The 119,255-nt window shown below is 47.6% G+C and overlaps 4 protein-coding genes and 2 non-coding genes across 6 annotated transcripts; 3 read left to right on the forward strand and 3 right to left on the reverse strand.

Moving 5' to 3' along the window:
* Positions 1-4,591: 4,591 nt before the first annotated feature.
* Positions 4,592-4,664, forward strand: TRNAV-CAC. Its single transcript has one exon. It is a non-coding gene; the product is annotated as a tRNA-Val (tRNA).
* Positions 4,665-34,823: 30,159 nt separating this feature from the next.
* Positions 34,824-37,806, forward strand: CFAP126 (cilia and flagella associated protein 126). Its single transcript, XM_032318019.1, has 5 exons — positions 34,824-35,092; positions 36,085-36,147; positions 36,355-36,435; positions 36,916-37,092; positions 37,401-37,806. The coding sequence occupies exons 1-5, from the start codon at positions 35,066-35,068 to the stop codon at positions 37,755-37,757; spliced, it is 705 nt and encodes a 234-aa protein (XP_032173910.1). The 5' UTR covers positions 34,824-35,065; the 3' UTR covers positions 37,758-37,806.
* A 1,634-nt stretch (positions 37,807-39,440) lies between these two features.
* SDHC (succinate dehydrogenase complex subunit C) lies at positions 39,441-72,081 on the reverse strand. The gene is made up of 6 exons (XM_032318020.1): positions 71,989-72,081; positions 66,283-66,339; positions 64,629-64,730; positions 56,444-56,505; positions 44,046-44,209; positions 39,441-40,286 (listed from the first exon to the last, which is right to left on the reverse strand). The coding sequence occupies exons 1-6, from the start codon at positions 72,006-72,008 to the stop codon at positions 40,182-40,184; spliced, it is 510 nt and encodes a 169-aa protein (XP_032173911.1). The 5' UTR covers positions 72,009-72,081; the 3' UTR covers positions 39,441-40,181.
* TRNAK-CUU lies at positions 52,823-52,895 on the reverse strand. The gene has a single exon. It is a non-coding gene; the product is annotated as a tRNA-Lys (tRNA).
* Positions 72,082-76,527: 4,446 nt separating the features above from the next.
* Positions 76,528-81,782, forward strand: MPZ (myelin protein zero). The gene is given in 6 exon segments (XM_032318018.1): positions 76,528-76,670; positions 79,234-79,400; positions 79,639-79,852; positions 80,080-80,215; positions 80,385-80,445; positions 80,547-81,782. Coding segments are annotated over 6 exon segments (939 nt in total). The 5' UTR covers positions 76,528-76,603; the 3' UTR covers positions 80,841-81,782.
* A 12,272-nt stretch (positions 81,783-94,054) lies between these two features.
* PCP4L1 (Purkinje cell protein 4 like 1) lies at positions 94,055-116,472 on the reverse strand. Its single transcript, XM_032318649.1, has 3 exons — positions 116,240-116,472; positions 95,740-95,794; positions 94,055-95,134 (listed from the first exon to the last, which is right to left on the reverse strand). The coding sequence occupies exons 1-3, from the start codon at positions 116,246-116,248 to the stop codon at positions 94,992-94,994; spliced, it is 207 nt and encodes a 68-aa protein (XP_032174540.1). The 5' UTR covers positions 116,249-116,472; the 3' UTR covers positions 94,055-94,991.
* Between the last annotated feature and the right edge of the window lie 2,783 nt (positions 116,473-119,255).

Genomic DNA, 119,255 nt, shown 5'->3' on the forward strand with positions numbered 1-119,255 from the left:
AATTTTAAATAATTTTTGAAGGTGTGTTCTGTAACCGGAGTCCAGAGGAACAACGGAACCTGTGTAGGGGCAGTGAAGATGTCCGCAATATTCTCCCTCACCCTCCTGGTGGCCCGTTTGTGCATAGCATCTGCTGCCTTAGTTGAGGGCGCCGAGTCCTAACCACTAGACCACCAGGGAGGTTTGCTGCCTTGGTTGAACACGGAATCCCGGACAGACCCACCACGCAGTGGGTGTTCAGAGACTTAAGGTGAGTCTACAGCAAGCCCCTTGGCTCTGCGACGGAACGAACTGACCCTCCAGCCCAGAGGCCGCTTTCCATTCCAAGCAGAATCTGCTTCAAACGGAGAAAGAAGACAATGGTGCCCCAAGAAAATCCAAGGACCAAGAATCCTATCCTATCCTGTCTTACGTTGTTTCCAGTATTGGCCACCACTTATGGTGGAAACAATGACACAGAAAGAAAGGCAAAGACAGCACAATTCCTTTTCCCTTCGGGCCTTCCCTACTTACCAGTAAGCTGAAGGTAGAATGTGTGTATTTAGAAGTAAACTAAGAACAGCTGAGTGAATTCTGTGCAACATTTCCACTGGTCTGATAAAGACAAAAATTCTTGTGCTCATAGGAGCTAGGAAATATGGATTATGTGACTTCAGTGGTTCTGCCTGGGTTAAATGCTTTTATATTTGCACCATCGGCTAAAAACAAATATGGAGTTAGATAAGGAGAGATTCTCAAAAAGATGATTGCAATAGAGAGAAAGGTCCAGTATCAGAAATCTGCAAATATCTCTCAACATTAAATGGCAAAAGGGGCTCCCTTCACAGGGAGGGGTACACAGAGCTTAGCAGAAACTTTCAAGGGGAAATTGAGGCAGCAGGGCCGCGTGAACAGAGAACACGATGAGAAAGCCCGTTTTCCAGGAAACGTATTTGCCTTTGGCCAGTGGATAGGCAGCTTAAGCTGGTAAGCAGGACACATTCTTCCTATCAGTGCTTGCTCGATCTTGGACACAAGCCGAAGTCTAAGGGCCTCTGGGGAGGAGAGAAGCTTGACTACAAGTCAGCACAGGCTAAAGCGGAGGATGAGAACGGGGCCTCATACAATCTAATGATAACCGGCAAAATTCATCCTAATTATTTGAATTTTTGTTTACACAGAATGACATTAAATAGCAGATTAAAAAAAAAATCACAACAAGTTGGGAGGGAGGCCACAGGAGAAGGGGAAAAGGTTTATATTTCACGACCTCCAGCAGCCCTTTTCTTGCTCCTTTCTGAGCAAGAGGCTCACGTTTTCATCTTCCGTTGGGCTCCACAACTCCGTGAGCTGCTCCTAGTACCAGATGGTAAGTTGCCTTTCCGGGTCTCCATTTGTATTATCGTGATTTCCGGCTTCTTTCTCAAACTTCCCAGCTGGAGTTCCAGTTTTGTTACCCATCTTCACTGTTCTGGGGTTTGAACAAGCAGCCTAAGACCTTGGGAAGGCCCACGCTACACCTCCCATACAGGCGTCCCTAGGGGCCCTGGATCCAGCTGACTGCTCTTTTGCTTTGCCTGGAGGATAGAGGTCAGCAGCAGTTCGTGGCAATCGCCAACCGCCCTTTCCTCCAGCAGGAGCTGGGCAGGGCAGACATCTCTCCAGAGCCCTCGGTTGGATTTTGCTGACCCATTGCTTTTGCAAGGCCCAGCCCCACGTCTGCTGGCCCATTCCTGCGTGGGGCCCCCCAGCCTCACACCTCCCAGCAAACTCTGTGTCCCCGGTGGGAAGAGGGGCTGTTTCTGACCACCTGTGGGGCCAGGTGGACTTGGGCAGGGGAGGGGTGGAAACCCGGCAATGTTTCTGGCATGTCCACCTTGTGCTACCCCTATACTGGTCTCTCGCGGCAGCAGCGGGGACTGGACGCTGGTGGTCTCCTAGGAGCTAGGGCACAAGAGCCATCAAAGCCTTGTAGCTTGGGCCGCCTGAGTGGCTCAGTCATTAAGGGTCTGCCTTCATCTCAGGTCATGATCCCAGGGTCCTGGGGGGGGTCCCTCCTCAGCGGGAAGCCCGCTTCTTCTTCTTCTCCCAAATCCCCTGTTGTGTTCCCTCTTTCTCTGTCAAATAAATAAATAAAATCTTTAAAAAAAAAAAAAAAGCCTTGTAGCTTGCTGGACCCAAACTAGAACGACTCGATAACCAAATTTGACCAAACCCCCATCTCCTTCCTCACTAGCATGGCGGTGATTTATTCCCATCTGTCACGCGAGATTGGAATTTAATTCACCGGCCATTTAACTCGTTTGTTACATCACTTTCCCTTACTCCTCTTACTTCCCAGCTTACAAGTAAAATCAAGCAGTTCGTTACCATATAGAAAGACACTGCTGTTTTACAAGAAGTCCAAAGGGGTTAAGCGTGGCATTCCTGATCTTGCAAGCCCAGCTCGTGTATTTGCATGGCTCTGGACTGCCCCACGGGGCACTTGAAACACTGGCAGAAAAGGCCAAAATGGTAAAATTACTGCACCACCTAGAACTCTAATTTTAACTAGCTTTAGGGTTACAAAGTGAGAGAAAGTTCTGTAATTACTAATACTGTGTTTCTATTGACAGACCCTTTCTAGATTTAGCAGGTATCTGAAATATTGTGCACGTTTCCGAGTGCAGTTTAGTAACAGATCAGTGATTCCTCGGCGGGAGGGGGGAAGCATTTTGGAATTCCTGAAAGGACAGCTGCAGTCTTCATAGCTTCCCTGTCCCTCCGGAGCCCACAAACCCAGCAACCCGGTGTTGGACTCTGCCCTTTGTCTCTCTTGAGAACCCCAGCCAGAAGGACCAGGAGCTCACCACCACGCCTGATTTCCACCTTCGAGTCAATGATCAGCGTTCTGACCTTTAAAATATATTTCAGCGAGAAGTAGTGAAATTGGCTTAGAGAAGAGGTCGCTGAGATGCTGAGACACCCACTCCGGCCGCCCCCTCCCGGTCCCAGCCAAGGGACCCTTCACCCAGCGCAGGGTCCATTTTAATTCTCGACTCAGGTCTCAGCTCTGGGGGAAAGAAGCAGTGGCCTTCCTCTGGAGCAGGGCGTTGAGGTGGGTGAAGCCAAGTTCTGAGCCCCAGAAGCTGTGTGGACCTCCATGTCTGGCTGTGGAATCAGCCCGTCTGTCCGGCCACCAGGCTCAGGATCACCAGGCCGGGTGCGGGGCCTTGGTGAGCTCAGAGCTGGACCCAGCAGGGCTGAGCGCCAAGCGCAGACTTACATCTCTTCGCGAGCACCTGGATAGACCTACCTGGGGAGCATGTGGGTCGCTGCCGCCCGCCACCTTCCGCTTTTAACTCATACTGGGGGGGTGCGATCCCCTCCGTGGACAGCCTTTCCCGACACAACTGGCCTGCTGCCCTCTGCGTTTCAGTTTGCCTTCCCTGGTTCTCCAACTTTCTAAGTCTTAGTTTTGGTCTCTGCTGGGGGCCCCAACTCCTCTTCCCCTGATGCAAAGAGAACATGCTAGTGTCTGTCTGGCTCAACAGTGTTAGGACTTGGAGAATAATGACACCCAGTCCAAACACGCCAAGTGACTGAGAGAGCCTGCCTCGGTCATGTGCCATCGAGATATGGCAAGAAATGTGGGCTTTGGTCTTCATCCCAGGACCCCTGCCAGAGCTCCTAAAACTTTTGTAATTCCCTAAGAAAGAAAAACTGGGAGGATGTTTCCTTCTCCCCTTTCTTCTTTGCCCTGGTTCCTGTCCCAGAGCTCCTAAGTCCCTTGGAACTCCCTGGAGAGGTGTGTGTTACAGTCTAATGAGGTGACTCCTGGAGAGCTTCAGGATGGGGTCTGGTCACCAGAAAAAGTATTGTGATTAGAAACTTGGAAATTTCCGCTGACACCCCCCACCTCCTCTGGAGAGAGGCTGGAGATTGACTTCATAATGGATCGTGCCTCCTTGGTGAGACCCCCACAAAAAGAAATAAATTAATAAAATAAAATATCCCTGAGATAGGGGGTCTGCAGCGCTTCCAGGCTGGTGAACCCATGGAAACCCTATGCCCCTTCCCACCTACCCTTCCCTAGGCATCTCCTCCATCTGGTGTTCCTGCGTCGCATCCTTTTCTCACAAACCGGTGCTGGGGTGCGTGACCCGTTTTCCCGCGTTCCCGGAGTCATTCTAGCCCATGATCAAGCGGGAGGAGGAGGTGGTGGGAAGCTCCGTCTATAGCCGGTTGGTCCCAAGCACAGGTGACGACTTGCACTTGTGACAGGTGCCTGCGGCGGGGGGTGGGGGGGGTGGGGTGGTGCTGGGAGGGGGGTGGTGTCCGGTGGGACCGAGCCCTGAACCCGTGGGATCTGCCGCTGCCCCTGAGGGCCCGGGGCGGGAACGGAGCGGAACTGGAGGACTCCGGCCGGCGTCCCGGGGCGCGGCTGGCGCGGGTGGGGGAGACGGCGCGGCCCGCGTTTCCGGAGCCCCGGGCGGCCCTCGGCGGCTCCCCCTCCCGCAGCGGCCGCGCAGCCCCAGCTCGCGCGGGGCCGGAGCTTCTCGGCGGGGGCGCGTCGGTCCCGCCCGCGGCCGCCCAGCGGCAAGGCGGCTTTGCAGGCATCGGCTGCCGGCCGGTTTCCGTAGTGTAGTGGTTATCACGTTCGCCTCACACGCGAAAGGTCCCCGGTTCGAAACCGGGCGGAAACACGTGTCCCTTTTACCGGCGGTGTCGGGGTCCTGCGGCCGAATCGGCCCACTCCCCGGGGTAGGAGGCCGGTCGGCAGGTGGCCTGTCCCTGCGGGGGCAGCGGGCGGCTTTGCAGCCCCCGCGCCACCTCCTTTCCCTTGTCACTTTCCAGCCCCAGAAAGGGAAAGGAAGCCCGGGGTGCCGATGCGGCCCCTGGGGGTTCTCGGTCGGACTCGGCCCAGGGCCCGCTTCTCGGCTGGGGGCGCCCCCTCCGGGGAATCGGCCAGCGGGTGCGGGGGGCCCAGCGGTTGCGGGGGCCCAGCCTGTGCGGGGGCCCAGCCGGTGCGGGGGCCCAGCCGGTGCGGGGGCCGATGGCCCGCAGGACCGAGGAGACCGAGGAGCGGGTCCCCACCAAACCCGCCTTTCCCGGTTTCTCCGTTTCGGCTGCCACCACCCGGCCGCGTCTAACGTGATCTCCTGCCTCCCTCCCTCTTCTCGGTCTCTCCCCACGAGGACTCCCCCGGTCCTCGGTTCTCAATCGGTGGAAACGGTATGTTTTCCTCTAATTAAAAAGTTATTCTCACAATCCAGCCCCTCCCTCACCAAAAATAGGCAAAACATTTGAACATTTGAACATTTGAACATTTGTCACCAAAGAAGACAGATGAACAGATGATCACATGGAAAGGTGTTCAACGTTATTTATTAGAGCAAGGCAAATTAAAAACAAGGAGCTACCACGAGGTTATTCTGAGAGCCTTGTTGGGCGGTCAACAGCAGGACAGACAGATGCACGCGGGCCCTCGGGCTGTGGATCCAAAATCCACTTTGCAGTTTCTTTAAAAGTTCAACTACTACACTGTGATTCTGCCATTCTAATCCTTGGGATTTATGTTAAAAAAAAAAAAAAAAAAAAGCGAATGCAGGTGTGAAGACTTGTACCCGAAGGCTCATAGCAGCTTTATGTGTAATAGCCAGAAACTAGAAACAACCCAAAGGCCGATTAACAGGTGAAGGTAAATTGTTGTATCCCCATGCAACAGAACTCTCCTCGACACTTCACGCCCCAGAAAGGGAATGAACTATTGATAAACCACATGGATCTCCGAATAATCATGCTGGTGGAAAGCCCGACCAAAAGAGTGCTATATAAATTCCGTTTATATAAAATTCTAGAAAATGGGGGCCCCAGAATGGCTCAGTCAGTTAAGGGCCTGACTCTTGGTTTTGGCCTGGTGGTGATCGCAGGGTCCTAGGATCAAACCCAGGAGTCCAGGTCTGTGCTCACCGAGTCTGCTTGTCCTTCTCCCTCTGCTTCTCTCCTGCTCTTTGTCTCTCTCTCAAGTAAAGAATAAAATCTTTAAAAAGAAGATTGTAAAATTCTGGAAAATGAAAACTATAATGATAGAAGCAGATCATAGTTGCTTTGGCAGTGGCAGGGGAATGGCAGGGGATAAGAATTAAAAAGGGGCCCCAAGAAATTTTATGGGAGGGGAGTGGGGGTGAATATGTACAGTATTTTAGCTGTGGCCAGCTCTGTTATGACTTTTATTGCCCATAGGCACTTTGACCTTCTTGGGCCACTTCCTTCATAAGAACATATTTTTTAAATATTAAAAGCCTTTAAAAATACATTAGTATAAAAATATTTTACAAATGTGTTGGTATAAGGATGAATATCAGTAAGTGAAAATATCTTAATATAAAAATTCATTTCCTTTGAATTTAAAAGAATTTTTTAAGAATTAAAGCATTTTGGGGGCCCCTGGGTGGCTCAGTGGGTTAAGCCTCTGCCTTTGGCTCAGGTCATGGTCTCAGGGTTATGGGATGGAGCTCCATGTCGCTGTCGCTGGTGGGTTCTCTGCTCAGCAGGGAGCCTGCTTCCCCCCTCTCTCTTTGCTTGACTCTCTGCCTACTTGTGATCTCTCTCCATGTCAAATAAATAAATAAAATCTTTTAAAAAATTTAAGCATTTTTAAATTTACAATAAATTAAAGCATTTTCATAGATGTCTGACTATGGTGCCTAACAGGCAAGTCAGCCACGGAGTTTAAAATGGTTACATTTTAAAGTTACAACTTAACAAGTTGTACATTTTAAATACTTACACCTGCATGTCAAGTTTGCCTTAACATAGCTGTTAAAAACTGTTGTAGCTTTTCTTAGAAAAAATAAACATATATGTGAAGCTTGTCCTGGATACTCATATAAATATATATTTTAAAGTTTTTTTTTTCATTAAAAAGTTTGTATGAGGGGCGCCTGGGTGGCTCAGTGGGTTGAGGCCTCTGCTTTCGGCTCAGGTCATGGTCCCAGGTTCCTGGAATCAAGCCCTGCATCAGGCTCTCTGCTCGGTGGGGAGCCTGCTTCCCTCTCTCTCGGCCTGCCTCTCTGCCTGCTTGTGATCTCCGTCAAATACATAAAATCTTTAAAAAAAAAAAAAAAGTTTGTACGAGGGGCACCTGGCTGGCTCTGTTGGTCTCTGTCGGCAGAGTATGTGACTCTTGCTCTTGAGGCTGTGGGTTTGATCCCTACATTGGGAGTAGAGATTATTAAATAAATTTTTTAAAGGATTTTATTAATTTATTTGACAGAGAGAGACACAGCGAGAGAGAGGAAACAGAAGCAGGGGAAGTGGGAGAAGGAAAAGCAGACTTCCTGACCAGCAGGGAGCCCAATGTGGGGCTAAATCCCAGAACCCTGGGATCATGACCTGAGCCAAGGCAGATGCTTAACGACTGAGCCACCCAGGCGCCCCTAAAAAAAATTTTTTTTTAATTCTAAGAAATCTTAAAAAAAAAAAAAAAAAGGTTTGTGTAGAACAAAAATATATATTCACAGCATTAAATAATTTTTACGTGGATCTTGGGTACAGTGTTCATCTCAATTCACTGTCTTCTGTCCACCTGGATGAGTACGAAACTATTTTGGGGGGTCTAATGTCTTTTCTTTTATCCCTATTTCCTACTCCCACCCCCGCTAATGTGTTTGATATGTACCTTGGATGGTATGTATCCTTGTAAAATGTGCAGCTGTTGTGTGTGTAATTTTTGCACTTGGCACTGTGACTTCATGGTCTCCATGTTCTTGTCTGCACATTTAGTCCTCTGTTTCTAACGGCTGTAAATAATTATATAGTGAGCATCTGCCCACTTCACTTTCCCTTCCCCTGTGATGGAAATCAGACTGTGATGCTCTCCCTGCTGTGACAAGCAATGCCATTGTACATTCTCTATTAAACACATATTTATAGAGAGCCTAAGTGCCAGGTACTGTTCTAACCTCTGGGGATTGGGTCATGACAAAAAGAGAGACAAAAACAAATCCCTTCCCTGCCCGCATGGAGTTTACACATTCTAGTGGGTGAGACAGACATCACAAGATAAAAATATATAGTATATTCAGTGATGATGAGTACTAAGGGGAAATAGAGAGCAGCAGAATATAAAATGTCTGGCAGTGTTCATTTGTGCGTGTTGGGGGGGTGGAGTGTGGGGGGGAAGCGTTTCAGAAGTTTCAGATAGCGTGGCTGAGGAAAGGCCCCTGAGAAAGTGACTTTTTGAGTTAAAACCTGAAAGAAGTGAGGAAATTAGCCCTGTGGATAGCTGGGCACCCAGCTTCCTGGCTTGGGGCGGGGGAGGGGAGGCAACAAGTGCAAAGGTCCCGAGGCAGGAGCTGTTGTGTTCCAGAAATAGCAAAAAAGCCCCCTGTAGCTGGATCAGAGAGCGCTAGAGGGCAGTAGAGTGCCTTGTAAGACAGAGCAAGACATTCTGGCCTTGGCTTTGCTGAGAGTTGGGAACGTGGGAAACGCATTTCCCTACATTGCACATCAGGGCAGAGAATGCGTCTGAGAAACTACAGCCAAACAGCAGTGGAGCGGGAGTAACTGCGGTTCCTCCGGTGACCCTGCTGCTGTCTCTGTCTGGAGCCCGAAGTGATTCATGGCTCTCGCTCACCCTGGTTCCCGACAAACTACTCCTGCACTCCTTGGTTACCATCCCCCTAGCTCCTTTCTGAGTAGATGCCGGGAAGCTGGGCTGGCTGGGTTAGAGAAGGGTGGGCAAATTCCTCTGAGCTCCGCGGACCTTGAGAAAAGTCCTTCCCTGTTGCTCAGATTTCGGGGCTTTATGGAGGGTACAGAGAATTAGTAGTGGCAGGCCTGTACCACCCGGACTGGCCAGGACCTTCCGAAGTCTGATCCTTGGTGGGACACAAATGGGAAATTCAGGGACGGGAAACGGACTTCGTTTCCAGGAACACACGAGTCCACGGCTTAAGCTGTAAACTGCAGGAAGCATGGTGGTCTCCTCACCCTGCTCCCTTCTCTGCTGTCAAGCAGGACCCATGCCGCTGTCACCCCGGGTCCAGGGAAAGTATGATGAGCCTTCAGAAGTGTTTCAGGCTAGAAACAGTGAGACTTGCCTAAGAAATAAGAAAATGGCTGGGTCACAGGTGTTTGGAGCCTGGAAGGAGTAGTCTGCACCTGAGCGTACACAGTTCGGTTCTAAAAGCAGACCCGGAGGCCAGCAATGAGGAAGCCACAACCGGGAATGGGAAGGTCAGAGGCCTGTCCAGGCAGCCCTCCACGGAAGCAGGATCAAACCAGATGGGCCCAAGACGGCGGGTGCTGGGACTGGAAACCCGTGACCAAGTAAGGAAGAAAAAGGGCAAAACCCTGATTCCCACCCCAAGTGATAAATATTCCATCCCCTAGTTAACAAGGTCAAGAAAAGATAGAAACCCAACCCACAGGGAATGCAGGTCTCTCTCCTGAACTTGACCACTCTCCCTTCTCAAGAATGTACTTTTCGCTTTAATAAACTCTCCTACTTGTGTTACCCATCTCCTGTGCCGCGTGTCTGTCTTCGAATTCGTTTTTGTGACAAGACCAAGAATCTTTGGTAATTCCTTCAGGTCTGGCGGGCTGGAGGCCTCAGGGCTGGGGGTGGGGGGAGGGGCTAACTTCTCAGGTCACCTGACAACATGCACCACTGCTACCTATTTGCGGGTTGGGGGGGCGGCCAGGGATTTCCAACAGATGCGACAGCAGCCTTAGCTTTCAGACAGGCCGCACTACCCAGCCCAGTCATTCTCCAGTTTCGGTACTGCAGGCAACGGCCTCACATGCTGCTGGGGAAAAGCACTCCATCAGGCTGAGCGAGGGGTCTCGGGCATCAGCATCTTGCCCGCAGCAGTTAGAAGACTGCACAAACTTCCCCCTTTGTTTGGAAACAGCCAGTGCATGGCAAAGGCCAGAAATGCATCTGTAATTCCCACGATTGGGCTGTCTGTGTAAATGGTCCAAAAGCTGGAAGTACCTTAAAGCCCAGCCATAGAATCCTGCACTGTGCCTCACGTTTGGACTCATTCAGGGGCTCTAAGTTACGTTAACTGAAAAAGACACGGGGGCAGAGCGTGTGTAGAATGTGTGGTGTTTGGGTGAGGAAAAATGGAGAAAATACGTGTTTGTGATGTGGAGAACAAAGGCAAAAAAAAAAAAAGTAGATAAAATTACATTTCCTTATAACATTGACAAATACTTGAGACCGGCATAAGGTAACCCTCCTGCAGGAACTCCCAAACTTAATGTTAATGCCTTTCTAGAGAGAAAACCATCTTAGCTTCACAACAGCCAGGCCTCCAGGATCCTGAATTTTCTTTAACATATACAATATCCTTTTGAGGGGTGCCTGGGTGGCTCAGCCTATTGCGCCCCTAATCCCGGCTCCCCCGCTGGGTAGAAAGCCTGTGCCCTCTCACTCCCCTGCTTGTGTTCCCTCTCTCACTGTCTCTGTCAAATAAATGAATAAAATCTTTAAAAAAAAAAAAAGTAAAATCCTTTTGGAGACTTCCCTTTGTCTTCACCTTCCCCTAACTCCAAAATATAAAATCCATTGCTCCTCACAATCCCAGGCTAGCTCTCTCTGCCCAAGAGTCCTGCCCGTGAGCTATAACAGAACCACATTTTTGCAGGAAACTCTCAAAAATTCTTTCTTGGCCCTTGGCTCCGGAACCCTACTTCAAACCACAGCATATGCACATATAAATAGCCACGTGTGTAAGTTGTCCAAGAAGCCCCTACAAGAAACGTAGCCGTGGTTGCTTCTAGAATGGGAACCGAGGGCAGAGCCAGGAAGGAGACTTACTTTTCCTCGCATACACGTTGATGGTTGAGCTGTTTTTATTACGTTCACATATTATCTACCCCAAAATGTTAAAGTTCAGCGCGACACAAACTTCAAGTGGGATAAGACATGAGGCATCCCGGGAAATGAGCAGCGCAGATTACGCGTAAATTTTCATTACAAAGACCAACAGGGACACGTTAACGTTCATTTCCCCAAAATTAGTTCGTCACTCGGTGGTTTCGCCTTCCTACTCCCGGGGCCATCCGAGTGACGTCTGATCCCTGACCCCTTTCGCGCACGAGTCACACCCGGGGCCACGGAAGAGCCGTCCCGGGAACATCGACGCTGCACACAGGCCAACCTCCCCAGCTCACCCAACATCCCGGAACACCCAGACCCGCAGCGACGCTGAGCCCGGAGCACTCGGGGATGTCTCCGCCCCCGGACGTCCCCGTACCCCGCCCTTTGTCACGTCTGGCCCCGCCTCCTGTCGGCGGAAGTCCCCGCCCCTTGCGCTAAGTCACGTCCGGCCCCGCCTCCCGCCGGCGGAAGTCCCCGCTCCCTTGCCCTCAGTCACGTCCGACCCCGCCTCCCGTCGGCGGAAGTCCCGGCTCCCCCGCCCCCGGTCACATCCGGCCCGCCTCCCGCGGGCCGACGCCCCGCCCCTCCCCCAGTCACGCCCGTGCCCCGCCCGCCTGCCGCCCGCGGACACCCCCGCCCCCGGCTCGGTGGCCGCCCCGGCGGTCGGTAGGCTTCCCGTCAGAGAGGCTGAGTCAAGACCGGAAAGTGCGGACGAGCTGGTGTCGGTTCCCGGCAGTGAGGGCAGGATGACGCCAGGCGGGCAACGCGCCGCGGGAGGGAACAGGGCCGAGCCGGGGGTCGCGGCTGGGACGCGAAGGGGCAGGTCCCAGTCCGCCGCCCCGCAGCGTCTCCCCGGCGTCCGTGGCTCGGGCCCAGGCGCCGGGAAGGACCGGGCCCGCCCCCAGCGGAGTAGGGGTCCCCGGGCCTGGTCACCCGGCGCTCAGGCGTGGCCGTGTTCCGCCCGGTGGCGCCCGGTGGCTGCTGCGTCTGCGCCCTAAACCCCTGATCCCGAATCGAGCTGTGCTGTGTAAACGGATCCTATGGATGTTCCGACGGAAGGTTCTGGTTTAGGAGAGTGCAGCAGTTCTCCAGCGTGCAGTCTTGACTTTGCTAATATACGTTTTTTAATCATTTTTGTTTTCCATTTACCTTGTATGAGACTAAGCGATTCACAATGCCCGTTAATCGTTTTATCAGTCTTAGGAGATAATCACCATCAAAATCCAACAGATGAAATTAAGTTGTAAAGGGACATGCGGGAGGTGCCAGTCTAGCGATGGGGCAAGACCCAAACCCAGGTCATTCATAGTGATGTCCACAAATCGCCTTTTAAACTGGGCCATCAGGAGAGATCAGCGCAATGAATGAGGCACTTGGGCCCAGAGTCCCTGGAGAGGGCAGCTGTGAGCTCCATGTCAGACAAGGGAATGTGGCCTCCTACCCTAGGATGGAAGAGATGGACTGCCCCCTTTGACCACGGGTGAGGTATAACCGTCCTTCAGAATGACACACTGCTCAAAATACAACTTGAACTGTTGAGTTGTTCTGGTCACACAAGCATGCTTAAGGTGACCTTGAGAAAAACGTACTAGCAGCGGGCCTCTAGCGGAGGGGATGATTCACATCCTTGAAGCTGAATGGCTGGGAACGCCTGGCCGGCTCAGGCCTGCTCAGGGTGGAATGCCGCCCTGCTTCCCCTCTTCGTTGTCTCCCCTACCTCCGAGAAAGCCTCCTGCTAAGGTAATCCCTTTAAGTGTGCTTGTACACCTGCAAATCCACGCTCCTGGACCAGACGCGCGTCACTCCTCTTCTTTTTTTTTTTTTTTTTTTTTAATTTTTTATTTTTTATAAACATATATTTTTATCCCCAGGGGTACAGGTCTGTGAATCACCAGGTTTACACACTTCACAGCACTCACCAAAGCACATACCCTCCCCAATGTCCATAATCCCACCCCCTTCTCCCAAACCCCCTCCCCCCAGCAACCCTCAGTTTGTTTTGTGAGATTAAGAGTCACTTATGGTTTGTCTCCCTCCCAATCCCATCTTGTTTCATTGATTCTTCTCCTACCCACTTAAGCCCCCATGTTGCATCACCACTTCCTCATATCAGGGAGATTATATGATAGTTGTCTTTCTCTGCTTGACTTATTTCACTAAGCATGATACGCTCTAGTTCCATCCATGTTGTCGCAAATGGCAAGATTTCATTTCTTTTGATGGCTGCATAGTATTCCATTGTGTATATATACCACATCTTCTTGATCCATTCATCTCTTGATGGACATCTAGGTTCTTTCCATAGTTTGGCTATTGTGGACATTGCTGCTATAAACATTCGGGTGCACGTGCCCCTTTGGATCACTACGTTTGTATCTTTAGGGTAAATACCCAATAGTGCAATTGCTGGGTCATAGGGCAGTTCTATTTTCAACATTTTGAGGAACCTCCATGCTGTTTTCCAGAGTGGCTGCACCAGCTTGCATTCCCACCAACAGTGTAGGAGGGTTCCCCTTTCTCCGCATCCTCGCCAGCATCTGTCATTTCCTGACTTGTTGATTTTAGCCATTCTGACTGGTGTGAGGTTATATCTCATTGTGGTTTTGATTTGTATTTCCCTGATGCCGAGTGATATGGAGCACTTTTTCATGTGTCTGTTGGCCATCTGGATGTCTTCTTTGCAGAAATGTCTGTTCATGTCCTCTGCCCATTTCTTGATTGGATTATTTGTTCTTTGGGTGTTGAGTTTGCTAAGTTCTTTATAGATTCTGGACACTAGTCCTTTATCTGATATGTCGTTTGCAAATATCTTCTCCCGTCACTCCTCTTCTTTACCTCTTTTACCTGCAAGACTTGTGACCAGCGTGTGACTCACATTCCTTCTTGTTTACCTGCTAGACATAAATGGCTATTGTATCACCTTTCCTTCTCCTTTGTTGCTATCTTGTATCTAATAAATACTGGGCTGAGGAGTTGTTGGGGCGACAGTCCTTCCAGCTGTCACCCCCCCAGCTGACTTGTGCCCCATTCTTCTCCCCTGTGCCCTTAGGACAGCGCAGTGAGGCAGCACGGAACCAGCAGTGCTTGTTCTGCAACTCCCTACACCCCCTGCAAGACATGCCCAAATATTCCGGTGAAGCCTTGCAGTGGGGCCAGTGCCCGAGGAATCAGATCCTCTTGCTTCCGAGGAAATGCATTAAAAAACCCTGGGAGTCGAAAGGGAGAACACCCAGCTCTCCAGCTAATCCGGGTGCAGTGGGAGTTTGGGGGAGATGAAGAATGGATTCTGAAGAGACTGAACTCCCATCTCCTTCCAAGGAGGACACCTAGACAAGAACAAATGTCTTTTGTAAACAAGGGAATGGGACAGAGCAGCCTGTCAGGCAAGCCCTTTGCGAGGAAAATGCGTGAGCTAGTTAATGTCAGGACCAGACTCCAGAAGGCCCAGCAGAGCAGCTCAACTCAGCAAAAGGTCCGCAGGAACAAGGCCAACATAGCGGAGAGCAGGGAGGTCCCAGAAGCCAGCCCAGGGCCCTGAGGTTGCCTCCTTTTCTCTGTCGCCATGATAGTTCACGTTCACTGCCGCCAGAGGGAGTGTTCTGAGTACTGCTGCGTAACAAACTGCTCCAGGGCAAGAACTGGGAAGGAGTAGAATGGGGACAGTTTCTGTTCCAAAATGTTTGGGACTTCTGCTGGAAGACAGACCTAGAGGTGACTTAACAGGCTGGTGCTGGCATTCCCTGGAGTCACACCACGTGCTTGGAGGTTATGCTGGCTTAACCAGGTTCCACGTGGCCTTGCCATAAAGTCGGTTTTCTCACACCAGGTGGCTGGATTCCAAGAGAGAGCATCCCAAGAGCATCGAACAGAGGAGACCGTCTTTTTTTTTTTTTTTTTTTACTTCGTATCACTTCCATCTTAGAAGCCACCCCCCCCCCAAGTCAAGAGGAGAGAGTATAGACACTACCCTTCAATGGGAGGAGTGTCAGCATCACATTTAAGAAGAGCAGTGGTGGGGCGCCTGGGGGGCTCAGTCAGGTGTCTGCCTCCGGCTCAGACCGTGACCCCAGGTCCTGGAACTGAGCCCCACCTGGACCCTAGGTCCTGGAATTGAGCCTCAGCAGGGAGTGGCTTCTCCCTCTCTTGCTCCCCCTGCTTGTGCTCTCTCTCAAATGAATAAATAAACTCTTTTGGAGGGAAAAAAAGAAAGGCAGTGTGGAATATCATGGTACAATCTTCATGAATAATTAGGAGGGATAGCAGGAGACCAAACATTTACCAAGAGAGACTGAGTTAACCCCAAAACACCGAGTTTTGGTTATCAGTTTCTATATAACCACTTCAAAGTTGAGTGACTTAAAATCATTTACTATTTCCCAAGGTTCTTTTGATTGGCTGGGGCTCAGCTGGGCTGTTCTGATGGGAGTCTGGCTTGAGCAGGAACAATCAAGATGGCTTTAGGCCTTTCTCCATGATGGTCTCTGTCTCTGGCAAGGTGACTGGACTTCTTACAGACAACTGACTTCCAAGAAGAAACGTTCCAACCAAGGCAGACAGAAGCCACAGATCTATTCAGGTGTGTACCCCAGAAACTACATATTAGTGCTTCCATCCCATTCTATAGGTCGAAACAGGTCACACAGGGCCAACTCTAATTCAAAGGGAGAGGAAAAAGACTCTCCCTCTTGAAGGGCAGATGCCCGGGGCACATTGCAAAAGAGCTTTTGGGATGGGACATGCAGATGTGGTCTCTTTGGAGAACAATCACCACTACTATGCAAAACAAGAAGAAATAGTTCTTAAATTTGGCAGTCAAATTTTCTTCTATTTCTCCCCATCTTGTGGGACAAAGGCTTAGGAACAAAGTTAGGTCAGTTATAAAATATGCTACCTCCTCCCCCGCCCCCGGCATATTTGACTATAAAGGTAAATCGTGAGCCACTACATATGTCAAAATACCAGTCTGCACTAGAAAAAAAACTGTAAATGTCATCAATGCCCACCAACAGGGCAATGACTGAGTTATGGTATGTCTCCATGATAGAATATTAGACAATCACGTAAAAGAACGAGACAAACCTCCCACTTCCGCCTTAGAAGATACAGTTTCCTCCCACTGTAAAATATTTGATACTCATTTTTCTAGCTTCCACTGCAGCTGGAAGATCTGCAGTTTAGATGCTGTGGTCCCACATCGTGAACTGAGAAGCTGAGGGAAAGCAGCATGGAGGGCGGTGAATGATTCTTGGTGAGGGTCAGTGGCAACCGGGACAACTGATTCTAGAGTTTCATCTAGTTTCTAGAGTTATAGTGACACTGACTCCAGTAGCAGCACCCAGTATCCAGCACCCAGGACTGACCACCTGACTTGTAGGGCTCAGTGCAAAACGAAAATGCGGGGACCCTTGTTCAAAAAGTATGGGGAATTTCAGGATGGAAACAGCAGAGTATGATGCCAAGAGCACAACCTTTCTAAGTGCAGGGCAGCGGGCGACTGCAGAGCCCACGTGTACATGGGGCCAGCTGGGAGCACACCGGTGAGTCACACACGGAAGCCACAGTGGTGTGCCCCGTGATGGTGGCAGTTCTGGGGGCCAACTGTGCAAGATGATCAGGAATAACTTAAAAGCTAGTAGCTTCAAGTCTAATTCTCCAACTTTCCCAGAAACTATACAAGCTACACAATGTCTTTTCATGAGCTACTTTTCTGCTGAATTGGCTGGAGTTAGTCTGTGTTTCTTTCAACCAAGGACTCTGATCTCTCATAGATACATTAAATGAAAAAGGCAAGTTGCAGAGTAATGTACATAGTACAATAAGACATAACAATCCGGAAGGATACGTAACAAGGGCTTACAATTATTTAGCGCCAACCTGGGACTGTAAAACTCCCAGAAGAAAACATAAATCGTAAACTCCTTAACATCAATCCTGGTGATAACTTTTTGGATCTGATTCCAAAAGCAAAGGCAAGGAAAAAAAAAAAAGGAAAGGAAAAAAGAAAAACAAGGGGGAATACAGCAGACTAAAGCTTCTACAGATCAAAGGAAATCATCAACAAAATGAAAAGGCAACCTAGCAAATGGGAGAAAATATTTGCAAATCATGTATCTGAAAGAAGGTTAATTAATATTCAAAATATATAAAGAACTCATACAACTCAATAGCAGAAAACACAAACATTCTAATTGAAGAATAGGCAGAGGATCTGAGAGTAGACATTTTTCCCAAAGAAGATATACAATGGCCATCGGGTCCATGAAAAGATGCCCGGCATCACTCATCATCAGAGAAATGCACATCGAAGCCACAGTGAGGTAGCACTTCGCAGCTGGTAGAAAGACCATCATCAAGAAGATAAGACAACAAGTGCTGGGGAGCGTGTGGAGAAAAAGGGGACCCTCCTGCGTGTGCACTGCTGGAGGGAATGTAAACTGGGGCAGCCACAATGGAAAACAGTATGAAGTTTCCTCAAAAAAAGTAAAAACAGAACTACAAGGGTGCCTAGGTGGCCTGCTTGGGGAAGGGTCTGACTTCTGCTCAGGTCATGATCCCAGGGTCCTGGGGTTGAGCCCTGCCTCTGGCTCCCTGCTCAGAGGGGAGGCTGCTTGTTCCTCTCCCTCTGCCTGCTCCTCCCCTACACTTGTGATCTCTCTCTCCCTCAAATAAATACATAATATCTTTAAAAAAAAAAAAAAAGAAAGAACTAAAGTATCGTCCAGCAATTCCCTTCTGGGTATTTATCCAGAGAAGACAAAAACACGTAACACCTTCATGTTCATTGCACTGTACTGTTACACTTTCCACTGTAAAGTAAGTTCTAGGGATATGGTCCAGGAAGGTGACTGGAGTTAGTAACACCGTATTGTACATTTGAAAGTTCCCGAGAGAGCAGATCTTAAAAGTCCTTATAAGAAAAAAAAATTGATGTCAACTAGACATTGTGGTGATCATTTCACAGCATACAAATACTGAATCATTATTTTGTCCTTCTGAAATGAATGGCATGTTATACATCAACTTAAAGGGGGAAAAAAAGAGAGAGAGAGAGAGATTATTTGGTACCAGAAACAGTTCCCTTACATAATTCACCCCCTGCGACTCCTACATGAATATAATTTCTAGTTGGACATGTAGCCTCTCAGAATAAAAAGCTGTATTTCCTGGTCTGTTATATCTACAACTCTGCATGGCCATGTGACACAATGAGATGTAAGTGGAAATGTCTGTGTGTGACAGTTTTAGAGATCGTTCCCTCAAAATAGCTGCTCTGCACCCTTTGGAACTACGGCCATCTTGGACTTGAAGATTAGATCCTCAAGTCCTTGAAGATCCTGCCCTTGAGGTGGATGACAGTGAGCTGGAAGGTGCCCCAGACCCTGAACAAGCCTGGACCCCGTACTTCTTGGTTTTTACATAGGGGCAAATCGACTTCTGTATATTTTAAGCCACTCTTATTTTGGCTTTGCTGTCACTTGCAGCCAAATCTATTCAAACTAGAACAGGTTTTTTCACCCAAGGAAAATGAGATCGGAATGCTGTGTATGGCCTTTTTTCCTTTTAAAAATTTATTATTGTTAGAGAGAGAGAGCAAGAGCACATGCACACATGAGTGGGGGATGGGGAGGAGCAGAGGGAGAGGTAAAGAGAGAATCTTAAGCAGGCTTCACGCTCAGCACAGAGCCCAACACAGAGCTCAGTCTCAGGACCCCAAGATCGTGCACAACCAGAGCTGAAATCGAGAGTCGGATGCCCAACCGACTGAGTCACCCAAGTACCCTGCATGTGGCTTTCTGTGCACATCTCCGTTTGATTTACTAGAGTAAGAACATACTCCTTCTGTAATTTAAAAAAAAAAAAAAAAAGACCTCTGAAATTATGGCTAGAGGACCTAGATTCTAATTTCAGCTCCAAAATTCTTTGGTTACGGCCTTGGACACATTACTAAATTTCTCACTATCTCATTTCTTAAAATTTTTCTAAACGAGAGGAAACAATTCATATACTCTTTTAAAGTAGTTGAAAAAGACAAAAGCAACATTGCATATTACATTTCAGCTGAGAAAGTTCCTTGAGATGCTTCATGAAAAATAAGTCCAGTAGGTCGAGTAAGAGGGACTGCCTGTCCTCTCCCTCTGGCACTCTGAGAGTCTCCGTGCTCATTAGGAAATCAACATTGGAGAATTCCCACAGGAAAGAAGTCCCTTTCACCTCATTAAGCCAATCAGATGAAAGGAGGGCAGGAGACTTTCGATTTCAGAGTCTGGACCTTCAGAACAGGCTGGTTGGGGCCCGTGTGACAGCTGGTTTTGCAACTTCCCAGCTCTGCAGCTGTAGACAGTTTCACCTTCCTGTGCTTCCCTTTTCTCTTATGTAAATGTACTAATGCTATTCTCATTCTGTTGCGAAATCATCAGGCACGATGGTCAAGAAAAATGTTTTAGGGTTGCAACTTATTGAAGTAGGCCTCGGGGACAGGACCCCTGGGGCAGAAAGGGCTGAGGTTTGGCTGACTCGAGCTGTTGGTGACAAGCTTACTGCTCATGGGGGAGGAGATGAGCAGGCCGTGTTCCATCATGAGTGTTTCTTCGAAGGTCTGCTGGTAAAACCGCTTTCGCAAGATCTCTCTGGTGCTTATCATTTCGCTCCGTAGTGACCGTGGGTGAGATGTACAGGCAGGCGGTCGTGAGACCCTGTAAGAATTTAGCACCCAGGGGCACCTGGGGGCTCAGTCAACTGGCTCAGATCATGATCCTCAAGTCTGGGGATGGAGCCCCAGGTCAGGCTCCCTGCTCAGTGGGGAGCCTGGGTCTCCCTCTCCCTCTGCCCAGCGCTCCCTGCTGCTTGTGCTGTCGGGCTCGCTCTCTCATTCACTCTCTCTCTCAAATAAAAATTAAAAAAAAAAATCTTAATAAGGACTTAGCACCCAGCTCCTATTTGATTCTTATGAGAACCCCACAGGCCATTCATCAGCCTTCTGGGCTAAAGCTGGACATTTCTCTGTCCCCAGCCCTCAGTTTTACACGGGGTTGTTGGGAAAATAAGTTAAAACATTGGCGTATTTTAATGGCTCGAAAAATGATGATGGCACAGATGGCAGTCGTCTGATCCAGACTTTTTAGGGAATTACTTACGCTGTGCCTGGTTCCTGACAAAAGGAAAAGGAAAGAGTAAAAGTCAGGAGTGGTTTGAGGCCTGAAGGATGACCTCAGGGTGTCTGCGTGCGGCGGCTCTGGACAGAAGCTCCTGCAGGGCCGGGAAGCGGAGGCGAGAGTGTTCCTGCCAGCATCGGCCACCTGCACGGGGCCACTCCCCACTTCTGCCAGCGTCGGTCACCGGGACAGCTTCCTCCTACTCCTTGGCAGTCCTCGGGGGAGTGCACGCTCCTTGTTTTTCTTCAAGTTTTTATTGTGGCAAAATACACATAACAGAAAACTTATCATCTGAACCCTTTTTAAGTTCACAGTTCAACAGTATTAAGTACTTCCATACTGCGGGGCAACCACCGCAGAGAAGGGATCAGGCAGAGGGGGTGAGAATCCTAAGCAGGCTGGGCGCCCAACACAAGCCCCACAAAGGGTTTGATCTCATGACCCTGAGATCATGACCTGAGCAGAAATCAAGAGTCGCGCACTTAAGGGACTGAGCCAGCTTGGCCCACCACCGCCACCCCCATTCTACTTCCTGTCTCCAAGATTTTTACTAAGTCCTCATTGAAATGGGGTCATTCGCTACTTGTCTTTCTGTGTCTGGCTTACTTCTCTGAGCATCGAGCCCTCATGGTTATCCACATTGCGGCATTCGCCTGAATTTCCTGCCTTTTTAAGGCTGAACAACATTACAGTGTATAAGGTTCATAATTCTGTTACATTAAAAACTAGGGTCTGAAAAGCGTTGTGATCTGGGGCCTGCCCTTCAGCAATGTGTTTGGGGAAAGAGACATGCTTTGCCCATCAGCTGTCTTCCTCGTTGATGGATTCCTCGAGAACTGTGTTGCAGTCCACACGCACGAAGGGTTACCACACTGGGTTAGCCCAGTGTTTTCCCTACAGAATTTCAGTGTGTCTGGAAATTCACCTTTTAAAGAGAAGAAATGAAGGCAGGACAAAGAAAGGTAAAGGCGCGGGAGTTCCAGTGCGCAGTTTCCTGGACCACATTCTCCAGCTCGCTGGGCACAAGAGCAAGACAAAGAGGGAATTCGGGAGGAAGACTTCATAGGACCAGTAAATGAACTTAGGATAGCCTGTATTTAGTGTTCATTTCTTTTTGATTCTTACTGAAAACGGTAAAGGGGATTGGAGACACCCACGGAATCAGCAGCTCCCAGATATTGCTGACCGAGGGGGAGACCACAGAGGGACGTGGCGGGGAAGCGTGGATACACTCTTAGAGCTGGACCAGCTGTGAGCAGACTCTCCACTAGGAAGGTTTCCCTGCCCAGGGAGTTTTCCACCGAGTCGCTTCCAGTAGCTAAGATCAGATGAGACCTACAGTGGCCAGAACACAAGGATCCTCCCATCGTTCCCCCCAGAGGCCACTTCCAGAGTGGGCCAGGCTGAGGCCCTCCCCACCAGGCATGGAAGACACTGTGCCAGGGCTTTCCCCCGGACTGGTCTCGGGGAAGACTGAGCTTTCACACATCTGACCCCAACGTCAGCGAGGCTCCGGGAGAGTCCCGAGGGATGGGAGGGACGCCTGGAAGTCCTCCCCATCACACTTTAGCTGATTCCGGACAACCCCTGTGCTCTGGCCGTTGTCCCCTTCATCAGGGTTCCCCCCCTCCAAGGCAATGCCTTATGGGCACACAGTGACATCAGCATGTTAGTCACCTCTCTCTGGCCCTGGGCGGTGGGAATCCTCCACCCACAGGAAGCTCAAGTTCCTCCCCAAAGTCTTCAAGGCTCTCAGTCCCTCCGGTTCCTCATCCTCCCAACTTCCTTCTAAAACTTGAATCTGGGGGCGCCGGGGGGGGGGGCGGGCAGGAGCGGGGCGGGGGGGCTCAGTGGGTGAAGCCTTCGCCTTCTGCTCAAGTCATGATCTCAGGGTCCTGGGATCCAGCCCGGCACAGGGCTCTCTGCTCAGTGGGGAGCCTGCTTCTCTGCCTACTTGTGATCTCTGTTAAATAAATAAAATCTTTAAAATAAAAAAATTAAAATGACTCTGTCCCTGACTCTTTGCTCTCCCGTTGCGCAGAATCGTCTACACCTTTTTCCCGCTGGTGACTCTAGTACTCGCGGAATTTAAGGAGAAGGGGGGCGGGAGACAATGAGCAAAAATTTCCTTCGAAGTGCAGGGTTCCGGGGACTAGTTATTCAACCAGCGTCCGCTAGAGGGAGACTTCGTCTCAGAAAAGAAAAGATGGGCCATCAGGTCGAGGGGAAGCAGCGGTGTGCATTAACTCTTGTATCTAGTTTTGTGTTGTGGCCAACTCTTAAAAAAAAAAAAACACACACACACACACAAAAACCCAAAACCTTTGTTTTGAAAATAATAGAATTCATTTGGCTTTTTTTTAATTTTAGGAATTGCTTTCACTTTTAAGTTTATAATTATTTAAAATATTTACATAGTTCCAAAACAAGGTATATTCCAAGTTTCTCTTCTAACCCTGTCCTCTCCACCTTACTCTTCCCTCTTCCCAATCATACTGTTTATTTTTCCAACTTTTTGGGTTTTATTAAAAGATTTTAAGTATTTATTTGGGAGAGAGACAGAGACAGAGGACCGGGGAGGAGGGGGAGGGAGAAGCGGGCTCCCGCTGAGCAGGAAGCCTGACAAACACAAACATACTATTCGCAGGCACCTGTCCTACCCCTGGCTCTATTCATGTGAGGTACCTAACGGCGATCATTCATTCCATAGTAGCCCTTTAACTCATTGCTTTTTTTTTTTTTTTTTTAATCAGCTCTAAGCCCAAGGTGGGGCTTGAACCCCAGACCCCAAGATCAAGAGCCGCATGCTCTGTGCACTGAGCCGGCCAGGCACCCGTGCAATTGCATAATACTCCATCGTGGGGAAGTACCGTAGTCTTACTGACATGCCCGCTGTTAAAATAACGCTGTGTTTAATAGCACGTACTCCTGTTCCTATTTTTGCTGGAGTATCTCTGAGGTAGATTTCCAGAAGTGGGACTGATGTGGGAGCAAAGGCAAAAGAAAAATTTTCTTTCTACTTGCAGCCCATTGCCAAGTCCTTGAAACAGGCAGAGTGACATCCTTTAAGAACACAGCCGCCTGGATGTTAACACTTTGCTAAGCGCAAAAGGCAATCATAGCTTAGTATCCTCCAGACTCCCTAGGATCCTGTAAGTCTTCTTTAACATATAAAAATTCCTTTGGAAACCGCCTTTTCCCCTATGCCCCAAGATACATATTGGCAACCCTCCTCCAAGCATATGCCCCTCAATACACATCTGAAGGTTCTCATGACCAGTGTTTTATTAAACAGTAATAAATGGCCTCTTCCCAACAATAGCTCACCCCCTCAAGGTCCTGGAAACCTTGCAGCCAAAATTCCTTAGAGACTTGGGCTCTCCTTAAACCCCTCCCAACTTGAAAATATAGAATGGGCCACTCTCACGGACCCAGCGCTGTTCTTTCTGCGCACGGGTCCTGTCTACGTGCTTTAATAAAACCACCGTTTTGCACCAAAGAAGCCTCAAGAGTTCTTTCTTGGCCGTCAGCTTCGAACCCCAAACACTTCTTATATCAGGATTGCTGGTTGTGCCAGCTAGCGACTGCCGGATCTATGGTGCAGGTTGTCCCCGACTGCATTTCCGCACTCAGTGTATGGGGAGTGTCTGTTTCCTCACAGCCCGGCAGAGAGTGTGGGATCAGCATTTCAGACCCACGCCAGTCGCAAGGCTGAGCTATGTGTCTCTCTGTCGTCTTAATGCACATTTTTGAAAAGTTATGAGCCATGTGGTACATTTTCATATGGTTAATAGCAATTTCTCTCTTTCTCCGTAATATGCCTGATGATATCTCTAGCCCAGTTTTCTATAAGGTTATTGGGGGTTTTTTCTTATGTATTTTTAGTTTTTATCAGTAATCTTTTCTGTAATTTTTTTTAAAGATTTTATTTATTTATTTGACAGAGAGAGATCACAAGTAGGCAGAGAGGCAGGCAGAGAGAGGGGAGGGGAAGCAGGCTCCCCGCTGAGCAGAGAGCCCGTTGCAGGGCTCGAACCCAGGACCCTGGGATCATGACCTGAGCCAAAGGCAGAGGCTTTAACCCACTGAGCCACCCAGGTGCCCCTTGTCTGTAATGTTTTAAAATATTTCCCAGTTGTCTTTTCACTTTGCCTTTAGTGGTTATTATGTATTAAAATCTGTCAGTTTGCATCCATGGAGATAATCATACATTTTGTTTCACTTTGGCTCAATTAACATGATAGATTTTAACGGATTTCCTAATATGACTGTCCATTCTCGCATTCACAGAGTTATCGGCCACTTGGTCATGATGAATATTTTTTTTAATGTGCTTTTGTATTCTGCTTGCTAATGTTTTGTGTAAGATCTTTGCATGGAAGAGCCTGGCGGGCTCGGCCCAAAGAGTATGTGACTCTTGATCTTGAGGTCGTGAGTTCAAGACCCATGTTAGGTGTAGAGATTACTTAAATAAATAAAAATTTTTAGAAAAGATTTTTGCAGGCGCCTGGGTGTCTCAGACAGTTAGGAGGCTGCCTTTGGCTCAGGTCATGATCCCAGAGTCCTGGGATGAAGTCCTGTATCTGGCTTCCTGCTCAGCGAGGAGCCTGCTTCTCCCTCTCCCTCTGTCTCCCCCAGCTTGTGCTCTCTCTGTGTCCAATAAATAAATAAATTTTTTAAAAAAGATTTTTGCATTGATATTAATAAGTGAAATGACCTACCTTGTTCTTTTTTATTATAGTCTTTGTCATGGTTCCAAAATTCAGGTTTGGGAATTCGTAACTCCCTTCATGACATGAATTTGGGAGGTTTTCTTCTTTCTCTGCGCTCTCGAGTGACTTAAGAAGGTTTTATTTTGTAAAGTTTGATAGGATCCCCTAGTGAAACTATCTGAGCCTGTTTTGTTTTGTAGGAACTCTAACTAGTTTAATTTTGTTTATGTTAAATGGTCTGTTTAGACTTTCTGTCTCCACAGGGGTCAATTGTGTTAAATTTTTCTACAAAATTATCCACATAATTTAGATTTTTAAATATACTTACAAAGAATATTTTTAAAATTTCCTCTCCTATGTCTCTTCATTTCTAATTTCATGTATTTGTGCTGTCTCCCCCACCACTTTTTTTTTAAGATTTTCTTTATTTCTTTGACAGAGAGAGAGACAGCAAGAGAAGGAACACAAGCAGGAGGCATGGGGCAGGGAGAAGCAGGCTTCCCGCAGAGCAGGGAGCCTTGAGCGGGGCTCAATCCTGGGACCCCAGGGTCATGACTGGAGCCGCCCAAAGACTGAGCCACCCAGGCATCCTTCCCCGCTTTGCCTGAGTAGTTTAGCTAAGAAGGTAACTTTATTTTTTCAAACAGACTGGCTGGGACTTTAGTGTTACTTTTTGTTGTGGTTGTTTACAGGCCGTTAATCTCTGCCTTTCTTTTTATTTATTCCTTCCTTCTGCTGTCAATGTTGTAATGTTTATTCATTCGTTTTTACTTTAATTCATATAGGTATTTGATATCATAAATATTTCTGATAGCTATTTTAACTATTTCTCATAGATTCTGGTTTTCATTATTACTATTTTTCCTTCTTTTTTTAATGAATGAGTTTTGTTTTGTTTTATTTTTTTTTAAGTTTATTTATCTATTAGACAGAAGGAAAGAGCACAAGGAGGTAGAGAGGCAGGCAGAGGGAGAGAAGGGAAAAACAGGCTTCCTGCTAAGCAAGGAGCCCGAGGTGGGATTTGATCCCAGAACCCTGGGATCATGGCCTGAGCCCAAGGCAGACGCTTAACCAACTGAGCCACCCAGGCGCCCCCATCATTACTATTTTTTTTTTAAGATTTTTATTTATTTATTTTGAGAGAGAGAGAGAGAGAGACCGAGTGAGAGAGAGCATGAGAGGGGAGGTCAGAGGGAGAAGCAGACTCCCCGTGGAGCTGGGAGCCTGATGTGGGACTCAATCCCAGGACTCTGGGACCATGACCTGAGCTGAAGGCAGTTGCTTAACCAACTGAGCCATCCAGGCGCCCCCATCATTACTATTTTCAAAAAAAATTCTACAACTTGTGTTGCGTTTCCCCTTTGACCCAAGAGTGGTTTAGCAGCATTTTTTTTTTTTTACATTTCCTGTTAGAAGAGTCTTTTTTGTTTGTTGTTGTATTTTAATACCTACTTATATTACATTGTGGCCCTAGAATACTATTTGTTTTATTATTTTTTTCCCTTGGAATTTACTGAAATTTTCTTTGAGGCCGAATGTGTTGTGAATGCTTTAAAAATGTATTTGGGGGGTCCCTGGGTGGCTCAGTCAGTTAAGAGTCTGTCATTGGCTTGTGTCATGATCCCAGGGTCCTCGGATCGAGTCCCATGTCGGACTGTTTCTCTCTCTCCTCCCTGCTTGTGCTCTCTCACTATCTCTGTCTGTCTCTCAAATAAATAATAAATAAAATCCTTTAAACAATGCATTTGGGGGTGCCTGAGTGGCTCAGTGGGCTAAAGCCTCTGCCTTTGGCTCAAGTCATGATCCCAGGGTCCTGGGATCGAGCCCCACATCGGGCTCTCTGCTCAGCGGGGAGCCTGCTTCCTCCCCTCTCTCTGCCTGCCTCTCTGCCTACTTGTGATCTCCATCTGTCAAATAAATAAATAAAATCTTTAAAAAAAACGCATTTGGGGGAAAAAAGCATATTCTCTATTATCAAGTTTCAGAGTTTAATACACATTAAGTCTATCTTGTTCATTATGCTATCTGGGTTTCTATGCTCTTGTTATTTTCACTTCATCGTTCTAGATCTGAGAGATCTAGTACCGTATCTGGTTACTGGTGTGCTTCTTTTTCTTTCTGTATTAAACATAATTCTCTCTTCTTTTTTCAAATTGCAGTAGACATTTACCTCGTAAAACGTTTTAGTCCGAATTCTCTTTTCTTGGATAACGACAATTGCGGTCCCTGCTTCAGTTATAAAAACCAAAAACAACAACAATAAAAACCTCTGGTCCATTTTTGTTTGGGTCCTTCATCGTTGGCCCGAGTCTCCTCACTTCAGGTGTTACATTTGCACAGCACGCTGCTGGGTTTTGCTTTGTCACATCATTTTCTTTAACAGGTACGTGGTAGACTCCTTAATAAATTTATTGATGTGATCAATATGTTTGACCTCTGATCTGCCTGTTATATATATATATAAAGAGAGAGAGGGAGAGCAAGCATGACCCAGGGTGGGGGCAGAGGCAGAGGGACAAGCGGACTCCATACTGAGCAGGAGCCTGACACGGAGCTGATCCCAGGACCTCGAGAGATTGTGACCTGAGCCGAAGTCAGATGCTTAACCAGCTGAGCCACCCAGGCACCCCTCTGTTATATTTTTATATATTTAAGTCTTTCACTGTACGATCTATTTCATTTGCTTCCTCCTCTCCCCTCATGTCCATTTTCTAACATAGCTTCTGGTATTTGGGAGGAGTTTGTATTTTTGTTCTAATGGTTAACTTTATCCTAAAACTTTTATACAGTACGTAAGTTCTCTCTTTTTGGCTTTTGTCTGTGTGGCCACGTGAGAAGATAGAAAATATCTATAATGGTCTTTGCCCCTTCCAGCCCTGTTCCTGGCAGAGCTCCTAAAACCCTCATAGTTTCTTAAGTGATTAGAGCGCTAGGAGGATCTTTTGCTCTGGTGTCTGGTCTCTGACCCCAGTTTCTTACACGGAGCTCCTAAATCCCTTGGAATCTCCTGGGTAGCAGGAGTGTCTTTTGTTCTGAGGCAACGCTGGGGTTGCTCCTGCATGGGGGCTGGTCACCAGACAGAGGGAGACCTGATTAGAAGCCTGGAATTTTCGGCCCTCTCCCATTCTCCGGAGAGGGAGGAGGAGCTGGAAATGGGGTTAATGACGGACCACGCCTAGGTGACGAGGGCTCCCTAAGAATCTCAATAGTGCAGGGCTTGGGGGGCTTCCAGGTGGGTGGGTACGTGGAGATCAGGGGTGAAGGGTGTGCCTGGGGAGGACGTAGAAGCACCACACCTCTGCCCACACCCCTGCCCGAAACCTCTCTTCCCACGGTATCCTTAATCATATCCTCTTATAATAATGAGCTGGGAAACAGGACGTGAACAGTTTTCCTGAGTTCTGTGAGCCACTCTGGCAAATTAATTAAACTCAAGGAGGGGCTCCTGAGAACCCCTCCCTTACAGCCATCAGGCAGAAGCCCAGGTGATAGTCGGGAGTTGGCAGCTGCCACCTGAACTGGGGGTGGCTGGAGGAGGACGGTCTTGTGGGACTGAGTCCTTGACCTCAGGGACCTGATACACTAAGTGGACTGTGTTGGGATGGGGTTAAACTGCAGGCTGCCCAGGTAGACTGGCAGAACTGCTTGCTGTGGCCCACCCCACCCCCCACATCTGGTGTCCGCAGAGCCAACTGTGACAGCAGTGTGCCCTTAATATGGAGAAACATCTAACCAATCTAGGAATCTCTCTCTCTCTCTTTAATGTCTTGCTGAGCACTTTCTATAACATTTTTTTTTTTTAAGTGGGCTCTACACTCAACTTGAAGCTTGAACTCACGACCCCTAGGACAAGAGTTAAATGTCTCACCCACTGAGCCCGCGCTCTCTTAACAGCCCTCTTCTTGCTCCCTAACCGGAGGCAAACTCCTTCTAGTCCTAGTTAACATCTCTGTGCCCAACAGTGATGCTTCTCACAAACTCTGCCTAAACTCTCCTCACTGATAGCTGCACTAGATTTCAGGGCTGCCGAGAACCTGGGAACATAAAAGAATACATATTCATGGTTTCTTGAGATCGTGTTTCAATACATGATAAAGTAACAGTATCTGTTTTCAGACGTTCTGGTCACCCTCCTTGTTGTCCAAGCACATGGCTATCATATGCTACAGTTTCCATTACAGCCAAGGAAACACAAATTTAATTCTTACCACTAGTGAGAGATATTGATGTCTCTCGAGTCATTTGGGTTGTACACAGCGTGTTCTCTGGATTCCTCAGGAAGGGTTCTGATCAATAATATTCTTCTTTTAGGGAGTGTGTGGGGAGATAGAATAGTTTCCAAAAGAGGGGAAGAAAATAGAATCAGAAATCCGTAATCTATAGAGAAGTTTTGAAGTAGCTTCTGTCTCTGCAGCCGGCCATCTCTTCCCTGCTTACTGTGCACAGAGCTGTACCGTGTGTCAAACTCTAAGGGAATATACAGAAGCCATGGGACATGGCTTGTGTGAAGGCGAGCCAGTAGCTTGATTGGATAAGATCCTGTGAGCCCAGGAAACTAGGCACTAGCCAGCTTCTAGTCTAAGACCCCCTGCCGCCTGTCCCAGTGAAGCAGCAGGCAGGGTATCTTGGAACTATCTGGAAGAAACCTTGGGGAGCTGATGGTGTGACTAGAGACAATGATTCAAGGGTCAAATGGTAATAGATGAGATGCCCAAAGTTTTCCTAATGAGGGCTTACTAATGATTTCTGGTACCAAAAATTACCATGGGGAACAAATACAAATAAAATAAAATTACCATGGGAAGAAAAATACATCAAAATTACATGTTGCTGACTTTTGGCTGTTATACGTTAGAAAGCGCCCAATAAGGTAGTTTATCTAACAACGCAAAATTTTTTTTAAGATCTTTACCTATGTATTTGAGAGAGAGGGAGAGATTACGAGTAGGCAGAGAGGGAGGCAGAGAGAGGGCGGTGGGCTGAGGTGTCGGGATGTGGGGCGGGGGGGGGGGGTGGGGAGCAGGCTCCCGGCTGAGCAGAGAGCCTGATGCAGCCTTGATCCCCAGACCCTGAGATCATGACCTGAGCCAAAGGCAGAGGCTTAACCCACTGAGTCACCCAGGCGCCCCTAACAATGTAAATGTTTGAGGTAGAAGTTACTCTAGCTTTAATATCTGGGAAGGAGTATGGGATGAAAGCAACTTTGAGATCTAATCAATTCCATCGGGACTCCAAAATTTGTCAGAAAATCTGACACATGGCTGGAGGAGGTGTAACTTCTTTGGAAGGCAACCAGGCACTATCTATCAAGATCAGCAGGGCGCCAGGCTGGCTCAGCCCATGGAGCGTGGGACTCTCGATCTCAGGGTATTAAGTCCAAGCCCCACGCTGGGTATACAGATGACTTAAAAATAAAATCTTAAGGAAAATGCAATACCCTTTGACTGTATAATTTCATTTCTGTAAATGTATCCCTCAAATATGCTCACAAAGATGCAAAATAACACCTGTACAAAGTTACTCATCTCTGCATTGTTTTAACAGCAACAAAACTGCATGTTCAACAATAGGACCCTGATTAGATAAAGTGTAACACATCACCCTCGCTCCTGTGCAGCTGTTAACAGAGCTCTTTATGCGCTACTGTGTAATGGTACTCCAAATGTATTTTTCTTTTGTTAACATTTCATTTTAAAGTAATCTCTACACCCAACAAGGGGTTGGAATTCACAACCCCGAGATCTAGAGTCACACACTCCACTGACTGAGCCACCCAGGCGCCCCCGAAATACCTCTCTTAATCTTAACGTAAGTAGTATGGTATCTTACAATTTGTGTAAAACGTAACAGCGATTAATAAAGTACATGTTTCTATTTATCATTTATATTTCTTGTATAGGCACACAACCTTTGAAAAACTACACAAAAACTGCTAACTGGTTGTGGGGAAGTTATCACTTATTTTCTTAAAAGAAGACCCACTGGTTCAAAGCAAAGGCAGGAAGTCTTTATCATCTCTGGTCTCTCTCCGCTGAGACTGACCAGCCTTCTCCTCCATCCTCTCTTTCTCTCCGATTACATTAGTCAGACTCCGATTGCAGGAAAGATACAAGCCCAGCTGGCCTGAAGACGCTGGCTGGCTTGCGCAGAAGTCAGAATAAAGCGCTCCGGTAAAAAACAGATAGAAAGAAATCTCTCTTCCTGAACATTCTCGTTCCCTGTAAGGCCCAACCACATTTTTTACTTTTCGAATCTGCTATAAATCTCCTATAGCTTTATAAGTAAATCTCCCCCTTTTCTTTTTAAGGTAAACTGCACAGCTACCTCTTTTTACTGGGCGGTCTTGAGCCAGCAGGGATGCCAAAAGTACTGAGCACTCACTATGCCTCGGTGCCTTCCTGGCAGTGTCACAAATGTTTACTGCTCAAAACTAAGCCTACACCTACTTCATGCCCTAAAGGAACTGAGATGAGAAAGATAAGTCACTTGTCCAAGGTCACAGGCTTCCGGAAGAGCTAGAATTTAAGCCAGGCAGTCTGACTCCAGAGTTCACGTGGGCGGTTGGCCTCCATTAGGTACAATTTATCTGTTACCTATAGATAACAAAGTACACTTGTAACTCAATGCAGATGGTCACAATCCAAATAAAAGATTTCCTGAGGTCTAATTTCTGGCATCAGAGAACTGAGGCCAACAATGAGAGTATCTTGAGATATATTTTGTGAATGGGACCTTTACGAGGCCTTCCAACGAAAGACCATCACCTGTGCCTGAAGGCAACCAGTCAATCTGAAGGAAGACTAAACTTCCGCACAATTTTATTAGAAGCTTGAAATTGCCTGTTATTATTTACAATTTCCTGCTGTTTGTGAAATTCTAACTAGAGAATTCACACAGGACCAAGCCAGGAATGGATTTTAGCAAGACAAATAACCTAAAATGGGCGCCTCTCCCCCAAAAACAATAGGTTAGAGGATCCAGAAACAGACCCGAGTAAATTAAGGAATACATTAAACGTGGCATTTCAAATCAGAGGGGAGAAGACAGTTTATTCCATGCATGATGCTGAGATGGACTGTCAGGCATCTGGAGACTGATTTTTTTTTTTTTTAAGATTTTACTTATTTGACAGACAGAGATCACAAGTAGGCAGAGAAGCAGGCAGAGACACAGGGGGAAGAAGACTCCCCGCTGAGCAGAAAGCCCGAGGTGGGGCTCGATCCCAGGACCCTGGAATCATGACCTGAGCCGAAGGCAGAGGCTTTAACCCACTGAGCCACCCAGGCACCACACTGGAGCCTGATCTTAGTGTAGTCATCAAAATAAATTCTAGGAGGAACAAAATTTAAAAATAAAAACAACTATGTGAAAATTATCTTTTTAAACACTGGAATTCACAAAAAGCTATTTAAAGCATAAGATCCAGAAGCATAGAAAAAGTGAGCATCAGGGGCGCCTGGGTGGCTCAGTTGTTAAGCGTCTGCCTTCAGCTCTGGTCGAGATCCCAGTGTCCAGGGATCGAGCCCTGCCTCAGGATCCCAGCCCAGAGCGAAGCTTGCTTCTCCCGCTACCACTCTTCTGGCTTGTATTCCCTATCTCGCTGTGTCTGTCAAATAAATAAAATCTTTAAAAAAAAAAAAGAGCAGTAAATTTGACTATATAAATATTAAAAACATGTCCATGGTGGGGGAAAAAAAGGTGGCCACAAACAAATTAAATAACAGACACACTGGCAGAAAATGTTTGCAACACATTTGACAAAAGGACTAATTTCTGAATATAGGATGACTTTAAACAGATTAGTAAAAATGATCAGCAGCCCAAGAAAGAGCAAGTGGCAAAAGATACACAAGTTTATTTTTAGGAAAAAAAAATAATAAAAGAAATTAAAAGGTTCATAAACATGTGCAAAAAATCATAAGATTGAGGAAATGCAAATTTAAAACAATGCTACACCGTATTTTACCTCCAGCATAAGAGACAATATAGTGTAATGGTTAAAATTGAAGGCTTGAGGGTGCCTGGGTGGCTCAGTTGGTTGAGAGTCTGCCTTCAGCTGGGTCATGGTCCCAGTGTCCTGGGATCGAGTCCTGCATCAGGCTCCCTGCTCAGTGGGGAGCCTGCTTCCCCTTCTCCCACTCCCCCTGCTTCTGCTCTATGTCAAATAAATAAATAAAATCTTAAACAAAAATGGAGGGCATTAGAGTCAGAATACTTGGGGTTATATCCTGGCTCTACTCCTTACTGTGTATGCCCCCGCTTCCTTGGCTGGGGTGGTTAGAGGAACCAAATGAGAGAATGTAATAAAAAGCAATCAGAACCGTGGATGGCATATGGCAACTATATTCATTCTTATCAGGTTGACAAAAACAATAACAGCATGAGTAGTCGTGTTGGAAAGAGAGGACTGGGCCCTCATGGTCAGAACTTGTACAAGCTGGCACACTGTCTTTTGGCAACTCACATTCTAAATGAACAAGCCATCTGCCTTCGCAACTCACTTTTAGAAATGTATCCTATCGGGGCGCCTGGGTGGCTCAGTGGGTTAAGCCGCTGCCTTCGGCTCAGGTCATGATCTCAGAGTCCTGGGATCGAGTCCCACATCAGGCTCTCTGCTCAGCAGGGAGTCTGCTTCCTCCTCTCTCTCTGCCTGCCTCTGCCCAGTTGTGATCTCTCTCTGTCAAATAAATAAATAAAATCTTAAAAAAAAAAAAAAAAGATGGGGCGCCTGGGTGGCTCAGTGGTTTGGGCTGCTGCCTTCGGCTCGGGTCATGATCTCAGGGTCCTGGGATCGAGCCCCGCATCGGGCTCCCTGCTCCACAGGAAGCCTGCTTCCCTCTCTCTCTCTCTCTCTCTCTCTGCCTGCCTCTCTGCCTACTTGTGATCTCTGTCTGTCAAATAAATAAATAAAATCTTTAAAAAAAAAAAAAAAGAAATGTATCCTATCAATCACATGTTCATAAAATTATATACCTATCTATATTTATATATTCATAAAGAGATACATATATATATACAGCTTTTCATTGCAAGAATGTCTATAACAGGGGCACCTGGATGGCTCCAGTCCAAACTGGTTTCGGCTCAGGTCATGACTGCAGTTTCGGGAGATCAAGCCGGGTGATAAGCTCCCCGCTCAGGGAGGAGTCTGCTTCCCCTCTCTCTTTTCCTCTGCCCCTCCCCCTGCTCATATGTTCTCTTTCTCCCTCTCAAATATATAAATCTTAAAAAGAATGTCTATTAACAACAAAAGATTGGAAAACAACCTAACTGGTCACCCAGATGGGACCAAATAAGTACACAACATTGTGTCCTAGAATGGAATAGTATACTGTCGTGAAAAAACATCCTCAAGACAGTTTAAAAAGGCAATCACAGGACAATGTGGGTATCCTGCCACTAGCGGTGTTAGAATGCACGGACACAAGAGAACAGTAAAAGTAGTTACTATCATGAGAGTAGCAGCAATTCTCTCTGAGGACCGAGACTGGGAGTTGAAGGCAGATGGAGATTTGCTCGGCATTAAACATCCTGCTGTAAAAATGGAACAATTCCCCCCACATACTTTACTTTTTCCATTAAACAAAAACTAGTTGATTTTTTTAAAAAAGGAGTGTAGCCATCAGATAATCTTACAACTCTATTGGAAAAGCATACCAGCTGAAGATAGAAGTTCCAAGAGAAAGGCTGGTTGTTTGACTCTCACTGGCTTTGAGGACGCAATGGATGTCCTAGAGCAAAGTCCTTGGTTCTGAAGGTTATGACTCTAGAGCGTTGAGAACCACAGGGAACACACGCAAGTCCTCTTTCCAGACCTGATGTTCTCCCGCTGTTCCCTGCCTGAGCCTAGAGAGCAAGGGCTGTTTGACTTCCAACTCTCCAAGTGGGGGGGTGCCCTTACACTTGGTGTGTTAGTTGGGATGACTGGAGGGGGGAAGGGGGGGGCCTGACAACTGTCCCCTAGAACGCTCTCTTGGTCGTCAATGATTTCTTTGAACAACTTACTTTTTTCCTTTCATCTTCATATCTCCTGTTATAGACTCACAACTCACACAGCAGTTTCACTTTCTCATTAATTCTGACCACCCAGGAAATGGATACCATAATGCCATTTTAGCTTTGTGTCCTGGCACCACCACTTAACTCTCCCAAACTGGTGCTTTCCACGCCACATTTTCCACACTTTGCCTCTGGCAGTTCTAAAATGAAACCAAACCTGACTTTCCAGGGAGAGTTCAGGGCGGTGTCATCCAAGAACCTGAACACCAAGTAGAAGGGCCGGCAGTCCGGAAGGTCCGCCTTCCGCCGTTGCCAGGCAACAAGGGTAAACAGCAAAAAGTGGCAGGATCATGGCCACTAACTATAGTGCCAACCAGGTAAGTTCTTTTTCCATCTCTAACGTTTGTCTTTGGACTGACCCTCCCAGAGGATTCTGATTTTTGAATGAGTAGCTGAAAGTGGGGTGAGATGGTATTTTTCACCTCTTTAGCTATTCAGGGTAGAGAGGCCCCATGCACAAGCAAAAGGCATCTCGGGGTTACGTTTGTAGGATCTAAACAAGAGGTCAGCAGGGTTTTTTCTGTAAAGGGCAAAAGGGTAAATATTTTCAATGTTTTAGGGCCACGTGGCAAAATCAGAGATGTTACGTAATACTTAAAATAGCAAGAGAAAATATTTTTCCATTAAATTCTTGACAAAATTAACTAATTTTTTGTAATACTAAATGAAAAAATAGAATTCTTTTGGGATGAGAAAACACTTCTTTGGGATGCAAAGCTACTGTTCCCTTCAATCAAATCAATTACAAATATCCATCTATAAAAACAATTCTTTGCTTTCTCAGGTCAACCCAAGACAGATAGGAGGATGGACTGGGCTCATGGACCACATTTGCCCATCCTTGGTCTAGATCAGGGCTGCCCAATAAAAAGCTAATGTGAGTCACCAATATAATTTAAAATTTTCTAGTAGCTATATGAAAAAAAACTAAAAAGAAATAAAATTAACTTTAATAATATATTTAGCCCGGTAAGTCTAAAATATTATTTCAATGTTTAGTCAATATTTAAAAAGTTATAATACAATGCTTACATTCTCTTCTTTTTTGTACTAACTCTCTGAAATTAAAAAGCACCTCCCTAGTCTAATGGGACTAGTCACGTTTCAAGTGTCCAACAGCCCCACGTGGCTAGTGGCACCATGTTGAAAAACACACACTTAGACCAAAAAATTACACCTCCTATAGGAGTTAAGCCTAGCTTGGCTGTTTAGGTCTCTGGTCATCAACTCTAAAGAACTGGGCCGCGTCATCATTTCCCAGGCACAGGGCCTTTGAGCGTCACAGAGATTCTCATCTTTCTCTCCACAGTATGAAAAAGCTTTCTCACCCAAGTATCTGCGGAACTGGGGTCCCGCCAAGCCAACGAAGGAGGTATTGCGTGTGTAGAGCTTCCACGGGGCCAGTTTCTGATTCTTTCCACCACGTCATCTGGAATGCACTGGCCCCTAATTCCTTTAGCCAACTCTAAATACCCATAGCCTCTCCCCTCCCCCAGCCCTGAACTCGAGCCCCTCGGATACCTTCTCTCTCTTTTCCATTCCATTTTCACAAGCACTTCTCTCCTCGCTTCTACCCCAGAGAATTTCCTCCCATGAAGGTTACACTCAGATTATCGCCAATGATCGTGGTCATCTGTTGCCTTCAGTGCCCCGTTCCAAGGTGAGATACTGATCCCTGTTCCTCCTGAGGAAGGTCAAGAACTGGGGCACAGAACCGGAGTAGCCAACATGGGGGTTTACAGTCTGGCATGGCCGCTATCTGGAAATTAAAGCTCAATCTAATTCCCATCGCAACGTGCCTGTCCCCAAGCTTGCAGCCAGTTTATCGAGCACAAGAGCTGTGCTTAGCACCCAGAATGCCTTAAACCGATGAATGAACACCTTCATGTGATACTAACGCAGTGAGTACTCTGCTAGACTTAAGTTAAGCCAACAGAGTTAATATGGTGAAAAAATCTGGGTAAGTTACCTAAGTGAGAAAGGGGGTCAAGGACGAGGGGGGAGCCTGGGAGACTGCGCTTTCCGTCTGAGTTCACTACCACGCATCCCGGGGGGGAGGGGGGAAGGCAGACAACAGACCGCCAACAGGTCAGCAGTCCTGGGAAAAGCCTGTTGAAGAACCTCGTCTTCTTCCTTTTAGGCAAGCCCTTGGGGCTCTTTTATGGGCACCTGGCAAATGCCTCTGAAGATACCCCCTGCTCGGGTGACCCTGACCTCCCGAACGGTTGCTGGTGCTGCCTCCCTCACCAGATGGATACAGAAAAATCCGGATCTGCTCAAGGCCTCCAATGGGCCGCGTCCTGAAATCTGGGGCAAGGTATCTCTTCCTCCCACCTCAACTCAAATCCTATTATCTGCATTGCTTTTCAGTCTCAAAAACCCTCTTGTTATACCACCGTCACCCAGGAGGGGGAACCTCTAACCAACCCGGTCTTCTCCTACCTGGTCCCTAACTCTCCTGATTCTTAACAAGAGGTGCTAAGGACCTTTTCCCCCACAGTGCAAAATGATCCGATCTGACCTTTTGTCTATCGTATGGGGAGAAAGACGGTGAGCATTCTGAGATGGACTGGGAATGACCTAGGCCTGACCAGAAACATGACTCTGTTCCATTCTGCCCGGCAGCCTCATGATCCGGACAATCAGAGGAAACTCGGGAAGTCCATCACGAAGACTGTACAACAAGCCCCAAGTCCGACCATTATTCCTGGCTCCCCAGATGTAAAGCTCAATTCCCCAGACCGACCCCAAAGCTCACACCCCTCTGCAGGTCACACTCCAGGTCCCCAAAGCCCAGCCAACTCTCTCAAGAGCCCACCAGGATGTCCACGTGTGCTAGAACCCCCGGCAGGTCCTAATCCAGCTGCAGTCCAGAAATGCAAGCCTGGAATTCCAGAGGCACCCAGGGACCACACTGAGAAAACTTGTCTGAGTGATGTAAGCGAGACCCCCAGTGAGGGACGCAGAACAGGGAAATTATAGGGTGGGAATAAAGGCAAACTTGGAAAATAAACATCATCTGTTGAATCTATTACTGACTTGGATGTTTTTTTCCTTCTGTTACGGCCGCTTCTTGTACCCCACGACTAGAAGGCGGGTTCGGGGAAATAGAGCAGGGAAAAGAACATGGCAGTGCTTGAGGTAGAACACATTTTTACAAGGACTAAGTCAGCTCTCCTCCAAAAGTGACCAAGAGGAACTTGGTCCGAATTGCAGCAAAAGAAACCTCAAAGAACCAGCCTCTTACCCCCAGCCCCTCATTTTTCATCCTAAGCACACACAACTAAAACTTCTAAGTCTGAAATATGATCGTTTAGTAGAGCACACACATGCATGTCTGGAGAAGACAGGAAGAAAAGGGAAGGAAGCCAGAGTAGAAGACACTCTCCTTGTCTACGACTTCGCGTCTGATGACAGAACACACGGGAAGACAAACTAGACAGAGTTATAGAAGTAAAACTCAAGCAAAAGGATATACATAGTTTGATCAAAGATCTACAGAAGTGACTGGAGGTCATAGAAGAAAAAACAGAGAGAGATGGTAAGTAGAAATTTAGGGCAAAATAACAAACATGAGGACCACTGTACGCCAGTCCCAAGCACCAAATGGTAAGGAGCCACCCAGAAAAGGTACGATGTTCCCTATGCCCTTCCCAGCTTCCAACAGCTGCTCACACCCTCCTATTCCGCGGTCTTCCTGGTGCTGCTGCTCACTGTTATGCCTTGCCAAGCCCCCCCAGCTCTAAGGCCAGAGTGTTCCCTCATGAACGCTGGTCTCCCACTCCGCGGTCAACTAGAGAAGATGCAGGGTTTAAGCTGGAGGAAGGCTACAAAGGCTTCCCAGGGCTCCTGCAGCAAGAAGGGGGAAGTGATCGTCACGTGAAGCAGAGACTACTCGGAGCCTCGTCACGTGAAGCAGAGACTACTCGGACCTCGTCACGTGAAGCAGAGACTACTCGGAGCGGCGAGGAAGACTGCTGGGGCAGGAGGTCCCCGCTGTCTTTGCCTCAGTGACATCTTCCTGTCCAACTGCCCCCAATTACGGTCACTGCTCCTCCTCTCCAACCCGCAGCTCTAACCGGCTGGCCAACAACTCAGAAAGAGAGGTCTGCTACCCCTGAGTTTCCAGAGACTACCAGACCGCACTCCTGCCGAAGGAGGCAGAGATGCAGACGGCCGGCCCACACGGATTTTATAGGCAGCGAGTTTTCCCGTGAAAGTATGAATTTTGGCAGGTCTTCCGTGACCCCTCCTCTCTCATCTCGGCTCTCTGTTCTCTCCCACTCGACGGACTTCGCCCATCATCCCTTTGCTGCCACCTCCCCCGGTCCTCTGGCTCCCTTACTGGACCGTTGGCTGAACTGGCCCCTGAGGTTTATGAACAGTTCTCAGTGGGATTCTGGAGCCCGCGATAATGCCAAGCTTCCACAGGCTTAGCCTCCTCTCTCTCGCTCCTTCCTCCTCTGCGGCTTCCCATGCTCTTCCGTCTCTGGCTACCTGCATTCGATTCCCTCAACACGGCCGCAGTGGCCAGCCGCAGGACAAGCTGTTTCCCTCCTCAGAAAGGTCAGGTTGGGGGATGCAAATGCCTGAGACCCGAGGGAGAGGGAGGAAACTGGCTCCGCCCTAACGCCATTCTCTTGGTTTTCTCGATTTCAAGGAGAGTCAGAGACAAAATGAGTATTTTAATTCAGTTTCGGAAACAGATGTCACATGAATCTGGATTAGAAAAGAGGCTTGTTTTTCCAGAACTGTAGGGGGGGAAAATAATGCTTAATATGTTCATTGTAATTTCCTGGACCTTCCTTTTGCACTAATAGCTAGATATCTTCTCCCCAAAGCACCTGCTTTAAGAGCCAATCGACCCTCTTTACCTCCCGGGGGCTGGGACAGGCGGACTCCCCCCACCCCCACCCCTCTTCTTCCAGTCACACTGTGTGGGTGCTGAGGACGCCGGGCTCCGACCAATGAACAGAACTGTCCTTTAAGCCAACAACCCACAGGCAGTGGCACCCAAAGCCCCACTCCCAGTCCCCATGGCAGAGGCCACAGAGCTGGCATTGTTTCCACTGTGTTGGGAAGAAGGAGCTGACTGTCCGCACAAATCAAGGCCCGATACGGAGAGAGAATGACGGCCTCCAGGCCCAGAGTAGGCTGCAAGCTGGGGGCAGGAAAAGGGAAGTTTTGAGTCATTCCATCTTTAGCAACAAGGGAGGAAACTGGACCCTCTCCCACTGCTCTGCTTCTAGGAGGTACTCTACCGCCACTGAGCTCCAAGGGGATGCGCAAGCACAGAGGGTCTAAGTAAATCAGGAGAACTTTGTCTTGGCTGGAGATGAGAGTGACAAACAGGAAGGCGGGTCAGGGAATCATTTAGGGGAAGACAATGCTGGGAACTTCGGCTCTTCACATGGCGGCCAGCCCTGCAGAGGTCAACACAGTAAGAACCAAGACAGCCACTCCGGACTGGTACAGCTGGGGAATCTTCAGGCCTTTCCCTAGGTCCCATACCTGCACAAAAAAGAAGAGGTGGGAAAAAAAAAGGAGAAAGAATTTCAGCAATCAGGGCCCTAGGTACTCTCCTTTCCAAGAAAGTGGTTCCATCTCAAGAACAGGCAACTCCCCCGGCACGGTTCTAGGCAAAAGCACTTCTCCTGGGCCCCATGTTTCTCAAAACCCTACGTCTGGAACCTACCACCCAGTTGTCCCAGCGACAGAAAAGGCCTAGGTACAAAATACAGCCCGTATATACAAAAGCTTCCAGACTAAAGAGGTTAAACGTTCCCTCATGACAACAAAACCAAATCAGTGTTTCCCAAATTGTTTCTCCACAAACTAGTTCCTCAGAATGCTAAAAGGTGTTGCGGGGGGAGAAAAGTCCCATGCTGAATAAATCTAGTAGACATGTTAATGCGAGGCTTTTGAAACAACTGATTAACACACACCCTGAAGCTCCAGAACAGGGATGTAGGAAGAGTCTCGGTTTCTTAGATGCAGTCCATCGGAGAACCAACCCCCCCACAACAGTCCCCCCCTCTCCCCCGCCCCGCCCTGCCCCGGCCTTTGAGAAGTAACATCCAGTCACAGACCTAGAATTCCTAAAAAACACCACCAGATCAAGAACACTATTTCTTAATTTTGCTTGCCAATGTATTCACAGCAAAAGTTCATGAAAGAATAAGCAATATTTACCATTACTACGTGTGCTGCATTCTCTATACTGTCTGCTATTACATTTCTGGTGGTTGGTTGGTTGGTTGGTCTTTTTAAAGTAAGCTCTATGCCCAGTGTGGGGCTTCAACCCTTGACCTCAAGGTCAAGTTGTGCTCTCCACCGACTCAGTCAGCCAGGAGCCCCTAAATTTCTGGTTTTGTTGGCAACGACCCAGTAAATTGATTTTCTACCCACTCCATCAAAAACCTGGGTTTTAAAAACACTGATTGAGCCTCTCCTGTCACGCAGGGATACTTATACACTCCTATTACACTCCATGTCCCTCAAAGCTCTCCGAGGGCAAAGGCAGAATTTTTAGGTGCTACACTTTCCACACCTGACTGCCCCAGGGTAACACAAACGCCCACACTGTGAATGTTAAACCGAATGAGGAGGACTTAAGAGGAAAGTCAGAGAAAGCCGGGGTGGGGGCGGGGAGGGGCTGCGGGTGGAGAATCAAGCCTCCACCTAGATCAGATTAGGAGTCAAGCAGATGCCACACAGAACTGTCTTGCTTATACAGGCATGGTGCTTTACCAAAAAAACCCCGAGTCCTACTGCCTGGCGGTGCCAGGGAGGGGGGATATACTGTCTAGAACCCCAGAGGCCCTGTCCGTGCCCACCCCCATCACTCCTATCAGTTCCACTCCCCTATCCCCAGGAGATCTTCTGGGAAGGCAACCAGGGAGCTCCTAGAGCAAGTCTGGTCCCACACCCAGAGCCTGTACTTGCTAAAAGAAAAAACAAAAGCAGATTTAAGGGCTTAAGAAAAGCCTTTAGGCTCCTCACTTCTCTCCAAGAGATTACCATTAGGGGAGGAACCGGGGCAGAAAAACCTTGACTGAGCCCCAAGATTTTGCAAAACCTCTTCCCTTTCCCTCCCCACAGACTGAGACAAAAGCAAATCCGTGGCCAGGCAAGCCCGCTAGAGTCCGGATGTGACCGGAGGAAGCTCCTCAGCTGCTTTTCATTAGGGAGGTTTGTTCTGTGGAATACGAAGTCATTAACAGAAATGCTCTCCTCTGTACCCTCCTGGAGGGAGGTGGGGTCACTGGGAATCACACGGAACAGTGCCCCAGGGCACAGGGCATAGATACACTTCATTAAATAGGTCATTTAGTCTCTCACTTTTCCGATTCCATTCAACTACTGGACCAGACTGAAATTCAAAAGGTGCTCGTCTCTAGATTCTTTTATTTATTTATTTATTTATTTATTGGTCTCTAGATTCTGATGTGGAAATTATAAAGGTCAGATTAAGGCAGGAGTACCCATCTGACAGAGGACTCAGGTTAGGAAGGATGTGGAAGATAAGAAACAATGGAATCGGGGCACCTGGGTGGCTCAGTGGGTTAAGCCTCTGGCTTTGGCTCAGGTCACGGTCCCAGGGTCCTAGGATCAAGCCCCGCATCAGGCTCTCTGCTCAGCAGGGAGCCTGCTTCCCCCCCCCCTCTGCTGCCTCTCTACCTGTGATCTCTCTGTGTCAAATAAATAAATAAATAAGAAATCTTTAAAAAAGAAAAAGAAAGAATGGAATCTTTACCGTTTTCTTGGGAAACAAATCAAGACAAAGGGTAGAGAGATCACAAAACATAAAATCTTAAAATGCTGGAGAGGGTCTGATCTCTGACCTGGGGCAGGCATGATTCAGCTTTAATCCCTTTATAAAAGAGAAAGAGGGGGGCGCCTGGGTGCCTCAGTTCGTTAAGTCTTTGCCTTCAGTTCAGGTCATGATCCCAGGGTCCTCGGATCGAATCCCGCATAAGGCTCCCTGCTCAGTGGGGAGTCTGTCTCTCCCTCTCCCCCTGTCCCCTCTCCCACTCTTTTTCTCTCTCTGTCTCTCTCGTGTGTGTGTGCGCGCGCGCACGCGCTCTAATGAATAAATAAAATCTTAAAAAAGAGAGAGAGAGAGAGAAGGAGAAGGAGGGGCTCCTGGGAGTGTCCAACTCTTGGTTTCGGCTTGGGTCAGAATCTCAGGGCCCTGGGATGGAGCCCCATGTTGGGCTCCGCGCTCAGCGGTCTGCATGGCCCTCTCCCTCTGCTCCTCCCTGGCTCACACATGCCCTGAGTACACATGCATGCGCTCTCTCTCTCTCTCAAATAAATAAATTTTAAAAACAGTAACAAAATTTTTTTAAAAAGAGAGAGAGAGAGGAGAAAAGTCATGTAGGAGGCAGCATGGACAGTTTTCAGGCCATAAAAAGATTCCTAACCCCAGTATTTAACCCACTTTTTTTTTTTTTTAATTTTTTTTTTAAAGATTTTATTTATTTATTTGACAGAGAGAAATTACAAGTATACTGAGAGGCAGGCAGAGAGAGAGAGAGAAGGAAGCAGGCTCCCTGCTGAGCAGAGAGCCCGATGCGGGACTCGATCCCAGGACCCTGAGATCATGACCTGAGCCGAAGGCAGCGGCTTAACCCACTGAGCCACCCAGGCGCCCCTAACCCCAGTATTAAAATCTGGGATCTTCGGTATCTACTTTCTGTTAGAGTTGGCCCCATTCTCTCCAAGAGCTCAACAAAACCCAAATCCAGTTCACGCAATCCAAAGTCAAGGTAACAGAAGTTAACATTAGAATTAATAATTAAACTAATAATTTGAGTCCAGCTGGACCTGTCACCCCGGGTTAGTAGGAATGACAGACTGAAAGGAGCAACCATCTAGCTCAGAACTGAAAACCCAGGGTCTAGAAAGGAACCTGACACATGGCAGGTACCAATTAATTATCTAGTAAGCCTGCCTTCTGTGTCATAGGGACGGCCTGGCTTCAGGGGCCTCTCTCAGCAACACGCCTCATAGAAATGGAAGCGTTCACACCGAGACCCCACAACTGCCTGCCAGGCCAACACCCAGAGCTCGGCGGGATCCCCGGCAGAATCCCCGGCAGGGCTACCACGGCGTGCGCACGGGTCCAGTTGAGCTCTCTCCTGGAAGCCCTAGCAGAGTCCAGACAACGAACTTCTGGGGCGGCACTGAACGCAGGCGACGCAGGAGACCCCTACACTCCCCTCACTCCCCTCCCCCAGAAGACGTATCGACCAACCATTCACTTACCAAGTGTCGGATGCCGTTCCAGGTGTGATACATGAGGGGGAAGACCAGCGCAAACTTGGCCGTGTAGATCAGTGATGGCCCCAGACACAGGGACTTCACAAGCTCCAAATGAGACTCAAAGTTCCCAGGGATCAACAGGGCCGACAAGCCGAAGAGAGAGACACCTGAGGAGAGAACCAAGTGAGGGCATTATAGCTGTCCGGCAGCTAGCACCACTGGGACACAAAGAACTGGGTTCTCTGTCAGGCCCTGGGCCCCGTGCGATTCTGACCCACCGTGAAATGGGGGAGACAGAAACTCATGTTCACGTCTGCAGCGGGAGGTGGGTGCTTGGTCCCGACCCTGATCTCCTGACCCTGCCGTGCCCGTCAGCGTAACATCCCTCCTATCAGCACCCTCTCGACAGACCCACCGGCCGCCGCAGAAGTCACCTTCTGACTGTAACTCACACTATAACTCCTCAGAAAAAGTAAGATCCGTATGTTCAGCCTAAAGACTGAGGTAAAGACTGAGAAAGAATTTTAAATCTCTACCCCACACACACACACACACACACACACACACACACAATGTAATGCAAAATGGATCAAAGACCTAAACATAACAGCTGAATCACTCAAACGCTGAGAAGAAACCACGGGAGTCCATCTGCGCGACCCGAGATTAGGCATCGGCTTCTTGGGTTTGGGGCCGAAACCATCATGACAAAAGAAATTGGACTTTACCGACGTTAAAACTTTTTGTGCTGCAAACAATGCCACTAAAAACGTGAAAAGATGAGCAACAGGCACAGCACAGGAACGCTGTCAGTGGCAGCGTAAGCACGAGCACGGGGACAGACGGCAGCGGAGACTGTGCTGAGCACAGCACAACGCAGAGGAGCTCAGCCGGCACGTCGCACACCCGAAACCGATGGAACGCTGTGCGCCAACTATGCTCTAGCTAGAAAAAAAAAAGTAAAAACACAAGCCAGGGAGAGAGAAAATATTTCCAGATCATATGTCTGTAAAGGACCTGTATCCAGAATACATTAAAGACTCTTACAAGTCAGTACTGAAAAGACAACCCAACTGAAAAATGGACGAAGGATCTAAATAGGTCTCTCTCCAAACACAGATAAATAAATGGCCAACAAGTACGTGAAAAGATGCTTGACACCACTAGCCATTAGGGAAACGCGAATCCAAACCACGAAGAAAGAGCACCTAGGGGCTCCGTGGGTTGAGCGTCTGCCTTCGGCTCAGGTCATGATCCCGGAGTCCCAGAATCAAACTCCGCATCAGGCTCTTCTCCCTCTGACCCTCACCTATCTCGTGCTCTCTCTCAAATAAATAAATAAAATCTTTAAAACAAAAAAGGAGCTTATGGTTCAGTAGGGGAGACACAAGTAAATCAGCCTATAGCCCAAGGTAAGGTGCAGGAGCGCACTAGCACTGTGACAAAGGCCTCTGTGTGCACAGGGCGCTCGGGAACCCACACAACAATCAAAACCCACCTGGCGGGAGGGGGAGAGGGTCCTGGAAAGCTTTTTCTTGGCGGCATGCTTACGTCAAGTTCTCAGAAAAGAGAGGAGGGGGCAGAGAAGTGGGGTGGCAGGATACATCGAAGTAGGCCTCATATGCTAGACGGCAGAGTTTAAACTTGATCCTGCCAGTCAAAGACGATAGATTTCACCCTGGGGCCAAACACAGTTCATCTCCGTCCCAACCCATATCAATTAATAATGCCTACCTAGTGTCCAGTAAGCCACACACACAGCCAGCACATACATGAAAAGATGCGCAGTATCACTGATCACCAGGGAAATGCAACTCAAAACCACTATTGTCATCTCACACCGGTCAGGATGGCTAGTATCAAAAAGAGAAGAAATACCAAGTGCTGGCAAGAACATGACCCCTTGTACACCGGTGACGGGAATGTAAATTGGTGCAAACACTGTGGGAAACGGTATGGAGGTTCCTCAAAAAATTAAAAACAGAAATACCATAGGATCCAGTTAGTTCCACTACCGGATATTTACCCAAAGAAAACAAAAATACTAATTCGGGGCGCCTGCCTGAGTCAACTGGAGGAGCATGACTCTTGATCTCAGGGTCGTGAGTTCAAGCCCCATGTTGGGTGTAGAGATTACTAAAAACAAACAAACACACAAAGAAACAACAAAAGCACTTAATCCCCTATGTTTCTGGCAACATTATTTACAATGGAAGATATGGAAGCAGCCCAAGTGTCCATCAGCAGATGGACGGACAAGGAAGATGTGGCAGATGTACATGGCAGAGCATCTATCACGCAGGCATGAGAAAGAGCGAGATCCGGCCATCTGCAGGAACACGGACGGGCCGAGCGGGTATTACGCTACGTGAAGTAAGTCAGCTAGAAAAAGACGAGCGCCGGGTGCTTGGGTGGTTCAGTTGGTTAAGCATCTGCCTTCCGCCCAGGTCGATTCCAGGGTCCTGGAACTGACTCCCACAGAAGGCTCCCTGCTCAGGGCGGGGTCTGCCCCTCCCCCGCCATAACACCTTTGCTGGTATTGTTTCTCAAAGATAAATAAAATCTTAAAAAAAGAAAAGGGTAAATACCGAATGATTTCCCTCACATGTGGACTCTAAGAAACTGAACAAGTAAGTGGGCTCTCACACACGGAGAACAAACTCATGGCTGCAGCGGGGGGGTAGGAGGGGTCAGAGCAGAAATACAAAAACGGGATTAAGACGTACGAACTTTCAGCTGTGAAATAAGCAAAGCACAGAGATGAAAAGTACAGCACAGGGAACACAGCTGGTCATACTGTAATGTCACTGTATGGTGACATGTGGTGACTTCACTCATCCTGAGCCCTCAGTAAAGAATACAGTTGTCAAATCAATATACTGCATACCTGAAATTTTTTTAAAGGTGTTATAGTGGGAAGGATTCGTAGTCTGTATCATATATGGAAGCAGTGACCTGCCGTGGCCTCAGGAGGGGATGGTTACTTGGGTCAAATACTGTCATCCCTAACGAGACGGATAAATCCTTACCAGCTTCAAACTGGACAGTGATAGGGACAGATACACCCCTTGAAAAGGTCAACTTGGCAGCAACAGGGCGTAGATGAGGGGTCAGTGGAGGCAGGAAGTCGGATTAGGACGCTGTGGATGAAGGTGATGGCTCCACCCGACAGTGACAGGGAGAATAAAGAGTGGAAAATGTGGCAAAATTTGGGGATGTGGTAAAATGAGGTAAGTCAAGGATGGTGGTTTGCAGGGGCTACTGACTAGATAATGCCCAGAAGCTGCACAGTGAGCGAAGAAAATGCAGGCTGCTGTACTTTGGTTTTCATCTGAGGACATAGCCCAGGGACTGATGTCGATCAGCTGAGAGCTCCGCTGGGTTGGAGGCCCCCCGGGAACAGCACGTGAGGATACGCAGTAAGCAGCTGGCTGAGGGCCTAAAGTTAGCCGGGCTCTGGCTTAAAGACCCAGATCTGAGGGTTCCCTGCATGTAAGCGATGAGTGAAGTCTGAGGTGTGCCTGGGGCAACCTGTGAGGTGGGGCCTCGGCTCCTCACCGCTGGAAGCCCGCCACTGCACAGAGCACCACAAAGCGGGTCCTCGACACTACTGGGTCAAGAAGCACAGCTGGCCACGTGGGACCTGGGACGGAGACTGCAGGGGGGCCCATCTCACCCCGCGCCCTCAGCCTGCGGGGTCCGTACTAACTCTGAGCCGTGCGCATCAGCGCCGCACTGGAGGGGGCCAGCTGGTGTCTGGAGAGCTGGAAGAGCTGCTAATGGGAAAAACAGGCATTTGGTGCCAGAAGTGTTATGTAGGGCCTTTTTGGAAAGAACAGAGGCGGCCAGCCAGTACGGTCTCTCGTCTAATTCCATCTGGCCTGGAACTTGTGTAATGATCCCCAGATCTCCTTGACCTCCCAGAGCCATTTATCTTTTCTGGTTACAAAAACACTGCAAAGAACTAGGCATTACAGAAATGTATGGTTTAGAGAAGTCCCCGTAATGCCGCTGCTCCGAGCCAACCATTTCACATACAACCAGAGACACTGTCATTTTATATTTTTCAGTACCCAACCCGTCAGAAAAATAACACCTATTTCAAATGTTTATTGCTAAAGCCCCCATTTACCTAAATTTTACATAATCATTTAATCTTCTTAACAATCTGAAAAGTTAGTAGCAGCTAATTTTGTTCACAAACAGGAGAACAAATGAGGTTCAGAACCATTAAGAAGCGAATCCGAGTTCACTGAGCATTAAGTCAGTGGGCTGGGATTTGAACACACAAACTCAGATTCTTTCCACTAACACCACACTTTTGTCGTAAGCACCTATAAACTTCTGACTCAAAATTATTGAAAAAACTGGTGTAGAGGCAAGGTGTCGAGCACATCTGATTTATTTTTGAGACAGTGGTTTGCTTTTGAATTGATTTAACTAATTGATGAAATTCCTTAACATTCATAGAAGCAAAAGCTGAAGATGCTGCTGGTCACATCCTGGGATTTCTACTAGTTTTGACTCTGGAAGGTGATCCTAAAGAGTGGGTGTTATCATTCTAAGACAAGGCAGCCCTACCAGTCTGGTCTTCTAGGGGCCGGTGTTGCTGTGAACAGCCTTCCCGGGGACTCAGCGGTCTGACTGCTGTACGTCAGGGGCAGATCAGTGCCGAGTCTGTCTGGTCAGCTAAGGCCCTCGTGTGGCTCTTGAAGTTTCGGAGCTGCGGGTTTGCCCTGAAATTCAAAGAACAGTGGGCCCCCGAACCTCTTATCTGTCCAGATTGCCGAAGATCCTGGATCCTCTCAGGTCCTCTTTTCCCCAAATCTCAAACTAGCTCAGTCTGGCTAGTTTGGTGCCTCTGTGTTTTCAGTTATTTTTTTTCTCAGGGTACCCCTAAGCCAAAAAAAACACCTGGCAGTTTTGTTTCTCAATTCAATTCAAGCAACTCAAGTATTTATGTCCTAACAACTGAGTAGCCATTGGAAAAAAAAAAATCATCCACATAATAGAAAAATTTTTTTTACAACTTCACTCTTAAATAACCGCAATTATTTACTAATGAGATGTATACACCATTGGATACAGAATAACACATCCGACCCTGCGCGTTGGACTGGATCAGCAACATCATTTCCTGTTCCACACGGGCCGGGCTGAGGACTCGGCCCTTGAGTGAGAGCCCACGTGAACGCACAGGGCAACCTGCGGCTCAGGCAGGCAGCTTCCCTTCTGGAAAAGCTAAAGGCCTCCATATAAACTTCTACAGTAACCAGCGGAACTCCAAAGTGGCTGTTTTGTTCTTCTGAGCTTTTCACGAGATGGGCCACTAGTCACTGATTCTCAGGTGTGCTGCGCTGTGTGTGCGTCAGGACTCCTGGTCGCTGCGGCCGTGCAGAAGGTGGCGAGCGCGCTGCTCCCGGGGAAAGGCGATGCGAGTTCAGGTCCCACTCCTGTCACTGACCAGCTACGGTCTCCTCACTTCCTCTTCTGCTTATAATCAACGCCTCGTTCGGACCGTGAGAATTAAGTACTAGAGATGAAGTTCCTGATACAGGCCCCGTAGCGATTACGATTTATATTCCTGGAATATTTAATTCTGTAACACCCAGAACATGTCTGATCATTTGCAGCTGAAAACCTCGCTCTCAGCCTCTCCTGCTTCAAAAGTGCGACAGCTCCGTCCTCGCATTACCAAGATGACACGGCTTGGCAAGACTGACGGTCCCCAGAGGAGAAAATGTGTCTCAGCACTGTTTTCTTCCTCTCAGGGCAGGAACCTCCCTCCCCCGGCCCCCAGACTGCAGGGCAGCCACAGGCATGACTTAACACGATGAGATTAGTGTGAGGACACTTCAGCTAAGAGAGCAAGCGGGCGCCGTCACCCCCAGGTTCAATCACCACTTGGACAGCCCCACCGAGGCTCTTTCACATGTTTTCATCGTCACTTGCAGTGACACTGCAGGGGCTTGCAGGGAAGAAGTGTCAGAGTGATGGCGGCTCCTGGAAGCGGCTGCAGGACTTCCCGACACCCTAGCCGTGCTGCGTGCACAGCACTCGTCTGTGGGGAGGCTGGAGCCCGTGCCGGCAGCCAGGCGAAAGCACCATTTGATTTGTCTTGTCAATTCGATGGGACAGCTTCAGTGGCTGTGTCCCCATTTACACTGGTTAGCTGTTCGAGGGACCCTGCTTGGGCGCTGTGGCTGTAAGAGGTTGTACTGCCTGCCTCCCTGTACCCTAGACATCAGAGCAGAGTTTAGGAATTGCGTATTTGGTTTCCTCTCAGATATTTTTCACTTGTAATGAGGAAAGCCTTGGTCACTTTTGATTGAATTAACTGATTGATATTCCTTGTTCAACAATGTGATACGGTAAGAAATAGGTATTTGGTCTTTTTCCGCAGCTCCTGGCACACAGATCCTGAAACCTACAGAACCTCTAGAGTGATCAGGGGTGTCCCTGGTATGCTATTGGGATGACTGGGGGCTGGGGCCCACTGGATGGCTTCAGGAGGGGGCCTGTTGCCAGAGAGACCAAGGCACGACTGAGGAAGCAGCTCCTCCTCCTCGTCCCCACCCCCAGATACCCGCTAGCGGCCAGTAATCTGGCTAACCATCAGTGTGTCAATGATTTAAGCAATGTGCCTAGATGAGGAAATCGCCCTAAAACCCCCGAACGACAGGGTTTGGACAGCTCTCGAGTGTTGAACATACCAAGGTGCCAACAGGATGGTGTTAAAAGAAACCACAGGCCTAACCTGCTGACGCCTAGGCCACATCAGCAAACCTAACTTAATGCCTCACCTAACTGCAGTTTCAGCTCTGCAGGAGTGCGACCTTTAACCGGTCAACACGGACTTCCTGCTCAACACTAGGACATGTCCTGACATATACCTTCCACTCCCCTTTGGACAGCGCTGCCTAAACAATGCATTCCTTGCTAATAAATTCCTTTCTTTCCTTCTTTTCTTCCCTCTTTCTTTTTTAAAAGATTTTCACTAATCACTACATCCAACATGGGCCTTGAACTCACAACCCCAAGATCAAGAGCTGTATGACTGAGCCAGCCAGGTGCCCCTGTTTTTTGTTGTTGTCCTAAAGCCTTCTCTCTATCTTCAAAAACTTCTTTTGTTTAGCTCAGCAAAGCATCTCCCTCCTCGCTAGATGGGCTGCTGCCCATTCTGAACAATAAATAAGACCAATTAGATCTTCGTATTTACTCAGCTGCATTCGGGTGTTACTTAACACCAGAAACGACACGGAAGCTCCACGGACAGCCCCCCTCTCCCCCCTCTCCCTTGCCCTACATTTCTCTTGCATTTGGCTGTCCTGAGTTCCAGGTTTCATTTACAAAATCAGTAAATGTGAGTCAAGTGTTGTCCTGAGCTCTGCTGAGCTGGTCTAGAGAATCAGCAAACCTGAGGAAGGGCTCAGATTTGTAGCCAGAACTTTAGATCTAGTGTGTAGCTCTCACAGTCCTAACTAGGCATTCTTAAAGCAGAAAAGGAAGCGAGCATCTAGCAGCTGCTTAGTGACAGAGTGGGAACTGAACCCAGACCTGCCTCACTCCAAAGTTCGTTTTCTCTCCATTGCCTCGATGACCAGGATTTCTAACACATTCGAGAAGCAGTGACTAATGTCCCATCTCATGACAAGCTCAGAAGAAAAAGCAGTCATTCTGGAGTTCTATTAGTTCCTTTATAAATCTGTAAGGCCTGTGGCTTTCCTAGAAAAGCAGCTGACTGCCTGAGCAGGTCTGGCTATGCATCCGGGCCATCTCTCACTGAAGGGCTGAGTCTCTAAACTGACCTGTTTTTTACAACAACCAAAACATTCAGGACCACCCTTATTCCCACTCGAGGTCACCGTATACTTCATTTATAGCTGCGTTCCTCTAAAATACCTTCCATTAGCATCCACCTGTGCCTTCTCTAAACTCTGTTTTTACTGTTGTATGACGGCACATCTTGGTCACTGCCCCGCCCCCCCAGCTTCACTCAGCGCAGCTCAGCCTCCTGCTGTTCTCAAGGTGGTCACCGGGTTCTATCTAGACTATTACACCATTGGTCACCAGGTAAAATCCTGAGTATTTTAATCCCTACAACTCCCAAGTAAAGAAGAACATTACTGGCCATCTCTTTCCATGTTTTAAAGGACTGTTCTTTTTTTTTTTTTTTTTTAAGATTTTATTTATTTATTTGACAGAGAGAGAGAGAGACAGAGAGAGAGATCACAAATAGAAAGAGATCACAAGAGAGAGAGGAGGAAGCAGGCTCCCCGCTGAGCAGAGAGCCCGATGAGGAGCTTGATCCCAGGACCTTGAGATCATGACCTGAGCCAAAGGCAGAGGTTGAACCCAGTGAGCCACCCAGGCACCCCTAAAGGACTGTTTATAAAGTTCTTTTTCTTTTTTTTTTTAGAGGGGGAGGTGCCAAGGGGGAGAGAGAGAATCTCAAGCAGACTCCACACCCAGCGCAGAGCCTGATGTGGGGCTCCCTCTCACAACCCTGAGACGGTGACTTGAGCCAAAGTCAAGAGTCAGATGCTTAACCAACGGAACCACCCAAGTGACCCTATAAAGTTCTTTTTCACTAAACTCTAAAGTCAAACTAGTATCATCAAACTTTCTGGCTCAACACGCTTTTTAGAGTTTATATATCGGCTGCAAAGTCTCTAGTGTGGAAGAATACCTTGCCGTGGATTTGTCCTGGCAGCTTGTTGTACTACTGTAGCAAACAAGAACAGGAAGCTTTCTGTTTGTTTGTTTTAATGTCAGTTCTATGCCCAGTGTGGGGCTTGAACCCATGACCCCAAGATCAAGAGTCGTGTGCTCTACCAACTTAGCCAGCCAGGCACCCCGAGAACAGGAAGCTTTTATGACTTCCAACAGTCAACAGGATTAAGTTCCAACTTCTCTGTGGGGCGAAGTCCTTCACTGTTTGGCACACTTTCCAGCCCTTCCTTCTGCCACTGTTCCCACAGCCAGACCCTGTCATCACCATCCAGTGACTCTGGGTGCTTCCCAAGCCCTAGGCCTTTGCAGGAGGCAGTTTCTCCATTGACTGCATCCTCTACCTCCTCTTCGTGAACTCTCCTACTCATCCTTCTTTCACGCTCTCCAACTCCCTCAGGGATGGTCTCTCCTCAGGGATCCCACATCTCTATTAAAAAGTTCTCACAGAGGGCGCATGGGTCGCTCAGTAGGTTAAGCCATTGCCTTCGGCTCAGGTCATGATCTCAGGGTCCTGGGATTGAGCCCCGCATCGGGCTCTCTGCTCAGCAGGGAGCCTGCTTCCCTCTCTCTCTCTCTGCCTGCCTCTCTGCCTGCTTGTGATCTCTGTCAAATAAATAAAATCTTTAAAAAAAAAGAGTTCTCACAGAGGTGCCTGCGTAGTGCAGTCGCTTGGGCATCCAACTCTTGATTTTGGCTCAGGTCGTGATCTCAGGGTCATGGGATTGAGCCCCACAGCCAGCCCCACATGGGCTCCACGCTCAGCGCAGAGTCTGCTTAAGATTCTTATCCCTCTCCGTCTGCCCTTCCGCACTGTGCTCTCTCTCCCTCTCTGAAATAAGTAAATAAACATAAATGTTTATTTGTCTTTCTCCTTGGATTCCTCTGCTCTTGAGGGTAGGGGGTCCTACTATCACTGTCTAACTTCTAAAGCGTAGCAGGAAACTAATTAGAAAGCAGGAAGAATGAACAGCTCTGAAATAACCGCCATGAGCAAAATGACTGAGATGGGTATATTCATTTAGTAAACAGAGACCCAAGCACCTACTGAGTGCTCGCTAGAGGATACGAATGGTAAAAAAAGACATAGTCCCTCCTCTCTGAAGAGTCTGCAGGCTCATGAAAGAGACAGATTTATAAACAAATGAAATAATTATGAATATGCAATAAAAGCTCCAAAGAAACCAGCAATGCAGTAAGAACTATGAAGGAACACTGCTGTGAAAACAGAAAATGGACAAAAGAACTAGAACGAGAAACTCCTTCAGAGATGGCGGTAAGCAAAGTACTGTCAAAGTGGGCAATTCTGTTGATCTAAAGGATGAGAAGGAACTAACCACACCGCGGCAAAGGGTAGGGGCAGACATTTCAGACTGAGGGAATAAAACAGGCAGTGGCTCTGGGTGAGACAAAGTTTTGCTCATTCAAAGGAATTCAAAGACCAGGGTGGCAGAGCAGAGAAAGGGGAGGCCAGGCAGAGATGAGCTCAACGAGGCCAGATCAGGCGGCGCACTTTCTGGCACCGGGGAGATTTGAATTTTAATCTAAGTGCAAAAGGCAAATACGGTAAAGGATGATTCTAAGCATGACATGATTCAATTTATTTTCATAAGGTTTTTATTTTTCCTACTGTTACATCAAGAAGAGACTGGAGGAGAGCCACAAGAATGCAAAGATTACATTTGCGGGGACTGACTTCATTTCAGGCCAAATGATCTAATTCTTCTGACCATTTGGTCCAGTGCACATCATCTTCTAAGAGACTTGTTGCTGTTCAATTTATCGGGCTTCTCACCCCTGTTCTCATAAGTCATCATCCGAAGTATACTCTCCTGAAATTCCAACAATGCCGGCAGAGGCCTTATTAATGTGCTCAGTTCATGAGGAATGAGCTGAGGTGCAGGGCGCTGCCCATGTCGTCCATCTAGCAAAACCCGGTTCCCGTCCAGTTCTGAATGGCCCTTTAGCATTTGAGGGAAACATGAGAGCTACTACCACATGTGAACAACAGCCACTATGTTCCATTACAGGATTAGGGGTCAAAGTGAGGAAACAAACAAATACACGCTGATGAACACAAGGTCATCCAAGGGGGTAAAAATAGGAAACATGTATGATTATTAAGAACACTCATGAAAAAATATATCAACTTTAGCTATGTTTGACGAAGCAATACTTGTCATTCTAGTCTACAAGAGAGCCGCTATCCCCTTTCCCCTTCAGTGGTAATAAATACACAGGCATAAAACGGGAATCTGGGGCGCGTGGATGGCTCAGTCCATTAAGCATCTGTCTTTGGCTCAGGTCCCGATCCCGAAGTCCCAGGACTGAATCCCATGTCGGGCTCCCTGCTCCACTCCCTCTCTCTCTCAAATAAAGAAATAAAATCTTAAAAAAGAGAAAGGTGGTGGTGGGGGGGGGGGGTAAAGCCTAATAAACTATTCTTGTTCTTCCAATGACTTTTAGGATTAAACATGCTCATGGGTACCACCAAGTAAGCCTGGGTCATCAGACTCACTATGAGAAGATCCTGAACAAGCACGAAGAGGGCAACTATGAACTTCCCGCTAGAAGAGCCCATCTTGAAACGTATCGTATCACTTCAGTCCCAGTGAGTTGAAAACCAGAAACTACAGATTCCCAGAAAACATCAATCATCCTTCTACCTGGGCTCCCTTCACCAACCGAAGGGATGACAACATAGTAATGATAACATCAGGTCTTAGGTAGGAACTCCTACCCTACTTGACTATCAACAAAACAAATCTGAGTGCGAATGGCACAAGCGCGGTGTTAGATCACTTCTGCCGGGGTCTCAGCAGCAGCTCCCTGAATACGAGGTCCCTCCACTTGAGCCCCCAGTCCTGCCGATGACTACTTCAGTAAAAAGAGTCTATAGGAGCCCAGGGAGGCCCTGAAGAATAACAGAGAAAACAGAAATATGTCCATGACTCCAGGACAAACCAGGGAAAAATTTTAAATATAGCGGATCCCTTGGAAAGTATCTCTCTATTGTGGAAAGGCGCATCAGATCCCAAAACTTGATGAAGATCCGCATACTTCCTACCTGTAACGGACGTCACTACCTGACCTGTACGCACGGAGACCAGCATACAAGTCATCGTGCGTAAGGAAATAAATAGACACTCTGGGCTGGAAATCAAGATTTTGTGAGACAGGAGACTGACTTCATTTTTTGGGGTCTGATCAATTCTAAGTGACAAAGAATGGGAGCTAAAACTAACTTTCCGGAATGAGGTTGATGACTCATCTTGGACTGTGTCTGGTCAATGTTGAGCCGGCCAGCCCATCTCTATGACATTTCTAGCTCTGCTCTCTGTGACTTCAATAAGTACAACATCAGGATGTGCTAGGATGATTTAAAAACTGGCTAAGTAGGGGCACCCAGTGGGATCACTCGGAAGACCACACGACTCTTAATCTCAGGGTTGTGAGTTGGAGACCAAAAAACTGGCTAAGAACAGAACCTGAGCACAGTGGGAACCCAGAATGAATTGTTAAAGGAATGAACAATAAGCTTAAAAGGACTCATCCTTTTCTCTAAATCAAGTTGCTGATTTGTACAGGAGGCTGCACCAAGAGCCACAGAAACAGCAACGTTCTTCGAAGCGCGCGCGTGCCCACATGTGCATAAGTACCCATGTACATACCTGCACTCAAGGCCACGCCAGTACCACGGTGGCAAATGGACATCGCCATGGGAAGAGACCAGCTGCAAAGAAATACACAAAGGCAATTATAAAAAGGAAAATATGGGACACCTGGGTGATTCGGTGGGTTAAGCCTCTGCCTTTGGCTCAGGTCATGATCTCAGGGTCCTGGGATTGAGCCCTGCGTCGGGCTCTCTCCTCAGTGGGGAGCCTGCTTCCCCCACTCTCTCTGCCTGCCTCTCTGCTACTTGTGATCTCTCTCTGTGGCAAATAAATACATAAAATCTTTAAAAATAAATAAATAAATATAAAAAAAAGGAAAATATGATACCACAACAGAGACTCTATTGTGGCAAAGAGAATATGAACCACTTTGGAAATAGGTACTATTCACACATAAAAACAAGAACAGCTTTTGCATTCTTGTGTTTCCACTTTCTAGTGATTAATTTCAGGAGAAGCATCCCTCCTTTTACCAGACGGGATCAATCACAACTCTTAACTCCTCCTTTCGTAAGAAGAAACGACTTGAGTGGGTCAAAGACACCAATGACAGTTACGTCTAGTCAGAAAATAATCACTAGAAGACAACTACCTGGATCCTTCCTTGCACCAGTCATGTGACCGAAGTTAAAGGAACATGAAGTGAGTTTTGTTGATCAAGTTTCATAGAATATACAGCCACCCTTGAACTCCTTCTTATTACGCGCCTGTAAATATTCACAGTGAGCATATCATTTATTCCCTAATAAACTTCCTATCCCAAATTTTTAAATCCAGTTTTCCTGGATTTAGTAAACATTTTCTTAATCCATCATTGTTTTGAAATACTTTGTCATCAAATCATGTTCTGAATCATTAATTTGCCAGAGCATTTCCGTAGAAGGACAATTAACACTGCTATATTCTAGACCTAGTTCTCATGCTCGAGAGGACTGTTTAGTGAAATGGAAAGCACGGGAGTCTTTGGATAAAGTTAACATTCATCCTGGAAACTCAGCTTAGAGAGGAAATGCTGAGCATAATCAGACCATATTTTCACAACTCTAACGGGAAGCTACTCAAGTAGGCTGAAAAAAAATCTCGGAAATAAATTCTAACTATGTAATGAAAATGGTCACAGTAAGAAAGGAGTAATGGCTAAAGACACCCCAAAAAACTGGCTAGACACCACTCTGCTTAACTCAGACTTAACAGGATAAATATAAAAGGCGGAAGAAGAGCCACATAACAAAAGACAAGCAGAGAACAATGACAGAATTTGGTTAGATGAATCAGGAGACTAAAACCCAGAATGAGCTGAGGCTTGCAAAAATGTCAAGGACAACAAAAAGGGGCTTTTAAAATTGTATTCAGGGAAAGCAAGCCTCCTAACCGGGATGGACAATTTTATGTTAATAGATGACAGAGTACAAAGCAGATTGCTCAACTATTTTATTTGTCAAAGAGAATGATTATCAGACTGAAAAAGACAGAACAAATATTGATTTGAGAGAACTGAAAAAAACAGAGGTGGGGAAATTGTAAGACACGCTTAGCATTCCAAATGGACTTAAGGCTCATGGCCAGCGAATGAAATCCCATGACTGAAAGGTCTACCAGATGACGCGTGCGCAGAGCTCTGGATATTCAGAAATACCAAAGCGGAAAAATGGGGGTGAGACGAGAAACTGCTCGAGTCAAACGTGACCCTAATTTTCAAAAAATGGTTACAGCCACAGCTTGGGTCGGCTAGGGGCTGAGGAGGTAAAGGAGATTTTATTTCCTGAACAACCACAGTACCAGATCTGGTCCCACATGGCCTTCTAGAGTCTTGTCACTCCTTAGCAGGCATGTTAAGTGCTGAGCCCCCGACCCTGGGCAGAACGTCAGGATTGATGGCTTCAAGAAAGAGAATGTAGCAGAAGTGACACCGCGTGACTTCCAAATCACACCCTCTCGGGCTGTGAGGAAGCGAGGAAGCCCCAGCAGCCCCCTGCGGAGGGCTCAGGTGGGAAGACTCAGGCAGGGATTCAAGGATGACCCCCCTAACAGCCAGAATGAACCCAAGTCATGTGAGCAAACGGATCTCCAGATTAATTCAGCCCCAGCCTTGGTGGGCTTTATTTTTTAAAGATTTTTATTTATTTATTTGACAGAGAGAGAGACACAGTGAGGGAGAGAGCGCAAGCCCAGGGAGTGCGAGAGGGAGAAGCAGGCCTCCCACCGAGCAGGGAGCCCGATGCGGGGCTTGATCCCAGGACCCCGGGATTATGACCTGAGCCAAAGGCAGTCGCTTAACGACGGAGCCACCCAGGCGCTCCCAGCCTTTGTTTTATAGCTGAGGCCTAGACATCACAGAGCAAAGGCAGATCGTTCCCACTATTTCCTGGTAGAACGTAAGTTAAGAGTCTAGTACAGAAAATCAAGATTGTTTTAATTCACTTATAGAAAAGAGAATCACTAAGAGCCACTAAAATTTTCCTTCAGGAAAAGTTTTTCTCAGGACACAATGAGATCCCTTTGAATTCAGGTAAGATCTTACTCATCTTCATATTTCCAACTCCTAAAAGATTATCAAGCACACTGGGAGCAATCAACCAATAAATGATTTGAAATGTATTAATTATGAGGCGCCTGGGTGGCTCAGTGGGTTAAGCCTCTGCCTTTGGCTCAGGTCATGATCCCAGGGTCCTGGGATTGAGCCCCACAGTGACCCCGCATTGGGCTCTCGGCTCAATGGGGAACCTGCTCCCCATCCTCTGCCTGCCTCTCTGCCTACTTGTGATCTCTGTCAAATAAATAAATAAACACTTAAAAAAAACAAACTAGGATGCTTTAAAAAAAAAATGTATTTAAAAAAACAAACAAACTAGGATGCTTTAAAAAAATGTATTTCCTTTTTTGACTGTTAGTAGAATGTTAATCAAGGAAAACCTAGAGGGGCACTGGGTGGCTCAGTGGGTTAAACCCTCTGACTTCAGCTTAGGTCATGATCTCAAGGTCCTGGGATAGAGCCCCACATCAGGCTCTCTGCTCAGCAGGGAGCCTGCTTCCCCCTCTCTCTCTGTCTGCCTCTCTGCCTACTTGTGATCTCTGTGTGTCAAATAAATAAATAAAATCTTAAAAAAAAAAATACCACTGACAAAGTAAAAAGCATTTCTCCAAGGAAGATATACAAATGGCCAGCCAGTATATGAAAAGATGCTCAGCATCACTGATCATTAGGGAGATGACAATCAAAATTAGAATGCAATACCCCTTCACACCCTTAGGATGGCTGTTATTAAAAACAATAAAAAACAAGTGTTGAGGGGCGCCTGGGTGGCTCAGTGGGTTAAGCCGCTGCCTTCGGCTCGGGTCATGATCTCAGGGTCCTGGGATCGAGTCCCGCGTCGGGTTCTCTGCTCAGCGGGAAGCCTGCTTCTCTCTCTCTCTCTCTGCCTGCCTCTCCATCTACTTGTGATCTCTCTCTGTCAAATAAATAAAATATTAAAAAAAAAAACAAACAAGTGTTGATAAGGAGGTAGAGAAAGTGGAATGCTTGCACACTGCTGATGGGAACATAAAACAGCACAGCTCCTGTGGAAAACAGTAGAGCGGGCTCCTGAAAAAATTAAATAAAGAATTACCATGTGATCCAGCAATTCGGTTCCGGTTCTCTGAAATCAGAGACTCAGAGGTACTCGCACACGGATACTCACCGCAGCGCTATTCCCAAGAGCCGAGAGGTGGGAACAACACAATGGCCCCGCGAGGATGAACGGGTAACCAGACCGTAGCGACACACAGAAGAGAGGATTTACTTAGCCTCAGAAAGGAGTGGACTTCTGACACAGTCTACGATATGGATGAACCTTGAAGACTCTGTGCCAAGTGCAATAAGCCGGGCACAAAAGGACGAGCATTGTATGATTCCATTTTATGAGGCATGAAGAGGAGTCAGATTTATAGAGAGAGAAAATCGAATGGTTAGAGGCTGGGGTTGGGGTCAGAGGAGAATGGGAATTACTGTTTAGTGAGTACAGAGTTCCAGTTCAAGAATATAAAAGGATTCTGGAGATGGAGAGTGGTGATGGTTTGTACAAGGTGACTAGGTTTAATGCCACTGAATGGTGCACTTAAAAATGGTTAAAATGATAAGTTTTATACTATGCATGTTTTACCACAACAAAACATTTTTTAAAAAGACAACCCAATTAAAAAATGAACATGGGATTTAAATACTCCTTTCTCCAAAGAAGATATGCATGTAGCCAATAAGCATATGAAAAGATATTCAAAATCAATAAACAGTGTGCTTAGATTTATTTTGTATGATTCAAGGTCAAACCAGAGCCATTGGATAGAAGATGTAAGTTGCAGCACCTTCAATGAAAGAAGGGTCTTTCTGATAATTAGAGAATTTCCCAAACTGGAAAAGGCGGGTAGTGAGTTCCTTGTATATTAGAGGTATACAAGCATAGGCAGAGAACCACATGAAAATACTGCAGAAGATATTCACTCATTAGGTACAAAGGTGACTTCTAACTTTGTGTGTGTGTGTGAACAGCACCTTTGTTGAAATGCAAAAACGCAAAATGTAGAACAGATCAAAGTAAAATTGCTTTGGCTACCCTGGGGCCCAGGGCCTACAGTTTCATGTGCATGTTGGCCAGCCTCCAGCAACTATTCACGAAGCTTAGTAGAATATCCAAAGCCCCAAGGAGCACTCTGAAAACCAATGTGGTTGATGATATAATTAAATTTTAAAATAAAGGTTTGCTTTTTTTTTGAAGATTTTGTTTAGTTATTTGAGAGAGAAAGAGCGTGCAAGCGAGCACACAAGCAGGGGGAGGGCAGAGGGAGAGGGAAAAGCAGGCTCCCTGCTCAGGAGCCCGACATGGGGCTCGATCCCAGGACCCTGGGATCATGACCTGAACTGAAGGAAGAGACTTAGCCGACTGAGCCACCCACTTCCCCCCAGGCCAGGGCTTTAAATATAAATTTAGAATAATATAAGTTCTTCCCATTATAATCCTCCCCCCCAAATCTTTTCTCTTAAAAAAAGCTTTACCATAAAGTTATAAGGATTAGGCTCCTTCTGTTTTAGTACAATGTCCAATTTCTGCAATCAGAATTATTTCTGGAATCTGGCTTGGAAAAAATCTGAAGGGTTGTGGTATTTGTGGAGGTGGTTAAAAAATGGCCAGCCTCCCTGGCAAAAACCCAAGAGGAGGGCAGTGGAGCTCGAGGAGCAGCTCGAGAGGGGATTTTCTCCAACACCAGCACAGCAGCAATCCAAGTTACTTCCAAGGACACCAGATGCACCTGAGTCCATGTGTACACTCACACATCCCTGTGCCTCTGGGTCTGCGCACACATACATCCCAGCTCTCCCTACTGAGAAGGCCTAGAAGCCACGAAAGCCTGGTAGCAATGAGCACATCTAGCACCCAGATCTTGACTGCATAGGAACCATCCTGAAGAGCTCCTGCTGGCTGAGTGTGGGACAGTTTGGACGCCAAAACAAAAGAGAGTAACAATGGAACCCTTTGGGCAAAACAGGAACTGTGAAATAATAAGAAACACGTATATACACGGTCTCCATTCCTGGTTCCTGACACTGAGCGCCTAAAACCCTTATAATCTCCGGAGTGACAGGAGGAGTGCTGGAACAGCTTTTGTCCTCAGATTTGGTCTTTGACCCTGATTCCTGACACACAGCTCCTAAATCCCTTGGAATTTCCTGGGTGGTAAGAGTGTCTTTTGTTTTAATGAGGTGACTCGGGATGGAGGCTGGTTGCCGGAAAGACTGAGACATGATTACGGCTTTTAGGCCCACCCCTTCTTTTTCCAGGGAGGCAAAAGGGGCTAGAGATTGAGTTAATATCTGGTCCTGCCTACCATAAAAATCCCAAAAGTGAAGAAGTCTGAGTTTCCAGGTTGCTAAGGATATCCACATGTCAAGAGTGTGGTGTATCCCAACTCCACGGGGACAGAAGCTGCTGTGCTGGGAACTGTTCCTGACACAGAGGCACCTACAAGGGTACCTGGCTGTTGATCTGTACCAGCTGTAATGGAACTAATGGAACTAGCCCTTGTAATGTAACTAGTGAACATAAGTAAATGTTTCCAAGTTCTGTAGCAACTCTAGTAAATTACTGATCTACTCATATGATGTGAGGAGGGGGTAGAAAGAACCCGTGATTTATAGTGGGTCAGTCAAAAGCACAGGATTTGCAAACTGGCATCTGGAGTGGGGGACAGTCTTGTGGGACTGAGCCCCTGACCTGTGAAGTCTGCACTAACTCCAGATAGTATATGTCATAAATGAATTACTGCAACTGGTATCCAGGGAGTTGGGAAACTGGCTGGTGTGGGAAAAACCTCCACACATTTGATGTCTGAAGTGCTGAAAGCAGAGAGGAAACAGTGCTGTTTTTCCTTTAGTTGGTGTCCTGAGAGTAGAGGAGACATGAGTTTTTCCTTTTAGGAATCCTTAAATCTGTACTGATAAAGAAAGCAAGCTTTAGCCTATTTATTTATTAATTTACTTGTAAAGAAATCTACTGGGTATGATGGAATTAGATAAAGTACAATCTGGCAACCACCGGAGTAATAACCGATTCCTAGTAATAACTAATAAATGCTGACGGTAAGTATCATCAATAGAAGGAAGTCTCACCACAAAATAATTAACAATTATAAACACAGTATCTGTACTCACTAACTTTATACATGGAGAAACCTAAGCAGACACACTGTAACTAGATAAAAGTCAACATCACCAGTAATGGATCAATCATCACCCATAGCCCCCATCCCCAGCCCCGCACCCCTATGCACTGAGACCACAACATCACTTCAGAGCTACTCCTGCCAAAAATGCACAAATCACAGGAAAACACCAGGCAAACATGAACGGGAACACTTAAAAATGTTAATGTCATGAAAGATAGGGAAAGACTAAAAAACTGTTCCACACTTGAAGGAGATTAAGAGTTAAAGAGACAACTAAATGCAACACACGATCCTAGGCTGGATCCTGGACCTATAGAGGACATTACTAGGACAACTGACAACATCTGAATGGGATGGTGACACTGGGTCAAAGTTAATTTTCTGATTGTGATGGTTGTACTATGAGTGTCCTTGCATTTTTTTTTTTTTTTTTCAGAGAGGGGTGGGAGTGGGAAGAGGCAGAGGGAGAGGGTGAGGGAATCCTGTGGCTGAGATCAATCTCCCCACCCTGAGATCAGGACCCGATCTAGTATCGGATGTTTAATCGACCAAGCCACCCTACAGTGTCCTTGAATTTAAGAAACATGTACTCAAGGATTAAGGGTCTGTGATAGGCAGAGTAACAACCTCCCTAAAGATGGCCACATTCTAGGCCCTGGAACCTATATTTTACCTTAAATGGCAAAGGGGAATTTAAAGTTGCAGATGAAGCTAAGTTTGTTAATAAACTCACCTTAAGCTAAGGAGACTATCCGGGATTAGGGATTACCTGGATGGTCCCAACATAATCACAAAGGTCCTTAAAAGGGGGAGAGGCTGGCAGGAGGAGGGAATGGAGAAGAAATGTGACAACGGAAGCAGGGTCAAAGTGGTGGGAGGAAGAAGAACATCACCCATCATCGCTGGTTTTGAAGAGGAGGGAGGAGGCCACAAGCCAAGGAACTCACAGCAGCCTCTACAAACCACACAAGGAAACAGATTCTTCCCGTGAGCCTCCAGAACGGAATGCAGCCCTACCAACACCTTAATTTTAACCCAGTGAGACCTGTGTCAGCCTTCTGACCTATGGAACTGTAAGGCAGCAAGTGTGTTGTTTTAAGCCACAAAGTTTGTGCTAACTTGTTACAGCATTACAGGACTGATGGAACATCATCTTGCACTTGAACTTAAATCATCTGGGCATGTTAATGAATTGGGACTGCGCATACAGCTCTACAGGAATTCGGTGTACTGTTTTTGTAACATTTATGTAAATTTGAAACTGTTTCACAATAATGTTTTTCAATTAATGGATATTACATTTTGACCCACCAGCGTCTTCCAAATGGTAATTCTACAGGATAAGATACCCTCTAAGGCCAGAAGACAGAAAACAGTCTTTTTCTTATATAAAAGGCCTGAGGGAAATACTCAGGGAGGCAATGGCCCAACCTCCAGAACCTTCCCCCATTACTTCTCGACTCCCTGGTTCCAGAGGCCTTACCTGTAGATGGTGATATGGGGAGACAGAGGACGGTTTAAGTCGGTGTTCTTATTCCAGAACCTCTCCATCTCTTCCTTGGCTGTGGTTCCCAAAGGAACAGCACTAAAATAAAACCAGAAGGTTTTAAAATGATTAAAAGTAAACTTGGCTTAACAAAAAGTTAAATCAAAAAAGCTAAGCTCTAAGCTGGGCTGGATGAACCCACTGCAGAAGGAAAACATGTTCATCCACTCCCCATCGCTATGCCAAGTCTGACTCAGTAATCACCTCAATCACCCAGGGAGGTCATATCAGGGGAGAACTCCTCTTCCCAAACCCCCAACACATAGGTCAAGCAAAAGAAGCTCAACTTCCTTTGCATTGTACAGCAGAGCGAGGACAATATTTTAAAAACATTTACATAAATGAATCACCATTTCCCCAGGCCACGGGTGTTGTCTCATACATAACCACCTGCTCTCATCTGTTTTGTCCAGACATCTTTCAGGTTCTCAAAAATCAAGAACTGGATCAGCTCGGTACCTCCGAACAGTTTCTCGGTTTCCCTTGTCACTGGGTTGGGTTGAAGTCAAGTGTTGGATGGCTGTGTTCAACAATTTAATTTATTATGTACCCATATTAAACATGATTCCATTCCCCTCAAGAAAATATAACCTACCCATAGATTGCACTAAAGAAAGAAAAAAACAGTAACTTCATAGTGGAAAAATACCTAGCAGACATTCCCTTATTCACATGATCACATGCCCCCGATGTGAATGTAACAGGCAGTACACACCACTTAAGTATGACTCCTGCCGAAAACGGGTAACTTGACTCTAAATTATAGGAAACAGCCAGACAAACCCAATTTGAGAAACATTCTACAAAATAACTGGCCTGTATTCTTCAAAAAATGTGCCACAAAAGGCCAAGGAAGGCTAAGAAGCAATTCCAGATTAAAGGATGCTAAGGAATATGACAAGTAAATAGAATGTGTGAGCCTAATCAGCTCCTGGATGGGGAACAGAAGACTGTATTTCTATAAAGTCCATTATTTGGGACAAATGGAAAATCTGAAAACTAACTGCATGCTGGATAAGAGTACATCAATGTTAAATTTCCTGAATTCAATAATTGTGTTTGTATAATTATACTGTTATATATAAGATAATGTTCTTATTCTCAGAAGAAGTATTTAGAAGCAAAGCGTCACAGTGTTGGCAACTTAATCTCCAAGAATTCAGAGAAAATACTAACAATAATTAAATACACATCAGTCTGGACCACACTAAATTGTCAATCTTAGACCAGCTTTGACCAATAAAAATTACAATTTCATAGACACAACCTAAAATACATAAAACTCTAAGTAAACACAGCGGAATGTTAACAACTGATGAGTCTAAGTGAAATGTATCTAGAACTCCACTGCACTACTCTTCAACTTTTCTGAACGTATAAAACATTTCCCAAATTTAAAGTTTAATATTCTTATCCTTCCTTCTGCTACCAAGATGAGAAAAATAGTGACCACAATCACTAAATTTTCCGCTAACCATCTGGAACTTCCTTCTTTCATATGTACCCCGAAAATCTAAACCAACACCCCACTGCTGTTCCCTGAGGGGAAAAACGTTAAGTCATAATAACCTCCACAAATTTAGGAACTTACTTTCTGATGCAGAGCCGAGGACTAAGGTGGACACGGAGGCAATGACGGCCAACATTTCTGCAAGATAAGAGAATAAAGAGTCAGTGGGGGTTGGGGGAACGCCTGGCTGGCTCAGTGGCTGGGTCTGCAACCCTGAATCTCAGGGTTGTATCCCCCGAGCCCCATGTTGGATGTAGAGATTACTTAAAAATAAAAACCTTTTTTTTTTTTCTCAAGAGAATAAAGAGTCAACACACATTTAGAGATCAACGTCAGTTTATCAACTTCTCTATTTTTGTGCCGTATTAGATTTAGGATTAGAGGGGAAAATTAGTAAGATGAAAACAAGGACAGTATCAATGTCTTTGAGAAATTTTTTAGTTGGAAAGCTACCACTTCAAATAACCGGGGAATAATCACGTACATAACCTAGAAATGCAAAATAAAGTTTTAGCTGAACATGAATAATACAAAATAAAAGAATAATCAGAGTTAGTAACGTTCAACATTTCAAGTTAGGTCTTAAAGGAGGTGATGAGTAAAGGACAGAAGTAAATAAGAACAAGAATAAGAATCAGGGTAAGAATATACCTTAGTTAACTGCTGCAAATGGATGAATTAAGAAGGTTGAAGAATCCGGGGTGTGTGGGAGGAGGGGCCTAACTATTAAGCTATCATTTTAGGAACTACCATCAAGTTCCAGACAAGCTGGCTGAACTTCAAGTCAAAAAAGCATGGAAATGCAAAGATTGCCCTGACTAGTGAAGAGTTATGTGAAGAGGGTACACAAGTTTCCTACCAAAAAGTTACGATTTTTGAAAAGGTATGCATCAGTACAAAAACTGCTATTCAAGTCTAAAATGAAGATGTGCCCAGGCATTCTAGGGAAAGTGAATTTACCTGACCCAGAGTTCACACAGTATAATGAAAAGCAGGACCACTACACCCCTTTATTCAACATTATATCAAATCTTTCCAAAAGTATTTAAGAAAGTGAATTTCTGGGACTAGAATTAAAAATACATTGATTCTACAAAAGTTTATGGTATATCTATTATACGTAAGGCACTGTGAGGATATAAAATCTCCTTGAGATCCAATGATCTTCTAAAAAAAAAAGCTCATGGTGTCCCTCACACCGCTGACATGCTGATACTAGATGCATGAACAGTTCAAAATCCCTCTGCTCTACACAGGACAGGAGAAGGGTCCACTGCCTGAAGGCAAAATAATCCAATCAACACTTCCTTCAGCTCCTCCATCTTTCCAGCTTTGGCGGCAGGAGGTGAATACTGACATTGTGCCCCCAAGGCTCCCAGAAAGAAGAAGTGGGAACAAATGTCTTCCATCAATTGAAGTAATTGTGGCTCTGGAGTTGCAGGGCACGCATTCCGCGCACCAGGCTGGGTCCAGGCCCCCAGCTACCCGGCAAGAGTTTGCAGATGTGGGTTGGAATCTACAGCACTCTGTCTAGTGCTATTGTTTCCCAGACAAATGCCAATGTAAGCTTTCCCCAAGGCCCTAACAGACCCCAGTTGCACAAACTTCTAGCCTTAACCGAAATATGACAAAAGTAGGTATCTATCCTTGCCTTTCATGTGAGACCAGGAACTCTGAAAGTTCTACCAAGAGCTTGAACTTTATATGTTACAGCTAAAAGGTAACAGCATGTTATTTTTTTTTTTTTAAAGATTTTATTTATTTTGACAGAGATCACAAGTAAGCAGAGAGGCAGGCAGAGAGGGGGAAAGAAGCAGGCTCCCTGCACAGCAGACAGCCGGATGCGGGGCTCGATCCCAGGACTCTGGGATCATGACCTGGGCCGAAGGCAGAGGCTTAACCCACTGAGCCACCCAGGCACCCCGACAGTACGTTATTTTTAATTAATACGCCAGAATGTATCACTCTAGTTAGTACTGTTCCCTTTTAAATATATTATACAGGTCTACCCAAAATGTAATCACTGCTCTCAAATCATTTCTGCAACTCTTCTCTGGATTCGGGCAACAACAGTGAGGCAGAAAGGGCAGTAAAGTAAAAAAGTCACACTGGAGTTCCAGTTAGCCTAAGTTGTGTAACTTTATGGAATCACCGGGCTGCAGCTTTTTCACTTACGAAATGGGACTCACAGGACCTACCTGATTGGTCACTGGGAGGATTACATAAGAAAATGTACAGAAAAGCAGTCTCAAAACTGCAATATCATCCATATATATATTACTAATATTTCATTGGTCTCGCCAAGGTCTTTAGAATTAACATCACATTCTTTTTAAAATGCTCAGTCGTGATAAAAATATTCATCTGCTGAAAATGGATTTGACTTTTGGAAAAAAACAAAAGTTATTCAAAGCCAAGTCTATGGGATCAAACTAAATAAAACATTTTTGGTGCAAAACAAGATGTGACTACAATATAATGAGTTTCTCTTATATGACCTCGATATGACTTGATCTGATGGTATGCCAAAAAGTTTTAGAAATATCTGGGGTAAGAGCAACTCTAAAATATCTGTAACTTTGAAGGACAGGATGAAGGGGAATCATCTGTACACAAAAGTTCTCATTAGGGGCACCTGGGTGGCTCAGTCGTCAAGTGTCTGCCTTCAGCTCAGGTCATGATCTCAGGGTCCTGGGATTGAGCCCCGCCTCGGGCTCCCTGCTCAGCAGAAGCCTGCTTCTCTCTCTCCCACTCCCCCTGCTTGCATTCCCTCTCTCACTGTCTATCAAATTAATAAATAAAATCTTTAAGAAGTTCTCATTAATGGCTATTAGCACTCAACCTACTCCCAAGCTACAGCCTGATTTCTTCTTTCCTCTCACCCCCCCATACATATGCGAGGCGTCACCCAATCCTATCAGGACTGTCCAAGAAACTTCAGTCCGTTGTCTTAGTCCTTATTCTTTTCATTTCTCACAAAGAGGACTATAAAAGGAGCTCTTGGACTCTTTCCCTAGCATCCCTCTCTTCCCTATCATTCAATATTACCGAAGCTAACTTCCTGAAGAATAAAGCTGATGTCACTGCTCTTCTGCCCCAAAGACTTTTAACAGTTCCCCGCTGCTTGCAGTTCAAGGTCTAGACCCATTCTCCCACAAATTCCCTTCAGCCTCTTATACGTCTACCACACAGAGTATTATACTCCATACACCAAGAAAGAGCAAGTCATCATAGGACCACGTGCTTCTGCTCGTGCTGTTCTTTCAGGGGAACCTCGCTCACACTCTGAAAAAATCATCCTTCAAAACCCAACAACTCCTGGACGGCGACTTCAGTTTCTTCAGCCTTGCTTGGGCCTTGCTTCTACACCACTTCTTATCTCTGTATCAACACGTATTATGCTGTTTAATAATTAATCTATTTTCTCGTCTGCTAGCCTGAGCTCTTCCAGGATAGGACTGGAATGCTTTGTGTCCAGAACACCTGTAATAATGTCAGACACATAAGAGAGGCTCAAAAAAAATGGTTTTGTAAATGAATATGCTCATTTTAAAAAGCAGTCTTATATATGTAAAGTTAAACCTTATTTTTAGAGGTGTTTCACAAGTAGCACTTAATATGATGTGCAGATAGTTAATGACTCTTGGTGACTTTGTGCTTAAGCACCATGAACTTTATTAGAAGCCTAGCTGTTCTTAGCTTAGTTCTGAATCTCCATCTTGGCTTTGGCAAGGCACTCCTGGACTGAGTGCCAACAGAGCGTGCATTACTCAGCAGGTTATTTATTCCTGGCTAGTCTGTGAACTGTTTGGGGAGTATACAAAATATAGAGCACTATTCAAAAGTCATGATATACAGTACTCTGAGCACTAATAATTTTTAGTTAGCCAAACATTAAAAATGTTTAACCAATACTTCTTTTTAAGGGCCCAAGTTATTGCTATTTTCATTCACAATGAGGAAACCACAATCATGGAACCGGTGACGTTGACTTGTCCAAAATAATGGAATTCGTGACAATACCAGAACTAGAAACCAGCTCATATAATTGCTTAGAAGGTATGTTCCTCTGAGGCTAAATCAGCACATTATGAACAGTTCCAAATCCCTGTAGTGAAATGCAACTTGACTCACAACATCCATGAGAAGAAAAAAAAACTTGGGGGGCACCTGGGTGGCTCAATGGCTTGGGCACCCAACTCTTGAATTCAGTACAGGTCATGATCTCAGAGTCATGAAACTGAGCCCTGGGACCTCAACCCACTCTCTGCTCAGCAGGGAGTCTGCTTGAGATTCTCTCCCCTCTGCAAACATGTTCTCTCTCTTTTTCTAAAATAAATAAAATACATCTTAAAAAAAAATTTAATTCCCTATGTCCCCTCTTAAGAAAGCCCTTGTGAGAAAAGAAGAGAGGTGCCCTTCCCATGAACTTCAGGTTACTACTAATGAAAGAGAAGTCTATTTCTTGGCATTGAATCCTAGTGGTGACCATCCTACACATCTCAAAAAGTGTATGCTTAATGAGTACGATAACTGTCAGCTTCTAAATTATCCTGAGAGTCATAAAATGAACTGTTTAGAACCAATATGATCACAGCCAGCTAAATGTTAATTCTACCAAAAGTCCCTGACATCTACCAAAATATATCAAAGAATTCAAAATCAGTCAATTATGGCAAAACTACCTGGAATAAAGAATGCAGGTCTGGCATGACTGGCCCTGGCATACCTTAAGGGGGGGGGGGGGAGATACATTTGGAAATAAGAGACAGGGAGGAAAATGATGGATTAAAGTAACCCATTCCTGATCTCAACTGCAAGAGGAATCATTTTGTCACAGAGAAAAACCAAACAAAGTCCCTCTATTTTTATACTGGGTGACTCTAGTGGAAAAAGAAATGAGAAGACATTTGGGGAAATCAGGAATTAAATCTCAACAACATTAAAACTAACTTTCCACAGCAACAGTTTCCAAAAATAGGCCTGGCACGAAACTATGCTGGCCTTTGTACCAAGAGGGTCTAAAGTCACTGAAGTTGCTGCGTCTATAAGGGCTCTGAGTAGAGAATGAAACCTACAAAGAGGACAGCTCAGAATGGAAGGAAATCTAGAGTACTCCGGACAGTGAATGACCTCGTATGGAAAAACTGAGACATCCACTCCCCCTCCCTTCTCACCCCAAATGCAAAGAGAAATTACAACTGAATTAGCCAGGCTGCTGTGGGGCGGCGGAGCGACCGCTACGGGCGCTGTTGCTAATCTCCAGCGCGGTAAGGCTCTAGGCCTCCTATTCCCTCCGCCAGGGGCCCGTTAGGGACTCACACTGTGCCCACGCACAGCCAGCACTGGCGTTTGCGGCAGGTATAAGCAAAGACAGAGCACACCACGATCCCTCTCCCCGAGGCCCAATTCCTGAGTAAGACCTCGGAGTCCTAGCGGATGATCCGCTGACCTCCAAATCATAACTTTACGGTCTCGGAGCTTGGCTCTGGGAGCGGCCCAGCGCCACCTGGGGAAAAAGTACTGGAGCTGGGGGGAAGTGGAAGGGGCGACAGCCGCGCGACCTGTCGGTAGGCAGTAGGGGCGAGATAACGGGCCGGTGACCCCGAATACCGGAGCGGCTGGGGGGAGGGAAGGGGCCCTAGGATTCCACAGCGCGTGGCACGCACACCCGTGGGCCCTTTCCCTGCCCAGGCACGGGGCAAACACCCGTCAGCAAGACGTGAGGGACAGCGCAGGCCTCCCGAGGGCCGCGGACAACGACTCCCAGCCCCAGGCTAAAGTCACCTCAACAAGAGCGCAGCCATCTTGAGTTCCGGCCTGGACGGAAGTGACGTTCAACGCCCCCGCCGCCTTAGGGCGGGGTCTCTATCACGTGACAGCACGAGCTCTTTATAAAGGTTGGGGGCGCCCCTGTACGTAGTTTTGTTCTCTCTCCTTTTTCCCGTTCCCCTCCGTTGTCTTCCAGAAGGACTTGCCAGGGCTTCTGCAGAAATGGAGCGGACTCAGACTCTGCAGTATGCGTTTTACCTGCGAACATAATTCATTTTGTGGAACATCTGACTTGTCCTGATTCTTCACCAGGGACTCCTCCGTCTAGTTCGCTCCACCTGCTTCCCAGATAGGGCGGCAAGGCACCCACGGAAACGGGCTCCATCCCGTTCTAATGGGAAGCTTGGCCAGGGCAGGGAGGGATACACAAGTTGAGACCCACGCTGAGGAAGGAGCGCGACACGACGCAGACCACCATCCCCAGACAAGGGAGCCGCCTCTATCCACCTGGCTTAGCTTTGTGCCCCGCAGTTCTGCGCTTGAGCTCCCGCCCGGGCCGGACGCCCACGAGCCAAACACAACGCTCTCTTGTTCTTGTTTCAAGGCTATGTGGGTGACACCCACAGCTAGAGGAACCCGGGGTGGGGGGGAAGCTCGCTTTTGATTTTTAAACACACACGCACACGCGTGTGTGTGTGTGTGTGTGTGTGCGCGCGTGCAGTTTTGAGGAACCCAAGCACAGTGATCAATTGCAGAACACTTGTGACTTAAGGAGGAAAAGGGGAGTGAGAAAGGAATAGAAAAGTGAATAAGTTCTTGAGTCTCGTTTTGCGGGGGGTGGAAGTGAAGGAGCGACGCGCAACTCCTACTAAGACTTCAGCTACATTAATATTCGGATCTCATTTATATTTAGCCCTCCCGCACTTCTTTCAGGATTTAAATAGCACAAATTCACTTATTTCTTCACCAAATGAAAATACCATTTTGCATTTCTATAATACTTGACAAAGAAAGCACTTTTATAGACTTCTGGGCTGGGAGAGACCTTAGAGGCTCTTGGGCCTGATTTTTTATCCAGGGCAGAAATCTCTTCTTCAACACTTAGGGCCACTGGTCTTCAGGACTCTGCTCGAACGCATTCGGTAATGGTTACCTCAAAACTCAAGTTTCATATAGTGAACAGTTTAATCATTAGAAAGTTGCTAAATTAAAGTACAGTTTTCTGGGGGTATGTGGCTGGCTCTATCGGTGGAGCATGCGACTCTCGATCTTAGCATTGGGAGTTCAAGGCCCAGGTTGGGTGTAGAGACTATTTACAAATAAAATCTTCAAAAATAATAAAATAAAATAAAATGCAGTTTTCTGGTGTTAAACTTCCAGTCATTGATCCTACTTCGGCCTTCTGGCTCTTCACATTAACAAATCCAATGCATGCCTCTTTCACTTAGCTCTTTGAATAATTTCACTTAATATGTATTAACTTTTTGCCGGAGTATATGAAAGGGCTTTAGGGGATTCAATGATACAAACATGTAATTTTCCTCAAGAAGTTTATAGTCTTATCAGGATCAGTAAGTAAATAAATACAAAAAAGAAAGTAGCAATCCCATGAAAACTATGGGTAAAAAGGGTGGGGGAGGTCAAAGCAAAAAGTGATTATTTGCCACTGGGAGGTGCGGTTAGGAAGGTATAATTGACTACAACATGCCCTGAACATTCACTGATGATTTTCCCTGTGGAGTTTATCATCAAGTCCTGTACTTAGAGTTCCACAATCCAAACCCAATAGTATTCACAGAACCCACCATCTCCTGTGTAAGGAGATGACAGGTAGGTACCAGGAGACTGTGGCTTTCTAGGTCAACCTGCAGTGATTCCACTTCAGGAACAACAGTGGACTCCCTCCTCAAATTAACCTGTAGGGCCCATAATTGATGGAAATTAGTCACATTGAAATTCAAACAAGACATTAGTCAAGCCCCTTATCACCCGGGTTAATCTTTTTTTGTTTTGTTTTGTTTTAAAGATTTTATTGGGACGCCTGGGTGGCTCAGTTGTTTGGACAACTGCCTTCGGCTCAGGTCATGATCTCGGAGTCGTGGGATCGAGTCCCGCATCGGGCTCCCAGCTCCACGGGGAGTCTGCTTCTCTCTCTGCCCTTCTCCTCACTCATGCTCTCTCTCCCTGTCTCTCTCTCAAATAAATAAATAAAATCTTTTAAAAAAATAATAAAGATTTTATTTATTTATTTGACAGAGATCACAAGTAGGCGGAGAGGCAGGCAGAGAGAGGAGGAAGCAGGCTCCTTGAGATCATGACCTGAGCCGAAGGCAGAGGCTTTAACCCACTGAGCCACCCAGGCGCCCCCACCTGGGTTAATCTTAAAAATAAGCAGGAGGAGGTCAGAGAAAGAAAGGGAAAGAAAGAAGGGAGAACATTTCAAAGGGGAGGCAACAATCAGGAGAGCTTTGGTCTGAATGATTTTTTTTTTTGGCGGGGTGTGTTTTAAAACTCAGCTCTGACTATGTAAACACTCCCATCCCTAACCCCATATATCACTCCAAAACCTTCGGGAAATTCTTATTGTTAAAAGTTAGTTGGACCAGGTAGGTAGGCAGGGCCGGGGTCCCCAACAAGAAAATATGGGAGTCAGGACAGCTAAGATAAAACAGAACACCCTGTTTTTCAGATTAGACAGAACCACACTGACATTCTGCTTTGCTGCCTTTGCAGAAATGACTTCTGCAAAAATGTCCTAAACTAAGGCAATTAACCACAAAGCATTTGCCAATACCATGAGCAAGGGACAATTAAGACATAAGCCCCCCAGATGTCAGCAAAAAAAAGACCATCAGCACAGAGACATTAACCTAATAGGTAGAGAGATAACGTGACCAAAGCCCTGATTGGCATGACTTAACAGGCCTGGATTGCTTAAGATCATTCCACAAAAGAGCTGATAAAAACCCCTAAACTCAGAAACTCTGAGGGCAACCCTCTCAGCCCCCAGCCTGGGAGCTTTATGCTCTTGCTCAATAAATTTTGCTTTGCTGCCCACCCCTCTTCTTCTGGTCTACCTCTTTGTTCTTTGAAGTGGTCTGACCAAGAACCATGGACACTAAGGGGGCAAAAATCCTATAACATTATGATGTACCAATTAAACCCACTCTCTTTTGTCTGCCACTTAATGCCCTTCACCAATTCGTTTCAACTCTCCTGGACAGACTTGTTTCCTATGACCTTCTTTAAATTCCCCCAAATCAAGTCAAAGTGAAGGGCACAAGATCTGCCTTGAATGTGCCCAATACTTCACAAACCTACCCCATACAAACACACACACACACATTTTCCTACCTCTTTGTTTTTGCTTTTGCTCTTCTGCCTGGATACCATCACTACCCATTCCATATCTAATATTGCCTTCTATATACAACTGCCCCTTCCTCTGAACTTCACTTATTTTATTTCTTTGTTTGTTAAGTAGGCTCCACACCCAGCGTGGAGCCCAATATGGGGCTTGAACTCCACAACCCTGAGATCAAGACCTGAGCTGAGATCAAGAGATGCTTAACCGACTGAGCCACCCAGGTGCCCTGGTTTACTTTTGTTTTTAATCTCTGTTACATAACAATCTCCCTGACATTTGTGAAGTATTGCGCATATTTGAGCAGACCTGGTTGAGCCCATCTTGGTATTCTCAGCACTTTGTTCATCTCTCTGCTGTGGCAAGCATCATGGTTTATTATATTGGGTTATTGATGGGTTCGTCCTCCAATCCTCCCTTCTCTGCCCCCCCAACTAGATTTTAAACTTCTTCATGGAGAAACTTAATTTTCATTCCTTTTTCTGTTACCCACATACCCATACTTTACATACAGCTGGCACTCAGTATGGTTTTGTTGCCGTGTTCTAAATTGACATGGACTTGAACTTCAGTATGGGGCACTGAAAATTCTCTGATGAAGAGGGAAAGCTCAGGGGATTCTTCGCTGGATACTTTCCAATGGGGAAAAGCTTTATCAGGGAAGAATCATCCAGGATGCAGGGAGATGTAATAAAAAAAAAAAAAAAACAACTCCCAGATGACCTGGTCATTTCAAGGAGCCTGTAATGCAACCCAGAGTCATCACAAAAAGAAACAAACAAACAAGGAATATCCCATTTTCACATTCTCTGGGGGAGCCATTCTCTGGTAAGGAAGCTGCAGAGGAACGAACCCCTTCTTGGAACCTTAGAATTCAGGTTCCCCTGCCCATGCGTCCCTCAGAGAAGTGTGTTTATGTCCCTTTTTCTGTCCCTCTCCCTCACAAACCCCCCCTACCCCAGCATTCCAGCCCAGGGCAGGGGGAGGCCAGCAGACACAAAGCTCTTTGTGTATGGGGTGGTATGTGTCCCCCCCACCCCTCCACCCAGAGGACACAATGCCCCTTCTGCTCCCTGTGCTCTGCCCCCCTCCCCACCACCTCTCAAGTGCACATGCCAGGCTGCAATTGGTTACTGGCTCAGGACAGCCCCCTCATACTGGGGCTCCAGGGGATTTTAAGCGGATTCCAGGAACCCCCCGCTCAGTTCCCTGTCCCCCACTCTCCCAACCCCGCAGACGCTCCGGGCCCTAGCCCCTGGCCCAGCTATGGCTCCTGGGGCTCCCTCGTCCAGCCCCAGTCCTATCCTGGCTGCGCTGCTCTTCTCCTCTTTGGGTAAGTGGAGCCGCCCCAGTCTGGGGGCCCTGGGGCTCAGGATGCCTCTCAGCAACCTTGTCACTGCCTTTGCTGCAGTCCCCCCTGCAACCGAAGAGCGAGCAGGAGCGGGAAGGTGATATTGTATTCAGAGGGAAAAAATATATATGTATATAGTTTGGAGGGAGGCAATAAAGGTATTCTGTGAAGGGAGAAGATAAAAGAGTGTAGAGAATTTCCCTGAGGTGGACCTGACTGGACCCAGGCTGGAAAGCAGTAACGTGGCCCCAGAGCCATGTTGAGGGCCCGGTGGGAAGCAGTGTCATTGTGTGGTAGGGAACAGGGTCGGACACCCAGTTCTGGTCCCTACGCATTCCCTAGTAGTGTTTGAGGGGCTTAACCTTAGTTTCCCTCAATAGAAAAGTCAGGGAATGTGATCTAAGGAAGTTGCCCAAGGTTTGTGGTCCCAACTCCTCCAATCCTTTGTCTGTGGGTGCCTCAGTTTCTCCCCTTGGATCCGTTGTCCATTATGTGGGTGAGTGGAGTAGAAGAGAGAGTCTACGAGATTCTAAGAACTTGACCATCTAAAGTGGTCTTGCTTCATGAGTTGACCAACCCCTTTCTTATCCCATGGCAGATGTTGGGTGAGCGAGGGGAAGTCAAAGTAGGGTTATTTGAGTGGATGTTTCCCTTCTCCAAACTGCCCCAAATCCTAGTTCAATAGATGAGCAGTAGACAAATTGGGGGCGAGGGGAAACTGCTCAGAATAGCCAAGGTTCTCTGCTGTCAGCTCTCGGAGTCCTAAACCCGTACTCTTCTGGGTGTTGTACTGGCCTACTCTGGGACATCCAGAGAAAATGTTAAAGCTAGGGGTTGAGAAGGCCATAGTGAGGGAAATGGTAAGAGGGAGTCTTGGAGAATAAGGAAGAGAGTTCTGTCCCAGAACATGTCCACCCGTAGAACCATTGAACAGAACTGAAGGGCAGTGGCTGATGTTAGAACAGGGGAATAGAACTTAGATCCAATGAATAATCTTTTTTGTTGCATTTGGGTTTCCCAAGAGAATGCTAAGGAGTGAGTCACTGATATTTTGTGCTGAGGTGGGAGATTTGAGACTATGGAGCAGGAGTGGGGGGGTTAATGGGTAGGGGGTGCCATAAGCCCCCAACATTGGTCAGACAATGAGTCTCTGTTTGTTTGGTTGCTTCCTCCTCCTCCCATAGAACAAAAGGGTCTACAGTTGCCCCCACCCAGGGCCAGCCCACACACATAATCTCCCTGGAATGGCCTTCCTTGTGTGGGTGAGTCTTGGGAGAGGCACTGGGCCAGAATGGCCAAGAGGAGAGTGAGGAGGGTCAAACCACAGACGGCTCACACGCAGAGTCATCTGAGCTCTGGACTCAGGGATCTTCCTTTGTATCCAGCTTCCCCTAAGAAGGTTACAAGATCCTTCCCTCCCTGACCTCCCTGTCAATGGCAAGCTGTGTGGCAACCAGGGATTCAGCAGTGAGGACAGCTGACCCAGGGAAAAACTTCTTTAGTTATTTTCATTTTTTTTTTTTGGTAAGAAATTTGAGTTTGTGGTGCTGTGGAATACTATACAGCTGTTAAAAATAAGATTGATCCACATGATTTAACATGGGAAGCTCTGATAGATAGATTATATATATATAAATATATTTATATATATATATTCTTTTTTTTTTTAAGATTTTATTTATTTATTTGACAGAGATCACAAGTAGGCAGAGAGGCAGGCATAGAGAGAGAGGAGGAAGCAGGCTCCCCGCTGAGCAGAGAGCCCGATGCGGGACTCGATCCCAGGACTCTGAGATCATGACCTGAGCCGAAGGCAGTGGCTTAACCCACTGAGCCACCCAGGCACCCTATAAATATATTCTTAAGTGAAAAAAAACAAGTAGAATATGATGCAATGTATGTCAAAAGAAAAGAAAGCTCCATAAAACAAAACTATTTCACATAAGCACATGTACTTCTTGAGTGTGTTGAGTTTATAGTGCCTTTGATACATAGAAAAAGGTTCCACATTAAACTGATTAACAGAGATCATACATGAGACGGACTACAGGAAAGGAATTGGTTGGGTGTGTGTATTAAGAGGAACTCTAGCTGTATCTCTGCAGTTTGAATAGTTCATAAGAAGAACGCAAAATGTATTACTGTATAACTTCTGATACATTTTATTTTTATTTTTTTAACTTACAATAAATTTTAAAAACCTTAAAGCCTGCAACTAAGGGGTAACTTAAGAGTTAAATACTGACCCAAAGAGAAAGTGAGACATGGAGACAGAATCCAACTTCTGGAAGTCCTCAAGAGAGTTCTGTTACTGTTGATTTTATTTATTTATTTTTTTAAATAAACATGCTAAAGAGCTTGAACCAACACAGTGTTTCCACCCAGCTTTTCAGTCAGCCCGGAGAGATCTGGGCTTGAGAGTAGATCACAACTACCCCAGCTTTGCTATGGTCTCTGACTCAGCCTTTGACTTCCTACTGGTCTCACTTCCTCTACATGCCTCGTTGGGCACACCTGTGCATCTGATTCACCTCTCTGCTTACAGTGCTCCCCCTGGCCCAGGCCATTGTGGTTTACACGGACAGGGAGGTCCACGGTGCGGTGGGCTCCCGGGTGACACTGTACTGCTCCTTCTGGTCCAGCGAGTGGGTCTCAGATGACATCTCCTTTACGTGGCGCTACCAGCCTGAGGGGGGGCGTGACGCCATCTCGGTGAGTGCCTGGGGGAGTCTGGGTTTGAATAATGAAAGGGTGGCTTCAAAAACAGTAGAAAAGAGTACTTGGGCAGAGGTGGGGAAATCCTTTATGAGCTATAACCTTAACTTTGGCAAGGCAAGCAGCAATCTGACTAGAGCCTATCTACACTGTCTCCCCCACCCCAGCTACCCTCTCCAGCCCGGGATCCCTTACCCTAAGGCTAGACTCACATACTTGCCCTCATTCCTCATAGATCTTCCACTATGCAAAAGGACAACCCTACATTGACGAGGTGGGGACCTTCAAAGAGCGCATCCAGTGGGTAGGGGACCCTCGCTGGAAGGATGGCTCTATTGTCATACACAACCTGGACTATAGTGACAATGGCACCTTCACTTGCGACGTCAAGAACCCACCAGACATAGTGGGCAAGACTTCTCAGGTCACACTCTATGTCTTTGAAAAAGGTGTGAGGGGGTCTGGGAATGCGCGGTGGGGCGGGTAGGGGGGAGGACTGACGGGCTGGGGGAAGAGGCAAAATGCCTGGCCATGGCTCTTCGGGTTCTGGGAGGGTGGGCCGATGGCAGCCTTGGCTGAGAGCTGCACATGCCGCCAGCAGGGGACAGGTGTGGGGCTAAGACCCAAAGGGGCATGACCCTGCTCACTCCGTTCCTTCTTTTCCCTCCCCTCCTAGTGCCAACCAGGTACGGGGTAGTACTGGGAGCCGTGATCGGGGGTGTCATAGGGGTGGTGCTGTTGCTGCTGCTGCTTTTCTACCTGATTCGGTACTGCTGGCTGCGCAGACAGGCGGCCCTGCAGAGGAGGCTCAGGTAAGGGCAGCCTGCCAACCCTGCCTCTAACCGCACCGTGGCCCATCTGGGCAGACGCTCCAGTGAGGGTGTGGGGGACTGGGAGCCAAGGCGAAGAGGAAGGTGGAGCTGCTCTGGAGGGGGGCTCCGGCCTGCAGGGGGCCAACCGACGCAACCCCTTTCCCTGCAGCGCCATGGAGAAGGGGAAATTGCATAAGGCCGGGAAGGACTCCTCCAAGCGCGGCCGGCAGGTGAGTGGGACCTGGGGCGGGGCAGCAGGGAGGGGCGGGGTGGGGAGTCACGCCCCCTCGGACCTCGCCAATGACCCACGGACGTGCGCCCCTCCCTGCAGACGCCGGTGCTGTACGCCATGCTTGACCACAGCAGAAGCACCAAAGCGGCCAGTGAAAAGAAAGCCAAGGGGCTGGGGGAGTCTCGCAAGGATAAGAAATAGCGGTTAGCGGGCCGGGCGGGGGGTCGGGGGGCAGGGGCGGAGCCCACCAAAGGCCCTCAGGTGGTGGTCATTGAGATGGAGCTGCGGAAGGATGAGCAGAGCTCGGAACTCCGGCCTGCGGTCAAGTCCCCCAGCAGAACCAGCCTCAAGAACGCCCTCAAGAACATGATGGGCCTGGACTCGGACAAGTGACCACCCCCCCGGGCCCTGCCAGAGCAGGGGGACCTAGGCTCCTCTTAGCCCCCGTCTAGGTGCTTTCCTCCTTAGCTCCCCAGCCCCGCCCTGGCCTTAGCACGCTTTGAGATGTAAGTTTCATTCCAAGTTCATCCCTCACGCACCTCCTACTTTCCCCACCTTCCTTCCCTGGCTTGCTGGAAGCCCAGGGCCCGACCCCTACCCTTCACCGGCCCCAAGGACTGTGTGTTTGGTGCCTATCCCTCCGGCACCGAGAAGAAAGGGACCTTGACACCCCGTGCCTCAAACCCCAGGCCACCTGGCCTTTCCATCCCTTGCAATGCCAGGCGTGTCCCTCGCGCTTTTCTTTCCGACCCTCCCTCCCCTCCACCAGGTGGCCCAGCTCCACACTGTGCTCCTCCCAGCTAACACCCAGACCACCCAGACCGGACTCTCCTTCAGGGTTGATTTAGGTTCTTAGGTATTTTTTATTTTTTAATCCATTCCTTTTTGTTTGTTTGCCTGTGCCCTCCCCCATGACTGAGTACCAATGACGTCATGTGGTTTTTGCAATTCCCCACTCCCCCATTAATGGAGAGCCTGCCTGCCGAGCAGAGGGGCCCCTGCCGCTCAGTCCTCAACTACAGGGTTGGTGCCCCTGACCGCTTTGGAGCACTGTTCCGGACTCAAGGTCGTGGGGAAGGAGAGGCAGAGAGGCAAAGATTCCTCATAGTCCAAGGGATTGGGGAGGGGCCAATTAAGCGTTAGGAATGGCTTTTAAACAACCAAAGAGAAAGGAGAAACAGATGGGAAATGGTGGGGGGAGGGGAGAGGCTGCACTCCCAGCCAGAGGGGATTGTTAGGATTTTTCTACATTCTGTATATTTCTTCTCAAACCCCCAGTGTCCTTAAATGTTTAATAAACACTGACATTTCCAGAAGTTCTGCTTCCGTCTCCAGTTTCCTCATTCTCCTGGGAATATCCCTGTCCCTGTCCCATCCCCAGCCTCCTACCTTCTCCCAGCCCTGCCCTCTCCCAATCCTCTTCCTCATCTACTGGTTTCAGTTACGAATTTGGCTTTATGGGGGCGCCTGGGTGACTCAGTGGATTAAGCCGCTGCCTTCCGCTCGGCTCAGGTCATGATCTCAGTGTCCTGGGATGGAGTCCCGCATCGGGCTCTCTGCTCAGCAGGGAGCTTGCTTCCCCCTCTCTCTCTGCCTGCCTCTCTGCCTACTTGTGATCTCTCTCTGTCAAATAAAATAAATTAAAAAATCTTAAAAAAAAAAAAAAAGAATTTGGCTTTATGGTATGGACTTCCATAGGAAAGTGGAAGAACTTGGAAATCAGAGGAGAAGACATATTCAACAAATTCGTGCTAAACTGTGTGTCAGGCTCTGCATTTACACAGCTAAAACACAGGCTCCCTCTTTCCCAGGATCTGAATTTTTTTTTTAAAGATTTTATTTATTTGACAAAGAGAGAGACAGTGAGAGAGGGAACACAAGCAGGGGAGTGGGAGAGGGGCAAGCAGGCTTCCCGCAGAGCAAGGAGCCTGATGCAGGGCTCTATCCCAGGACTCTGGGATCATGACCTGAGCACTTGATCCTAGGACACTGGGAACATGACCTGAGCCGAAGGCAGCTGCTTAACAACCAACTGAGCCACCCAGGCACCCCTGGGATCTGAATTTTGAAAATAGGTCAGCCACTCACTAGCTGTGTGACCCACAGCTAGTTATTTGACTTTGGTAAGGCTGTTTTTGCATTTGTAAACTCAGATAACTGCCCTTTTAATTCCAGGATTTTTATGAGAACCACACGAGATCCTGCATATGGAAAACTTGGTACACTATAAATTGATGTGTGATGAAGATATTAGGGATCAGTCCTTTAGAATGTTTCTACATCCTGCCTAAAGTATTACACTTTACAAACTAGCATAAATTCCAGCCCTACAACAGGCACAAATACAACTTTACTTTGGTCACTATCTGAACTATGCTATTAATACCTCTATCTAGTTTGTTGGTATTCTATTTTAGGCACACTATTAATATCCTGGAATACTTAGATGATTATGGAAAGACGTATATACATATCATTTTCCCTGGGGGGCAAGAGGGCAGGTCACTGGTGGCAAAACAAAACAAAACCAAACCCAAAAAAAACCTCCTACAAGTCATCTCTTCACCTTGTTAAGAGGTTAAAGATAAGATTTTATTTTTTCAGAGATTTTATTTATTTACCTGATAGAGAGAGAGAGAGAGAGAGAGACAGAGAGAGATCACAAGTAGGGGGGGGGGGAGGGAGAAGCAGAGCCCGGTCAAACAGGGAGCCAAACGCAGGACCGATCCCAAAAAGGACCTCTGCTGAAGGCAGGCACTTAACCAACTGAGCCACCAGGCCCCCTAAAGATAAGATTTCAACACCAGCTTTGCCAAAGACCAGAGTGCTTTCATTTACTTCAAGGGGCATCTTCCACTTTTTAAAAAAGAAATATTAACCCAAATTCATTTTAATATAAAGGCTAATAGATTCCACTGCATAAATGCGAAGCAAGACTACAACGAGAGGGGCACCTGGGTGACTTAGTCGTTAAGCATCTGCCTTCGGCTCAGGTCAGGATCCCAGAGTCCTGGGATTGAGACCCACATTGACCTCCCTGATCAGCGGGAAACCTGTTTCTCCCACTCCCCCTGCTTGTGTTCCCTCTCTCCCTGTGTCTCTCTCTATCAAATAAATAAAATCTTTAAAAAAAAAACAAACCTACAATGAGATATGGCTTCATACCCATTACGATGACTACTATCAAACAAAACAAAATAACCAGCGTTATAGAGGATGTGGAGAAATTAGAGCCCTGTACTCTGTAGGTGGGAATGTAAAATGGTGCAGCCCCCATGGAAAGCAATATGGGGAGTTCCTCAAAAAATTAAATACAGAATTACCATATCATTCAGCAGTTCTACTTTTAGACTTATACCCAAAAGAATGGAAAGCCAGGTCTTAAAGAGATATTTGTACACCCCTGTTCACAGCAGTATTATGCACAATAGTCAAAAGGTGGAAGCAACCCAAATGGTCATCCATGGTTGATTGACTCTACACACAATTTACTGTTATTCAGAAAGGAAGGAAATTCTGACTTACACTACAACATGAATGAACTTGAGGACACTGTGCTATGTAACATAAGCCCCTCACAAAGACAAATACTATATAATTCCATTTATATGATGTACTTGGAGTTGTCACATCATAGAGACAGAAAGTAGAAAAGTGGTTTCCAGGGGCTGGGGGGAGCTGCTTAACTGATTGAGCCACCCAAGGGCCCCGCCCCACCCCGCCTTTTGTAAAGATTTTCTTTATCTGAGAGAGACAGAGAGCACACATTACTTAAAAATAAAATCTTAAAAAAGAAGAGATTGAAACAACCTGGAAGACAAGACATCTTTTGTTTGTCCACACGATGTGTATTTTTTAATTTAAATTAAGTCTGCATTTGATTGTCCCAGGGCAAGGATCATCTTAAGCTAATATTGTTCCCCCTTTCCAGGTGAGGCCTGCATTCTTACTACTCATTTCCTTACCTGCCTGACCCCTCTTTTTTTTTTTTTTTTTTAAAGATTTTATTTACTTGACAGACAGAGATCACAGGTAGGCAGAGAGGCGGGCAGAGAGAGGAGGAAGCAGGATCTCTGCTGAGTAGAGGGCTCGATCCCATGATCATGATCATGACCCGAGCCGAAGGCAGAGGCTTTAACCCACTGAGCCACCCAGGCGCCCCATGCCTGACCCCTCTTAATGTATGAATTTGCTACCCTGTCTTGAAATGTCCAAGAAATTGGACAGGTTGTGGGTGGGAGTGAGGTTGGGTTAAGGAGGCTATACTCAAACTACACACTCTCAGAGCTCTTCATGGCCCCTCAAACAGACGACCAGTCATGGTGTTCAACTCTGGCCACACTAGTCACCCCTCAGACTCAAACACAGTCCCACTAGATGCTCTGTTACCTGAAGACTAAATTGTGATGTTAACGTGTGACTTTAACAATTTCTGTGATCACGTAAAAATTAGAAGAAAGAGATGAAGGAAATGCTTGACTTAGACAAGTAAGCAAATATCCAAAACCAGCAAATAGAAAACATGTCAGTTCACTACAGTCCTTGTTTCTGGGATTGGTCAAGAAGCCATAATGGGTATGTAGGACCTGCTTCCACTACTCATTCCATATTTCCCTGCCCTCAGCCAGAAGGTCAGACAGTCCCGGTCTTAACCGGGTAAAGTGACTCAAACTTCCATTTCTGATTCAAGGTCTGAGCTCTCACTTGCCCTGGCTCTTTTTTGGTTGCTTCATGTTTCCATGAGCCTTTACTATAAGGCAGGGAAGAGCTAAAAATAGCTTTCCCTGCTCCCAGTGTGCTCCAGCAACACAAATTTCCCCTAGATTATTAGGATCCGTCACACCAGCCATCCTTGAACCTCTTGGTTCCCAGATGACCTGGTGATTGTCTCATCCTCCAGTGTAATGGAAACGTTGTGTTCACTGGTAGAAACAGGAGCAGTGTCAAAGGATCCTGGGTGACCTACTCTTACATCTAGAGCTGTTCAAACTTGGTTCTTTATATAGACCTTCCATTAACAGTAAACTGCTATTGCCTACCCCCAATCTTATTGCTCGGTGGATAAAACAACAGCTGGTTTTTGATGGGAAGCTCAGGCCCATAGTCACCTGATGTCCTGGGGTCTTTTCCTGCTAAGCTCACTCAAGGGAGTTCTGCCCTGGCATTATAAGCCTGGGCTCTGTATCACACACGATTTCTGAGTGTAGGAGACCAATTAGAGGAGCAGAGTATAATGTTTAGTTAGGGAGTCAGAAAGGTCTGAGGTTTTTTGTTTTTTGTTTTTTTTTAAGATTTTATTTATTTATTTGACAGGCAGAGGGGCAGGCAGAGAGAGAGGTGGAAGCAGGCTCCCTGCCGAGCAGAGAGCCCGATGTGGGGCTCGATCCCAGGACCCTGGGATCACGACCTGAGCCGAAGGCAGAGGCCTCAACCTGCCGAGCCACCCAGGTGCCCCAAGGTCTGAGGTTTTAAAGGAGTTTTCTAACCCCTCTGAATCCTTCTGAATTTATTAAATGGGTGTGATATTGTATAACTGTTAATGAGAATCAATGTGTTATCTTGACATTTATATTAAGAAATACATCTTTGGTCTTTGTCCTGTTTCTGGCATAGAACTCCAAAACTCCGGGAATTTCCTAATTGATGAGAATAATAGTGATATCATTTGTTATGTTAGTGAGGTGACATTTAGAAATCACTTACATAACCTAAAGATAGTGCTGGATGCCAGGAGAAGCAACCACATGATTAGAGGTCAGGAACTTTCAGTCCCATCCCCGTGACCTCCAGGGAGGGGAGGAGGGCTTAGAGGTTGAATTGATCACCAATGGCCAATGAGTTTACCAATCATGCCTGTGTAATGAAGCCTCCATAAAAACCTAGAAGGATGGGGTTCAGAGAGCTTCTGGGTTGGCAAACACTTGGAAACATGGGGATGGTGGTGTAGTTGGAGAGGGCACGGAAGTTCCTTGTATTACACTTGTAATTCAGTGTATTCCTTGTAATACACTGCCCTGTATTTCTATTCTATCTGGCCGTGTTAGAGTTCTATCCTTTCATAATAAGCCAATAATCTGGTAGGTAAAATATTTCTCTGTGAGCTCCTCTAGCAAGTTAATCAAATCCAAGGAGGACGTTGTTGAAACTTATGACCTAGAGAAAGTCGGTCAGAGGCATAGATGAAAACCGGGACTTGCAATGGGCATCTGACGGGGGTGGAGAGCAGTCCTGTAGGACTAAACGCTTAACGTGAGGGGTCTGACATTATCCCCAAGTACAAACTGAGTTGACTTGTAGGACATCCAGCTAGTGTTGGCGAGAATTGCTTGGTGGCGTGAGAACAATCACATACACAGAAACACAAGCATGCTGGAATTGGGAGCTGAGCCCATACAAGAGAAATACTGAATGTCAGATTATTAGATTGGTGTGAGAATAAAGAGAGTTATTACCTGATTCAGAAAAGACTTCAATAACAGCGTCCTTCCTTAAAAAGTGCATTGGGGTCATCTAGAAGATCTTACCTTTTTTTTTTTTTCCTTAGAGAGAGCGATAGAGAGTGATAGAGAGAGAGCATATGGGAGGTGGGGGCAGAGGGAAAGGGAGAATCTTAAGCAAGTGTAAGCCCAGTGCAGAGCCTGACATGGGGCTTGATCTCGTGACCCTGAATATCAAGACCTGACCCAAAATCAAGAGTTGGAGGCTTAACCACCAAATACCCCTTAAAAAAAAAAAATAATTAAATTAATTGTTTTGGAGTGGGAGAGAGAGGTGGGGGGGGCAAAGGAAGAGGGAGAGAGGATCTTAAGCAAACTCTATACCCAGAGACAGATCGATTCAGGGCTTGATCTCACAACACTGAGATTTTGACCTGAGCTGAAATCAAGAGTTGGATGCTTAACCAACTGAGCCATCAAGGTGCCCTTGGGGTCACCTAGAAAATTTTAAATCAGATCTCTCTTTCTAGTCCTGAAGCCCTCCTAATACTCACCATGTAATTTAGTGTATTTTTTCTTAGAAAAATGGAATTAACAAAATGACTATTAAGAAATTATACCAGGGGGCGCCTGGGTAGCTCAGTTGAACGCGACTGCCTTCAGCTCAGGTCATGATCCCAGCGTCCTGGGATGGAGCCCCGGATGGAGCTCCTGCTTAGCGGGAAGCCTGCTTCTCCCTCTCCCAGTCCTCTGCTTGTGTTCCCTCGCTCACTGTGTCTCTTTCATATAAACAAATACAATCTTTAAAAAAGAAAAGAAGAGAAAAGAAAAGAAACTATACCAGGAGCTCCTGGGTGGCTCAGTTAGTCAAGCATAGGATTCTTGACTTCAGCTCAGGTCTTAATCTCAGGGCTGTGAGTTCAAGCCTCATGCTGGGCTCCACGCTGGGCAAGGAGCCTACTTTAAAAAAAAAAAAAATTGGGTGCCTGGGTGGCTCAGTGGGTTAGGCCGCTGCCTTTGGCTCGGGTCGTGATCTCAGGGTCCTGGGATCGAGTCCTGCATCGGGCTCTCTGCTCAGCGGGGAGCCTGCTTCCCTCTCTCTCTCTCTGCCTGCCTCTCCATCTACTTGTGATTTCTCTCTGTCAAATAAATAAATAAATAAAATCTTTAAAAAAAATTATGCCAATATAAGATGAACAAGTCTGGGGGTCTAATGTACAACATGGTGATAGTAGCTACTAACATACTTGAATGTTGCTACGGGAATACATGTTAAATATTCTCACCATAAAAAAGAAATGGTCACTATGTAATGAAGCAAGAATGTAGCCAATACTATGGTCCTCATCACTTTGCAATGTATCAAATCAATGGGTTATATACTCTTAAACTTATACAATGTTGTGGATCAATTATATCTCCCAAAAAGCTGGAAAAAAATAAGTTATATAAAAATCTATGTTCCATACTCCTTCCCAGAAGACAGTTTTCATGTATTAAGTTAAATGGAACATGCAATGCTTACAAAGCCCTTGTGAGAAATTAGGCTAAGAGCAGTGTCTTGTCCATTGAGCCAGGCTCCGTCAAGATAATAGTTTTACTGGCTTTCCTCACTCCTGGTTAGTCGTGCCCAGGAAATAAAAGGGATCAGAACACTTCCTTAGGAAGCAGTTGCCAGTGTGGATGAAGCCACATGGGTGTGTTTCCCTCACAAGAGTAGGACATCTGGGACTGAGCAAATGCATCTGTACACACACACACACACACACACACACACACACACACACACACTGAGAGACAGACAGCAATCTCATAAGCAGAAGGTTGATTCTAGCATGTGGATGTTGTTTAATATTGCTTTAAGGTAGAACAACGTCTCAACAGAATCTGACTCACTTAAATCCCTTTGGCTATTCTAAAAGAACCACAGGTCGGGAATGGTCTGGAGAAGGAACTCACCTCTGTCTTTTGCAAGACCTAAAACTGGCATCAAACCAGACCTAGTTTTTGGGCGCCTGGATGGATCAGTGGGTTAAGCCGCTGCCTTCGGCTCAGGTCGTGATCTCAGGGTCCTGGGATCGAGGCCCGCATCGGGCTCTCTGCTCAGCAGGGAGCCTGCTTCCCTCTCTCTCTCTCTCTGTCTGCCTCTCTGTCTACTTGTGATCTCTCTCTGTCAAATAAATAAATAAAATCTTTAAAAAAAAATACTATTAAAAAAAAACAGACCTAGTTTTGATTCCTACTGTAGCTCTCTGCAACCTAGGACAAACCATCTGACCTCAAACCCTTGAGTTTTGTTAAGTTAATAGCTATCCTATGGTGCCTTTCAAAGAAGACATTGAGAATATATGTAAGCCATGTCACTAGGTTAGCTCCTCACCATTCTCTACCTCCGTCACTTTTCCTTTCTTTTCAGTTGAAGGAAGTGGAGGAGCTTCTCCCAGAAGAATGTACTCAGGGAGGAGGATCTAACTCACCATCCACTGGTCCGGACCTCAGTCTATCACCGTCTGCTTCACCATTCAACACCATCACAACACAGACATGAACATTTTGTCTTGCAAAGACTTTCCTTTCAAGGCAGTAAGTGTGGCTCCCAGGTGAGCCCCCCACTATTTATCTTGTGGTCCCTCTCCAAGTGCTCTGCCCATGGTAAAGACTTACACCTGAGCTGGAAGCTTTGGGGGTATCTTTTAGAGAGAAAAGGTGTGCAAGCAGAAGAAAGACAGTGTCCTGACTCTTCAGGCTCGTGCTGGGCCTGGCTTTCCAAAGGCTTAAGGCAACAGTTCCCAATGCCCCTTTTTTTTCTCCTGAACAATATACGTATGCAATACAAACTCAATACCTACTTTCTTTTTTCTTTTTTTAAAATTATTTATTTATTTATTTGTCAGAGAGAGAGAGAGAGATCGAGAGATCACAAGTAGGCAGAGAGGCAGGCAGAGACAGAGGGAGAAGCAAGTTCCCTGCCTAGCAAGGAGCCCGATATGGGACTCGATCCCAGGACGCTGGGATCATGACCTGAGCCAAAGACAGCTGCTTAACCAACTGAGCCACCCAGGCGTCCCACGATACCTACTTTCAAAAAAGTAAATTGAACACTCTAACTGTATTATAAAGGTGAAATAAACAATTAATTTATAATAAAATGGAAAGCATTTTAACCAACTGAGCCACCTAGGCACCCAAAAAATGGACAGAAGTTTAATATGTCACGTCAGGTATGACTACACATATAATATAGCAGTCAGAGCCTTGAACCCAATACAGAATCCTTGTGAGCACAACAGCAAAAAAAGCACAAGTATCAGCCACTCAAATACCACAGGTAGCAGTGTCCTGGGTGACACGGGTTTCTGAAATGGTAAGCAACTCTCGGTAAAAGTTCTGAACAAAGCAAATGATAAGTTCCTTCAATCTACACATTAGTTGCATTTCTAGGAAATGCAGTGTTTAAAATGGCTCAAAAAATACTTTGTGTTCATATGTAAAATGAAGCTGAGTCCGAGGATCCCTCAGATAAGGGGGTCACTCACCTACACTGCTATCCGGTGGGACTTTTAAAAGACACGTGAGATGTGCGGCATTTTGCTGGGCACTGTCCTGGTCACTGCAGTACGCCTAGCATCTCTGGCCCCAAGACACGAGTGAATACCAGGAGACCCTCCTCCATGCCCACCCAACCCCCCACAGATGAAGAGAACAAAAAATGACCCTCACGGATTTCCAAAACATCCCCTAGAGGGCAGTACGTCCCCCTGTTGCGAAGTGGCTTGAGGGGAGCACATGGGACCTGGAATGCTCCCGTGAGTTAAGGAATTGTTGGGTTTCCTTTCACGATGCCTTCATCTCCTCACCCTCAGACTTCGTGTGAGTCTGTTGACCCTCCCTCCTTCCTAGGCCCATGTACCAGCCCTACCTCCCAAGCTCTGAGACCCATTTCAGTCTCCCTTCAGGGAGGATCCAGATCTTCGCTGTGTGGGCCACAAGAGACCACGTGGGTATGCCTGAGCTCAGCTAAGGGAAGCCCTACCCTCAGACTTGGCTGGACAACATCCATGCCTTCTGGGCTATCTGCCTCCACTCATCCAGTCCCTCCCCAAGGTGGTACAAGGAGCAGAGTCTAGAGCCAGACTGCTGTTCCTGTCCTGGCTTGACCATTCGCTTCACTTTGAAAGGTTAGTTGATCTCTCTGTGCCTCAGTTTCTTCGTGTGTAAAATGGGGATAATAGTATCTAAGGGGATAATAGGGGTCTAAGAATTACGTGAGTTGATATATGTAAAAGTGCCTGACACTAGTAATTTACAAATCTTAGATACAAACATGGTCATGACCATTCATGCCCTTCAGGGAGCATTAGGCTAAGGAGTACCCCAAACCGGGGGATGAGCATTCCTAAGGACCCCAGCTACGAAGAGACTGAAGCTGACGGAGTTGCGTGTGAGTAAGAATGCTCGCGGCTAATCTAGCAGAGATGGCTCCCTTGTTTCATTCTTTGAAGGTCTAGGTGACTGGGGAATAAGAAAAGCCAATCACCACCATCATCATCACCATCAACATCATCATCACACTAAGGAAAAAATAGAATGCTGGATGGAAGAGGGAGTGCTGTTGCTAACAAGGCTGGTGGAGGAGGGACGTGGTCCAGAAAGGAAGAAGGAGTGTCTCCTTCACCCTTGAGAAAGGGCTTGCTTTCTGACCATCTATGGACTGTCAGTCTCTGCCTTTGTAGATCTCGAGTCCCAGCGGCTACCCAAAAGACCAGAAAAAAAAACAAACTTCCCGACCTCTGAACCCTCGGTCTTCAGACGTGCAGGCAGCAGAAGTGCTGCATTTGGGGAGGAGATGGTGAGGAACAGGAAGGAACAGGTCGCTGGAGAGTGAGTCCCGTAAGGGCTGGGTCTGGACCAGGTACAGCAGAAGCAAATTTGCTCCCAAGAATAGCCACGCACACACACACACACACACACGCACACACGCACACAAATACACACACACTGCAAACAGCCCCAGAAATAAAGGAAACACAGCAAGGGCAAGAGGGCAGAATTGGGCAGGAAGGGCAGCTCCCCAAAAGGACATTAGGGCAGGAGTCAAGTGCAAGAGAAAGAGATGGACATGGGAAAGCTGCCTCTATACTGGGACCAGATCAAGGAGAGGTCAAGGGTCCTTCCCAGCAAGGACTCCAAGTCCCTGAAAGTAGGTTGTCCCAGCAAGCAGGATCCTTGTCCCCTTTAGCTGCCTGAATTTCTCCCCAAACCTTCACCTTCAAGTCTGGGCTCTGGGGACATGTTCCGAAGATCCCCCCTGCTCAGATCTCCAGACCTCTTCCACTTCCGTCAGGGTCGCCTTCCCAGCCCGACCACCCTCCCAACACAGATGGAAAAGCACCAAAAGGCATGTCAGTGATAAGACATGTGACAACTGAATTTGCTTTTTTTCCCCTTGACTGTTTCTGCCTGCCTCTTCTGCTAAGCCATGTAGTAGAAGAGCACTCACCAGTCCCCACAGACTTGCAGGTTCTGCTCCACAAATCAAAGCACCCAAGAACAATTCCTTACTGACGGATACTCCAGGATTGTGTCTCCAGCGGCAGGAACCAGAGGGACAGGGAAGAGAAATAGGGCTCTGGGGCCCTATGCAAGAGCTCCCAGACCAAGCCCGGGATGCCAAGGAGGAGCTACAGGAGGAGAAGAGGGTCAATTTGAGTCCCGCGCAGCCAGAATAAGCAGGCTGGCCCAGAGGAACTGGCTTCGAGAACCTTTACTGAGAACTACCACTGGCTCCGTGAAAGATGCCCAAATCTTTCTGGTTAGAACTGTCTTTTCCGAACCTACAGACTGCATTTTTGCTACAATGCCCTTTCTTTTAAGACGTCTTGAGGGCAAGTGTAATGCTTCTAAAGCAAAAAATGGTGAAGGCTGAAAAGCCACGCTGAAAATCATTTCAGCACCACGCTCCAGATCAGTGTGGCAAAAAACCCAAAAGGCCGATAACTCCCCATGCAGCGGAGCCAACAGGAGCGGGCTGATGGCGAACCCTGCTGTTTCCTTAGCACCCCAGCTCTCAGAAGCCCAGATCGCTGGGAACAGGGAGCACCTATCTTACCTCAGTGTCCACAGGGCCAGACCCAGGTGAGGCACAACCAACACCCATCTCCTGTCCATGGAATATCCTGCAGCCACAGGCTTGCTAGGCAAGGGTCAGCTTCCGGGTATAGGTGTCCTTCCAGGGCTATTGTCCCTTGCTTCCTACGCCGAGCCACTGCGTGGTTTCAGCATCGGCATTCTTTGTTTGTTTGTTCATTTATTTATTTATTCATTTGAAAGCAAGGGAGAGAGGTGGGCAAAGGGAGAGGGAGAGGGAGAGAGAGAATCTCAAGCAGACACCCCGCTGAGCACAGAGCCCCATAGAGGGGCTCGATCCCACAACCCCGAGATCAGAACCTGAGCCAAAACCAAGAGCCGGACGCTCAACAGACGGAGCCACCCGGCAGCCCCTCAGCTCCTGTATTCTTGAATCAGGAAAGCAAGGGTGAGTGCTAAGAAGTGAAGAGCGTGTGTGAGAATGAGCTTTTCTTGCTTGATCTTCTGGCTGAAAGCACTCTTGGGATCTAGATCAGCTTCCGGTCTCAATGTATAGAGACCAGTTCTCAGCAGTGTGAGCTCCCTGGAATGCCGTCATTTTATTTAATTCATGGTTTAAAATCTTCAGCATGACAGTGGTGTTCTCTACTGACCCAGAGTCGTCTTCTCCTTCCCCGACGTTAGAGAAACAGTGGGAGGGAGAGGGAGTGTGGGACGAGACCAAAGCAGGAGGGACAGCGAGCGGTCATCTGGGGATAGGGAGCAAGGAAGGTGGGCTTTGTTTTCCACAGGATAGATCCCAAGAGTGCTTTCAGCCAGAAGGCGAGCGGGAAGGCAGCTAGCAGCCTCGCAGGTGTGCACGGGGGTGGTGACAGCCGCATACAGAGACTGTGTGGGCGGTGAATCAAGGTGAGGGCAAGGTCGGGGGCGGGGGAGGGAGGAAGGGACGGGTCTCGGTCTACAGCTTGCTGGGGCAGCGTTGGTTCCTGTGCTGTGGTGTGGTCTACGCGGTCGGTCAGTCCCCCACCGTCCCCGAGGCCACATGCGCATTCGTCCCAAGAAAAAACAGAAGTAGAGGCTAGATGACCCCACTGGGGTTTTGTTTTGTTGTTTTTAATCATGATTCAACATGCTCGAATCACAGAGCGGCTATTCCACTCTGCTCTGACTGCACAGTGGGGGAGGTGGGAACTCCAGGGGTCCCTGGGTCGGCGTGGCCTCTAGGGATGGCTGGGTTTGGGAGGCTGGAGGTAGGCAGGGTAGCAGAAATCCTTCATCTCGTCCACATTTACCGGCAGTAGGGGTGTCTCCTTTACCTTTCTTTCATCCCCAAATCTACTCTAGGCCCACCTCCCTGCCCGCGCTCCTCTGAAACCTCTTCTTCCTCTGCCCCGATGGTCCTGGACAGGACGGTGAAGGAAATCCCTGGGGCCTCCACCCCCCACCCCACGCTTCCGTCCTTGGAACTCGCCTACGCAGCATGCACTAATGTGGAAGGTGCTTGATCTGGGTCTGCCTTGAGCAGAGGGAGGGCCCAGTCCCCCCTGTCGCTTAGCTCACAGGAGGGAAGGTGGGTGTGTTGGTGCAGAAGGACGTAAGAGCAGGAACACGTTACCTGAAGTGTGACTGTTGCAACTGGTGGGACGATGCTTAGGCCCACCCTCCGGCACCCTACTCGGAAGGTTCTCCCCTCCCCCCAGCACTGTCCAGGCTCCCTCTCTCAGCCGTACAGCCCCTGCTCTTCAACCTCACAGGCCAGGCACGGGTACTGGTCAAGGAGGCTTATCCCAAGGACAAACTGGTCCGCCCTTGGGCAAGTGGCTGCCAACTGAACTCTTCATCTTCCCTCACATTCCTCGAGCCTCTACTGTTGTGACGGCAGGAGTGGGGACCAGAGAAAATAATATATAAGGGTTGAACTTGCCTCAACAAGAGGCTGGAGGGACCAAGAGACAAAGACACATAGGAGTCAGGCTGCGGTGAAGGGGAGAGGGAAGAGGTGAAGAGCAAGGCTGGTGGTTCAGGAGCTGGGATCCTTTTTCCTTTTCTGGAATCTCCGGAACTTGCCCTGGATGGCAAGGGCGGCCTTCTCTGTTTCCGGCGCAGTCAGGTCAATGTCAATCTCCTCCTCCTCCTCAGCCTTCTTGGCATTGCCAGCTTTCCCTGCAGATAGTTGAGAGAGAGTCACTGATGAGTAAACCTGCACTGCCCCAGCCCCTTTCTCCAGGCCTCAAATACGATGGTTAGGGTCCACTTCCTGCTGGGCTCTGGGAGGTTCTACAATCTTTGCTGGGACCAGAAATGTCTGATTACTCTCCTGGAAGACTTAGTCGGGGTACCTAGGCTGAGAAGTAGCTCAACTTACTCAGGAGCTTTGCCACTCTTAGACCAAGAGGACAAATGTCATCTATTATCACTTATTCCTCAGTCTTACAACTCAAAGAGAGCATACTGACTTTACCCAGCTTTCCCCCAATTTCTGCTTGAGACAGTGGCTGGATAATCTCATGAGCTTCCTTCTATCACGGTGCCTGTTTCCAAGCGTTGCAGAGCCAGAATCAAGGAGTAAATACCAGTAGATTTCGTTTTTAGGAAAAAGTGGAAGAAAGCCTACAGGTATAGTGGTTCTTGCTAGTGCTTTGTTTCACTTGTCCACATTCTTATTCCAACTACATCTGACTCTAGGAGCGTCCAGACTCATGGCCCTACCTGTCCTGCCATCCCTGTATTCACGTGCTCTACATGCCAACAGACCTGACACCACTCACCTTTTTCCTCTGGGCCAGGTGCCTGGTTGGTTGCTGGGGATGTCTTGGTATTCAGCTGGAAAAGAAAAATCTGAGTATTAGATGTTCATAGAATCATTAAGGTGCCGTCCCTATAGACTCATCATCAACACTCTCAGGTCCTCCTTTTACCAGGTGCACTCCTCAGTCTTCTGAAGATCAGAGAGAGGGAGAAAAGTCCTCAAAACTCATTCAACAAGGGCGCCTGGGTGGCTCAGTCCTTAGGTGTCTGCTCAGGTCATGATCCCAGGGTCCAGGGATCAAGCCGCACATCGAGCTCCCTGCTCAGCGGGGAGCCTGCTTCTCCCTCTCCCACTCCCTCTGCTCGTGTTCCCTCTCTCGCTGTGTCCCTCTCTGTTAGATAAATAAACAAAATCTTTAAAAAAAAACCCTCATTCAACAAGCATTTATTGGTCCTAGGAACATTGCAGAGGACAAAACAGAAAAAACCCTGCCCTCATGGGGTTACATTCTAGTATCCAGAGAGACTATTCAACAAAATGTTAGGTTAGGGGGTGATAAGTGTTGCTGAGGAAAGACCAGGAAGCAGGTCGTGAGTGCTCGTGGGAATGGAGAAATACAGTTTTACCGAGAGTGGTCAGGAAAATTCTGTCTGAAAGTGGCATTTGAGCCAAAGGCTAAAAGAGATAAAGGAGGTTGGGCGCCTGGGTGGCTCAGTGGGTTAAGCCGCTGCCTTCGGCTCGGGTCATGATCTCAGGGTCCTGGGATCGAGTCCCGCATCGGGCTCTCTGCTCGGCAGGGAGCCTGTTTCCTCCTCTCTCTCTCTGTGCCTGCCTCTCTGCCTACTTGTGATCTCTCTCTGTCAAATAAATAAATAAAATCTTTAAAAAAAAAAAAAAAAAAAAAAAAAAAGAGATAAAGGAGGAAGGGTTACCCGAGTCCAGGCAGGAGGTGCTGACAGCCGTGGGAAGTGAGAGGAGCCTATCGGAGCAGTAGCAAGAGGCCGATGCAGCTGGAGTGAGGGAGGAAGGGAGCAGGAGGAAGGGGGCGGAGACTGGTCAGAGAGAACTCGGGCGGGCAGATGACGTAGGATCTTGGGAGTCTTCTTAAGGAGTCGGACTTTCACAAGTGAGATGAGAAAGCACTGGAGACCATCACTTTGCACAAAGAGGGCACGAGGGAGGAAGCAGGGAAACCTGATAGGAGGTTACTGCAGAGAGCGAGGCAGGAAATATGGTTGCTTGGGTCTGCACAGGGGGCACCGGGGGTGGTGAGGTGGGGTTCGATCCTGGGTTTATTTTCTTTTTTTAAAGATTTTATTTATTTATTTGACAGACAGAGATCACAAGTAGGCAGAGAGAGAGGAAGGGAAGCAGGCTCCCCGCTGAGCAGAGAGCCCGATGTGGGGCTCGATCCCAGGACCCTGGGATCATGACCTGAGCCGAAGGCAGAGGCTTAACCCACTGAGCCACCCAGGCGCCCCTCAATCCTGGGTCTATTTTCAAGCTATGGCCAAAGGGACTAGGTTGGTGGGATAAGTGGCATTTTTGAGAAAGTGGTCAAGGATGACTCCAAAGTATTTGACTTGAGGAACTGAAAAAAAAAAAAGAAAAGAATTGTCATTTCCTGAAATGGAGAAGACTGCAGGAGCAGCAGGTTTAAGGAAAAAGAGAAGCCTATGAATCACTCAAGAGGAGATGTTTTTATAAGCTGCTGGATATCCAAAAGGAGTTAGGGAGCAGGATCTGGCTTAGAGATATAAATGAGCCTGTTATTTACATACGGATGACATTTAAAGCCACCGGACTGGGGACCACCGTTAGATAAAGAAGGGAAAAGCGTCAAATCCTGGGGCATTCCAGTGATGAGAGGTTGTAGAAAAAGAGGAAAAATTGAGAAAAATTGAGAAGTCAAGTAGGAAGAAAGCCAAGAGATTATAGGGGTTTAGAAAGCATGTCAAAAAACTATTTCAAGCAGGAGAGAGTGATTGGTTGTGTCCAACTCAGCAGGTGGGCCAAGTAAGATAAGCCGGGATGGGCCACTGGGTTTTGTTGTATGGAAATCACCGGCGGCTTTGACAAGAAAAGTCACAGCGCAAGAAGGGAGCAAAAGTCTGGGTAGAATGGGTTTGTGAGGAAAATGGAGGAGAGACACTGAAGCAGCGAAGAGAGAACAAGTTTCCCCAAAATGGCGGTGGGGGATATTTGAGGGGGATACAGGGCATGAGATGATTTGACTTAAGATGGCAGAAATTATAGAATGATTGTGTTTTATGAAAATGATTCAGGAGAGGAGAGCCTGGGTGGCTCAGTCGGTGAAGCATCTGCCTTGGCTCAGGTCATGATCCCAGGGTCCTGGGATCAAATCCCACGTCAGGCTCTCTGCTCAGTGGGGAGTCTGCTTCTCCCTCTGCCTCTGTGCCCCCCTGCTTGTGCTCCTGCTCTCTTTCTCTCTCTCAAATAAATAAAATCTAAAAAAGAAAGAAAGAAAATGATTCAGTAGAGAAGGACAAACTGTAGGACAGAAAGAGGATCCTTGCAGGAGGAGAAAGAATGAGATCCAGTGCATGAGCAGCGGGTGGCCCCGAACAGGATAAGGACAGATCACCCACAGTAACTGGAGGGAAAGTAGAGCTTGTGGGCCCAGAAGCAGGCAGGTGGGGACATGTACAAGGTCTCTTCTCATTGCTTCTGTTTTTGAAGTAAAACAGTAACAAGGTCATCATCCCAGACGAGCAGGGAAGAGGTCTTGAAGAAAGGGGAAAGAAGGTTTGCGACACTCATCTAAGGAAAGCAGGAAAGTGATGGAATTGATGGTACAGCATTGCTGGGAAGCACTGGGGCCCCCTCCTAAGTCCAAGGCCATGAATTTGAAATTAGATTAGTCAACTGATATGTGTGTTTTTTCTAGCCTCTCTGTCCAGATGGAGAGTTCAAGTTAAAATAACAGTAATTCCCCATCCTCGGAATCGTATCAATAGAGTTGCTCCATCTGGACACTCCTGTCTCAAGCACACTTCATCTTGAGATCAAGTCATACCCGTGGGCTCCTGGGTACACGTGGAGTCTGTTTACTCATTTCACAATCTGAGTATTTGCTATTTGCTAAAATACAGGAACTGAGGGCTTCTCACGAAGGTTCTGTATCTCATCCTTAGAATAGTTCTGTGGAGTACACAGCATCTTCCCTCATTTTACCGAAGCAAACCTTGGTGAAATGACTGCCAGGTATCAGGGCTCTGCTTTAAGAAGCCGATAAATTCCAGAGCATGCTGTGTAGATTATGTCATTTAAGCCCAATTTTGATAAATATTCATCAACCACTTCCTCGTGTTTAGTTCTAGGCACTAACCGAGTATAGAAGAAACATCAGATTCATTTCTCCAACTACTGTACCGGTGCTTCCCACCGGCCAACTATTATTCTAGACACAGCAGCAAGCAAAATAAATTCCTGAACTCATTGAACAATGATGCCAGCTGTGATACACTTCAAGAAGGAAAACAGAAGAGCGTAGTCTAGGAAGGCCTCTGAGATGAGTGACATTTGAGCAGAGGCTTGAATGACATCGAAGTGAGCCATGTGAATGTGTGGGAGAAGAGCCTTCTAGGCGGATGAAACATGAGATGGAAAGGCCCTGTGGCAGGTTTTGTGCCTGGCTCTACTGAAGGAAGAGTAAGAAAGCCAGCATGGCTGGAGCCGAGTGAATAAGGGAGAGAGGAGAAGTTAGGAAGTTGGGTGAACGGCCAGAATATGGAAGTCTCTGGACCACAGCAAAGGCTTAGACTTTTTTTCTGAGTTGATGGGAAAGCGTTACAAAGTTTGGGACAGAAGGAAACATGGCTTGACATGTTTTTAGGGAATCACTTTGTTGGGGGTGTCTGGGTGGCTCGTCCGCGAAGCATCTGCCTTCGGTTCAGGTCATGATGTCAGGGTCCTGGGATCGAGCCCTGCATTGGGCTTTCTGCTCTGTGGGGAGTCTGCTTGTCCCTCGTCCTCTGCCTGCTGCTCCCCCTGCTTGTGCTCTCTCTGTCAAAAAATAAACAAAATCTTAAAAAAGAAAACGTTTAAAAAAAAGGAAAGGTTTGAGGAGAAAAGCGAACGGGTGAGACGATCACGTTAGAAAGTAAGAAACAGTGAGTCCCGGCAGGCAGGAATACCAGGCAGCACGCAGGGCCCGCAGGAGGGTAATGGACACGGATTTAAAGAGAAACCAGTTATGAGACTGTCCCGAACTGCCATACCGAGTGAAGAGATAGGACAAGCGCCCAAACAATATTTACTGAGCATTTATTACATGCCTAACATTATCCTATTGAATCCTCTGAAATTTCCGAGGTGTCATCCCTAGTTTATAATTGAGGGAAGAGGGTTCAAGATGTTAAAGACAGTGTCCAAGGTCAAGCCACAGAGCTAGAAACCAGCAGAGCTGACTTCGGGCTGCAGAGCAACGAACTCGGCGTTCGGCCACCAGGCTGTACTACTTCCACAAGCTGAAGGACTGTCACATGCTCGCCCAAACACACCAATGTGCCAGCAATGACCAAATGTAGGTGAAAAGCATCTGGATGCACACTGAACTATTATTCTTTCAACTCGGATAAGTTTTTTGAATAAAAAGTTGGGGGGGGGAGACAACAATAATTTAAAGGAAAACAAAAAGTAAGTATTTGTAAAAGTAGGCTGTGGAATGATATGGTCCAATTTTGTAAAGGATATAGACTGCTTATCTATCTATCTGTTTATTTATTTAAAAATCTGGAAACTCTGTGGGAATTTCTGCTAATCCCCCTTGGCCAAAGGAAAGGGTCCATGAAAAGAACGGTCGTTCTTGGGACACCGGCCGGTCATTGCTTTCTTCCCCTGTGACCTTCCTGTGGTCATAGTCATTATTTATTTATTTATTTATTTGCACATGATCGATACAATGGCCCAGCAGTCACCCGCGTGACCAGGTTCACTCTGGTACACCGCCATCGCAAGAGGCTTGTCCACACTGCAAAAGCAGGCCATGGGTGGGTGACAGGCTAACAGTCCACAGTCCAGACCAGAGAGTCATGGGTCGTGAGGCAAATTCTATAGTGCCATGATCTCTGACGTTAACTCCTACTTTCTCTATTGCCAGGCAAATCCCCGACTCTGATCCTGGCTTTAACTGTTATCCCTCTGACTGACTCTAAGCCTATTCCCTTTACCCACCAGCTCAATTCTTCTCACCCCAGCCCTTCCCCTCTGGAGGAAAATCTGGACCCAATTCTAAATATCTCCCCTCTGATGGCTGACTCTTCCTCTACTTCGCTTCCCGGGTGAGCTAATCTTGACCATCTCCCAAGCCCGAATATGTGTCAGGACAGAACCATCCAGGCCACCACTCCCCATCCCTCTGCCCTGCCAGCTGTCCCCCTGCCTGAGTCTCTCCTGAGATTATGGACCCTGGAATGGAGCCACGGCTCAGCTGTCTGGTTCTCCAGGGCTTCTCAGCTCCACTTGGCGTAAATGTACAAGAGGGCGCCGGGGAGACCAGAAAAGGGTGTTGTAAGGTGGAGAAAACCCCTGTTGCTCACACGGCCCCTGGAAATCTCCCTGGCGCCTTCCGCAGGAAAGTAGTACGGGGAGGCTTCTACCCCCTGCCCCTCCGCCCTCCGCCCTCCACCCTCTCCAGCCAGTTCTCAAAATAGCTGCTCGGAACACTGGATTTCTAGATTTAGTTTTGGTGATTTGCTGAGGTTGGGTGTGGGGACAGTTAGATCACAGGTTGTTAGCGCCCACACTCTGTCTAGTTCTCTGCCCTTTACTGGTGCCTGGTCTCTGCCCCAACCCTCGGGTTGTTTTCCAGAAACTCAGCGCTATTCGATGAACCGAGGTCCTCTGGTACATCACCTGTAAGCAGTCAGACTCCCTGCGCTGTGGGTGAACCGAGGAGGCACGAGGTCCGCTCTGGGCGAACCAGACACTGCTTGGTCACAGTCCCTGTCCCGCAAACTCCACCTCCCCAGGATCGATGCTGGCCCCACAAATCGCTGTGGCCAGGGAAGGATACTCCACTCTCTCTGCCTCACGTCCTAGCCAGGTATGCATTACGAACTCCCGGCGCCCTTCTGGCCAGGAATAACAACAGTGATGTGAGCTGGCAGGTCCTTCCTTTTCCTTATGGGACTCAGCGGGGGATCTCGAAGGGAGTCAGGGCCTGCACATGCCACCGCCCCTCGCCCTATTAGTAACCACATGTGTAATACCGCCTATGTGCCAGTCACGTGTCCGCACACACCACAAACACTGGCACGCTGAGTCACTGTGGCAGCCCCATAAGATGGTTCTTGCTACTATTCTCATTTTACAGGCATGGAAACTGAGGTAAGAGAGGGTCATTAACTTGCCTACGGTCATAACAGCTAAGAAGTAGCAAAGCCAGAATCTGAATCAAGGCAGTCTGACTCCATGGGGCACCTGGGGAGCTCAGCTGGTTAAGCGTCTGCCTTTGGCACAGATCACGATCTCAGGATCCAGGGGTTGAGCCCCATGTGCGCTCCCTGCTCAGTGGGGAGTCTGCCTCTCCCTCCCCCACCTGCCCGCCTCCCCGCTCATGTTCTCGCACTCTCTCCAAATCAATAAAAAAAAAAGACAGTCTGACTCGACTCCACACTTTCGAACGCCGTGCTGCTATGCGGTCTCACCCAGTCTAGCCAAGGAAGGAAGATAGGAAGCAAAGTCCTAGGGATTAGGACGTCCCACCATTCCCACCGTCAAGGGCAGGTCTCTCAATCCAGTCCCGAGCCTACTTCACCCGTGTTCTACCGGGAACATTGAGAATGGTGTCCTGTCCACCCATTATGGCGAAATCTATTATAGAGCCTGATCCCAGACCATGCCTACCGACTCAGAGTCCTACTCCGCCCGCGGAGCTGACCACCCTGATTCTTTTATCTTGACGTGTGCGCAGTGGGCGTCCGGACACACAGTAGGCTGGCCTCGGGGGACAGCTATAACCCGAGGGCATGTTCTGCACTCCCAGGGCCAGATGCTCGCCCGCTCAGGTTCTGAGAATTCCGTGGGTAGGACCGTCCCACTGGTTTCCATTTCGAATGACTCCCTCGCTCACCGTCAGGTCTGTCACTCCACGTTTCTAGCGCGTGTTGTCTGGTTCAAGCTCAGCCCCACGGTGCACACGGACGAAATGTTTCCCACTTCTCAACATGCAGCAAACACTAATGAGCAGCCGCGAGGCCCATCCACCCCCACCTTCCCCCAGAGGGCACTCCTGCTTTCCTCGCCTACCTGCCCGTGTTCCTCCGCTCCTGCCCTCGGGGCCTGACGTACCCCAGTGTTCCATTCCGTCATCTCGGCGGCGGCCGGTCCCCGGGAGTATACGCTTGTTTCCTCTGCAGTTCAAAATTGTCGACTCTCCCTCCCCACGGGAGGAGGAGGAAAAGGAGAGGCAAGGCCTGTTAGCCTAAAGAAAGGCTCTGAGGGCACAGAGTGGGATCCGACACCACATGGCCTCCCTTTCCCTGGACGATACCTCCTCCCAGGGCATTCGTCACTGTTCGGATGAATTCCTGTCCTTCTGTCCGAGCTTTGGGTCCCACTCCCCTTTCTGCTTCTCAGGACTCCTTAGAGTCAGCCCCCCTCACTCTCATATATAAAACATCTTCCTCTGGGATGCCTGGGAGGTCCAACACTCAGTTGGTTAAGCGACTACCTTTGGCTCAGGTCATGGTCCTGGAGTCCCAGGATCGAGTCCGGCATCAGGCTCCCTGCTCAGCAGGGAGTCTGCTTCTCCCTTTGACCCGCCCCCTCTCATGCTCTCTCTCTCCCTCTCTCTCTCTCAAATAAATAAACAAAAAAATCTTAAAACACACACACACACACACACACACACACACCTCTCCCTCTTTTTAAAACAGGAAAAGAAGGCTTCTTCAATCTGAATTCCTTCTTCAACTACCATTACAGGGGAAAGAAGCAGGTCTAAGACCACACATTGAGGAACCCCAATATTTAAAGGTCAGGAGGATCTTTTCCAAAAAATATGAAGAGCCATGTAAAAAAAAAAACCCAGCAACCAAAAAACCTCAATCTAAACCTTGCACTTCATAAAAAAATTAACTCCAAATGTATACAAAACCTAAAACTATAAAACTTCTAGAAGAAAATATAGAAAAAAAATTTGCAACCTTGTGGTAGGCAAAGATTTCTTAGATATTCCAAAGATAAAATTCATAAAAGAAAAAAAAATTATAAATTAGACTTTGTCAAAATGAAGAACTGCTCTTTGTATTACACATATAGTGTAATATTGGTTTGGGGAATAGAATTGAGTGATTCATCACTTACATACAACACCCAGTACTCACCGTAAGTACCTCCTTAATACCCATGGCCCTTCGAGCCCACCCCCCCCACCTCCCTCCATCAACCCTCCATTTGTTCTGTATCAATAAAAGTCTCTTCTGTTGCTTCTTTCTTTCTTTTTACCCCTTCCCACGTGTTCATCTGTTTTGTTTCTTAAATTCCATGTAAGAGTGAAATCATATAGTATTTGTCTTTCTCTGACTGACTTATTTCGCTTAGTATAACACACTCTAGTTCCATCCACGACATTGCAAAAGGGGAGATTTCATTCTTTTTGATGGCTGAGTCGTATTCCATCGTGTGTGTGTGTGTGTGTGTGTGTGTGTGTGACATCTTTTTTTTTATTAAGATTTTTATTTATTTGACAGACAGAGATCACAAGCAGGCAGAGAGGCAGGCAGAGAGAGAGGAGGAAGCAGGCTCCCTGCTGAGCAGAGAGCCTGATGCCAGGGCTCGATCCCAGAACCCCAAGATCATGACCCAAGATGAAGGCAGAGGCGCCAATCCACTGAGCTACCCAGGCACCCTGTATCACATCTTCTTTTTCATTCATCCATCAATGGACATTTGGGCTCTTTCCATAGTTTGGCTAGTGCAGATAGTGCTGCTATAAACATTGGGGTGCGTGTACCCCTTTGAATCTGTATTTCTTTTTTTTTTTTAAAGATTTTATTTATTTATTTGACAGAGAGAGATCACAAGTAGGCAGAGAGACAGGCAGTGAGAGAGAGAGAGAGGGAAGCAGGCTCCCTGCTGAGCAGAGAGCCCGATGCGGGACTCGATCCCAGGACCCTGAGATCATGACCTGAGCCGAAGGCAGCGGCTTAACCCACTGAGCCACCCAGGCACCCCTGAATCTGTATTTCTGTGTCCTCTGGTTAAATACCCAGTAGTGCCATTGCTGGATCACAGGGTGGCTCTATTTTTAACAAGAATAGATATTTATTTATAAATATTTAACAAGAACTGCTCTTTGAAAGACAGTCCTTAGAGAATGAAGAGACAAGCTACAGACTGGAAGAAAACATTTGCAAATCACATATTTGACCAAGGACTTGTATCCCAGATAGATAAAGACCTTTCAATGTCTGGTAACAGGAATGCAGTTTGTAAAAGTGGGCAGGATATTTGGACTTCTCCCATTAGAAGATACGTGGATGACAAACAAGCACAGGAAAAGATACATGACATCATTAGTCATTTGGGAAATTCAAACTGAAACCAAGCTGAGATACCATTACGTACCTAGTAGAATGGTTCTTTGAAACGACAATGCCAAGTGCCGGCAGAGATACAGAGTGTCTGCAGTTCTCGTACATTGTTGCTGGGAATGAAAAATGGTGCAACTACGTGGGCAGGTTAGTCACACCTTTATTGCTAACACCAGGAATCCTGTTCCTAGGTATCTACCAAAGCGGAATTAAAGCCCCTACCCAGAAAACTGTAAGTGGATGTTTGTAATAGCTTTACTTTTAATCACCAAAAACTGGAACCAACACAAGTGCCCCTCAACTGAGTTTACTTAAAAAAAAAAAAAAAAGGCACGAAGTTAAATGAAAGAATTGCACGACATTCTTCTAAAGGCAAGACTATAGTGAAAACTGAAAGATCAGTTCAATGCCTGATGAAGGCTGAGGTGACGGGAGGGGTGACTACAAAGCAGAAGTGGGGAATTCGGGGATGATGAAACTGCTCTGTATCTTGATTGTGGTGGTGGTTTCGTGACTGCGTGTTTGTCAAGTTTACAGACCTGGGGCATCTGGACCACTGAGTCGGTTAAGCATCTGAGTCAGTCTGGGCTCCGGTCATGATCTCGGGGTCGTGAGACTGAGACCTGAGTCGGCTCTGTGCTCAGTGACGAGTCTGCTTGGGATTCTCTCTCTCCCTCTGCCCACCCCCACCCCACATGCTCTGTCTCTCTGTCTCAAAAATGATATAAATAAATCTTTTTTTAATAAATAAATATTTAAAAGAAAGATTCACAGAACTATACAATGATAAGGGCAATTTTACTGCATCAAAATTAGACCTTAATGTTTTAAGTGCGGAAGACAGTTAAGGAGAGGTCAGCAGGCTGGCCAAGACTGAGAAGGACCACTTAGAAAGGTGGGGTGGCAGGAGGGGCCCGGCCTCTCCCTCTCCCCTCTCTTAAAGCTGAGCTCTCTGAACACCTACCGTCTCCCACGTCCTCAGCTCCCACGCTCTCCGACCCACTTCAGCCTCACTTCTCCCGCTCCTGCTCCACGGAAATCACTCCTCCCTAGATAACCCACACTCTCCCTGACATCCAGTCAAATGCGAAGGCGTGAGCTCCCTTTGGCTTGACCTCTTGAAGCATTCGAGGCTCGATCGTTTCACCTTTCTTCTCCCATAGTCTTTCCCTGGCTCCTGAGGCATCATGGTTTTTTCCTACTTTTTCTCCCATCTTTCTGGGCACTTCTGCCCAATGTTTAAGGACCAGAGACCCTCCAGGTTTAGAGCTAGCCTCCCTGCTGCTCTCTCTTCCTAGATGATGCTACCTGGACCTCTGACCTGTTATCATTTCTGCCGGTTCTGTCCGGTAGCCACCAAGTCTGGCCTCTAGCCTGTTTTTGTAAATACAGTTTGGCAGCAGGACCCGCTGTTTACAACTTATCTTTGGCACGACATCAGCAGAGCTAAATAGTTGCGACAGAGGCCATATAGGTCCACGAAGCGAATAATATTTAGTATCCAGCCCATGACAGAGAAAGCTTGCCGTAGAATGTTCTGTGGCATTTTCTATCTGTGCGTTCTAATACACGCGATCCCCTAGACACGTGCGGCTACTGAATACTTTGCAATGTTTCTAGTGCAACCGGGGAACAAGACTTATAATTTTTTTAAGATTTTATTTATTTATTTGACAGAGATCACAAGTAGGCAGAGAGGCAGGCAGAGAGAGAGAGGGAAGCAGTCTCCCTGCTGAGCAGAGAGCCTGATGTGGGGACCCTGGGATCATGACCTAAAGCTCGTTGGCTTTAACCCAATGAGCCACCCGGGCATCCAAGACTTACAATTTTATTTAATTTTAACTAATTAGTCAATAATCGTTGGTCAAATAATTAATAAGGAGGAGAGCGACGTGCAGCTAGAGGCTACTGCACTGCACACAGCGCCACTGAGGCCTCCACACGCATCTCTCTCTCCCAGACCTCTCCTCCGTGTTTCAAAACACCTCCACTGGATGTTTACAGAAACCTCAAGCTCTACGGACGCTTGGGGGTCTCAGGCGGTGAGGAAACCGTCTCTTGATTCCAGCTCAAGTCCCAATCTCAGGGTCATGGGATCGAGCCCCGCGTCCGGTCTGCTGGTCCCTCTCTCGCTGCCCCCAACTCCCAGCTCCTGCTCTTCCTCTTTCTCCCTCCTTCAAATAAATAATTAAAATCTTCTTTAAAATCTTAAAAAAGAAAAAAGAAACCTCAAGCTCTATGTGTCTCAAACTGGACTCATAAGCCTACTGACCCAACTGAGGCTTCTGCAAATATTCTCTATCGCATCCATCTGTACGAGCCAGAAACCTGGAAAGCCTTCTTGACACCTTCCTCCCAACGCACTCCATATCCGGTCGCTATTAACTCCTGTTAACTTTATCTAAGTGTCTCTTACCCCATTCACTTCACCCCACTGCACCGGCCCTCAGACGGTTGATTCCTACAGGGGCCACTGCAATAGCCCAAGCGGTTACTGATGCCCGTAGAATAAGCAAAATCCTTCACGCGGCCATCAGGGCCCTGCGTTTGCAGCCTCTGATTACTCCGGTAACCTCGTCTCTGGAGCATACCTTGTCCCTTCCCACCTCAGGACCTAGGGGCATGGTTCTCTTAGCTCTGCTTCCCTTTTATTTGGTTAATTCCTGCTTATTTCAGAGCTCCCCTTGAGGGCTCCATCTCCCAGGAAGCTCATCTCCCCTCCCCAGACTCAGCGAGGGCCTTCATTATGTTTTAATAGCACCCAGATTTCTTCTTGGTAGCACTTATTACTTATGTAACTAAGTAATGATTCCGTAGTTAGAACTCGAATGTATTCTCTTCCACTTCAGTGCAAGTTCCTATGCGGGTAGGGGCTGTATCTGTCTTCTTCTATGCTGTACCCCCACGGTCTAGCACAAGGCCTTACACAGGATACACACGTATTTGTGGGAAGAGTGGAAGGACCTCCCCTTCTGCTCTCCTTGGCACCTAAGCCAGGTCTCTGCAGTCAAAGTGGTTTCCCGATGGCTGAGGGCCTCAGAGATGAAGAGAATCAGACGTCAGGTCATTGCTTTCCCTCAACTCAAACTAGCTGTCTGAAAAGGAGCTGAGGTTGAAGGAGAACGTCTCCAGAAGTGTATTTCCTATTCCCCAGACTGCCATTCCCTTCAAAGCAACATCCACAGTTACCATGTATCAGAGTGTCACAGTAACAACAACCTATGTCTTGCACAGAGAAGTTACTCTATAGTTACGTGAATGAAAATTTCGCAAGCCTCAGATTCCTGGCAGAAGCATTATAGCATATTAGGTAGAGCTAGACAGATCTGGGTTCGTATCCTGGACCTGCACTGACCCTCTTCAAATCCCTGCTCTTCCATTCCCGGCTGTGTGACACTGGGCAGATGGCTTGGCCTTGCTGTGCCCAGATCTCTCATCTGCACAAGAGAGATAATGTCTATTTCAGAGGATGAAAGAGCTGGAGACAAGGTATGTTAGAATCCCTAGCTTATATGAAAGTTACTGTTCTGAAGTGAAGTAACTCTGGGTTATATAGAAGAAGAGGGCAAGGGGCGCCTGGGTGGCTCAGTCGGTTGAGCATCTGACTCTTGGTTTCGGTTCAGGTCACAATCTCAGGGTCATGAGACTGGCCCTGAGTAGGGTTCCGTGCTCTGCAGAGTTGGCTTCAGACTCTCTCTCCATCTCCTTTTCCTCCCAAAATAAATGAATAAATCTTAAAACAAAACAAAACAAAACAAAAAGTAGGTGCAATCCCTGGGTTTTAGGTCCTGGAATCAAAGCCTAAAGTTGCCACCGAGTCGATCTTCACTATGTAGAACTGAACAAGAAAGACGATGCCCAGGATTGCTCTAAGGGCCCATGAGGCTTATCCTGCCACTGCAGGAACTTCATAACCACACTCTTTACTGTAAACTGACGCTGGAAATCAAAGTCTCCATCTTCCCTGTGTTTGTCCCCAGAAAAGCTGACGAGGGCTCTAAGCCTCTGGGAAAGGACCCGGCGATGGTCTACTGGGCGGAATCTGCATTCTGTCCCGCTGTCCATTCTGGAGCCTGGAGCCTCCTGGAGCACCACCCCCCCACCGCCAGGCGCACAGCAGGGGTGTCCTGAACCCCCATAAGGGTTCACATTTCATTTCAAAGAACCCTAAGACATGACACACACACTATTTTTTTATCATAAAGATGGTTGTGCAAATCTATCCATTCCTCAGAGGGCAGAGGGCTGCTTGGCTGGCGTCGTCCTGGCAAAGCACCTGAGAGTGGTCAGGCCTTGGTAACTGGGAAAAAGGGACCTTCTCGCTGTTGGCCCTGACTCCCACTGCCTCCTCTGGCTGTGTTTCTTCCTTTCTTTCTTTGTCATCGTTAATGGTGTTGCCACAGCAACCAGTGTCACCAGGAGAGGCAAGAGAGTGTCACCCCCTCTGCTCCAGCATTCGGTTAGACCTGACCTTGGGGAAGGTGAACTAGCCAGGTTTCCCTGTTCTTCTCTTCCCACAGGGCTCTGAAAAGCGGCCACACGGGGTGTTAGCAGCAGCAACAAAAGGAACAAAGGGGCACCTCGGCACGCCTGGATTTGCATGATCCGGCCTGGGTGCTTTGCAAAAGAAACACATCGTATCCACATTCTAGTTCATTGGCAGTCGCTCTGCTCGCGTGAATAGGCACAGGTGCTCTGAATCCCGTCCTGCGGGTCAGGAGCGGGAAACCTCAAAAGGGCCCGAAGCCTAAAAGTCCTAATCGGATCCCCAAAAGACCCCTTCCTCTCTGGTGTACTGACAGAAATCCGAGGCTCTGCCAGCTCCCAGCTTGTTTCAGAGGCGCAGCACGTGAAGGGGGAGTGAGTGCATCTGCTTCCCAGCGGTGAGGAAGAGGGTCTCCAGGGACCCTTCTTGCCCTACTGAGTGTCCCCCACCCCCATGCTAGATGAAGGTCGTGCCTGGAGGGCATCTGAGGGGCCCCGGGAGAGACCCCAGCCTGCTATGAGGAGCGCCACTGGAGCCCTTCCAATTCTTCCGGCACTCCAGCACAGCAACCAGCTGCAGTCCTCAAACAGCCTCGGAAAGACTTGTTCAAGGTCACCCTCCAGATAATAACAGAGAGAGAAGGAGGAATGCTTCCTTCTGGCTCTGTATACACACATCCTTCTCCTCAAATAAGGAATACAACCCAAATACCTTATAACTCAGATGTCTCCCGCGATGGGAACAGAACCCAAGCAGAGGCTGAGCTCCCAAGCCCCCGTCGTCCCCTCAAGCCACCCCAGCCCTGTTGCCTGGAATAGCAGTAACCCCCCCCACCCCACCCCCGGGAGTCCGAGGCAGAATTCCTTGGCCATGCCAGCTTCTGGTATGCAGTGAGTCAACAGCCCCGGCCGTTCCCCCCAGCACGGGCTGCCACGGTTTAATGAGTGGTTATTTGTGCTGCTCTGCACACGGCTTGGAGCTGTGCCTTCTACCCCATACCGCGGGCAGGGGGTGGGGGAGAGCAGGGAGTGCCAAAGCATCATTTATTACTATAATCTTCAATGTGCATCCCACCCATGGCGTTAATGTCCCAAAATAAATGTATTAATCCCCCCACAGCCCACAAAGCAAACACTCAGCTGGAGGGCTTTGTGTGGGAGGGAGGCAGCACCAGGGACAACAGCGTGATAAATGGCACCTCTTTCCCCTGGGGCGCAGGGGCTGCCGGGAAACCCAGGTGGGCAGGCCGTCAGGAGTCAGCCTGGAATGAAGCGATCGTCAGACCTGGGGAGGAGAGCTGACGAGGGCCAGGTTTCAAGGCACTTGTTTACAGGCACCTGTAAGGCATGCGGGTCTCTTAGAAAAAGATGGTTTGGGGGGGCGGGGTGCCTGGATGGCTCCATCATTAAGCGGCTGCCTTCAGCTCAGGACCCTGGGATTGGCAGGAAGCTGCTTCTCCCTCCTCCACTCCCCCTACTTGTGTTCTCTCTCTCTCTGTCAATTAAATAAATAAAAATTTTTGTAAAAAAAAAAGAAAAGTGGTTTTGGATCTGCTTCTCACATTGCTTACTCTTGCAGGTAAAACAACTCTGGGACAAGTCAAGGCATTCTGAGCAGCCGGTCCAGCGTGTGGATGTAGAAAACCACACACACTTAGGATCCCGGGATCCCAGCAGGCTCCCATCAGTTACTTTGCGGGTCTAATACATTCTCCTGTTCCCCCTTTTAGAGTTTTCCTCCCAAAGCCTTTGTACTCTTCTTGGAAGTCAAGAAGCCCAGTGAAGGGCTCAATGTTCAGCGCCTGTTTAGTTAGTAGGGACACCAGCTTTACTTAGCTATCTGTTCCTGCACTGGGTCCTCCAAGTCAAATATGTTAGAGTTAAGAGCATTGCTCTCAGTTCTTTTCAGAAAGAAAACCGCTCTTTCTGGTCCTTGATGCTCTGCAGGTTATGGGGATCAATGATGGACACCAGGAATTAAGAACCACGAAAGGGGGCCTCTGGGCCTCCAGCGTCACTCGGGCACCTGCTTCCAGGATGACCAGACATTATCCTGCCTCAGGGAGGATAGTACTTGGCCTGCCTAGCAGCAGACGCTGCTGCTAACTATCGTCTCATGCTGGTCTTTCTCTCTACCCTCTGGTTGAGCATTTATTAAATCACACTGCTCAGATTTCCTGTAGAAAGTAGTTGTGATCTATTCCTTTACAGTTGCATATAAATTAAAGCATTCTGTACTCACCAGGGTAACACATAAAAAGGACTTTTATGGAATTCTTTTGCTGTGAGAAGTCTGTGTCCTACTCTTGGCTCTAGCACTGTGACAAGTTACATACGGTTTGGGCCTCAGTTTCCTCATCTGGGATTGTATGAGCTTTAGGGCTTCTTAACAAATCTAAAATTATATCACTAAAATGTCTGGGTATATTATTTGAGATTCTCTTCGTAAAAGATATACCTATATTTCCGTCTTAAAGAATTTTTGTAAACTGAGCTTTTTTTCCATGATAAAACAGACTCATGAAAGAAAATTTGGAACTACAGAATAACAGAAAATGGGGAAAGACATTCATAGAAGCACCACCTTGAAAAGACAATTGCTGACCCGATCTATCCTCCTGCCTCTCCCCTTCAACCCCATCTCCATCACGTTCATCAGCAGACAGCCCCCCCCCCCCCGCAACAGACAGACAAAGAGGCATGAGATTTACATATTTGGACACCAGCCACATTATTTATAGGTGCCTGCCCCTATAAAGACTTGACATTCTGAGAGGTAACAGATCACAGCTGCTGCTTAGCAAAAACAATCGTCCATATTCCCGGTTAGAAGACAGCAGTCATCCGCCTTCACCAGTGACAGGCTCCTGCTCAAGCAGCCAGAGCCAACAACCGGGATGGGTGACTAAGAAAAGGAAAAGAAAGTTCTAGAACCAAGTTCTGGTTTCCCTTACTTTGGAAGACAGATCATTTCCAGAGGTGGAAGGTATCCCAATATTAAATAACTAACCGTTCTATTTTATATGTCCACTAGAACCATAATCATAATAAAATACCAGAGAGAGAGAAAGAGAGAGAGACACTGGGAGTTCCTCCAAGTCCCTACCAGGTTCCCTAAAAACTGGCTCACAGAAGATATCAACCTGACCAATCTTCCATTGTGGGGATTTCCTGTGCAGATACGCACAGGAAAGAGAATGTGACCCCCCAAATGTGCCATCCTGTTCCTATTACTTAAGAGGACAGCAAGCAGGGGCACCTGGATGGCTCAGTTGGTTAAGCCACTGCCTCCGACTCAGGTCATGATTCCAGGGTCTTGGGATCAAGCCCCGAATCAAGCCCCGCATCGGGATCCCTACTCAGCAGAGAATCTGCTTCTCTCTCCCTCTGCCTGCCACTCTGCTTACTTGGGCTATTTCTCTGTCAAATAAATAAATAAAATCTTTAAAAAAAAAAAAAAAAAGAGGACAGCAAGCAGAATAATAAAGGAGGGGTATCAGCTCTAAGCTCTCTCCTAGGGAGATTTCTCAGGGATCCGTTCCTCGCTCCAGCCCTGCCAGCACACACACGAGACAGACACCAGGAGGGCGGTTCCCATCCAAGACCCCCCTTGCAACAGAATGCCACACCAAGGGCTTCCTCCAGCAGGGCTCTTCTGAGTTGAGAAATGCAACAGGATCACAGGAGAACTTGCCGAGCGTGCTCTGAAGCAGCAGCTCCAGCACCGGATGAGGGATTTTAGAGGCAAGAGCCCTTAGGGAGTGAACGCCTCTCCAGTCCCTCAGTGAACCGGGTGAAGAAAAGTTACGAAACTCTCAGAGACAGACTGTGATTCACAGCAATCAGGTCCTGCCTGCAGCTGTGAATACGACAGGCTGGAGATGAGCCCTGCGGCTCCTCTGCGCACGGATTCACATGCACGTGGACAGGGAGATGCTCGGCTGCAGTACTGAGGGACAGCAAGGGACAGCGAGCGGCCACGGAGGCAAAGCGGAGGGCTGGAGCTCCTCCCCAGCGGCCCCACCAGCACCCCTGCTCTGCGGGCACACAGGGTCTGAAGACTGCTCGCCAGCTTTTACTCTCCCTTGAAACGGACATCTCTCCATGAGATCCCAGATGCTCTCGTGGCAGGCCGTTTTTCTGAAGCAAGCAGATAAGCAGGTGGGGGAGGTGAAGCTTATATAAGATTTGGGGTGCACCGAGCTTTCCTGGGCTGGGCACTTCTGCCTGAGCAAGGAGCCCCGTGGGGATGCACTGAGAGAAATGAAGCGGGAGTCTCCAGAGAGCTCCAGAGCCCCGGGCAATACTTCCGTTTTTTATCAGAGCTCTTTCCAGAGGAAGAAAACAGGCTGGGTCTCGGGCTCCAGGGAAGCAGAGCCCCTTTGGGGATCTGGTTCAGAAAGAGCTAGTCTATGTGTACTCCCAGGTGGCTGCTTCTGGATTTTGTAAAGACTCATCCCCGAAGCCAGGCTCAGCTCCATATTGAAAGGCAGAGTTGACAGCTAAATTGCTGGTTAGAACCAGCTCAATCTGACAGCCTCGGAGACCGGGCAGCCCGGCAACACACACGGAGAGCTAGTCCCCATCCAAGGGTCTGATCGTTATCATTCTGCTGAGCTTCTGAGTGAGGCCAGCCAAGTTCAGCCAATAAGTCAAGACTTGACTTTCCCCTCAAACACCCAACCGTTTTCCCTGTCACCGAAACCGCTTTGTCACTCCACCAAACACCACCATAAATGCCAGTCCCTGTGGCATGTCCTACAGAAAGTCTGTGCACTTCCCCCCCAAAACTCGGGCCAACCACACATCTTCATGTTGGCCTGGCCCTCAGATCACAAACTCCCAGGGGATGGCTTGAATTGCAACTTTCAGATTTAGAAACTCTAGAAAGGCCTTGAACTCTGGCCCTCAGCGAGAAAGAGGGCAAAGAAAACCTCTCTTCTCCTATCAGGGCTGCTCATGTTAGAAGCAAGAGGAAAGAAGGCTGAAATAGACAGATAGACAGATAGATAGATAGATAGATAGATAGAGACAGAGACAGAGATACATTTTCCCCCCTTTTCTTTCGGAAAGGCTGCAATGGTCACAGTCACAACCAGCTGAGGGACTAGAAACCACTTTAGTTCATCTGTAGCCCCCAGACTAGCTAAATGTTCCAGGATAAACTTAGTGGACATGGCAACCAAGACAACATAGCAGTCGGCACTAATTGGCTCCCTGGACGACAGTTTTGGTGGGAGCCAGCAGAGCTCCTACTAAAGATAAAGATCTGAACTGAGACCTAGGCTCCAGGGTCCTGTCCCCCTGCCCATGAGCCTGGTCTTCTTGAGAAGTCTTGTGTCATATTCTGTCATATTCAAAAGCAGAAAAGAAGAAACAGGGACAGAGCTAATGTAGACTGAGTGCCTCCTCTGTGCCACTGTCCTAAGTACTTTGCATGTATCATCTCATTGAATCAAAACAATCTGTATTCCCCCCATTTTATAGATAAAACACTGAAGCAGAGAATGGTTTCGGAACTGGCCTAAAGCCACACAGCTATAATAAGTAGTAGGGCTGAGACCTGGCATACAGCTGAGAAGTTGGGTTTATCACAAGATGCTGGGAACCGGGTTGCACAGAGCAAGCCTGTGATGCTCCTGTCCATACTGACTTCACTTGGGAAGGAAGACCCTGGATTCTGAATCCTACCAATGCATTCAGACCATGTTAGAGGTCTTTCCAAGTCTCTGCTTTGACCCCCAACCTATGAATGGTGTTCTGGGAAGAGAGAAAAATGCCAGTTAGTGGACTCACTCTGGCTCGGACAAGCACGGTGGATCGTGACAGGAAGACCTAGGATGTAACAAGCACTGCAGAAGGAGGTCCCTCTTGAAGGGGACAGCTCCCCGGGAGTGGACATGCAGGGGCTCCGGAATAGCAGACATGGCCCCTCCAACGGCTGGTTCCCGCCAGAATGAGAGGAGGCTGGATGTCCCCTTCCCAAAAGGGGAAAAGTGGCCACCTCAGGGGGCTAGGCCGGCGTTCTTGCCGAAGGCTACCTAACCAGAGCAAGAGCAGCACCGCCCTCGGAGAGGGACGATGCAGAAGAGCGTTTCTCCCCGGAGTCCGGGGACCGAAGGGAAGCCCGCGTGCCCTCGGAGCGCTAGAGCAGATGCAGAGGGTGGTATCCCGAGGAGGCGACTTATCCCCCGAGGCTGCAGTCCCCTTTACACCCGGTTCCAGCCACCGCCCCCCCAAGTCCCCCCCCCCCCCCAGCAAAAGCTCCCTGCACAGCGCGGGGCTTGAAGCCTCCGTCTTCCAGTTGCTTCCCAGCGCCCAAGATGGGAGCTTCCCCGGAGGGGCAGTGGGACGCCCCCGGAGGTCTCCGCGGCTCCGGGCTGCCGCGCCCTCCCTCGCTCCCTGGGACCCGGGCCGCGGCCTTCCCGCCGCGGGCTCGCCCGGAGCCGGGGACCCGGCAGCGCCCGCGCTCACCTCGCTCATCGCGGCGGCCGGACGGGGCGCGCGGGGCGCGGCACGTGCAGGGGAGGCGAGGGGCCCTCGGGGCTGCGCGGGCGACGGCCGCGGGTGGTCGGGCTCGGGGGGACGCGCCCCGGCCGAAGAGCAGAGTCTGTCTCGCGCGGGGAGCCGCCGCTCCGGAACCCGCACCCCGACTCCGGGCGACGAGCTTCCCGCCGCGCGTCCCCTGCCGACCCCGTCCTGTCGGAGCCGCTCGGCGCGCCGCCTCCGGACCCGCCTTTTATAGTCGCTCCGCACCCGCCTCCAGCGCGACCAATGGCAGCGCCTCCTGCCGCAGAGTGACGGCCGCTCGCACCCAATGGCGGCGGGCCCGGAGGTCTGCTGCATTTCCAAACTAGGGTAAGACGGTCCGAGAGCGGGAAGGAGGGGGAGACCGTCGGGGGCTGAGAGCGCGGAAACCCAAGGAGCGGGCGCCGAGGAGGGAGAGGAAGGGGCCGCGCAGAAGGAGGGAAGGAGGGAGCGTGCGAGTTTGTGAGAGCGCGAAGGAAGGGCTGGAGGGAAACCACGAGGGTCCACGAGACGCAGGAAACCAGGAGTGGGAAGGGTAAAGCCAAGAGGTGCTGCAGACAAGACTTAGTCTAGGGTGGCAGCCTGCGGCGGAGAGGGTAGGAAGAGGGAGAGGAAGGACGAGAGACGGACCGAGCAAGTGGACCGTATTCCGTGGCAAAGAACAGGGAAACTGTGAAGCGCCTGAATGTTTGGGAATATGACAGATCTGAGGGCTGGAAAGACATTTTAAGATCCATCAGTCTTGGGGCGCCTGGGTGGTTCAGTGGGTTAAGCCTCTGCCTTCGGCTCCAGTCATGGTCTCAGGGTCCTGGAACCAAGCCTCGCAACGGGCTCTCTGCTCGGCAGGGAGCCTGCTTCACCCTCTGTCTCTGCCTGCCTCGATGGCTACTTGTGATCTCTCTCTTTCCGTCTCTGTCAAATAAATAAATAAAATCTTTTTTTAAAAATCCATCAGTCTTACCTCCCATATAATGGAGGGGAAAAAAAGATGGTACCTTAGCATCCTCTTGAATAGGTAATGGGCTCCCCACCAAAGTTAATTTACAACTGCTTATTCTGGGGAGCCTGGGTGGCTCAGTGGGTTAAGAGTCTGCCCTCGGCTAGGGTCATAGTCCCAGGGTCCTGAGATTGAGTCCCGCATCAGCGGGATCCTGCTTCTCCCTCTCCTCCCTGCTTGTGTTCTCTATCCCTGTCACTATCTCTCTCTCTCTAATAAATAGATAAAGTCTTATATAATAAATAAGTAAATAATCCAAAAATGTCATAATTTACTTTAAAAAAAAAACAACTGTTTATGCATTCAGTCTCCTTGTGATAATGTGCCCTCCACTGTGCCAGGCATGATGGTAAGACTATAAAAAAAGGAGACACACTTATTACCACAACTTACTTATTATGTATAACACACGTATTATGCAACAACTTACTTATTATGACTTTTTGCCTATTGTTGCCATTAAAATGGGTTTCAATATCCAAGTCCTGCTCCGGGAGTCTAGCTTGCATCCTCCTGCACTTCAAGGAGCAGCCCATCTGGTGGTCCGGGTTTGAGTACCAGAGTCCACTAGCCAAGTGGGGTGTAGGGAGCAGATGTGAAAGATGAAGCCCACAGTCCAATCTGTAGAGAGTATTTTTCAAGAAGATGGAATTTTACTTAATAATTATGTCATGTAAGTTTCAAGGGAAAAAGTATGGTTAGAGCAGGATGAAGAGAAGCAGAACATGTAGGGAGAAGTCGTGAACTCCCTGATCACTTCAACTGCCAGTGCTGCTTCTCTAAATATCTAGCCTTCATTTCTACTTTAAGGAAATCCTTCAAGCTCTCTTGCCTGTGATCCTTCTAGGCATTGTAAGACCTCTTAGCCTACATACAGCTTCAGCAGCCAAAACCAAACCCTCAGCTTCAGCCACGACACCCTTTTGATCATTTCCTCCATGGCCTGTACTAACTGAGTCATTTAATAGCTGAGCTACTCTCAGCCAAGAACCACTGATCTCTTTTCAACAACCAGATTCAGATAAGACCTCAAATAACCCTTCTCTAGCTAGCTTCTCTATACTTTCACATTTTCTTTCTTTGTCCTTAGTACTTGAAAAAAATTTTTTTTCAAGATTTTACTTATTTTAGGGGCTGCCTGGGTGGCTCAGTCCTCAAGCGGCTGCCTTTGGCTCAGGTCATGATCCCAGGGTCCTGGGATCAAACCCTGCATTGGGCTCCTTGCTCTTCAGGAAGCCTGCTTCTCCCTCTCGCACTCCTCCTGCTTGTGTTCCCTCTCTTGCTGTGTCTCTCTCTGTCAAATAAATAAAATAAAATCTTTAAAAATATATATTTTACTTATTTTAGAGCAAGAGAGAGTGAGAAGGGGTAGGGGCAGAGGGAGAGGAAGAGACAAAATGTCAAACAGACCCCACACTGACCATGGAGCCCCACACAGGGTGGGGCTCGATCTCCAGACCCCAAGATCATGGCATGAGCCAAAACCGAGAGTCAGACACTCAACAGACTGAGTCGCCCAGGAGCCCCACTAATTTAATTTTTTTAAATTCCAATATAGTTAACATACAGTGTTATATTAGTTTGAGGTATACAATATGGTGATTGAACACTTCTATACATCACCCAATCTGCTTCTACACTTTCTCTGCCAGATCCGAAACAGAGAAGGGGACAAGATCAAGTATTTTCCCCCATTCACCTGAGATCCTCTGACACTTACTTACAATGGGACGTGGTTGCCTAAGTTAGCCAATTTCTAACTAGGCCAGCTCCTCCTCACTCTAGGAAGCCTACTCCTCGGGTCCCCCCCCCTTTCTAATCAATGGCTAATTAGCACTGAAAAGATTGTCTTGGATGAAGCAGGTCTCTCCACAGTTCTTAAGCAGCTGTGCAAAAATTAGAAAGAAAATTGAAGATCCTAGATCAGAGATCAGCAAGCTTTCTCTGTAACAGCCAAATAGTAAC

The sequence above is a fragment of the Mustela erminea genome, chromosome 17 (genome assembly GCF_009829155.1).
Source record: "Mustela erminea isolate mMusErm1 chromosome 17, mMusErm1.Pri, whole genome shotgun sequence".
Taxonomy (NCBI): domain Eukaryota; kingdom Metazoa; phylum Chordata; class Mammalia; order Carnivora; family Mustelidae; genus Mustela; species Mustela erminea.

Bases quoted from the DNA above. Each gene is read 5' to 3' on its own strand.
- CFAP126 (XM_032318019.1), top strand. From the start codon at position 35,066: ATGGCCACTAACTATAGTGCCAACCAG. The intron at 36,148-36,354 runs GTATTGCGTGTG...CTTCTACCCCAG, and splicing joins CCGCCAAGCCAACGAAGGAG to AGAATTTCCTCCCATGAAGG. The intron at 36,436-36,915 runs GTGAGATACTGA...TCTTCCTTTTAG, and splicing joins CTTCAGTGCCCCGTTCCAAG to GCAAGCCCTTGGGGCTCTTT.
- SDHC (XM_032318020.1), bottom strand. From the start codon at position 72,008: ATGGCTGCGCTCTTGTTGAG. The intron at 66,340-71,988 runs GTGACTTTAGCC...CTTATCTTGCAG, and splicing joins ATGGCTGCGCTCTTGTTGAG to AAATGTTGGCCGTCATTGCC. The intron at 40,287-44,045 runs GTAAGTGAATGG...TTTTTTGTGCAG, and splicing joins GGAACGGCATCCGACACTTG to GTATGGGACCTAGGGAAAGG.
- PCP4L1 (XM_032318649.1), bottom strand. The intron at 95,135-95,739 runs GTGAGTGGTGTC...AACTATCTGCAG, and splicing joins ACCTGGCCCAGAGGAAAAAG to GGAAAGCTGGCAATGCCAAG.